Source organism: Hyla sarda, chromosome 4 (assembly GCF_029499605.1).
Source record: "Hyla sarda isolate aHylSar1 chromosome 4, aHylSar1.hap1, whole genome shotgun sequence".
Classification (NCBI taxonomy): domain Eukaryota; kingdom Metazoa; phylum Chordata; class Amphibia; order Anura; family Hylidae; genus Hyla; species Hyla sarda.
In genome coordinates, this window is record NC_079192.1 from 263,129,031 (window position 1) to 263,273,209 (window position 144,179).

Sequence of the window (144,179 nt, forward strand, 5' to 3'; positions counted from 1 at the left end):
TTACATTGTGTTGTTTAAGTGTATATTCATCAAATAATCAATGGTAGCAAAGAGACGTACCTCCCCAGACAACAGTTCCTCAGGGTTTCTGGTGCCCATGGTTGGTATCACTCTATTACTCTCCAGATAGTTACACCTTCATGTAATACTGGTATCCATGCTTGCGTTAATGTCAATTTATATATGCACTTTTGCACTTTAACTATTTGCAGCATTATGTCATAAGCATTTTATTTATTTATTTACGGTATTTATTTTTTTACAAATGAGTATTTTAGAAAGAGATGCACATGTGATACTATACATCATACATCACAAAGCTGCCTGTCAGCCAGTCCTCCAATGCTGTTTTTTCCTTGTTTTATTAATTTTAATAATGGAATTAATAACGATGTGTGATGACATTTTCTAAATGGTGTTGCCTCTAGTTTGTGCAGTACAGTCTCATGAGTTAATAGTGGCCTTGTTGTGGATCATCTTCTCCACCAGGTCACAGTACATGAGCAGTTTAATGTATGGTCCCCATGTTATGGAGACCATGTGACTTATGACACATTGTCTCTGGCCCAATGGGATGCCGGGCAAGGTCCGAGATAATAGTAAAAAAAAAAAAAAAAAAACAGGCACTAGAGTACTTTTGGTTGTGGGTCCTGTGTAGAGATGAGCGAACTTACAGTAAATTCGATTTGTCATGAACTTCTCAGCTCGGCGGTTGCTGACTTTTCCTGCATAAATTAGTTCAGCTTTCAGGTGCTCCGGTGGGCTGGAAAAGGGTGGATACAGTCCTAAGAAAGAGTCTCCTAGGACGGTATCCACCTTTTCCAGCCCACGGGAGCACCTGAACGCTTTACTAATTTATGCAGGAAAAGTCAGCAACCGCCGAGCCGAGACGTTCATGACGAATCGAATTTACTGTAAGTTCGCTCATCTCTCGTCCTGTGCATGGACAAAGGACATGGTGGTGCAAGCAGGTAATAGAAGCATATTACACAGTATAACTTGGTATAATGGGCTCAAAGGTTGAAGAAGAAAAAAATCCTGGAATACCCCTTACGTTGGTGGCTACCAGTGCCACTATTACCACTGCCAACACAGCCAGGTCCTTCACCTCCACATGATCCTCTTCCTCATCACAGTCCCAACGCTCATCCACTCATCTAACAGGGACAATATCTTGATTAGCTTTCTTAGCATCCATGGTACTGCCAGTATGGCCAGTGACCTAGATTAAAAAGCATACAATAGACAGGGCCTGTCCCATTCAGATGGATTGGGTAAAAAAAAAAAAAAAAATCATAAGGCATCAGCCAATCTGTAAGAAACCATCTAAACTTTTTATTTTTTAAGCCTTTACCTTTTACTAACTCCTCCGCTGCATAGAGATCACGGGGGTTTCAGTGGTGGGACCCTCACGATCAGACATCTTATCCCCTAGATGTCTGGGGGCGCAGTACCCCTTTAAAAGGATACACCACTGGAAAAAAAAAATGTTTATATCAACTGGTGCCAGAAAGTTAAACAGATTTGTAAATTACTTCTATAAAAAAAAAATCTTAATCCTTCCAGTACTTATCAGCTGCTGTATGCTCCAGAGGAAGTTCTTTTCTGTCTGACCACAGTGCTGTCTGCTGACACCTCTGTCCATTTTAGGAACTTCTATATGGACACTAGGGTTATGGTACATGATTACTGAAACACAGACATAATTCATTGATATGGATACTACAGGATTTGGATATGCCACTGCAACACTGGATTTACAATTGTGATCACTATGAAACTTATTGTTTATGTATGAATTATGCAAATGCATGCAATTATGTAAATGTTATTCATGATATCATAACTACATTGTCATGGGACTGCCATAAGTAAAAGTATACAGATAGTGTAGTAGAATATATACCGTAATGCCGTGTCAGGACATATTGTTTTGTTTTTTTGTTTTTAGATTTTTTTAACTGTTTTTTTTTGGGGGGGGGGGGGGGGCAATTTTTACATTTTTCAAAAACAGAAGAGCAATAACAGCAATGCGTAAAGTATGGACAAGTAACATACATGCAGTACCCACTAACAATTAGCATTAGGCAAGTAGATAAACAGCTATAACCATATGCCAAGGAGACATAAATTCCCCCCAGACTGAATATTCTTCCTGCACAACACACACCTATACACTCATACCAATGCGAACACACACAAAAAGGGGACGTGTTCAGACACCTAAAAAGAAAAGCATGGGGGGGGGGGGATAATGCTGATTGCTTGAAGTAGATTGAGCTATCATGTCCCCCCATATATTTCATGTAACAATAAATCTTTACCTTTGTATATGACCTCAATTGCCCTGTTTGTACTGACAATCAGACTCTTATATCAATGTATTATAGAGAAAGACCACTACTCACATAATATAGATACAACTTTACTTTGTTACTGATGTTTGCAGTGATTACTTCATATGTTTATGTCTCTGGAAGGTTTGCCCTGATCCAAGATGGCCACCGCTTCTTGAAGGATATCTTCTGCACATGTGCACTGGCTGTGGACCAGCTCAGCTTCCTTACTGCATTGTGTCATGTGACAGAGATTGCTATCAGCCAGGACATCTGACATGGCCACTTGATTTGTTTACAAGCGTAATAGAGGAGTTACCTTGGAGTATATACAGCAGTGCCCCGGTGAGTGACAGCCTACTAAATAGGAATGTACACTTATATATGGGCACTAGGGTTATGGGACATGATACTAGAACACAGACATGATTTCTTGATATGGATACTATTTGGATACACTTGTATTCACTATGAAACCTATTGTTTATGTTTGGGTTATGCAAATAAATGCACTAATTATGTAAATATTATTGATGATGTCTTGAATACATTGTCTTATATAAGGAATTGATGTGACACTTAATTTGCTTGATAAAAGCCCCTTTTGTCTCACACATTACATCCTCTACCCCAATGCCCCCCTCCTTATATTTATATATCTCCCACACAGTACGCCCCTACCCCAGTAACCCCCCCCCTTATATACACCTCCAATACCTTGCACCCCTACCCTAGTAACCTCTTATATACACCTCCTATACACTACACCCCCTACCACAGTAACCTCTTATATATACACCTCCTACACATTACACCCCTACCACAGTAACCTCTTATATATACACCTCCTACACATTACACCCCTACCACAGTAACCTCTTATATATACACCTCCTACACACTACACCCACTACCACAGTAACCTCTTATATACACCTCCTATACACTACACCCCCTACCACAGTAACCTCTTATATACACCTCCTACACACTACACCCCCTACCACAGTAACCTCTTATATACACCTCCTATACACTACACCCCCTACCACAGTAACCTCTTATATATACACCTCCTACACATTACACCCCTACCACAGTAACCTCTTATATATACACCTCCTACACATTACACCCCTACCACAGTAACCTCTTATATATACACCTCCTACACACTACACCCCCCTACCACAGTAACCTCTTATATACACCTCCTACACACTACACCCCCTACCACAGTAACCTCTTATATACACCTCCTATACACTACACCCACTACCACAGTAACCTCTTATATACACCTCCTACACATTACACCCCCTACCACAGTAACCTCTTATATACACCTCCTACACATTACACCCCCTACCACAGTAACCTCTTATATATACCTCCTATACACTACACCCCCTACCACAGTAACCTCTTATATATACACCTCCTATACATTACACCCCCTACCACAGTAACCTCTTATATATACACCTCCTATACATTACACCCCCTACCACAGTAACCTCTTATATACACCTCCTATACACTACACCCCCTACCACAGTAACCTCTTATATATACCTCCTATACATTACACCCACTACCACAGTAACCTCTTATATACACCTCCTATACACTACACCCACTACCACAGTAACCTCTTATATACACCTCCTATACACTACACCCCCTACCACAGTAACCTCTTATATACACCTCCTATACACTACACCCCCTACCACAGTAACCTCTTATATATACACCTCCTATACACTACACCCACTACCACAGTAACCTCTTATATACACCTCCTATACACTACACCCCCAACCACAGTAACCTCTTATATACACCTCCTACACATTACACCCCCTACCACAGTAACCTCTCATATACACCTCCTACACACTACACCCCCTACCACAGTAACCTCTTATATACACCTCCTATACACTACACCCCCTACCACAGTAACCTCTTATATACACCTCCTATACATTACACCCCCTACCACAGTAACCTCTTATATACACCTCCTACACACTACACCCCTTACCACAGTAACCTCTTATATATTCCTCCTACACATTACACCCCCTACCACAGTAACCTCTTATATATACACCTCCTATACATTACACCCCCACCACAGTAACCTCATATATACACCTCCTATACATTAAACCCCCTACCACAGTAACCTCTTATATACACCTCCTACACATTACACCCCCTACCACAGTAACCTCTTATATATACACCTCCTATACATTACACCCCCACCACAGTAACCTCTTATATATACACCTCCTACACATTACACCCCCTACCACAGTAACCTCTTATATACACCTCCTATACAGTGTGCCTCCAGCTGTTTCCAAAATGGTATGCCATGTGTTTTTTTTTTTTTTCTGTCCTGGCACCATGGGGGCTTCCTAAATGCGACATGCCCCCCGAGCAAAATTTGCTCTCAAAAAGCCAAATATCACTCCTTCTCTTCTGAGCATTGTAGTTCGCCCGTAGTGCACTTCAGGCCAACTTATGGGGTACCTCCATAGTCAGAAGAGATGGGGTTCCAAATTTTGGGGGGTATTTTCTGCTATTAACCCTTGCAAAAATGTGAAATTTTGGGGGAAACACACATTTTAGTGAAAAAATTATTTTTTTTCACATATGCAAAAGTCGTGAAACACCTGTGGGGTATTAAGGCTCACTTTATTCCTTGTTACTTTCCCCAAGGGGTCTAGTTTCCAAAATGGTATGCCATGTGTTTCTTTTTTTTTGCTGTTCTGGCACCATAGGGGCTTCCTAAATGCAACATGCCCCCCCAAAAACCAATTCTGAAAAACGTACTCTCCAAAATCCCCTTGTCGCTCCTTCGCTTCTGAGCCCCCTACTGCGCCTGCTGAACAATTTACATAGACATATGAGGTATGTGCTTACTCGAGAGAAATTGTGCTACAAATGTAAGTATACATTTTCTCATTTTACCCCTTATAAAAATTCAAAAATTGGGTTTACAAGAACATGCGAGTGTAAAAAATGAAGATTGTGAATTTTCTCCTTCACTTTGCTGCTATTCCTGTGAAACACCTAAAGGGTTAAAACAATTACTAAATGTCATTTTGAATACTTTGGGGGGTGCAGTTTTTATAATGGGGCCATTTGTTGGGTATTTCTAATATGAAGACCCTTCAAATCCACTTCAAACCTGAACTGGTCCCTGAAAAATAGTGAGTTTGAAAATTTTGTGAAAAATTGGAAAATTGCTGCTGAACTTTGAAGCCCTCTGGTGTCTTCCAAAAGTAAAAACATGTCAGTTTTATGATTCAAACATAAAGTAGACATATTGGAAATGTGAATAAAAAAAAAATATTTTGAATATCCATTTTCCTTACAAGCAGAGAGCTTCAAAGTTAGAAAAATGCAAAATTTTCTAATTTTTCATCAAATTTTGGGATTTTTCACCAAGAAAGGATGCAAGTTACCACAAAATTTTACCACTATGTTAAAGTAGAATATGTCACGAAAAAACAATCTCGGAATCAGAATGATAACTAAAAGCATTCCAGAGTTATTAATGTTTGTGACAGTGGTCAGATGTGCAAAAAACGCTCTGGTCCTAAGGTGTAAAATGGCCCGGTCCTTAAGAGGGTTAAAGATCATTTGGTCCACAGCTATTTGGATGCTTTGGAGACGGGGCACATGGTTGACCAATAAAACCTTAGGGTCTTTTCCTTGTGGCCACTATGTAGTTTGTCCCTTCATTCTTCAAACTAAGTCTTTCACTTACCCAATAGATTCTCTGATGTATGACATTTGGCAATTCATTAATTGCAGAAGTAAGAATCAATATAAAGCCACATGTAGCTGTCTGAGAATCTATGTGGGTAAATCTACACAACAGTTTAAAATGCAGATTTTGCAACACTTAAAGGAAATCTGTAGTACATATTTTTTTATAATCCCCTGTGCCCGGGCTGCAAAAAGTAACAAAACAAACTTTAACTCACCTTCCGACGTTCCCCCATTGCGCCGGCATCCTGTTCCTCTGGTAAAGGGCTTCTTCCTGGGGACGGTGACTCATACTACGCTCAGCGTATTGCCTCGGCTGGTGATAGGCTGAGCGCACTGTCATGTAAGGAGCCTGGGCCCCGCCTTCTCCCTGCTGCCCGGGCTCCTTACATAACCGTGCGCTCAGCCTATCACCGGCCGAGGTGGGACATCGCTGTGGCTGGCGATACCCTGAGCGCGGTATGAGTCACCGTCCCCAGGAAGTAGGAGGAAGCCGGACGCACCGGAGGACTGAGACACCGATAACGGTGCAACGGGAGAATGTCTGAAGGTGAATTAAAGTTTTTTTTTTGTTACTTTTTGCAGCCCGGGCACAGGGAATATAAAAAATGTGTACTGCAGATCTCCTTTAAGTACTATTTGTACTAAGACAGACACCCCTTTGTCACATCATATGCAGCTAATTCACAATGGTGACACCAAGGATGTTTGTTTTTTGGGCCTTTGCCAATTACATCTAGGAACTAGACAATATTGACCCTCTGTTATTGAAAGAGGAGGCACGTTGGATTCATAGGTTAAAGAGTGTGGCCCTAAAGGGTTTTTTCCTTTGCCGCCTTCCTTTGAAGGGTTGATTTGATGTTATTAACTTTCTGTTGGATTTGGTTACTTTATATTTTGATTATGTGATTGGAATGTATTTCTTTATGGAGTCAATTATACATTTTGTGTTATACATCAATAGTTGTTAGACGATGTATTAATTAGAGGGTCTAGGTATCCATTAATTACTAATAATAATCCCCCCCCCCCTTTTGATCTGGGTTTAGGGTGGTCACATTATAGTAGTGACTGTATATAGTGGGTATATCTGTGGGTTTTCAAAAGTAATAAGGTTGAATGGTATTCTTTGTGGCTATATACTAACTTACCATCAATTTAATTATTTACACTGGCCTATATTTGACTATAGGATTGTTAGTATTTAATAGCTATTATCTTAGAGCTCTAGGTTGGACTGGTATTCCTCCAAACTGTTTAGGTTAGGGAATTATAGGAGCTGTGTTATACAATAGTCATTGTTGTTGGAGGTGATAATATCTTACACTATCTATCCTGCCTAGATACATCTATTGCCAATCTATTTTTATTTATGTTCAGGTGGCATGGTATTTATTTGAGATTTAAATAATAAATCACACTTCATAAACCTGCGTAGTTCCGGATTGTATATTTTTACAGACATCAGTATAGATACATGCATATATTTCTTGCAGACACTAATCTACTTATGTTGCCACATTATTTTGCATCATATATATATATATATATATATATATATATATATATATATAAAATCAATGTGTGTGTGTGTTTGTATGTATGCTTGTATGTTCAAGCATCACTTCCAAATGGCTAAACATATTAACATGAAACTTTGTTCACGTTATTAATATGTCAACTACAAACATTGGATAGGTAAATTAATCCTTACCCACTCCCAATTACCAGGGTCAGGGTTTTTGTTTAAAGTCCCATACAAGTCTATGGGAAATATGTTACTGCATAACTTCCAAACAGAGATATTTTGATAATACTTGGTCACATGGTACTTATATGTCCAATAAAAATCTGCGCTTGTCTTGGGGCTAAATGTCTATGTTGTGAGATTACCATAATGCTGTGACTAGCTTTTTGTGAACTGGGGTTTTCTTGTTGGATTTTGTTCTCAAACTACACATCCCATAGTTCCTTGCTTGTATGTTTGAGGTCACTCTTCTCCCTCCCACACATCAGCCACCCCACCCATTGAAACACAGTGTTTTCTAACCAAGGTGCCTACAGCTGTCACAAAAATACAATTAGTTGCAGAATGATGTCTCTCCCACCCAGCGGTCGCTTCGCCCATTGAAGCAGACAGGCTCCCTGTCATCACCTGACTAGTGATGTCATGTCTTGATACACTGAAACCTGGGAAAACCTGAGATCTGAGTAATTTTGTATGCTGTTAAAAATAAATATCGGGGCGAAAATCACAGAAGAATTGTGAGAAAACCGTCCCACATAGGTACAGACACTATATTATGAACTACACTAACTTTACGGCCCCTGTTGTATAGTCAAAAAAAATTCCTGGGATGCCCCTTTAATTTAACCCTAGCCTACCCCCATTTGTGAGGGTCGGAGTATTTGTTTAAAGTCCCATGCAAATCTATGGGAAATGTATGTTCCAGCATGTATGTTCCAACGGCTGGAGATATTTCGGATAATACTTGTTCACATATTACTTATATGTCAAATAAAAATATATTATAGTTAAATTAACCCTAACCTACCCCTTTATGTGAATAATGGGTTTTTTATTTCAAGTCCTATGCAAGTAAATGGGACGTCCGGTACCATACTCCACAAGTTCTGCTCTGCATCTCCTGTGAGTGCGTCAGTCCGGCTTGCAAGCCACACCCTCTACGCATGCCACGCCCAATCTCAAAAATACACACCCACCCTTTAACCCCTTAAGGACCCAGCCAATTTTCAGTGTAGGACACGGCCTTTTTTGCACATCTGACCACTGTCACTTTAAGCATTATAACTCTGGGATGCTTTTACCTTTCATTCTGATTCCATTCTGATATATTCTACTTTATGTTAGTGGTAAAATTTTGTCGATGCTTGCATCATTTCTTGGCGAAAAATTCCAAAATTTGATGAAAAAATTGAAAATTCAGCATTTTTTTTAAACTTTGAAGCTCTCTGCTTATAAGGAAAATGAATATTCCAAATAAATTATATATTGATTCACATATACAATATGTCTACTTTATGTTGGCATCATAAAGTTGACATGTTTTTACTTTTGGAAGACATCAGAGGGCTTCAAAGTATAGCAGCAATGTTCACATTTTTCAGGGACCAGTTCAGTTTTGAAGTGGATTTGAAGGGCCATCTTATTAGAAATACCCCATAAATGAGGTGTTTCACAGGAATAGCAGCAAATTGAAGGAGAAAATTCAAAATCTTCATTTTTACTCTATGTTCTTGCAGACCCAGTTTTTGAATTTTTACAAGGGGTAAAAGTGGAGAAATCTTCCTAAAATGTGTAACCCAATTTCTCTCGAGTAAGGAAATACCACATATGTGTATGTCAAGTGCTCTGTGGGTGCACTAGAGGGCTCAGAAGGGAAGGAGCGACAGCAACAGTGGGATTTTGGAGAGTACATTTTTCTGAAATGGTTTTTGGGGGGCATGTCACTTTTAAGAAGCCCCTATGGTGCCCGAACAGCAAAAAAAAAAAAAAAAAAAACACAAGGCATACTATTTTGGAAACTACACTCCTCAAGGAATGTAACAAGGGGTACAGTGAGCCTTAACACCCCACAGGTGTTTGATGACTTTTCGTTAAAGTTGGATGTGTACATGATTTATTAATTTTTTCACTAAAATGCAAGTTTTCCCCCAAATTTAAGATTTTTACAAGGGTTAATAGGAGAAAATGCCCCCCAAAATTTGTAACCCCATCTCTTCTAAGTATGGAATACCCCATGTGTGGACGTCAAGTGCTCTGCTGGCGCACTACAATGCTCAGAACAGAAGGAGTCACATTTGGCTTTTGGAAAGCAAATTTTGCTGAAATGGTTTTTGGGGGGCATGTTGCATTTAGGAAGTCTCTATGGTGCCGGAACAGCAAAAAAAAAAAACACTTGGCATACTCTTTTGGAAACTACACCCCTCAAGGGTTACAGTGAGCCTTAACACCTCACAGGTGTTTGATTACTTTTTATTAAAGTTGGATGTGTAAATGAAAAAACTTAATTTTTTCACTAAAATGCTGGTTTTTATGTTACATTTTTACAAGAGGTAATAGGAGAAAATTACCCCCAAAATTTGTAACTCCATTTATTCTGAGTATGGAAATAACCCATGTGTGGAAGCAAGTGCTCTGCTGGCTCAGTGCTCAGAAGAGGAGGAGCGCCATTGAGCTGTTGGAAAGAGAATTTGTTTGGAATTGAAGTCAGGGGCCATGTGCATTTAGAAAGCCCCCGTGGTGCCAGAACAGTGACCCCCCTCCCCCCCCCCCCCCACACACACATGTGACCCCATTTTGGAAACTACACCCCTCACAGAATTTAATAAGGGGTGCAGTGAGTATTTACACCCCACTGGCATTTGACAGATCTTTGGTCGCTTCTAGGGGGGATCGTGGGTGTCTTGGACAACCCCGATCTCCCTTATTTTCCAGGTCACCCTTATGACCCGGAATTGCCGCAAATCGCCGCTGTGAATTCACCAGCGATTTGCGACGATCGCCGACATGGTGGGGGGGGGGTCTAATTACCCCCCTGGGCACTTGCGCGGGGGGCCTGCTGATTGATATCATCAGGCACCCCGATCTGCTCCCCGCCCGGTGGGGACCGAAATTCCCACGCACATACTGGTACGTCATGGGTCCTTAACTGGTTAAGCCATACCCCTTTTATTTTCTACACTTTTTGTGCATCGGTCTGGCTTGCAAATCACGCCCATTCCAACAAAGCCAGGTCCTCTTTTATTTTCGGCTTACAATATCTTCATCACAACTCAGCCCCACCTGAGAATGGGATATGATGATGGGATAGGAGGACAGGATATGTGGTCGGGATATGAGGACAGGATATGAGGTCGGGCTATGAGGACAAAATATGTGGATGGGATATGAGGATGGGATATGAGGACAAGACGTAAGTTCAGGATATGAGGTTAGGATACAAGGTCAGGATATTAGGTCAGGATATGAGGACAATATATGAGGTCGGGATACGAGGGCAATATATGAGGGCGGGATATGAGGTCAAAAGCTTTTTACTTTGTTTCTTTTCCTTTCTAGAAAGGATTAGGAAGGAAAAACCGGGGAATACTAGTTTATTATAATAATAGATATATTCCTTTGTTTGTAGTTGTGCAAATTGTTCTTGAAATCTTCATTCTTAGAGGAGGAAGAAGGCCAGTTATGCTGATATCTATGTTAGGCTATATGTGCGAAGGTAAGAACCAGCTTACGCAGGTGCAGTATAGTAGCAATCTCTGATGCGCTAATGAAGTCTATGAACATGTGCGAGAAGTATATTGTATCGCGATCGGCGCGGAGAGATGATGAGGCGGAAGGACGGAAGCAGGTGACCTGAGTGTGTTAATTTGTATTGGATATTGTGATAGGTTATTGACGGTCCTGTAGCATTTTTGGTGTTTATTTTGTCACTCTAGATAGTTAGTTTTGCTAACCCCCCCCCCCCCCCCCATTCCCCAAGATAATTGGCCACTGAAGTGACGCATTTTGATGATGAGACATCTCCTAGCCCATATATACCTCTCATCTGCATATAGGAATTGGTTTACATGATATCCTCCTGATGACTGTAATTATTCACTGAAAGAGGTAGAGGGAGGCATTGTGTTTATTTTTAACATGGTGTTACACTGTTACATGCCTTGTTTCAGTAGTTTGGTGGAAAGGTATCCACCGATGAATCCACCTGCTAATATACATCCATGGGTGTTAGAGCTGGGCGGTATGACCAAAAATGTGTATCACAGTATTTTTCTAGATCATGGCGGTTCCACGGTACTTAATGGGTGCTGATTCTCCCCCCCCCCCCCCCCCCCCCCCCCCGGTTTATCAGCACTGCTCTGCGCTGTCCTGCCCCCCAATCATATGTCACCCGCGAGCACTGCTTCTTCCCCCCCAAATCATTATCAGCCGCTGCGCTATATTGTACTATCCTGTGCCCGGGTTGCAAAAATAAATAAAATAAGCTTTATCTCACCTTCGAACGTTCCCCCGTTGCTCCAGAAACGGGCTTCCCTGTCCAGCGACGCGAGCCTCATGCTGCTTCCTGGGGATGGAAACTTCACAGAGCCATCAGCATATCACCGGCCGCAGCGATGTCCCGCCTCGGCCGGTGATTGGCTGAGCGCACTGTCATGTAAGGAGCCAGCCTTCTTCTTACATGTGAATGCGGGTAGAAAAACAGACATGGTGCACATCTACAATCTTGTATAATGATCTGATTGCTTCTCAGCATAATATCAAAAACTAACAGGTTGTTAGTATACATTTTTGATCAAAAAGTACAAGCCCACTCGCCACGTCAAGGCCACCTATCCAGAGTGGGTCCCTAACGTCCCTAGCATAAAATGGCGCAGCACCGGGAGGCGACCACCACCGCCGCGACGCCAATGCCCACAGGGGGAACGACCCACCGGCAGAGCGGCCCCAATGCCACTCAAACCAGTCTATGCGCCGCACCCCCCGCAGACACGGCGCCACGGCAGCAACGGACACCGCACAGCACCACACCAGTGTGAACAGGGATGTAATAGCTCACTTACCATACTCTCCCAGTCAGACTGGGAGGCAGCTAGGAAAGAAATGTCCCATGTGCAGCTAACTACTGCTTATATAGGGTTGGGCTGAGGGGGTGGGGAAGAGTGCAGCACATGTTAAAACAAAGAAAAAGGAGGGGATAGAAATCACAGTGTGAATTCGGGTAGAAAAACAGACATGGTGCACATCTACAATCTTGTATAATGATCTGATTGCTTCTCAGCATAATATCAAAAACTAACAGGTTGTTAGTATACATTTTTGATCAAAAAGTACAAGCCCACTCGCCACGTCAAGGCCACCTATCCAGAGTGGGTCCCTAACGTCCCTAGCATAAAATGGCGCAGCACCGGGCGGCGACCACCACCGCCGCGACGCCAATGCCCACAGGGGGAACGACCCACCGGCAGAGCGGCCCCAATGCCACTCAAACCAGTCTATGGGCCGCACCCCCCGCAGACACGGCGCCACGGCAGCAGCGGACACCGCACAGCACCACACCAGTGTGAACAGGGATGTAATAGCTCACTTACCATACTTACCATACTACTTTCTTCTTCTTACATGACAGTGCGCTCAGCCTATCACCGGCCGAGGCGGGACATCGCTGCGGCCAGTGATACGCTGACCGCTCTGTGACGTTCTCATCCCCAGGAAGCAGCAAGAGCAGCGGAGGGACCTTGAGGCCGGTTCTGGAGCAACGGGGGAACGTTGGAAGGTGAGATAAAGCTTATTTAATTTTTTTTTGCAGCCCGGGCACAGGATAGTACAGTAGAGCGCAGCGGCTGACAATTATTTTGGGGGGGAGAGAAGCAGTGCTTGCGGGTTACATATGATTAGTTCCCCGATGTGGGGGACAGCACAGCGCTGGACTGATAAACCAGGGGGGGGGGGGGAAAGAGAAGCAGAACAGGGCCCGCGGGCGACATATGATTAGTTGGGACAGCGTGCTGCGGCTGATAGTTCACTCATTCGGGTATTACGGTATGGGAAAAATTCATTCTGTATAAACCGGTATACCGCCCAGCACAACCCTTAAGGACCAAGGCCATTTTGACCTTAAAGACCAGGCCAATTTTATTTTTGCATTTTTGTTTTTTCCTCCTCGTCTTCTAAAAATCGTAACTCTTTTATATTTTCATACACAGACTAGTATGAGGGCTTGTTTTTTGCGCGACCAGTTGTCCTGCATAATGACATCACCCATTTTACCATAAAATGTATGGCGCAACCAAAAAAATACTATTTGTGTGGGGAAATTAAAAAGAAAACCGCAATTTTGCTAATTTTGGAAGTTTTCGTTTTCACTCCGTATAATTTACGGTAAAAATTACATGTGTTCTTTATTCTGTGGGTCAATACGATTAAAATGATACCCATGATTACATACTTTTCTATTATTGTTGCGCTTAAAAAAATTTCAAACTTTTTAACCAAATTAGTATGTTTAAAATCCTTCTATTTTGACGACCTATAACCTCTTAATTTCCCGTACAAGCGGCGGTATGAGGGCTAATTTTTAGCGCCATGATCTGTACTTTTTATTGATACCACATTTGTGTATATAAAACTTTGATACATTTTTTTATCATTTTTTTTTATAAAAATGTGACAAAGCATCAATTTTGCACTATTTATTTATTTTTTTACATTCACGCCGTTCACCATACTCGATCAATACAGTGACCCCTCGACTTATGATGGCCTCGACATATGATCATTTCAACATATGATGGCCTCTCAGAACCCATCGTATGTTGAAGGCAGCCTCGACATATGATGCTGCTGTGTGTCGGGGCCATCGTACAAACAGCTATCTGACAGCGCTGACAACTTCAGCAACTGACAGATAGTTGTTTAATGTGCCCCGTGTGCCCAGTTCTGCCTCCTGTTACTCACATGCTGTCCTGCTAACTCACGCAGGCTTCCACTGTGAGCTCCGTGTAAGCCCCACCCCCCCAGTGCAGCCATAGCCAATAGCCTACAATGAGCTGCTGGCTGCCCTCCCCTTCCTTTCCTATAGAGCTGTAGTCGGCAGGATCGTAATGGAGGACATTCTGTCCCCCCCTGAAGGTATTTAAAGAACTGTACAGTACTGTATGCGATGTCACACATCACATACAATACATATACACACTATACACCCCATACATCAATGTTTCCCTATCAGTGTGCCTCCAGCTGTTGCAAAACTATAACTCCCAGCATGCCCAGACAGTCAATGGCTGTACATGCATGCTGGGAGTTGTAGTTGTGCAACAGCTGGAGGCACCCTGGTTTGTTAAACACTCCCCATACACTCCACATACAATGGTCATCCCAGAACCAATTGGCAGTTTCCCATAGAGATATGTATTCAACATACAATGGTTCCGAGGCCCCAGAACCAATTACCATTTTTACATAGACATATGTACTCGACATATGATAGTTTCAACATATGATGGTTCTCCTGGAACCAATTAATATCATATGTTGAGGGACCACTGTAGCATTATATTTTAATAGTTCGGACATTTACACATGTGGCGATACCAAATATGTGTATTCATTATTATTATTATTTTATTTTTTTACACTTTATGCGGTTAAAATGGGGAAAAAAGGACATTTTCACATATTTTTTTTACTTTTATTTTTATACTTTAATAGTCCCCATAGGGGACTATTTATAGCAATCCTTTGATTGCTAATACTGATCAGTGCTATGTATAGGACATAGCACTAATCAGTATTATCGGTTATCTTCTGCTCTGGTCTACTCGATCGCAGACCAGAGCAGAAGACCCGTGGAAGGCAGCAGAGGAAGGTGTCGGGACCTCCTGCTGCCATGCTGGATGATCGGATCGCCACGGCAGCGCTGTGGGCGATCAGATCATCCATTTTAGTGTCCGCAATGCTGAAGATGCCGTGATCTGTATTAATCACGGCATGTGAGGAGGTTAATGGCGGACATCCGTGCGATTGTCGGAACCTGCCGCGCATGACCGGAGCATCGCTCCGATGCTCACGGTTGTGTATAGTACTTAAATGTACGTCCTGGTACGTTAAGTAGCAGCTCACCAGGACGTACATTTACGTTTGGCGTCGTTAAGGGGTTAAATAACACTAAATTGGATGTCCACCTATGGTGGCTATCAATAAAAATGTTTTCAAAAGCCTCCACATAGACAGTGATGATGATGATGACCAAGACGACCATGATGACCAACCATGGCAGTATAGTTCTAGCTGCCCCAGAAAAGCTGGAAAGGATGGTGATCTGTATTGCTACAGCACGCTGACAACCATATTGAGAGCATGAAGGAAACACAGGAGTATGGATAAAAGAAACTTCCAGAAGGTTAACCGTCACTGCAGAAAGATTCTCTGGTTAAAATTTATATACATAAATTAGAAAAAAAAATCTGATATATATATATTTATTTATATCTATCCCTTCACTTACTGAAGGATAAAATACAGAGTTGATGACATTGACATCATAAAGACAGGTTCTATTCAGACAAGCTGATGACTCTCCATCATTCACTCGCTACTACTTACTCAGGAGAGTTACATGTGAGTGCGATTTCTGCAATTCTAGAGAGACTTTTTTCTTCGCAAAGAAGAGAAATCATTTAGAAAAAGAAGAGATGGAGGACAGAACTGCCATCGAGCAGAGAGATAATGGCCAGGAGACTAAGAAGCCAAAAAAGAACAGGTTCTTAGGTTACCTGCTAAACCCTGGGACCTGGATGAGAAGAACTTCTGACGAAGAGAAGAGAAGTTTGAGTGAACTCCCAGGACCCAGCAACATTAATGTGATGGACGGCAAAGGTAGGACATCATGTAATGACCAGGGACTTGAGAAAGCCAAGAAAAGGCCAAGTGTCTTAACCCATCTGCAGAGGCCATGGAAGTGGCTTGCTGACCTAAAATGGAGAGGAACTTATGTACTCAACGAGGAAACTCCATACATTCCCTCCAAACCAGGTCACAAGGCATCAGCACAGGAAGCCAAGAAATGTCCAAGGGTCTCATTAGCCAAGCTACAGGCACCTTGGAAGTGGCTTGCTGATCTAAAATGGAGAGGATCATATGTGGTAAGAGAGGAAATCCCAGGACCCAGTACATGTAAAGAGCAGGAAAAAGATGATGAGGGGGATCATACCATCCTACAGCCTGGTACGTCATCTAAAACAGTCCCCCTATCACCACACTGCTTCACTTTACACGGTATACTTGGGAGAGGAGGTTATGGCGAAATCTACTTAGGAAGAGACATCATACGAAAGGAATATGTGGCCATTAAAGAAACAAAAAAGAAGTGGTTCACAAGATATGGACACGCGTTCATAGAGCGCCATGTCCTCCAACTCTCCCACCAGTGCCCTTATTTAATCCATGGCCTGGCTGTCAGGATTCGAACCCGTGACCAGCCACATCCCAGGCAGTAGCCCTGCTTACTAGGCTACCGTCTTCTCTGGACATTCCTTCCTGAAACCTATTATGTAACCTTAGTCTTGCCAAGTCTTGCTCATCACCCTTGATTCCCCACACCTGGTACTTCCCTATATAAGTCCAGCCCCTTGCACTCTAGCTTGCTGATTATTGAGCTCCTAAGCCTTGATCAAGCTTCTCCTCATCTGCTGCTCTTGCTACTACTGAAGTCCACTGCTGACCAGGAATTGCCTACCGACTACTCTTCTGCTTTGTCCCTACTTACTGAACTGCTACCACCGTTGCCATCTGGATTGTCTGACCACGCTTATTGCTGCCTGCCCTGACCCACCGCCTGCCTACTGACTACGCCTCTGCCAGACTTCCTGCACTTACTACCTGCCTGCGGTCCTTGCCACTGGGCTCCACTCCTACCTCCAGCCAGCGGTCCTCTAACTCAGGTGAGCCCGTAGGATTGTTACAGAATAATCAGCCACGCTATGGAGTCCGCAATGGCCACTCTGCGTAAGCAGGTCTCCGAACTTCAAGAATTTGGCACTACATTTCAGGAGAAATTTGCCCAGCTCCAAGGCGTAGTCCAAAGCCAACAGAGGGAGATTATTGAACTACAGAGGCAACTCCTGGACGTCCGCGGCGCGTCCGCAGACACCCGCATGCCACTCCCATCAAGATTCAGCTGCGACAGATGCCAGTATCGGGGGTTTCTAAACCAATGCCGCATCTATTTTCAAATGCACCCGGCCCCCTTCACCACCGAGAAAAAGAAGGTGCTATTTGTGGTCAATCTCCTGACGGATGAAGCATTAGCATGGGCATCACCATACGTAGAGACTAACAGTCACCTCCTGGACAACCTTAACAACTTCATCACCGCCATGAGTCAAGTCTTTGATGACCCCAACCGCTGTGCGACAGCCGAGGCGCGACTACATGGTCTGTGGCAAGGGAGACGCTCCGTCGCCGAATACACCGCCAAGTTTCGCCGTTGGGTCACGGACACCACCTGGAACCCAGCAGCACAGAGAAGCCAATTCCGGCGAGGCCTGTCCGAATTAATAAAGGACGAACTCGCCAGAGTTGAGGCCCCGGACGATCTGGATGACTTCATTCAGTTATGCATCCGGATAGATCAATGACTCTCCGAGAGGAAAAAAGAAAGACTCTGGTCCTCGGACCACAGACCCACTTACTCCTTCTCTTCCACCACCCAGCGCGACCCCCAGTCAGTAACTGAACCTATGCAGGTCGAAGCTCTACGTAGGTCTCTATCCACAGCTGAGAAGGAGAGAAGGCTGGCCGAAAACCTCTGCCTCTACTGTGGGGAGCCAGGTCATTTTGCCATCAAATGTCCTCATAAGATCCGAAAGACTATTGCCGTCACGGAGCTAAAGGAGCGATTACAGACTCCAACTCCGCCTGCAGCCCCCGAAAATAACAACACGGCGGCTCATGGATCCCACTTCATCGTCCCCATCCTCATCGACATTGAGGGGCGACAACTTTCCTGTTCAGCGATGTTAGACTCCGGGGCGGGAGGCAACTTCATGGATTTAACCTTCGCCCGCGAAAAAAACATTCCACTGACAATCAAGGCAGCCCCCGTTGACCTGGAAACCGTTGACGGATCCCCACTCTCCTCGGGGCCGGCCACTCACGAGACCACTGAACTACAACTCCTCATAGAACCAGATCACTGTGAAAAGATCCAATTCTCTCTGATCGCCTCCCTGAAGTTCCCAGTGATCTTGGGCATCCCATGGTTGGCCACCCACAACCCCTCGGTGGACTGGGAAACCCGCTGCATACGATTCCCGTCCGAGTTCTGCTCGCTAAATTGCTCCCACAAACCCGTCCTTCCACCCGAAGACACCAACATCTCAAAACTATCGGTCAAGGATCTGCTACCCCCTCAATACCGCGAGTTCCAGGATGTCTGCGAAAAGAAAAACGCAGACAAGCTGCCACCACACCGACCCTACGACTGCCCTATAGAACTGTTGCCCGGGGCCGAAATACCCTTTTGCAGTATCTACTCCCTCTCAGAGCCTGAACTCAAGGCTCTGAAAGAGTACCTGGACGAGGACCTGAGGAAGGGGTTCATCCGGCCCTCCACCTCCCCTGCGGGAGCCCCCTTTTTCTTCGTAGAGAAAAAAGACTCCTCCCTGCGTCCCTGCATAGACTACAGAAAGCTTAACGACATAACCGTAAAAAATCGGTACCCGCTCCCACTGATTTCAGAACTTCTTGAGAGACTCCGGGCAGCGAAGATCTTCACTAAACTCGACCTTCGAGGGGCCTACAACCTCGTCCGAATCCGCCCTGGGGACGAATGGAAGACAGCTTTCCGGACACGCTATGGTCATTTCGAGTACCTGGTCATGCCTTTCGGACTCTGCAATGCTCCCGCCACATTCCAGCACTTCATTAACGACGTCCTCAGGGACATGCTGGATCTGTTTGTAGTCGTTTACCTGGACGACATCTTGATCTTCTCTGAAGACCTCGAGCAGCACCGCGAACACGTCTGCAGGGTACTGCAGAGACTCAGACAGAACTCTCTCTACATCAAGCTAGAGAAATGCGAGTTTGAGCGAACCACCACTCAGTTCCTCGGATACATCATCTCCCCAGAGGGCATAAGTATGGACCCTGGGAAGGTCCAAGCTGTAATGAACTGGCCCGTTCCGAAAAACGAGAAGGAGATACAAAGATTCATTGGCTTTGCCAACTTCTATCGGAAGTTTATCCGGAACTTCTCCAAGGTCATAGCACCAATCACCCAACTCACCAAGAAGGCAGTCCCCTTCTCCTGGACACCCGAGGCCCAGGAGGCCTTCACCAAGCTGAAACTCCTCTTCACTTCTGCCCCAATCTTAATCCACCCGAACCCCGAGCTCCCATTTACAGTCGAAGTGGATGCATCAGACTCTGCGGTGGGAGCAGTTTTGTCACAACGGACAGGGGAGAGAATGCTATTACACCCATGTGCATTTTTCTCCCGCCAGATGTCCCCCTCCGAGAAGAACTATGACATTGGGAACAAAGAATTATTGGCGATCAAGGATGCCTTCTCCGAGTGGAGACACCTGCTGGAGGGAGCCACCAACCCCATAATCGTACTAACTGACCACAAGAACCTCGAGTTCATCCGCAGCGCTAAGAGACTCTCGGCCAGACAGGCCAGATGGAGCCTATTCTTTTCCCGCTTCAACTTTCTCATCACCTATCGTCCCGGATCAAAAAACGGCAAGGCTGACGCCCTCTCCAGAATGTTTTCCGAGCCCTCACAGAGTAACAAGGGCCAAGATAACATCTTACCCGAGAGAAGGGTCGTAGGGGCCACCTATTCTAAAGAACTCCTGGGCACAATCAAAGAAGGATATGAAAATGACCCCTTCCTCGCCCACCCCACAGGGAATATCAGCCTTACGTTTAAGAACGGCCATTGGTTTCATCAGGACCTACAACTATATGTACCAGAAATCGCACGGCTCGAAGTGCTCAAACTCAACCATGACTCCAAGCTGGCCGGCCATTTTGGCACAAGAAAGACCCAGGAGCTTCTCTCCCGCTCCTTCTGGTGGCCAACATACAAGGAGGACATCAAGAGGTACATCTCCTCATGCGCGGTCTGTGCCCGCAATAAGACTCCTCGTTCCTCTCCCTTGGGTCTGTTACAACCCCTCCCTATTCCCTCCCGCCCCTGGGGCTCGATCTCCATGGACTTTGTGGTAGACCTTCCTCCTTCAAAAGGGATGAACACCATCCTGGTCGTGGTCGACCGTCTCACCAAGATGGCCCATTTCATTCCCTACAAAGGCATACCCACCGCCAAACAGACGGCCGATCTAATTCTCAGAGAGGTCTTCAGGCTGCATGGGATCCCGGACGAAGTGGTCTCTGACCGAGGCGTACAATTTGCCTCAAAGTTCTGGAAGAACTTCTGCCTGGCACTCGGAGTTAAAGTAAACCTGTCCTCCGCTTTCCACCCTCAGTCAAACGGGCAGACTGAGAGAACTAATCAGACCCTAGAGCAGTACCTACGCTGTTTCAGCTCCCACCTGCAGGATGACTGGCTTGACCATCTCCCCACGGCCGAGTTCGCCTACAACAATGCTGAGCACAGCTCAACCAAGCACAGCCCCTTCTTTGCTAACACAGGCTCGCACCCGGTATTCATTCCCCACCTGCCCGTCGCCTCCACCCTCCCAGCAGTGGCCGAACGCGTAACAACCCTACAGGAGGCACAAAAGAACATTATAGACAACCTCCAGCTCGCCCAGAGGCGTTTTAAACAGGGAGCAGACAGACGTCGCAAACCCACCCCGGGCTTCCATGTGGGAGACAAGGTGTGGCTGTCCACAGGAACCTCAGATTGAAGGTCCCCTCCAAAAAGTTGGCCCAAAGATACATGGGTCCTTTCCGGATCATCGCACAAATCAACGAGGTCACGTTCCGGATTGACCTTCCGGACTCCATTAGGGTGCACCCTGTCTTCCATTGCTCACTCCTCAAGCCCTACGTGGAGAACACCTTCACAGGCCGCCACTCGCCCCCTCCACCACCCGTGAGGGTACAGGGTGAAGAAGAATACGTGGTCGCAAAGATCCTCGACTCCAGGATCCACAGGGGAAGACTACAATACCTAATTGGGTGGGAGGGTTACCCTCCCGAGGATAACTCCTGGGAGCCAGAAGAAAATATCCACGCCCCCAGACTGGTAAAAGAGTTCCATCAACGGCACCCCGGTAAGCCTGCCCCTGCGGTGCCCGGAGGTCACTTTGGAAGGGGGGGAGTACTGTCAGGATTTGAACCCGTGACCAGCCACATCCCAGGCAGTAGCCCTGCTTACTAGGCTACCGTCTTCTCTGGACATTCCTTCCTGAAACCTATTATGTAACCTTAGTCTTACTAAGTCTTGCTCATCACCCTTGATTCCCCACACCTGGTACTTCCCTATATAAGTGCACTCTAGCTTGCTGATTATTGAGCTCCTGAGCCTTGATCAAGCTTCTCCTCATCTGCTGCTCTTGCTACTACTGAAGTCCACTGCTGACCAGGAATTGCCTACCGACTACTCTTCTGCTTTGTCCCTACTTACTGAACTGCTACCACCGTTGCCATCTGGATTGTCTGACCACGCTTATTGCTGCCTGCCCTGACCCACCGCCTGCCTACTGACTACGCCTCTGCCAGACTTCCTGCACTTACTACCTGCCTGCGGTCCTTGCCACTGGGCTCCACTCCTACCTCCAGCCAGCGGTCCTCTAACTCAGGTGAGCCCGTAGGATTGTTACACTGGCAGCCTTCCAATCACTAAGCTATGTCTACTATGTTATGGAGGTGGCCAACAGAGGGGATCTGCATAACTGTATCCTAAGGTGCAGTCCTCTGGATGTCGGAACAGCAAAATTTATCACAGCTGAGGTGGTTTGTGGCATACAGTTCTTACACAGTAAAGACATTGTCCATAGGGACCTCAAACCGGGAAACATTCTTCTAACCCAAGATGGCCACATCAAAATAACAGATTTTGGCCTTGCTGCGAGAGATGATTTCCGGAAGACCAGAGGTACACCAGGGTACGAAGCCCCAGAACTTGTAAAGAACAAGGCACATGGGAGAGGAGTGGACTACTATTCCATTGGCGTCATCCTCTATAAACTGCTAACTAAACGGCTTCCATATTACCCATGGTTCGTGACTACGGACTCAGTAAACATCATAAGAGGACTGCTTTGTAAAGACCAGTTTCAGAGGTTAGGAGTTACATGCAACATCAGGACACATCAGTTTTTTGAAGACATTAACTGGAAAGATGTGGAAGCCAGAAGGATGATACCACCAGCATACATGATGGCAGGTCCTGCTATCATTTACCCAAATGCTGAAGAAACTGGGCACCTTTTGGAAGAACCATTGGAAATCACAGCTAAAACTCCCAAGATCTTTAATGATTTTAGCTTTGTGTGTCCTGCATGGTCGGATTATTATCATCCTGTCATCATTCAGACTGAGGACCATCGCATGGGTAAAAGACTATTCAGGCCATTCAGGAAGAAATAAACCCTAACACCCTAACCACATCCGTGACAGTATCTACTGTTACCTGCAGTTCTGTCCAGGACACCTTATTTTCTACCATCTTTGCTGTCAATAAAGGCTGTGGCTGCCACCATTTGTATATGTGTTTTTCTTTATAATGATGGTTAGGAAGCTGGGGACACTACAACACTGTATTATATGCATGTGTCTATATGGCTAATACCCCAAGTATCCCAAAGGGAGATATTATGGGGGAGATTTATCTGACATGGCCGGTTCCGGAGCAACGGGGAACGTTGGAAGGTGAGATAAAGCTTATTTTATTTATTTTTGCAGCCCTGGCACAGGATAGTACACTACAGCGCAGCAGCTGATAATTATTTTATGGGGGGGAAAGAGAAGCAGTGCTTGCACAACAGGGCCCGCGGGTAACATATGATTAGTTGGGGACAGTGTGCTGCGGCTGACAGGGGCATAGCTAGAAACCCCAGGGCCCTGGTGCAAAAAATTTCCCTGGGCCCCCTACTAACCCTAAAGCTCCTGCGCTCCCTTTATAGCCGAGCCTTAAATGCCTGTCACGGAGTGCGAAGTGACATGCTTTAAAGCATGTCGTGTCCTTAAAGGGAACCAGTCAGCATATTTTAGCATATATAATGCTTGCCAATGTGTTATATATGCTAAAATCATTATCCACACCATCCCTGTGGGACATTTGTGCCCCCCCCCAGTGACGCGAGACGTCATTCAAGCCGTTGGGGCGGGGCCATGGCCGCAGCCAACGGAGCTGTTAAGTGAAAGTCCCCGCCCAGGGGACTTAACAACTTAATATCTTTACCATCCCTGGGGGCACAAACATCCCCCGGGGATTGTGGGGATAATGATTTTAGGAGATATAACACATTGCCAAGCATTATATATACTAAAATGTTCTGATTGGTTCCCTTTAAGGGATAAAGTGGCCATTCCGGCTGCGGCAGGCTGGCCAGGATAGTGGTTTGGACGAAGAGGCATGTCAGTTGTCTTCTCAAGTTCAGGGCACACAACACACTAGAGGAGGAAGGGCAGGGGTTCCTGGATGGGGCTCGTGTGTGCCCTGCTCCTCCTCCTCTCCACTCATTTAATGTGGCAAGCAGGGCTGGACTGGGACCAAAAATAGGCCTGGGCACATTAGACTATGCAGCCCAAGTCTTTTGGCTGGGGGTCCCTCAGTTGGACCCCCACCTAAATAAAATGGGCTGCATAGTCTTAAAGGGTATTCCAGGCAAAAACTTTTTTTTATATATCAGATTTACAACAGATTTGTAAATTACTTCTATTAAAAAATCTTAATCCTTCCAATAGTTATTAGCTTCTGAAGTTTTCTGTCTAACTGCTCAATGATGATGTCACGTTACGGGAGCTGTGCATGATGGGAAAATATCCCAATAGGAGCTGGACAGCTTCTGGGACGTGAGTAATCAGAAAGCAGTTAGACAGAAAACAGCAACTCAACTTCAGAAGCTAATAACTATTGGAAGAATTAAGATTTTTTAATAGAAGTAATTTACAAATCTGTTTAACTTTCCGGAGCCAGTTGATATATAAAAAAAAGTTTTTGCCTGGAATACCCCTTAAAATCACATTGGTTCAAGTGGCTTTTCAGCTGTTGCAAAGCTACAACTCCCATCATGCCTGGAGAGCTTCAGACATTATGGGAGTTGTAGTTTTATAACAGCTGGAGAGCCGCAGATTGGGGTACAGTTTACCCAATAACCCCTGCAAATCTTAAAGTGACTACAACAATGATGGGAAACAGACAGACTAAACAATGATTTTACTCACAGGAGACGTCTTCTCTGTTGTCTTTCCTTTCCTTTTTGTCTTCTTCTGTCCCAGAAGCTAGGACTTCTTCCTGCTACATCTTCCTCTGCCGAGTCCAGAAATTAGTGGGTCCTCACTTTGTCAGCCGATCCTCTTTCTCTGTATGACAACAATAATTATTATAACTCTGTCAAACACTGCACCCCCTAAATATTATCCTGCCTCACACTGTGCCTCCTAAATAAAACAATGTCGCACACTCCGCCTCCTAAATATAACCCTGCCATCACAAAATGTGCCCCTTAAATATACCTCGCCAGACTTCATAACCTTGAACAAGACCCTCTAAGTCCCCCTAGACCCATCTTTCCCTTCCTTTAGACCCCTAAGGGCTTGTCCACACTGCAGACATTGTCCACAGCAGAATGTCCACTTGCAGCAGGCGCCGCCAAGGTATCAGCATTAGGACCACAGGATGTGCACCGTCTCTTAGCAACGCAATCTGGCAGAATAAACATGTTCATTCTTTGGGCAGATTTCCATCGGCAGAATTCCGCTGCAGTGACTCCACAGTATGCACAGAGCAGCAGAATCCCATTGAAAACAATAGGACTCTGCTGCAAGCGGATTTACTCAGCAGAATTCCGCCAGCAGAATGTTCGCAGTGTGGACAAGCACTAAGTCCCCCAGACTCCTTAGTGCTCCTCCAGACCCTTTAGTTTTGAGACCCCCCTATCCTCCTCCATGCTCCTTTTCCAACCCCCCCCCCTCTGTCCTCCTCCATGTTACTTTGCAACCCCCCCCCTTCTGTCCTTCTCCATGTTACTTTTACACCCCCCTCTGTCCTCCTCCATGTTACTTTACAACCCCCCCCTCTGTCGTCCTCCTCCATTTTACTTTACAACCCCCCCTCTGTCCTTCTCCATGTTACTTTACAACCCCCCCCCTCTGTCCTCCTCCATGTTACTTTACAACCCCCCCCTGTCCTCCTCCATGTTACTTTACAACCCCACCTCTGTGTCGTCCTCCTCCATGTTACTTCACAACCCCCCCTCTGTCCTCCTCCATGTTACTTTACAACCCCCCCCTTCTCTGTCCTCCTCCATGTTAATTTACAACCCCCCCTCTCTGTCCTCCTCCATGTTACTTTACAAACCCCCCTGTCCTCCTCCATGTTACTTTACAAACCCCCCCTGTCCTCCTCCATGTTACTTTACAACCCCCCCCCTCTGTCCTCCTCCATGTTATTTTACAACTCCCCCCTCTGTCCTCCTCCATGTTACTTTACAACCCCCCCTTCTCTGTCCTCCTCCATGTTACTTTACAACCCCCCCCCTCTGTCCTCCTCCATGTTATTTTACAACTCCCCCCTCTGTCCTCCTCCATGTTACTTTACAACCCCCCCTTCTCTGTCCTCCTCCATGTTGCTTTACAACCCCCCCTCTCTGCTTTACAACCCCCCCTCTCTGTCCTCCTCCATGTTACTTTACAACCCCCCCTCTCTGTCCTCCATGTTACTTTACAACCCCCCTCTCTGTCCTCCTTCATGTTACTTTACAACCCCCCCCTCTCTGTCCTCCTCCATGTTACTCTACAACCCCCCCCTCTCTGTCCTCCTCCATGGTACTTTACAAACTCCCCTCCCCACCCCCCATCCACCCCCTGTCTAGCCAGCAAATGCTCCCCCCCCCGCCCCGCCCGGCACAGCCACTCTCACCCCTGACCCTCCGACCCTCTTCAGCTCCCGTCCACCTCCTCACCTTGCGGAAAAGATGCAGCAGCTGTAGGCGGCGGGATGTCTTCCTCCTCCTGCGCAGCCGGGGCAGGGACCGTGACGTCAGGTGCGTGCTTCCGACGTCTGCTGCTCCTAAAGCGGCAGTGTCCCTGCCCGGGCTGACTTTACATGGGGCCAGGGGACCTGACTGAGAGAGGACCCCTCCAGCGCCACCAGAGAAGGGGGCCCTGTGGAGAGCAGAGCTGCCAGGGCTGCTTTTTTTTTTTTTTTTAACAAAACAGGGCAAGGCAGAGGTGACAGTCAGGGCAATATGCGCTGTGCTGTCCTTGCCCTGCCCTTATCTGGTCTCTGCTGCTTGCCATATTTGCATGATGGTCGGCTGTCGCCATCATTACTAAGGGGTCAGCGCTGCTGCCAGACATTCCCGTCTGGCAGCAGCGCTGACCCCTTAGTAATGATGGCGACAGCCGACCATCATGCAAATATGGCAAGGGGGGCCCTGCGGGCCCCCGTGGTGCAGGGGCCCGGTCGCCATGGCGATCTCTGCGACCTCTATAGCTACGCCACTGGTGGCTGATAATTCACTCAACCGGTATTGCGGTATGGGGAAAATTCATATCGTGCAGGAAAAATTTTTTGGGATTGAGTATAAACTGGTATACCACCCAGCACAAGATTTTAAATAGAATAGATTAGATTTTTTATAGAAGTAATTTACAAATCTTCTGCAGGTTAACTGGCACTGACGTCAGCGCCGCTTATGAATATTCATCCCCCCTCCCTCCTAGTTCTCCCTCTCTTCGCCGCTCCTAACTGGAGGCAGGGGGGATGAATATTCATAAGCAGCGCTGATGTCAGTGGGCGAACGGCCTGGTGGATCTGGGTAAGGTAGGGCTCACTTTAATCAGCGTCTCCCACACAATCTACCAGTAACAGTGGATAGTGCGGGATAAAATATCTGACAGTTTTCCTTTAATGTTTTGCCAAGAGGTATAACAGATAAAAAGTTTATGAATTTGACAGTGCCCATTTAAAGGGGTACTCCAGGAAAGTGTGTGTGTGTGTGTGTATATATATATATATATATATATAGATAGATAGATAGATAGATAGAGACATAGAGATATTTATATATAAAGCTCCAAAGCCACTACATGAATAGGTTCCCTGTAAACCATTCTGCCTGATATGCATGGCTCCTGTGGCCTATGTTGTCTTCTCTGACTGCTTGATATTCTTTGGGTATGTTCACACTGAGGAATTCAAGAGGAATAATTTCGGTCAGGAAATTGTACCCTTTTGTCATTTTATCCATCAATCAGAATTTAAGCGGAATTTCCACGTCGAGCTGAATTTTTTTTTTTTTTAACCATTTTTTAACCATTTTAACCTATTGAATTCTGCTTGCGGATTCCGCTTGAAGAATGAACATGTTCTTTCTTGAAGCGGAACTGAATTCAGCGAGCAGAGTTTATATACTCGAGTATAAGCCGACCCGAGTATAAGCCGAGGCCCCTAATTTCAACCCAAAATCCCAGGAAAAGTTATTGACTCGAGTATAAGCCTAGGGTGGGATCTGGAGGTCCGCAGGTTGAAGACCACTGCGGGTGGAGAGTTCACTCGAGTATAAGCCGAGGGGGGTGTTTTCAGCACGAAAAATCGTGCTGAAAAACTCGGCTTATACTCGAGTATATACGGTACTCAATGTGAACTGAGAAGCGGAAAATACATTGAAGTGAATGGAAAATCAATTGCTGAATAATTTCAAGCTGAAAAAGCTAGCAGAATTACTCGAGGAAATTCCTCTTGAATTCCTCAGTGTGAACATCCCTTAGTCATCCGTCTCGCCTCTTACCTTCATCTCCCAGCAATCATTGCAGCTTTGCTCTGCCAGCCCCCACCCTCCTGCTCTGAGGCCGCACACATTTCCCAGTTCTCAGCACTAAAGAGAGCATGACTCATTAGTGCAGGGCAGAAACCACATGGCCTGTGTTTTTCAGGAGGGTGGGGGCAGCTTTCCCTCGCTTCATGTATATAAGTGACAACCAAAGAAGGGAAACTTCTCTAAATAGCTAATGAATGATATTTAGACTATTAAATAGGTGATGAGTGGGAAAGCATGGGCTATGGCTTTAATTCCCCAGAGTACCTCTTTAAAGGACAAAGGCCAGATTCAATTTAGCATTTTCGTTTTAAGCTCCTCACCTTCTAAAAGCCAAAACACTTTTATTTTTCTAAATACAGACCCATATGAGGGCTTGTTTTTTGCATAACACCTATCGTTTTACCGTAAAATGTATGATACAACCCAAAACATTTTTTCTGGGGAAACTGAAAAGAAAACCGCAATTTTGTAAATTATGAAGGATTTAGCTTTTACACATTCCACTTTACGGTAAAACTGATATATTCTCTATATTCTGTGGGTCAATATAATTAAAATGATATCCATGTTTACATGCTTTACTATTGTTGTACTGCTTTAAAAAAAAAAACTTTTACAAAATTAGTATGTCTAAAATTGCCCTAATGTGACCCCTATAATTTTCTCATTTTTCCGAATAAGGGGCTGTATGAGGGCTCATTTATTGTGCCGTGATCTGCAGTTTTTATTTCTTCCACTTTTGCGTACATGTGACTTTTTGCTAACTTTTTATTTCATTTTTCATGTGATGTGACCAAAAAGCAGCAATTTAGGTCCTTTTTTAAAAATGTTTTCATTTTTATAACGTTTACACTGTTCACCGTACAGGATAATTAATATTTTATCTGAATAGTTTGGACATTTACACATGCAGCCATACCAAAATATGTTTGTTTTTTATTTATTTATTTTTCTTAGCAAAAAGGGGGCATTTAAATTTTTATAGGGGCGGCAACTTCTTCATATTTATTTTAATGTCCCCACAGGACAGGAGCAGTAAAATCGGCTAGTTCTGGCTGCCATCTTCACTTATCGGACCCGCTGCGATTGGCCTAATGAGTTCCCCCTCCCCCAATTACCAATAATGCCACATATGCCTTGGTCAGTATTGATCAAAGCATCTGAAGGGTTAATGGTGTGATTGCTGATGTTTGCCATTACTGGCCTGGCGCTGGTGCCATAAAGTTAAAGATTTCTAAATTACTTCTATTTAAAAATCTTAATCCTTCCAGTACTTATTAGCAGCTGTTTACTACAGAGGAAGTTCTTTTCATTTAGAATTTTTCTGTCTGACCACAGTACTCTCTGCTGACACCTCTGTCCATGTCAGGAACTGTCCAGAGCAGGAGCAAATCCCCATAGCATAGCAAACCTCTCCTGCTCTAGACCCTTCCTGACATGGACAGAGATGTCAGCAGAGAACACTGTGGTCAGACAGAAAATATATTCAAAAATAAAAGAACTTACTCTGTAATATACAGCAGCTTATAAGTACTGGAAGGATTAAGATTTTTAAATAGAAGTAATTTATAAATCTGTTTAACTTTCTGGCACCAGTTGATTTAAAAAAAAAAATTATGTTTTCCTCTGGAGTACCCCTTTAACCCCTTAACGTCCTGTGTCGGCTCTCACGATAACCTCGGGTCGGTCCTGGCGGCTATCAATGGCCGGGACCCATGGCTAATACCAGACATCACCAATCGTGGTGATGCCTAGTATTAACCCTTCAGACAAAAGTGAAAGTTGCAGCTCAGTTGGGTTGATCGGGACCAACGTGGTGAAAACGCGGTGTCCCGATCAGCTGTACGGTAGGGAGGAGGCTGATATCCAGGCAGGAGCAGTCAAGCGCCGAAAACACTGATCAATAATATGCTATGGCTATTGATCAGTGTTGGCAATTAATGTAATGCATGTTAAAGTCCCCTATGGGGGCTATAACATTGCAACAAAAAAAAAAAACCATAAAGATGATTTAACCCCTTCCCTAATTAAAGTTTAAATCACCCCCCTTTTCCCATTTAAAAAAAAAAACTGTGTAAATAAATATAAACATATGTGGTATCGCCGCATGCGTAAATGTCTGAACTGTAAAAATATATTGTTAATTAAACCACACAGTTAATGGCTTACACGTAAAAAAAAATTCCAAAATCCAAAATAGTGTATTTTTGGTCACTTTTCATACCATAAAAAAATGAATAAAAAGTGATCAAAAAGTGCAATCAAAACAAAAATAGTACTGAAAAAAAAAATGAGCCCTCATGCATCCCCGTATGCGGAAAAATAAAAAAAAGTTATAGGGGTCAGAAGAGGACATTTTTACATGTATTAATTTTCGTGCATGTAGTTATGATTTTTTTGCAGAAGTAAGACAAAATCAAACCTATAGAAGTAGGGTATGGTTTTATCCATATGGACCTACAGAATAAAGAGAAGGTGTCATTTTTACCAAAAAATGTACTGTGTAGAAACGGATGCCCCCAAAAGTTACAAAATGGCTTATTTTTTTTTTTTTTGTCGCACAATTTTTTTTTTTTTTCACCGTAGATTTTTTTTGTAAAATGACTGATGTCATTACAAAGTAGAATTGGCGGCACCCAAATAAAAAAGACATCATATGAGTCTGTAGGTGCAAAATTGAAAGGGTTATGATTTTTAGGAAAAAACGAAAGTGCAAAAACAGAAAGGGGTTGAGTACCAGGGCCCCAGAGCATACATTTATGTCTCTTGGCACTGGTGCCACCTCACGATCACCCTGATTCGTCGGCCGGTTTACCGGCCGACCAATCAGGGCACCTGCTGCGGGTGTCACTCCCGCAACCCGCTCCGCCCCTCTTCCAGAGCACGTGAGCGGGTGCGGGACGTGGACCCCCCGATCCCCGGCGTCAATGTTGGGATCGGGGCCCCAGGAGCGACGGCGGCAGGACTGACCTGTGCCCGGAGCAGCAGCAGGAGGTGAGTGACAGCCTCCTGCTGTTGCTTAGCAACAGCTCCCAGCATGCAAAAAGGGCATGCTGGGAGCTGTAGTTATGCAACAGCAGGAGCCAGACCACCACAACTCCCAGCATTTCCTTATGAGCATTCTGGGACTTATAGTTTTGCAACAGCTGGAGGCACATTTTTTCTATGGAAAAGTGTACCTTCAGCTGTTGTAGAACTACAACTCCAAGCTTGCACAATCAGCTAAAGTGCATGCTGGGAGTTGTAGTGGTGCATCTGCTGGTTGCATAACTACAACTCCCAGCATGCCTGTTGGCTGTCGGTGACTGCTGAGAGTTGTAGTTTTGCAACAGCTGAAGGCACACTGGTTGTGAAACACTAAGTAGCAAACCAGTGTGTCTCCAGCTGTTGCATAACTAAAATACTGAAGGCACACTGGTTGCAAAACACTGAGTTTGTTACAAAACTCGGTGTTTCACAATCAGTGTGCCTCCAGCTGTTGCAAAACTACAACTCCCAGCATGCACTGATAGACCATACATGCTGGGAGTTGTAGTTTTGCAACCGCTGGATGTTTCTCCCCCCAATGTGAATGTACAGGGTACACTCACATGGGCGGAGGTTTACAGTAAGTATCCGGCTGCAAGTTTGAGCGGCGGCAAATTTTCTGCCGCAGCTCAAACTGCCAGCGAGAAACTACTGTGAACCCCCGCCCGTGCGACTGTACCCTAAAAAAACAATACACTACACTAACACAAAAAAAATAAAAAGTAAAAAACACTACATATACACATTCCCCTACACAGCCACCCTCCCCTCCCCAATAAAAATGAAAAACGTCTGGTACTCCGCGGTTTCCAAAACGGAGCCTCCAGCTGTTGCAAAACAACTACTCCCAGTATTACCAGACAGCCACTGACTGTCCAGGCATGCTGGGAGCTATACAACAGCTGGAGGCACCCTGTTTGGGAATCACTGGCATAGAATACCCCTATGTCCACCCCTATGCAATCCCTAATTTAGGCGTCAAATGCACATGGCGCTCTCACTTTGGAGCCCTGTGGTATTTCAAGGCAACAGTTTAGGGCCACATATGGGGTATCGCCGTACTCGGGAGAAATCGTGTTACAAATTTTGGGGGGTATTTTCTGCTTTTACCCTTTTTAAAAATGTAAAATTTTTGGGAAAAGAAGCATTTTAGGTAAAAAAAAAAAATTTTTTTTTTTACATATGCAAAAGTCGTGAAACACCTGTGGAGTATTAAGGTTCACTTAACCCCTTGTTACGTTCCCCGAGGGGTCTAGTTTTCAAAATAGTATGCCATGTGGAGTTTTTTTGCTGTTCTGGCACCATAGGGGCTTCCTAAATGCGGCATGCCCCCAGAGCAAGATTTGCTTTCAAAAAGCCAAATGTGACTCCTTCTCTTCTGAGACCTGTAGTGCGCCAGCAGAGCACTTTTCACCCCCACATGGGGTGTTTTCTGAATCGGGAGAAATTGGGCTTCAAATTTTGGGGGGTATTTTCTGCTATTACCCTTTTTAGGAAAAAAAAAATATATTTTTTTTACATATGCAAAAGTCGTGAAACCCCTGTGGGGTATTAAGGTTCACTTTATCCCTTGTTATGTTCCCCGAGGGGTCTAGTTTCCAAAATGGTATGCCATGTGTTTTTTTTTTTATTTTTTTGCTGTTCTGGCACCATAGGGGCTTCCTAAAGGTGACATGCCCCCCAAAAACCATTTGTCGCTCCTTCCCTTCTGAGCCCTCTACTGCGCCCGCCGAACACTTTACATAGACATATGAGGTATGTCCTTACTCGATAAAAATTGGGTTTCAAATACAAGTAAAAATTTTCTCCTTTCTACCCCTTGCAAAAATTCAAAAATTGGGTCTACAAGAACATGCGAGTGTAAAAAAGGAAGATTGTGAATTTTCTCCTTCACTTTGCTGCTATTCCTGTGAAACACCTAAAGGGTTAAAACGCTGACTGAATGTCATTTTGAATACTTTGGGGGGTGCAGTTTTTATAATGGGGTAATTTGTGGGGTATTTCTAATATGAAGACCCTTCAAATCCACTTCAAACCTGAACTGGTCCTTGAAAAAAAGCGAGTTTCAAAATTTTGTGAAAAATTGGAAAATTGCTGTTGAACTTTGAAGCCCTCTGGTGTCTTCCAAAAGTAAAAACACGTCAATTTTATGATGCAAACATAAAGTAGACATATTGGAAATGTGAATAAAAAAACAAATTATTTGGAATATCCATTTTCCTTACAAGCAGAGAGCTTCAAAGTTAGAAAAATGCAACATTTTCAAATTTTTCATCAAATTTTGGAACTTTTCACCAAGAAAGGATGCAAGTTACCACAACATTTTACCACTATGTTAAAGTAGAATATGTCACGAAAAAACAATCTCGGAATCAGAATGATAACTAAAAGCATTCCAGAGTTATTAATGTTTAAAGTGATAGTGGTCAGAATTGCAAAAAATGGCCAAGTCCTTAAGGTGAAAAAGGGCTCAGTCCTTGAGGGGTTAAGGGGAGATATGATAAATGTATATAAGTATATTAATGGCCCATACAAAAAATATGGAGAAAAACTGTTCCAGGTTAAACCCCCCCCCCCCCAAAAGGACGAGGGGGCACTCCCTCCGTCTGGAGAAGAAAAGGTTTAGTCTCAAGGGGCAACACGTCTTCTTTACCATATGAACTGTTAACTTATGGAACAGTCTACCTCAGGAACTGGTCAAAGCAGGAAAATTTAACAGCTTTAAAACAGGGTTAGATACATTCCTGGAACAAAATAACATTAATGCTTATGAAGAAATATAAAATCCCATCCCTTCCCCAATATCGCGCCACACCCCTACCCTTCAATTCCCTGCTTGAACTTGATGGACGTATGTCTTTTTTCAACCGTACTAACTATGTTCCTATCTAGAGAATAACAATTGATCAATGTTGGTCACTTTCTAACCAAATTACGGTAATGTATCTAACTTAAGTTAACTTAATAACTTATGGTTACTTTATTCTACTTTACCCCCCTCCTTCTGCCCTGTCTTTCAGTGCAGTTTTGACAGTGATCCTGTGGCTGCACATGGACCTCGCATGGTGTTCCACTGGTGGCCTCTGCGCCTGTGCTAGTTTTCAGTGTGCAGTGTATTCCTATGGAGGACACAGTGATGTGTATGTCACATGTTTCTCTATGTACAGCCATTTATGTACAGGGTACTGCACTAAAGGACGGTGCAGCAATAGTGCAGATCATAACCTGTATGAACAATGGGGAACAGCAGAAATAAAATAACTGTTAGTAACTAACTTCAGCATTACAGTACATTTTACATGTAGTGATGGTTTATGGCCTATTTGTGCATATAATGCAATAGTTGCATGTATAAGTTGTTTCTCCAGTTAAGTGTTAAACTCCCAATCCTCTCCTTTGATAAACTGTAATGTTACTATTTATTTATGTAGAATATCCTAATTAAATGATCTTGCTTCAATTGGCTACATTTCTTTTTTTAATAGGTAGCACAAATGCCAAGACAAACAGAACATCTAGACATTGGTAAAATCCTGCAAGTGGCAGAAGCACTGGAGAATATTCTTCGCGGCTGCTTTGGCCTTGAAGGAGGACAAGTTTTATTTATTAAATCCACAGGGGATCTTCTCATTACCAAAGATGGAAGAAGAATACTGGAGAGCCTTTTATTGGATCACCCCATTGCAAGGTACTCAGACACACGGGGAGATTTATCAAAATCTGTGCAGAAAAAAAGTGGAGCAGTTGCCTACAGCTACCAATCAGATCGATTCTTTCATTTTCTAGCAAGGCCTCTAGAGAATAAAATAAACAATCTGATTGGTTGCCATGGAAATGTTCATGGTCAATGTTTCCTCTGCATAGATTTTCATAAATCTCCTCCATGTTGTATACTTAAAAAATCACTTTCATTGCTGCGAGATACTGTGAGGCACTACTATGTTCTCACAAAGTTTTTTGGGGCTATAAAAACTGGGATGTAGATATTCCAAAAAATGTTTGAATTCGGAACAGCAATTCTTTGGCTATAGAACTATAAGAACTTAACTATAAGAAAGCTTGATAAATCTCCACCATTATATTATACTGTGCGTTTGGATAGTTTTTATGCACTTTCACATATTTCACATTGTATGATGTTGCAGCTTTGAGCTATAACTAAAAGTTTCCTCCACATCATTCTGCATTCAATACCCATAATGACTAGGTAAAACCAGATGTCAACATGTTACTTAGCTGAAGCACCTTTGGCATTGATAACTGCCTCCAATCTTCTTTGGTATGATGCTGCAAGGTTTACCTGGATTTGGGGATTTTCTGACATTCAACTCTGCAAATTCTTTAAAGAGTACCTGTCACCAAACTAAACCTTTAAAGGGGTACTACCGTGCTGACAACTTATCCCCTATCTAAAGGATAGGGGATAAGTTGCCTGATCGCGCGGGGTCCTGCCGCTTGGGACCCCGCAATCTCGCACGCAGCCCCCAGCTCTCATCAGGCCCCAGAGCGAACATCCGCTCCGGGTCTAATGATGGGGCCAGTGATTGTGACGTCACAGCTCCGCCCCCATGTGCCATCACGCTCTGCCCCCTCAATGCAAGTCTATGGCAGCGGCAAGACAGCTGTCTCGCCCCCTGCCATAGACTTACATTGAGGGGGCGGAGCGTGATGTCACATGGGGGCGGAGCCGTGACGTCACCATACTCCGGCCCCGTGATCGCCAGTTATCAGACCCGGAGCGATATTCGCTCTGGGGCCTGATGACAGCGCGGTGCTGCGTGCAAGATCGCAGGAGTCCCCAGCGGCGGGACCCCGCGCGATCAGGCAACTTATCCCCTATCCTTTAGATAGGGGATAAGTTGTCAGCACGGTAGTACCCCTTTAATATATTGTTCCTTATGTAATTATAAGACACTTTGCTATTTACTTGCTGTTAAAATTCTCAACCTTTTTGTGTTTTTAATGTTGAAAAAAATGGCTACTGGCTCTGTTCTGTTCCCTGTGCAAGTCAAACAGTTAGTTTGGTCTTCTATAGGCCTGGCAGGAAACCAAACTCAGGAAGTGCATGGTGATGCACAGCTCTCGCAGGCATCAGTGATATCACGCCTGCTGGGGAACGCCCACTTTCTCCTGCTGGGAGCTCACACAATGTGAGCAAGGAGAAAAGTATGATACAGAGATTTTTAAAGCTCTGAAATTTTTTTAATGGGTGTTAGGAGTAGTTAGGGAAAATAGTTTAGAAAATATTGTTTGATGACAGGTACTCTTTAAAGCTCTGTCAGGTTGGATGGGGACGGTTAGTGGACAGCTATTTTCAGGTCTCTCCAGAGATGTCTGACTGGGTTCAAGTCCGGGCTCTGGCTGGGCCACTAAAGGGCATTCACAGAGTTGTCCCTTAGCCATTATCTTGTTGGAAGGTTAAACCGTTCACACTATGTGAGGTACAGAGCAATCTGGGTCAGGTTTCTATTAAGAATATCTCTTTCCTTTACTCCATTCAGCTTTCCCTCAATCCTTACTAGCCTTTCTGTCCCAGCTGCTAAAAAAAAAAAAACACCCACACAGCATGATGCTTTCACCACAATGTTTTGTTGTTGGGAGGGTATTGGACAGGTGATGAGCATGAGCAGTGCCTGGTTTCCTTCAAACATGATGCTTAGAATTAAGGCTAGAAAGTTTAATTTTGGTTTCATTCTGAGTCCAGTTCAGTCTGAGTTTTTGCAAACTCCAGAATGGCTATCATGCATCTTTTTCTGAGGAGAGGCTTCTCTTTGGCCACTCTGCCATGAAGCCCAGATTGGTGGACTGCTGTGGTGATAGTTGACCTTCTGAAAGCGTGAGTTACTATTGTGTTATTGGCCACCTCTCTTACCATGTCCCTTCTCCCTTGATTACTTTGGTGGGGCGGACAGCTCAAGGAAGAGTCCTGGTTGTTCCAAACTTCTTCCATTTAAGAAATGATTGAGGCCACTATGCTCCTGAAAACTTTCACAGCAGCAGAATTGTTGTTTGTTCCCTTATCCAGGCCTGTGCCACTACACAATCCTGTCTCTGAGCTCTACAGACACTTCTTTCCCACCTCATGTCTTGGTTTTTGCTCTGATAAACATTGTCAGCTGTGAGATCTTATATAGACATGGGTGTGCTTCCATATCTTGTCCAATCACCTGAATGTATCACAGGTGACTCCAATCAAGGTGTACACACATCTCAGAGATGATAAAGAGAAATAGGAGACTCCAGAGCTAAATTTCAAGCATCATAATAAAGGGTCTGAATACTTTCACATATCCATGTGAAATTTTAGTTCTTACTTTCTCACATTTTTTGTTTTCACTTTGTCATAATGGGGGGGGGGGGGGAGGGGGGGGCCACAACATAACAAATTGTGAAAAAAGTGAAGGGGGTCTAAAAACTTTTCGAATGCATTGTATACTGTATGTAGAAAAAATAATTGACAAAGTGATAACCAGAAAGCTTTAAAATGAGGTTAATCGTGATAGCTTTTATAGACTAAGTACATAAATAAATAATCTACTGTTGACGTTAATAATCTGTATGATTTTGATTTTCTCTAGAATGATCGTGAACTCTGCCTCCAGGCATTACAGTATTACTGGCGATGGTGTGAAATCCTTTGTTCTTCTCATATGTGCTGTCCTAAGAGAGCTCCAGGCAACAGCTGATAAAAATGAAGGTCTGCCTTTATCTGGGAAGGCAACAGCGAAGAACCAATATCAAAGGCAAGGTCATGCATTAAAAAGATTAAGCAATATGCTATTGACCTTCCAAAGTAGAATTCTGGATCCCATTATAGTACAGCACCTGAGTCCATACTTTCTCACAGTATTTTCAAATATAGAAGGAAATATAACGTTGTGCCGAACATCTATACAGCAAACATTAGACACGTATTTCAGTGGAAGACTTGGATGTAACATCCAAGATTTCATCAGTAGCCTTGCCTGTGAATACCTTTATAGCTGCTTTATGTGCAGTAGTGACATTTCCAGTGTGATCAGTCTAATGAGCAAATATTTCTCTGAGCTGCATACAGAAGTTCCAGGACTCCCAATAGATAATTCCAGGATATTACCCGGCCTAATACTTCATCGCACATTTTCTGTGTACTGTCCAGCAGAGGGGGAAGTAAGAGCGCTTATTGTGACAGAGCAGATTAACCAGTGTCTTTCTGAAACAGACATAGGGTTTGTTGTCTCATCGCATAGTCAACTACAGCAGTCCCGGCTATACCTAAGACAGAGAACTGAACGTATTCTAAAACAACTGCAAAAAAAAGAAATCAAGATTATATTTTCAAGTGTGAAACAACATGAAACTGTACTTTATTGTGCAAAACTAAATGGAATATCTATAGTAGATTGTTTACCATCCGAGGAGATTGACCTTCTTTGTATGGCTGTTGGAGTATCCCCAGTGTCTGGACCTTTAGTTGATATTCTTTTGATTGAAACCTTTTTAGCAGCAAGTTGCAAACCCATTGTGGTTGGTTGCAAAAAGTATGTGCATCTTGTTCTGCAGAGTTCATCGACCTTCAAGCCGCACAGCCTTGTGTTGTGTGGTCCTGTGAAAGGTTTGACTGAGCAACTTGTTTCCTCCTTTCATGGTGCTTTTAAAATGCTAACACAGTTATTTCAACCACTTCATTCTATTTGTGGACAGCCAACAAATTATGTAGACAGTTATTTTCCAGATAGAATTGTGCCCACAGAACAAAGTGTAACTTGTGAAGGGTGCCAGAATGACTCAGGCGGCTTTGAGTGCCATCTAGAAAATAATGACCAAGCCGTCCATATGCACCTCAAACGCTCAGAAGAGAAGGCCTCCCCCTGGGCTTCGGGACAACATTTAGCTAGTTTAAGTCCATCCTATAGATGTGGAGACACAGGCAGTATGTGTTTAAGTGAAGTGAAAAGAAAACATCTTCAGGAACCATCAGGTGGTATTTCATCTGCAAATGTTGGCCTAGTATTTCCCGGGGCTGGAGTTTTTGAACTTTTGCTGAAAGATTATCTCCACGAGTTTGCAGAGACATGCCAGAATGCAGAACTAGCATCTATATGTACAGTGTTTGGAAATGCTCTTTTATGTATTCCAAAGCAAATCTACAAAGCTAAGTCAGGAAAGAGTCTCTTCTCACAATATCATTTACTATGTAACAAAAGAATGAAACACATAGATTCACTGAACATAGCAGAGACAGGTCTTGAACCTGTTTCCTGTAAGTACCAATTGTTAGCTTCTGTGCTCCAATGCATTAGTCAGCTTGTGACCATAAACTTGATTGTTCGTGTTAAAAAGAGTCAAATCACTGAGAGTGAAGAAACTGATGAAGACACATTTGTGGGAGATCACTGATCCTTATCAATAGTCCTAGTTTAGGCATTTTAGGTTTTAGTACACAAATAAAATTACGAAATATCAACCATCTCAATAGATTGTCATCGCTTACCCCCGTTTTTCATTTTAAATTGTCACTGTTTCAAACAACTTCCATACAACATATTTGTAAGTCAATTTACCAAAAACAACTCCATACCCCAGAAAAAAAAGCCCTAAAGTCCAGGCCACTAGGTGTCTTACTTCCCTGCCATGTGTTGTTAGAGGAATTCTATATTTAGCAACAGAGAGACTAAAATGGAATATAGTAAATGGGGCGGGGCTTAGCTAGTGCTATGCAGGAGACAAAGCCTGGACTGTGTGTATGCAAGCTGAACTTGTCTGCCTCCTCTAGATATTCCATGTTGTGCCTGAAAGGTAAATCAATGCTTCTGGATTTGTTCTTGTTGTTTTTTTTTTTTTCTTCTGGGGTTCACTATGCTTTGAAGTTTGTTAACTTTATTGCTCCGATTACGAAAATACCATATATGTCTTATTTTATTTATTTTATACATTTACAAAATAAATTCATATATCGTGAAATTGTTTTCTTTTATTAATATGCACTTTTTAAAATAAACTCTATACTTTCTTATCTTAAGGAAATCCACTATATTTGTTTTTAAGGAACCCTACCTCCCAAGGTCAGCATTGGATACCCACCTTCATATATGGTGAACATGATACCTCTTTGGAAGCAGGATGCTGGTTTAATATCTAAGTCCTGAATACAAACTTTCCTAATCTCTGCACAATGATGATTAAATGGAAGAAGCCCTCCAAATATATGTGTGTAGATGTATGTACCAGCAGAACTTCCAAACAGCTTACAAAATATAAATATAGTGTAGTAGAGAGTTTAGGGTTGTCCCATTATGGACAATCACCACAGGCCAAGAGTAAAACAGCAGAACCTGGACAGTTAAATCATACTTTACTGTGACAATGGTCCAGTGGCAGGGTGTTTGAAACTTGTAGCAATCTCCACAGCTCGAGAATAATACAATCAGGATATGTATTGGAAGTCCCATGCAAGTCTATAAAACTTCCAGTACATCTCCTGAATGCGTTACTCTCTGGCTATGGAGATTGCCTGGGAGTTTTAAACATCCTGGTGCTGGACCAACGTCATGATAAAGTATTATTTAATTGTTTAGCAGGCAGGTGCCGAGAGGAGTGCAGCAAGGACAGGCATCCCATCACTTCTGGAGCTTCAGGAAACTGGAAAAGGTGTGTGGCACACAGTATGTGTGCCTCCCTGCTTTGCAAGTGTCCTGAAGAGTTCCAGTATGGCTGATAGATATGGTTTTTAGGAGACCGGGAAAGCTAAGAGACAAGCAGTACACAGTACTCCCCCAGCTTTTCCAGTCTCCTGAAGAGATTATCTGGTGTCTAGTGAAGCAGCCATACTGAAGACATGAAGAGAAGTAGAAGATGTCACTTTGCTGCTTTATTTCCTGAAATGGCATTGATGAGTTAATTAGTGTTATTTTGCTGCATTATGTGTAATGGCTAGGATTATGAATAGGTATACGTTTTTTGCCCTTTAACATAACCTCTTACTTACTACATGAAAAATAACAAACAGACTATACTATAATGAAGGAATATTTACACCACTTCAGTAACTGGAGAAAGTTTTTTTTTTTTTATATTTTTACTTTCTTTTAAACTGTATTTTTGTAGCAATACATCACATTTTGTACAAGTTTGATAAAAAAAAAAAAATCTTACTTATATAGTGTGAAGCAAATTATATTTCGCGCCCTGTGTGGGGAATTCTTCTGCATTATATGTTTTTGTAAACTAAAATATTTTCTTAATAAAACCTTTTGTGAAACACAAACTTTATTCTACATCATTATTTCTCAGTCCCTTTTGGGGACTTCACACCTACACTGTGTACCAAATAAACTAGTGAAATCCGAGTTATCTACAATCCTATACTTCGCAGCTGGAGCCTGGCTCTGTATTGCAGCTGGATGGGCATACACTAATTCAGTCAGTATTTATAGCCAACTAGGTGTGGGTCCAAAGCATAGAAAAAGGTGCAAATCTTTTCATTATAGTTTTTCTCTGTCGTTTCAACTACTGGTTTTAGCTAAAAAAAAAACTGCTTGTGAACCCAGCCTAGGAGTCCACCACCACTCTTGTAGGCAGACTAGAAATCCTCTGTATGTGTCTTTGCTGAGCAGTATAGAAATGTCCATCTTTATTTTCAGCATGGACATGAAGATCCATTACCGTCATATATTGGGAAGGGTTAAACATGTGCTGCATTAAAACCAGCGCACATAGAAAAAGTTTTTTTTTTTTCTTTATTCCTCCCTAGCTATTTATTTTGCTAAGTATAAATATACAGTCATGCGAAAAAGAAAGCATACCTTCTTTGAATTTTAAATTTTTTTCATCAGGACATAAAAAAAAATCTGATCCTTAGAAAGTTGTATAATACAACCTCAGATGAACAACATTTGAACTGAGTGCACTGATATGCAGCTTCAAATCTGCAGCAGATCCTGCACGTGTGAATTCTCTCTCAAGAACGGACTTACTTTCAAACTCACAGTGTGTTTTCCGCTGCGAGTTTGAATGGGGGCAGGCTCTCCGCTGCAAATTTTCAGCAGTGGTAAATCCGCCGCAGACCTTATTGAAGTCGATAGGGTCTGCGGCCAATTATTTAATAGTGGAAATCCACTGCCGAAAATGTGCTCCAGACAGCCCGCAAGAGCCAGCTTCCCTCCTCCTCTCTGCACAATAACATCTGCCTGGGTTATAGAGCAAGGCTAGAAATCTTTTTCTGCTGTAAAGCAAAGCTCTAAATACAGAGCAGAATTTCAGGCAATATGCCCTCCTATGTACAAAGAATAAAGTAAAAAAAATATGATAAGCAAATCTAAACAGATTATAAAAAACATGTTTCAGTTCCTGGCTCTAAGGTGACACATTCCCATATTGTGGCTAATTAGCAGTACAACAACTAATAATCGTATGCATTTTTACTGCAAATTGCCAAAATCAAGGTAAAAATCACACATTTTACCACAATTATGCAAATTGAGGTAAAATGCATAATTTCTACTGTGATTTCAGTGATTTTTTTGGTAAAGCCCAGCAAAAAGGCATGCGGTAATTGGTTGCGATACTGCTAATTAGCCACATCATATGAACACAGCCTTAGGTTTTTATGTTAAATGTAATTTACAGATTTTAGTTGTGTTTTTTAATGTTACCATATAAAATAATCCTGAAATACTGTAATATTTTACCGTGCATCAATATCTGAAATGCAAATGTGTTCAGTGCTTACTTTATCCTGAAATAGTCCTGAGATATTGGAAAATTTTACTGTAGATTAATATTTCTGTAATGCATATGTGGTCAGTGCTTGGTCACTAGCTGCCTGTATCAGCTGCTCTGGCACGGCAGGCACTGAGCTGTAGTAAAGGACTTTGGCTGCCCTGATAACCAGTGAGCACCCTATGGCACAATCAACGGAGTGCCAATTGGGCTAATGCACCACCAACAAATGTTAAAACTGTTTAAAAGTAACGATCGCTATTAATTGTGATATTTAAACAGGTAAATGACCAGCATCGGAGTGATCTCTGATGTCAGTCATTACTGGTGGGTATGAGCTGCAGATAGCAGTCAGCACCCACGGTGTATGGCATGGGCATGGCTTGTGAGCCTGCACCATACTCCCTCACATTATAGGTTGAGAAGGGGTTACAGGGGGCATGTTAAAAATAAGTCATTCTCGCCTACACAGGAGTGTTCTGCCTTAATCAGCGGGCAATCCCTGCTGAGACAAATCATCATTGATGAGCTGACATCTGTTAATGTCATACCAGGAGCTGGCATTGGGGTAGGTAGGTATGACTCATTTTAATCCTTAATGCCATATATTAATTAAAAAAATCCATCCCTGGACAACCCTTTAAGGCTAGGTTTTCATATATCCGGCTCCGGTGAAACAGGATGTAAATTGCCACATCATCCGGCGTCCATTGTTTGTGAGTCCAATCATCTGGCGTCTAAGCTGAGATGCCAGATGATTGTGAACTGTCCCATTCAAATGAATGGGATCGGTTCTGGTTTCATGTTCCCCCCAGCGCAGCTTTTGCGCCAAAGGGAACTGACAACTGATGCCGGACATGTGTAAAGGGGGCCTAAGCCATAGGCATCTGTAATGCTGGTGGTCAGCTCTGGTTCCTTGTCCTGCTGTTAGGGTGCATGTGCACTCTTTTCCTTTTCTCTTAAAGGGACATTGAACTCAAATCATTTTTCAACCTATCACTATCAGGCAGTTCCTACTGAAGTCAGTCTCATTAGTCATATGGTGGTGGAATACAGTTTCTATATTCCGCTAGTATTTACTGCAAAGGTGTTTCTTGTGTATGGTTACTGTTACAATGTATAATCCCAGCAGCCTTCTCAAGCTCATTCTTGCATGCTGTCTTACTCTCCACTGCATCTCTTGTGTCTGACCCTGTCCTGTCTGTGACCTACAAATTTGTGCTGCCCACCATGACCTGTTGTTGCCTGACTACTGACCAAGCATTTACTCTGCCAGTCCAAGACCTCAGCCAATACTCCGACTTCTCCCTTCCTCATCTCAGGATGCTTCGTAATGGTGTCTCCTGACCCTCCAGCCTGACAGCCACCTACAACTGGACAGTTATTAGTGTTAGTGAACTGGTTGGCCCCCTGCAGCAAAGCCTGATCCCCATATGGGGATTGAAGTGTTAAAACCAGCAAACTATTTAGACAATTCCCTCAGGATTGGCCCAAAGACATACCATGTAGAGGGAACAGTCTACGCTTGCTGTCCATTACACACTTTTTGTACAGTCAAATGGTGCCTTTGTGAAGAAGCTATCTTTCTTTTAGGAAAGAATACTTATATGCTTTGGAATCCATGAGAAAACACCCTCTTTTCCTTCATATAAAATTGGAGATACTGTGTGGGTCTATAGCAGTCTATGGACATGGTATTTTATTGCCACAGATCTAAAAGATGGCTTTAACAAGTATTTAACATGTTTTAACACGCATAAACATTCAGCCATACATTAAAACCATTGAGCTTTACAGTAAAACCCATGTGGTTGTGGTATGTAATTGGCCACATATCTTTAACCGTGTGTGACATCACCTTAAATGCTATAGGAATACAATATCATAAACAATAGGACTAAATATGGATTGTTTCAACAGCTGTAATTTATTCCATCACTTAATAATTTTGGGACTTGCTTTTGAAATTTTGCTTGGTTATTGGAAAATGTTCAGATACATTTACATTCTTTATTATACATCACATTCTTATCCTGATTGTTTGACTAATCTGATCAATCTGATTAATAACTACTGTATATTTTATTAAATACATACATGCATGCACAACTTATGGTCCTCTATTGACTTATGGTTCTCCTGTATGATTCCCCTACTCAAATATCTGCCATGGTGGAGGAAGACAACATTATACTGTTTTTAAACAATTCAGACATTTGTGTTAGGATACCAATTATGTTTATTTGTTACTGTTTTAAATATGTACTCATGTGTATGTATATATATAATATATTTATTGTGATGAGGTGGCAAGGAAAGGGTGTACTTCCTTGGCTAACCCTGGAGAATCTCACCTGCTTCTTAAGTAATGAGGCAGGAGGGAAGGGAGGTGTATATAAGATGGAGACTCAGTCTAATCTGGGCTCTTCCTAGGAGACAGCAAGTGGGTTGTAGGGGAGAGACAGAGCCTGCTGAGGAGTACACAGCCCGAGCTATGAGTGGCTCAAAGAGTGACATGAATTGTGAGTAGAAGATTGCGGGGGACATATGTTTAACCGGCTGAGGGAAGCTCAGCGGTTGTTAGTCAGGACAAGCTGATCTGTTTAGTCAGTGACCAGACGGTCTAGGATTTTGTTTGTTCTTGCTTTTTGTTTATTTTTTTCCCTGCAACCTGTCTAATAAAACTGGCAAGTTGCCAGATTTGCATTATAAACGTTTGTTTGCTGGTTTATTGAGAAGAAACACATCCTGTGGCGTAGTCCAGGATGATCCCAGAGTGAATCCCCAAGGACGGTTCCTTACAATATATATTAGAGGTGCACCGAAATGGAAATTTCAGAACCGAAACGAAACCGAAAAAAAAAAAAAATGTCCGGCCGAAACCGATGCTGAAACTGAAAATGACTTCACCCCGTCTTCTGGAAAAATGCAGCGCTCCGCTCATTAGATTAGATTCCCCCACATTAGGTCAGGAGTTCCCCCACATTAATAGGCAGCTCCCCCACATTAATAGGCAGCTCCCCAACAATAGTAGGCAGCTCCCCCACAATAGTAGGCAGCTCCCCCACAGTAATAGGCAGCTCCCCAGCAATAGTAGGCAGCCCCCCACAATAGTAGCAGTTCCCCCACAATAGTAGGCAGCTCCCCCACAATATTAGGCAGCTCCCCCCAACAATATTAGGCAGCTCCCCCCACATTAGGTCAGCAGTTCCCCCACAATAGTAGGCAGTTCCCCCACAATATTAGGCAGCTCCCCCTCACATTTGTAGGCAGCTCCCCCCCCACATTAGGTCAGCAATTCCCCCACAATAGTAGGCAGCTTCCCCCCACCCCACAGACATACAGCTTCCAGCCATATACAGTGTATGGCTGTACTGCTGCCCCCACAGTGATCAGGTCACCACTCCTCCGGCCCGGGGTCACATCTACTGCTATGGCCTATGGACCATAGCAGTAGGTGCCGGGACCGGAGGAGCGGTGACTGGAACACTGAAGAAGATGACGCGCCGCCGGTCACTTACCAGGCCCCGGCCAGCGCGCGTTCTCCTGCGACGATCCTGTGGTCCTCCTGCGTCTCTATGGTTGTACGCACGGGACGTCCCGTGCCGTGCGTATAACCATAGAGGCGGAGAAGCGAAGGACCAAAGGAGGACGCGCGCTGGCCGGGGAATGGTGAGAGACCGGCGGACATCCTTATGTCCCGAAAAGATTTTTCGGGACACAGGGATGTCCGGGATAGGAATACTTCTTTTTATGTACCCGGGCCGGCTCCCGTGTGTGGCTGCAAGCGGGGGCTGACCAGAGCATATAAAAACTAATACTGTATACTAAGAACCAGGGGGCTGTTGTGAAACTACAACTCCCAGCATGCCCGGACAGCCTTTGCCGGTCCGGGCATGCTGGGAGTTGTAGTTTCACAACAGCTGGAGGCCCCCTGGTTTTTAGTATACAGTATTAGTTTTTATGTGCTCTGGCCGGCTCCCGCCTGCAGCCACACACGGGAGCCGGCCCGGGCACATAAAAAGAAGTATTCCTATACTCAAAATGTTATTGTTCACCCCAAAAATTAGATTTTTAACTTTTGTAGAAAATTTGAAAAATGCTCATAATAATATAAGCCTTCTAATGTCGTAAAAAAGTAAAAGAATGTTTAACAAATGATGCCAACATAAAGTAGACATGTTGTGGATGTGAATTAATAACTACATTTATTTGGCATGACTATTTCTCTTACAAGTAGAGAGTTTCAAACATAGAGAAATTAATTTTTTTTTTAACTTTTCACAATATTTTAGAGTTTTTTCACAAAAATCGCTTCATGTATCAACAAAAATTTACCACTAATATAAAGTACAACATGTCTCGAAAAAACTATCGCTGAATCACTTTGCCTGGTAAAAGCAGTTCAAAGTTATTACCACTTAAAGAGACATATGTCAGATTTGAAAAAACGGACTGGGCCATGAAGGCCAAAACTAGCTGGGTCAGGAAGGGGTTAAAACCAGTATTGTTTATTTTAAAACTTTTTATTTTATTTAACTTTTGATCCCTCTAAAGGACTTGAATGCCTTATTGCATAAACTGCTGCCAGCCCTAAATAGCCACTTTGCATGAACAAGAAAACACCATTGTGCAGTCCTGGCTGCCGCTGCTGAGCTGTTTTCTGGATGCTAGAGATGTCAATTATTGGGGCCAGGGATACTGCCATTACAGAGCGCTCAGGGAAAGAGCCTGCCTTTCAGACTATTCAACGGCAAGGACATAGGGGGAGCTTTATCAAACTGTGTAAGAGAAAAAGTGGAGAGGTTTCCCTACAGCAACCAATCACAGCTCAGCTAACAAGCTCTGGTAAAGTGAAAGCTGAGCTGTGATTGGTCGCTGTGGGGAAATCTCTCCACTTTTTCTCTCACACAGTTTGAAAAACCTGCGCCATAATGTTTAGTTGATCATGCAAATTGCATGATGGACAACACAAGTATTTATGCACTAACCTTCCCTGTGGTTATTTTGGGCTGTCACTTGTTTTAGTACCACAGAACTGGTGACAAATAGAGATGAGCGAACTTACAGTAAATTCGATTCGTCACAAACTTCTCGGCTCGGCAGTTGATGACTTTTCCTGCATAAATTAGTTCAGCCTTCAGGTGCTCCGGTGGGCTGGAAAAGGTGGATACAGTCCTAGGAGACACTTTCCTAGGAATGTATCCACCTTTTCCAGCCCACCAGAGCACCTGAAGGCTGAACTAATTTACGCAGGATAAGTCATCAACTGCCGAGCCGAGAAGTTTGTGACGAATCGAATTTACTGTAAGTTCGCTCATCTCTAGTGACAAATATGATTTAGTCATTTGTACAATGCACTTCAATACTAATGTACAGTGTGCTGTAATTTTACCAATTACTCCCTGGATGGAATAGGAGCACTACCATAACAGGCCCCTGGTTACTATGACAATTCAAAATAGCATCCCTTGACCATCAGGGTCAGGGATGGGGAAAGAAATCAAGTGCTGGAAGTGACCCTCTTTTTCTGTCCAATCATATAAATTGCTGTGGGCACTAGACCGCAGCTCCAAGGAAAGGGCGGATATCCGGCTCCCAATAGGTGAATTTTTAATTCACCTATTGGAAGCCAGATATCCGGCTATAGAGCCATGATTAAGACTTGTTAACGTTTTTTTTTTACCCTTTGTTCTAATCACCCTTTTTTTTTCCATCTGTGTGTTTTATTATTTTTCATTAAAGTTGGATTTTTAATTCACCTATTGGGAGCCAGATATCCACCCTTTCCTTAGAGTTAGTGCACCTGGAGACCCGGTGCATTGCCGTAGAATGAGATTTGCCATAGAATGAGATGGTCCGCCTCCATCACATCCTATTGGCTCACTCTTGTCACGTGACATATTTAAACTTCACGCATCGATGCGCACAGCAGTGTCAGTTTGGCTATCACAGGGAGAGGATCTCATCTCCCTGTGATAGCTGAAGCTGCACAGAGCTCTCATGGCCTGTGTGGCCCGACAGAAGTTCACACATGTACGCAGCTCATACGGCTGGCTCATATACACTTACTCTATTATTACATGTACTGTTGATCCACAGCGCTATCGGGATCCCGATGCCCGATGGCGCTGTCATCGGTGTGCCTCCCCGCGAGCGCCCAACGCCCGCAGCTCTACTCCCTGTCCCCCGCAGCTCTACTCCCCGTCCTCCGCAGCTCTACTCCCCGTCTCGTTAACGCTCAGGGAGCGGGGAACAGAAAGTAGAGCATCGGGCGCAGGTTAAGTTATTCGCGTAGTGCTGTGCATGCGCAGTACTACTTTACCTGTGCCCGATGCTCCACTTTCTGTTCCCCGCTCCCTGAGCGTTAACGGGACGGGGAGTAGAGCTGTGGGGGACGGGGAGTAGAGCTGCGGGCGTGGGGCGCTCGCGGGGACGCACACGGATGACAGCGCCATCGGGGGTAGGAATCCCCATAGCGCTGTGGATCGCTCCCTGAGCGTTCACAGGGGACGGGGAGAAGAGCTGCGGGGGACGGGGAGTACAGCTGCGGGGAGCGGGGGACGGGGAGTAGAGCTGCGGGGGACAGGGAGTAGAGCTGCGGGCGTGGGGCACTCGCAGGGACGCATACTGATGACAGCGCCATCGGGCATAGGGATCCCGATAGCGCTGTGGAACAACAGTACATGTAATAATAGAGTAAGTGTATATGAGGCAGCCGTATGAGCTGCGTACATGTGTGAACTTCTGTCGGGCCACAGAGGCCATGAGAGCTCCGTGCAGCTTCAGCTATCACAGGGAGAGGAGATCCTCTCCCTGTGATAGCCAAACTAACACTGCTGTGCGCATCGATGCGTGACGTTTAAATATGTCACGTGACAAGAGTGAGCCAATAGGATGTGATGGAGGCGGACCATCTCATTCTATGGCAAATCTCATTCTACGGCAATGCACCGGCTCTAGTGATTTCCTCCACGCTTCCTCACCCAGATTCACGCTGCTGCTGCCGAATACTTTATCCACTCAGAAGGGGGGAGCTGGTTTAGGTTTTACTTTTTTCTATAACTAGACCGCAGCACCTATTTTAAATGGCCAGCATTGGAGTTATCTCTGATCGCAGCTGCTGAGGATGGAAACAAAAAAAAAAAACACTGGTAAGAAGAAACTAAGCTGTATATATATCTGAAGATATGCCATGTATGTTGTGAAATCAAGCATGACTTAAAGGGGTACTCCAGTGGAAAACATTATTATTATTATTTTTTTAAATCAACTCGAGCCAGAAAGTTAAACAGATTTGTAAATTACTTCTATTAAAAAAATCTTAATTCTTCCAGTACTTATTAGCTGCTGAATACTACAGAGGAAATTCTTTTCTTTTTTTTGGAACACAGAGCTCTCTGCTGACATCACGAGCACAGTAACATCTCTGTCCATTTTAGGAACTGTACAGAGCAGCATATGTTTGCTATGGGGATTTTCTCCTACTCTGAACAGTTCTTAAAATGGACAGAGATGTCAGCAGAGAGCACTGTGCTTGTGATTCAGCAGAGAGCTCTGTGTTCCAAAAAGAAAATAATTTCCTCTATAGTATTCAGAAGCTAATAAGTACTGGAAGGATTAAGATTTTTTTAATAGAAGTAATTTACAAATCTGTTTAACTTTCTGGCACCAGTTGATTTAAAAAAAAAAAAGTTTTCCACCGGAGTACGAATTTAAAGTTCAAATGCCAAGCCTTTAACAGAGCCCCTACGTACCATGTGCCATTTATAATGTGTTTAGCCCTTTGGGGACGGAGCCCATTTAAAGCGTAACCGTCAGATGCAGCAAAATTTTTTTTTTTTTAAATACAGTGGTCCCTCAACATACGATGGTTATCCGTTCCAAATGAACCATCGTTTGTTGAAACCATCGTATGTTGAGCGATCCGTGCAATGTTAAATATAGGACGTTGTACTCACCTGTCCCCGGCGTCACTGCTGCCCTGGATGTCGCTGTCCATTGCTGCCGCCGCGTCCCCGGGGTGTCCCTGCCGCTCCGGAACATCTCTGTTACCTGGGATCGTCGTTCCTCATCGCTGCCATCACGTCACTACGCACGCCGCTCCTATTGGATGACGGGACGGCGTGCGAGGGCCATCGCATGTTGACATTATCGTATGTCGGGGCCATGGTAGGTTGGGGGGTCAACTGTATATCACTCAGTAACTAATCCTTACCATGTACATGTACCATGTACTAATTGTTACGTGTCTAGCACCTTTATTTATTTTTTATTACACTTTTAATTTAGCTCACTAGTCTGAATTCCTCTCAAAGGGAGGGGGCGTGGCCTCACTGTGCAGGTCTCCGCCCCCTCCCTCAGTATGCTGTCTGCTCACATCTCCCCTAGCATTAGCAAAACAAAAAACTCCCACAATGAATATCTTTGCGGCCTGGCAAAGATATTCATTGCTCTGGTCAGGGCCGAATCATCATTGGCCCCATGCCCCTGTCACATTCGGGCATCCCTGTGTCCGAAAAATCTTTTCAGGACACAAGGATGCCCCGGTTACCTCTCTGCAGCCCCACGTTAACTTTAAAAACGCAGGGGCTGCCAGGAGGTAGCGCATGCAGGGAAGTCACTGACGTCCCGTGCGTGCGCCCATAGGAGAAGAGCAGAGTGGAGCGGAGCAGTGAGGAGGACGCGTGGGTATGGTAAGTCACCACTCACCAGCATGTCACCTTCGGTGTTCCGACCACCGCTCCTCCGGTCCCAGGACCTACTGCTATGGCCCATAGACCATAGCAGTAGATCGTGACCCCGGACCGGAAGAGCGGTGGTCGGGACACTGAAGTGGGGCAGTAAACAGGCATACAGCCTCTAGCCATACACTGTATATGGCTGAAGGCTGTATTTCTGTGGGGGATCTGTACTGCACCTAATGGGGGGGAACTGTACTGCACCTAATGTGGGGAACTATACTGCACCTAATGTAGGGAACTATACTGCACCTAATGTGAGGGAACTGTACTGCACCTAATGTGGGGGAACTGTACTGCACAGTCTTGTGCAGGGGGGCATGGGGTCTTGTGCAAAGGGGGCATGGGGTCTTGTGTAGGGGGGCATGGGGTCTTGTGCAGGGGGGGTGGGGTCTTGTGCAGCGGGGCATGAGATGTTGTGCAAAGGGGACATGGGGTATTGTGCAGGGAGGGCATGGGGTGTTTTTGTTTTTGTTTTTGTTTTACGCGGCCCACATAAACTTAAACCTTGTTTTTTTGGCCCATGTTAGCCTTTGAGTTTGACATGCTTGCTTTACAACATATCAAAAGTTGTTGTATCTGACAGTGTCCATTTAAGGACAAGATCATTTTTGAAAATCTGACCACTGTCACTTTAAGCATTATTAACTCTGGGATGCTTCTGTTTTTCCGTGACATATTCTTCTTTGTTAGTAATAATTTTTTGTCGATACTTGCATAATTTCTTGGTGAAAAGTTCCAAAATTTCATGAAAATTCTATTCAAAATAAATTTTTTTACATTAACATGTTATTGTAGCCCCATTTTCTTCATTTTTACAAGGGGTAGAAGGTGGAAAAGACCACCAAAATGTGTAAACCAATTCCTCTCGAGTAAGGAAATACCTCATATGTGGATGTGAAGCACTTTGCGAGCGCACTAGAGAGCTCAGAAGGGAAGGAGCGACAATAGGCTTTTGAAGAGCAAATTTAGCTGAAATGGTTTTTGGGGGGTAGGTAACATTTAGGAATCCACCATGGTGCCATAACAACAACCCCCCCCCCCACACACACACATTGCACACTATTTGGGAAACTACAATCGTCAAGGAACGTAACAAGAGGTGAACCTTAATACCCCCCCAAGGGATGACAAACTTTCATTAAAGTGGGATGAGAAAATTAAAAATTTGTTTTTTTCACTAAAATGCTGGTGTTACCCTACATTTTAACAAGGTGTAATAGGAGAAAATGCCCCCCCAAAATTTGTACACCCATTTCTCTTGAGTAAGCGAATACCTCATACAGTGGGGTAAAAAAGTATTTAGTCAGCCACCATATGTACAAGTTCTCCCACTTAAAAAGATGAGAGGCTTGTAATTTTCATCATAGGTGTACCTCAACTATGAGAGACATAATGGGAAAAAAAATCCATAAAATCACAATGTCTGATTTTTTAAGAATTTCTTTGCTAATTTTGGTGGAAGATAAGTATTTGGTCACCTACAAACGAGCAAGATTTTTGGCTCTCACAGATCTTTAACTGTTTCAACCAGCCCTCCTGCCAGGCACACTGGCCGCGAGCGCTCTCCTGCCCCGTCCTCCTCTGCTGGCGGTGTTGTGGTTCGCATTGCGGAACACGACCACATGTGAACGCGGGGCCGTTACTCACCTCCTGCTTCCTCCACTGTCCCAGGTCGTCGGAGTGTGTGTACCCCTGGTTCTCTGCAATTTAAAGGGCCAGTACGCCCATAATTGGTTACTGCTGCTCGTTGACACTGTCAGCACTTCCTGTTTCCCCTTGCCAGATCTTTGTGCTCATTAGCCAAGAGAAAGGTTTCCTGTTCTGTATTGCCTTACTGTGTTCTGACCTCCTTGCTTTGTTCCTGACTACGCTCCTGTGCTGCCTGTCCTGACCTACTGCTTTTCTTGACTACGAGTTTGCTTCAACCTTCCAGTGCCACATGTCACCTCGGCAGCCTATGTGGAAGAGTCGTGCCAGGGGGTAACGACCTGGGTGCCACCTGCCGCAGCAAGTCCTTCCCCCTTTGCGGCTGGCTCTGGTGAATACCAGCAACACCTTAGACTCCACTCCCTGGTAAGGCCCATGCCATCATCCACACAGGTTCAGCGGATTCCCTTCTTCAGTGCTGCTTACAGTAAGATCCGCCCATGAATCCCGCCAAAGTGCCTCTGCCGAATGTCGCAGATCTTTCTGCTATTGTGGCACAACAGTCTATGGAGATGGAGCAACAAGCACAACAACTGAACCAGTTATCTGCAATGATGCAGCAGCTCCTCACCGCACAACAACCACAACCAGTTCCAGTAGCTCCTCCAGTGTCTGCAGCTTCCATAGTTTCCGTAGGCTCCAAGTTACAACTATCTCTGCCGATGAAATATGAAGGCGACCTTAAACTGTGTAGAGGGTTTGTGACCAGGTGTTCAATGCATTTGGAACTTATGGCTGACCAGTTCCCGACAGAGTGTGCTAAAGTGGCATTTGTGATCAGTCTTCTTTCTGGAAAAGCCCTGGCCTGGGCTACTCCTCTCTGGGACAAAAATGAGCCTTCCTTTCTGAATTCCACTGTGTCTTTGAAGAACCTGCATGGGTCTCCTCAGCTGAGACTGCACTACTGAACCTACGCCAAGGGGACTCTTCTGTTGGTGATTACGCAGTTCAATTCTGGACCATAGCCTCCTAATTGGCCTTGAATGACAAGGCCCTATGTGTGCCACCTTTAAGAAGGGACTTTCTAGCAGAGTCAAGGATGTTCTCGCTGCATGGGATCCTCCATCTTCCCTGAGTGTTCTTATTCAGTTGGCCACTCGAATTGAGAGGCAGGAGGACCTTCGTCAAGAGCGTGAACCTACTTGGACACAACGTTTTCCCCGTTTGGCACCTGTGTTCCAGCATCCACCTCAACCATCTTCTTTGCCCTCTGCTGAAGAGGCTATGCAGGTGGCTCGTGCTCAATTAACTCAGCAGGAGAGGTCCCGCCGGCGCAATGAAAACATGTGTCTCTATTGTGCCAGCCCGGAGCATTTCCTCACAGACTGTCCTATACGACCTATTCAATCAACTGAGAATCCCTGAATTGTGTGCTGCAATTCTGCACTGAACCTTTTCTCTTACAAGTGGGTGTGTTACACAAGGAGAAGATCGAGAAGATGTAGCCTTTTTGGATTCTGGTTCCGCTGGAGACTTTTTCAACACCTTCCTGGTCCAAAAACACAGTCTCTCAGTGACGCTGCTCATTAAGCTGAAGTGCAGGAAGTGCTTCCTCATTGTACTTCGGAGCTTCTTCTCGGTCTTCCCAGACTACAACGTCATCTCGACTGGCAAACTGGTGAGGTCCCCCGCTGGGGACCTTACTGTCAGAACCACTGTCTGACGACTTCTCAGCCTAAGACTATCTCTTCATCTTCTTCCCTGCCGGGTCTGCCTCTTCCTTATCGTGATTATTCAGATGTGTTCTGCGAGAAGCAAGCAGAGTGTCTTCCACCGAATCGTCTCTATGATTGTCCAATCGACATTCAGCCTGGGTCTACACCTCCCCGGGGAAAAATTTACCCCTTGTCTGTCCCTGAGTTGCAAGCTATGGCTCAAGATATCAAAGAAAACCTACAAAAGGGCTTCATCCGGAAGTCCACCTCTCCTGCCTGAGCTGGATTCTTCGTTGTGGGAAAGAAGGACGGGTCACTCCGCCCCTGTATTGACTATCAGGGACTAAATAAAATCACGATCAAGAATCGCTACCCTCTACCTTTGCTTTCGGAACTCTTTGATTGTCTATGGGGTGCCAAGGTCTTCTCCAAGCTGGATCTGCGGGGAGCTTACAACCTCATTCGAATTCGAGAAGGAGACGAATGGAAGATGGCCTTTAATACTTGTGATGCCTTTTGGCCTCTGTAACGCTCCGGCTGTCTTCCAAGAATTTGTCAATGACATCTTCAGTGATCTACTCTACACGTGTGCTGTTGTGTACCTTGATAACATCCTGATCTTCCCGCCCAATTTAGAGGCGCATCATTCACATGTGCTACAGGTCCTACAACGCCTCCGGGACAATCTTTTATATGCCAAAGTTGAGAAATGCCTTTTCGAGAAGTCAAGTCTTCCATTTCTTGGTTTATATTGTTTCCAACCAAGGTCTCCAGATGGACCTTGATAAGCAGTCGGTAGTTTTGGACTGGCCTCGACCTACTGACCTACGGGCAATACAACAGTTTCTGGGGCTTGCCAATTATTATCGTCAGTTCATTCCGCACTTTTCTTCTTTGACTGCACTGATTGTGGCTTTTACTAAAAAAAAAAAAAAAAAAAAAAACTGTAATCCCAAATCCTGGTCTCCTGAGGCTGAAGAAGCCTTCTCCAATTAAAATCGGCATTTGCCTTGGCGCTGTTGTTGTCAAGACCCTAGCCTGAGAAACCTTTCTTACTAGAGGTCGACACCTCATCTGTAGGAGCTTGCGCCGTTTTGACTCAAAAGACCTCCAAAGGTAAAACAGTGACTTGTGGCTTCTTCTCCAAGACCTTTTCTCCTACAGAGAGGAACTATTCTATTCGAGATCGGGAACTTCTCACAATTAATCTTGCTTTGGAAGACTGGCGACATCTATTGGAAGGTTCATCTTATCCAGTCAGCATCTATACCGATCACAAGAACCTTTTAAATCTCTAGTCTGCACAGCGACTGAACCCTCGGCAGGCCAAATGGTCTCTATTCTTTTCCAGGTTTAATTTCTTAATTCATTTTCTTCCTGCGGACAAGAATCTCAGAGCTGATGCTCTCTCTAGGTTCTCTGATGTGGTAGGATGGGACTCCACTCCACGGCATATTGTACCACCTGAGCATTTGATTTCAGCAGCGCCTGCCAACCTTAAGCATGTTCCTCCAGGGAAGTCTTTTGTGTCTTCTCAACTTAGATGCAGAGTGTTGAACTGGGGACATTTCTCTTTGCTGGCTGGGCATTCTGGAGTACGGAAGTCCATACAACTAATCTCCTGGCATTTCTGGTGACCGTGTACGCGATGTCACTGATTTTGTCTATTCCTGTACTACCTGTGCCCTTTTCAAATCATGCAGTGCCAGACTTGTCTCCCTGCTTAAGCCAGTACATGTCCAGGCCCATCTGAAGTTTGCTAGAGAGCATTTGGAGTATCCAGAAGAGTATTGGGAGAATGTCATATGGTCAGATGAAACCAAAGTAGAACTTTTTGGTAAAAACTCAAGTCATCGTGTTTGGAGGAGAAAAAATGCAGAGTTGCATCCGAAGAACATCATACCTACTGTGAAGCATTGGGGGGGACATCATGCTTTGGGTCTGTTTTTCTGCTGAGGGACCTGGACGACTGATCCGTGTAAAGGAAAGAATGAATGGGCCATGTATCATGAGATGGAAACCTTCTTCCATCAGAAAAGGCATTGAAGATTAAATGTGGTTGGGTCTTTCAGCATGGCAAGGATCCCAAACACAATGCCCAGGAAATGGAGTGACCTACCCAGTCTGCAGATCTCAACCTCATAGAAAACCTTTAGAGGGAGTTGAAAGTCTGTGTTGCCCAGCGACAGCCCCAAAACATCACTACTCTAGAGGAGATCTGCATGGAGGAATGGGCCAAAATACCAACAACAGTGTGTGAAAACCTTGTGAAGACTTTTCACCTCTGTCATTGCCAACAAAGGGTATATAACAAAGTATTGAGATTAACTTTTGTTATTGACCAAATCCTTATTTTCCACCATAATTTGCAAATAAATTCTTTAGAAATCAGACAATGTGATTTTAAGGATTTTTTCTTATTATTATGTCTCATAGTTGAGGTATACCTATGAAGAAAATTACAGGCGCCTCTCATCTTTTTAGGTGGGAGAACTTGCACAATTGGTGGCTGACTAAATACTTTTTTGCCACACTGTATGTGGTAAAGTCCAGAAGTGACATTGGGATTTTGAAGAGCGAATTTTGCTGAAATGTTTTTTTTGGGTGGTATGACACATTTAGGAAGCCCCCATGGTGACAGAACAGCAGAAAAACCCACATGGCACAATATTTGTGAAACTACACCCCTAAAGGAACATAACAAGGGGTACAGTGAGCCTTAAAACCCCACAGGTGATTGATGAGTTGTCGTTTAAGTGGGACATGAAAATAAAAAATTTGATTTTTTTCCCTAAAATGCTGGTGTTTCCCCAAATTTTTCATTTTCACAAGGAAAAATTTGTAACCCCATTTCTTCTGAGTATGGAAATACCCCATATGTGGATATAAAGTGCTCTGCTGGCACACTGCAATGCTCAGAAGAGAAGGAGCGCCATTGGGCTTTTGGAGAGAGAATTTGGTTGGAATGGGTCTGTGGATGGAAATAAAAAGAATTATGGCTTCCAAAAGGCGAGGAGGAAAAAACAATAACACAAATATTTAATTGGCTGTGTCCTCAAAGCCAAAATGGTCTGTGTCCTTAAGGGATTAAGATGATATACTTACAAACAATTTAGAAAAAACGCCATATATGTAAAGGTAGTCGACATATGGGAGACACTTTATCACTCCACCTATGAATACAAAATTTCTCAAACTGTGACTAGGAATAATGCAACATCTTTATTTGGTTTTCACTCAAATTCACCTTAAAATTGTCAGAATGCAAATATATATTTTCAAACATCTTGTCAAGAGCTGATAAACTTTTAGCTTTGATGTTCTTAAGCCATTCCAGTTCTATGACATTAGTGACATCACTGGTGTAAAAAAGAATTCTGAAGTGTTTATGAGGGTCGCCTGATATATTCCTACATTATAGAGGAATCTCATTGAATCTACACATCCCTCTGTTAGGCACAATATACACCACGCTCTTTACTGATTTTGCATCCACATATGGGTTATTTCCATACTTAGATGAAATGGGGTTACAAATGTTGGGGGGATTTCTCTTCTATTACCCCTTGTGAAAGTGAAAAATTGGGGGTAACACCAGCATTTAAGTGAAATAAATAAAAATTGTATTTTTTGCGTCCAAATATAACAACAACTTGCCAATCACCTGTGGGGTGTAAATGCTCACTGCACCCCTATTACATTCCTTGAGGGGTGTGGTTTCCAAAATGGGGCCACATGTGGGTGTTTTTTTTTTTTGCGGTTATGTCAGAATGGCTGTAACTATCAGCCACCCCTAGAAGAAGTAGATGACCAGCAGCGGAGTCTCGGATAAAACTGTAATCTTTATTGAAATAGTCGCAGGGTACAAAATAATGCAGAACAAAAGCCTACGTGTTGCGGGCAGTCCTTAGTCATGGCGTAAAACATACTGACATAGACATTCTTAAATACTCCTATACAATCACGTGGTAAAAAGAATGACCTCACACAAACATCTAAAAAAATGCGGAGTGGAATGATCAGGTACAAAAGCGGTGAACAAAGCTACCGTATATACCAGAAATATAGATCATACAACTACATATACATAGGACATAATCGACATATTCAAAATAATATCCTACATACATAGTAGGCATAAGCAAATAACATGACATATAAAATATTTAATATGTAAGAATCAAATCTTGTCGCATGTTCATGCCTTGAGGTTCCCTTGAATCTAATAAAAACATCTAGAAAGATTCTCTATTCAATAATATCCTTCTTATGTCTCCTCCTCTACTGGGTCTTCTGATTCTTTCAATGCCCATCACTCTTAGGGTATCAACCTTACCTTCATGCCTCTCTTTGAAATGTTTTACTTGAAATATTGAACTTGGTGTCTGGCATCTGAGATATGTTTCCGTACACTAGTTTTAAGTGAATTGGAGGTGCAGCCAACATACTGACTGTTAGTTACATGTCACACAAGCCGCCAAATAAACCACATTTTCGGTATTACAATTTATGTAATCTTTAACCTTAAACACACTGCCATTACTGTATGAACAGAAATCTTTTTTTTTATTTCCATGTGTTTACACGTAATGGAGATATTATGTTTACACCTCCAATCTCCTGCATTATGTAGCCAGGTATTTTTATTATTTTTGCTACTACAATACATGCTGGGAGATACAATACTTCCAATAGATGGACCTTTTCTAGAGACTATTTTGAGATCATCACTCAAAATCCTGTGAAGGATTGGATCCTGTTGCAGGATTGGAACATATTTCCGTAAGATTTTCCCTATTCTATGGAATTTCTTGCTGTATTGTGTTACAAAAATGGGTTTATTGTTGTTCTTATTACCCATGCGTTTAGTTTGTGTAGTTGTTATTAATTTACGTCTGTCCACACTTTTGGCTTTATCCTTTGCATTCTCCAGAATTTCAGTGGGGTAACCCCTGGTTTGAAGCCTTTCAGAAAGTTGGTTTGATTCCATAATAAATGTGTCCTCATTGGTACAGTTACGCCTGAGCCTACACCACTCCCCGTAAGGAATATTAGAAATAGTATGCCGGGGGTGGCATGAGGATGCCTGTAATATGGAAGTACCAGCATTTTCTTTCCTATACGGGGACACCTCAATTAAGTTGTTATTGGAGGAGAGGCGAACATCTAAGAAAGGGATGGAATCCATAGAAAAAGTAAAAGTGAACACTAGGTTTAATTCATTATGATTTATGTAAGACACAAAGTTATAGAAATCTTGTTCCGAACTCTCAGCCACCCCTATGCAAATCACCAATTTAGGCCTCAAAATGTACATGGCTCCCTCTAATTCCTTAGCCCTGTTGTGCGTCGTATTTCCGTACGAAATTGTGTTACAAATTTTGGGGGTCTTTTTCTCCTTTTTCCTCTTGTGAGAATGAAAAGTAAGGGGCAACACCAGCATGTTAGCGTAAAAAAAAATTTTTTTTACACTAACATACTGGTGTAGACCCCAACTTTTCCTTTTCATAATGGGTAAAAGAAGAAAAAGTCCCCCAAAATTTGTAACACAATTTCTCCCGAGTATGGAAATACCCCATATGTGGCCCTAAACTGTTGCCTTGAAATACGACAGGGCTCAGGAGTGAGAGAGTAACATGCACATTTGAGACCTAAATTAGGGATTTACATAGGGGCGGACCTGGATGGAAGAATTACACTTGCCTCTGACACCAAAAATACCATACTACAGTGTTTCCCAAACAGGGTGCCTCCAGCTGTTACTAAACTCCCAGCACTGAACAGTCAATTGCTGACCAGCAATACAGGGAATTGCCGAACTACAACTCCCAGAATGCCTGGACAGTCTGGGCATGCGGAGAGTTGTAGTTTTACAGCATCTGGAAGGACATAGTTTGAATACCACTGCACAGTGGTCTCCAAACTGTGGCTATCCAGATGTTGCAAAACTACAACTCCCCTGGGAGTTGTAGTTTTGCATCTTCTAGAGGGCCACAGCCGGATCACTCACTGGCCGCAGCCCACCGACTCCACAGCCTGCAGCAGCCCGCCACGGCAAGCAGCAGGCCGACTCTGCCGCCTGGTAAGCTGCCCCCTGCTGTCCACCAATGCCATCTCCTCCTCGCCCTACTCTGCCCGGATTTCCGCACATGAGCAGAGCGGGCGATTGTCAATTTAACCCTCGTCCACCCATCCCTGATCTGCCATTGGCCAGTCAGTCCTGACCGGCCAATCGCAGGGGATAGGAGGAGGTGGCACCCCTGCCACCTCACTCTTATCCTTCAGGGTGATCGGTGTGGTCTCAGAATTGACTGGGGAATCACAACCTCAGGACCCCCCTAGGCATTGCCACGGGATGCCTGCTGAATGATTTTAGCAGGCATCCCATTCCGATCACCGTCCGGCGAGCGGGGGTGATCGGAAATACAGAGGGCATACAGGTACGCCCTCCGTCCTTAAGTATCGGGACGCGAGGACGTACCTGTACGCCCTCCGTCCCCAACAGGTTAAAGGGGTACTCCGCTTGAAAACTTTTTTTTTTTTAATCAATGGGTGCCAGAAAGTTAAACAGATTTGGAAATTACTTCTATTTAATAATTCTAATCCTTCCAGTACTTATCAGCTGCTGTATATTACAGAGGAAATTCTTTTCTTTTTGAATTTCTTTTCTGTCTGACCACAGTGCTCTCTGCTGACACCTCTGTCCATGTCAGGAACTGTCCAGAGCAGGAGCAAATCCCCATAGCAAACCTCTCCTGCTCTAGACAGTTCCTGACATGGACAGAGGTGTCAGCAGAGAGCACTGTGGTCAGACAGAAAATAAATTAAAAAAGAAAAGAACTTCCTGTGGAACATACAGCGGGTGATAAGTACCGGAAGGATTAAGATTTTTAAATAGAAGTAATGTACAATTCTGACACCAGTTGATTAAAATTTTTATTTCTTTAAAAGGGGTACTCCACTGGCCAGTGTTTCCAGGGCCTTCTTTACTTGCCCAAGGTCCAATCAAAATTAATTTTTTTGGGCCCTATAGCACAGCGCACCCTAGCCACACCTCTTTGACACTAAATGCACCCCTAAAATTTTTTATTTTTGTTTAGTGAAATAAAGGACCAGACAACATCTATGAAGATATACAAAGTATCCATACATCAACATCTTTTTTGGCTATGCTAGCAATTTTATATGCATAAGGCTTCTTTCACACTGCCATTAGGACACGGTAGTGTGACATCTGTCGGGGTAGCCTGGGGGAATAGCGGGAGAAAAATTACTGCTTGCGCCTTCATTTTCTCCTGCTAGTCCCATTACAAAATATCCATGCCTGAAGGACCCCATTATAGTTAATGGGATCCATCAGGACCCGTTGTACCCCGACCCAAAAACGGCCGTTAAAGGCTGAAAAAAATGAAGAGCCTAACGGCCATTTAGGGGCAGGGCACAAAAGCTAAACTAACGTACGACAGATGCACTTTAACCCCTCAAGGACTGAGCCCTTTTTTACATTAAGGACTGATCTCTTTTTTGCAATTCTGACCATTGTCACTTTATGCAATAATAACTCTGGGATGTTTTTACTATTTATTGTGATTATGAGATTTTTTTTTCGGGACTTATTCTACTTTAACATAGTGGTAAATTTTCGTCATTACTTGCATCCTTTCTTGGTGAAAAATCCCAAAATGTCATGAAAATTTAGCATTTTTCTAACTTTGAAACTCTCTGCTTGTAAGGAAAATGGATATTCCAAATTAATTATATATTGATTCATAGATACAATATGTTTACTTCATGTTGGCATTGTAAAGTTGACGTTTTTACTTTTGGAAGACATTAGAGGGCTTCAAAGTTCAGCAGCAATTTTCAAATTTTTCATGAAAATTTCAAAATCGGAATTTTTCAGGGACAGTTCAGAATGAAGTGGATTTGAAAGACTTTCATGTTAGAAATTCCCCATAAATTACCCCATTATAAAAACTGCACCCCTCAAAGTATTCAGAATGACATTCAGAAAGTGTGTTAACCCTTTAGGTGTTTCACAGGAATAGCAGCAAAGTGAAGGAGAAAATGCAAAATCTTCATTTTTTACACGCGCATGTTCTTGTAGAGCCATTTATTTTTTTATTTTTACAAGGGGTAAAAAGAGAGGAAAGTGTTCCATGGGTGCACAAGAGGTTTCAGAAGGAAGGAACAACAATGGGACTTTGGAGAGTGAATTTTGCTGAAATGGTTTTTGGGGGGGGCGGGGGGCATGTCGAATTTAGGAAGCCCCTATGGTGCCAGAACAGCAAAAAAAAAAAAAAAAACTCCACATGGCATACTATTTTGGAAACAACACCCCTCAAGAAACATAAAAAGGGGTACAGTGAGCCTTAACACCTCACAGGTGTTCAACAGCTTTTCGTTAAAGTTGGATGTGTAAATTAATTTTTTTTTCACTAAAATGATGGTTTTCCACAAACTTTACATTTTTACAAGGGGTAATAGGAGAAAATGTCCCCCTACATTTGTAACCCCATCTTTTCTGAGTATGGAAATACCCCATGTGTGGCCGTCATGTGCACTGTGGGCATACTACAATGCTCAGAAAAGAAGGAGTCACATTTGTCTTTTGGAAAGCAAATGTTGCTGAAACTTTTTTGGGGGGGGCATGTCACATTTAGGAAGCCCCTATGGTGCCAGAACATCAAAAAACAACGCACATGGCATACTATTTTGGACACTTCACCCCACAAGGTACGTAACAAGGGGTACAGTTAGCCTTAACATCCCACAGGTGTTTGACGACTTTTCATTAAAGTCGGATGTGTAAATGAAATTTTATTTTTTTCCACTAAAATGCACCTTTTTCCCCAAATTTTACATTTTTGCAAGGGATAATAGGAGAAATGCCCCCCAAAATTTGTAACACCATTTCTTCTGAGTACAGAAATACCCCATATGTGGATGTAAAGTGCTCTGCGGGCAAACTACAATGGCCAGAAGAGAAGGAGCACCATTGAGCTATTGGAGAGAGAATTTGGTTGGAATAGAAGTCGGGGGCCTTATGACCCCATTTTGGAAACTACACCCCTCACAGAATGTCATAAGGGGTGCAGTGAGCATTTACACCCCACTGGAATTTGACAGATCTTTGGAACAGTGAGCTGTGCAAATGAAAAATTGAATTTTTCATTTCCATAGACCACTGTTCCAAAAATCTGTCAGACACCTGAGGGGCGTAAATGCTCACTGTACCCTTTATTACATTACATGAGGAGTATAGTTTCCGAAATGGGGTCACGTAGGCGGGATCCATTGTTCTGGCACTATGGGGGCTTTGTAAACACACGTGGCCTTCAATTCCGGACAAATTTTCTCTCCAAAACCCCAAGAGCGCTCCTTCTCTTTGTAGTGCGCCCGCAGAGCACTTTGCATCCACATATGGGGTATATTTTTACTCAGAAGAAATGGGGTTACAAATTTTGGGGGGCTTTTTTTCCCTTGTGAAAATGAAAAATTTAGGGTAACAGCAGCATTTTAGTAATAAAAATTTTCTTTTCATTTTCCCATCCAACTTAAACGAAAATTTGTCAAACACCTGTACCCCTTGTTACATTCCGTGAGGGGTGTGATTTCCAAAATGGGGTCACACGTGGGTATTTATTTTTTTGCGTTTATGTCAGAACCGCTGTAAAATCATCCAACCCTGTGAAATATAACCAATTTAGGCCTCAAATGTACATGGCGCTCTCACTCCTGAGCTTTGTTGTGCGTCCACAGAGCATTTTACGCCCACAAATGGGGTATTTCCGTACTCAGGAGAAATTGCGTTACAAATTTTGGGGTCTTTTTTTTCCTTTTACCTCTTGTGAAAATAAAAAGTATGGGGCAACACCAGCATGTAGTGTGAAAATTTTAATTTTTTACGCTAACAGGCTAGTGTAGACCCCAACTTTTCCTTTTCATAAGGGGTAAAAGGAAAAAAAAAAGCCCCCAAAATTCGTAGTGCAATTGCTCCCTAGTACGGAGATACCCCACATGTGGCACAAAACTCTTTCCTTGAAATACGACAGGGCTCTGAAGTGAGAGAGTGCCATGCGCATTTGAGAGCTAAATAAGGTATTGCATAGGGGTGGACATAGGGGTATTCTACGCCAGTGATTCCCAAACAGGGTGCCTCCAGCTGTTGCTAAACTCAATTGCTTCGTTTTTGTTTTGCAACAGCTGGAGGCTCCCTTTTGGAAACACTGCTGTACGATACATTTTCATTTTTATGGGGGGGGGACGACGACGACGACAGTGTAAGGGGGTGTATATGTAGTGTTTTACCCTTTATTATGTGTTAGTGTAGTGTAGTGTTTTTAGGGTACATTCACACAGGCAGGGGTTTACGGTGAGTTTCCCGATAGGAGTTTGCACTGCGGCGGAGAATTTGCCGCAGCTCAAATTTGAAGCAGGAAACTCACTGTAAACCCGTCCGTGTGAAAACTACAACTCCCAGCCTGCACTGACAGACCGTGCATGCTGGGAGATGTACTTTTGCAACAGCTGGAAGAACACTAGTTGGAAAACCTTCAGTTAGGTTCTGTAACCTAACTCAGTATTTTCCAACAAGTGTGCCTCCATCTGTTGCAAAACTATAACTCCCAGCATGCTCTGATCGCCGAAGGGAATGCTGGGAGATGTAGTAATGCTCAGCTGGAGGTATGCAACTACAACTCCCAGCATAGCAACACAGCCGTTTGCTGTTCGTGCATGCTGGGAGTTGTAGTTTTGTAAGATTTAGAGGAATTGAATTGACCGACGATTTGCAGCATCGCCAACATGGGGGGAATTACACGGGGTGCCTGCTGAATGATTTCAGCAGGCATCCCGGTCCGGTCCCTGCCTGGCTAGCGGCAGGGACCAGAATTCCCACGGGTGTACAGGTACATGCTGAGTCCTTAAGTAACAGGGCTTCAGGGTGTACCTGTACGCCCTGGGTATTTAAGTGGTTAATAATACTCTCCTCCTTTACCGTGTTGATTCCCTTTTATGTATATAAAGTCTCTATCATATCCCTTCTGTCTCTTCTTTCTTCCAAGCGCTACATGTTAAGGTCCTTTAACCTTTCCTGGTAAGTTTTATCCTGCAATCCATGTACTAGTTTAGTAGCTCTTCTCTGAACTCTCTCTAGAGTATCTATATCCTTCTGGAGATACAGCCTCCAGTACTGTCCACAATACTCCAAGTGAGGCCTCACTAGTGTTCTGTACAGCGACATGAGCACTTCTCTCTTTCTACTGCTTATACCTCTCCCTATACATCTGAGCATTCTGCTAGCGTTTTCTACTGCTCTATTACATTGTCTTCCTACCTTTAAGTCTTCTGAAATAATTACTCCTGAGGTCAGGACTGTGTCAAATATTCTATATTCTGCCTGAGGGTTAATACGCCCTAGGCGCATTATCTTTGTTACGCCGAGCGCTCCGGGTCCCCGCTCCTCCCCGGAGCGCTCGCTACACTCTCCTCACTGCAGCGCTCCGGTCAGATCCACTGACCCGGGGCGCTGCGATACCGCCTCCAGCCGGGATGCGATTCGCGATGCGGGTAGCGCCCGCTCGCGATGCGCACCCCGGCTCCCGTACCTTACTCGCTCTCCGTCAGTCCTGTCCCGGCGCGCGCGGCCCCGCTCCCTAGGGCGCGCGCGCGCCGGGTCTTTGCGATTTTGAAGGGCCACTGCGCCGCTGATTGGCGCAGTGGTTCCAATTAGTATTATCACCTGTGCACTTCCCTATATCACCTCACTTCCCCTGCACTCCCTTGCCGGATCTTGTTGCCATCGTGCCAGTGAAAGCGTTTCCTTGTGTGTTCCTAGCCTGTGTTCCAGACCTCCTGCCGTTGCCCCTGACTACGACCCTTGCTGCCTGCCCCGACCTTCTGCTACGTCCGACCTTGCTTCTGTCTACTCCCTTGTACCGCGCCTATCTTCAGCAGCCAGAGAGGTTGAGCCGTTGCTAGTGGATACGACCTGGTCACTACCGCCGCAGCAAGACCATCCCGCTTTGCGGCGGGCTCTGGTGAAAACCAGTAGTGACTTAGAACCGATCCACTAGCACGGTCCACGCCAATCCCTCTCTGGCATAGAGGATCCACTACCTGCCAGCCGGCATCGTGACAGTAGATCCGGCCATGGATCCCGCTGAAGTTCCTCTGCCAGTTGTCGCTGACCTCACCACGGTGGTCGCCCAGCAGTCACAACAGATAGCGCAACAAGGCCAACAGCTGTCTCAACTGACCGTTATGCTACAGCAGTTACTACCACAGCTTCAGCAATCATCTCCTCCGCCAGCTCCTGCACCTCCTCCGCAGCGAGTGGCCGCTTCTGGACTACGACTATCCTTGCCGGATAAATTTGATGGGGACTCTAAGTTTTGCCGTGGCTTCCTTTCCCAATGTTCATTGCACTTGGAGATGATGTCGGACCAGTTCCCCACTGAAAGGTCTAAGGTGGCTTTCGTAGTCAGCCTTCTGTCTGGAAAAGCCCTGTCTTGGGCCACACCGCTCTGGGACCGCAATGACCCCGTCACTGCCTCTGTACACTCCTTCTTCTCGGAAATTCGAAGTGTCTTTGAGGAACCTGCCCGAGCCTCTTCTGCTGAGACTGCCCTGTTGAACCTGGTCCAGGGTAATTCTTCCGTTGGCGAGTATGCCGTACAATTCCGTACTCTTGCTTCAGAATTATCCTGGAATAATGAGGCACTCTGCGCGACCTTTAAAAAAGGCCTATCCAGCAACATTAAAGATGTTCTGGCCGCACGAGAAATCCCTGCTAATCTACATGAACTCATTCACCTAGCCACTCGCATTGACATGCGTTTTTCCGAAAGGCGTCAGGAGCTCCGCCAGGATATGGACTCTGTTCGCACGAGGCGTTTCTTCTCCCCGGCTCCTCTCTCCTCTGGTCCCCTGCAATCTGTTCCTGTGCCTCCCGCCGTGGAGGCTATGCAGGTCGACCGGTCTCACCTGACACCTCAAGAGAGGACACGACGCCGCATGGAGAATCTCTGCCTGTACTGTGCTAGTACCGAACACTTCCTGAAGGATTGTCCTATCCGTCCTCCCCGCCTGGAAAGACGTACGCTGACTCCGCACAAAGGTGAGACAGTCCTTGATGTCTACTCTGCTTCTCCACGTCTTACTGTGCCTGTGCGGATGTCTGCCTCTGCCTTCTCCTTCTCTGCTGTGGCCTTCTTGGACTCCGGATCTGCAGGAAATTTTATTTTGGCCTCTCTCGTCAACAGGTTCAACATCCCGGTGACCAGTCTCGCCAGACCCCTCTACATCAATTGTGTAAACAATGAAAGATTGGACTGTACCATACGTTTCCGCACGGAGCCCCTTCTAATGTGCATCGGATCTCATCACGAGAGGATTGAACTTTTGGTCCTCCCCAATTGCACTTCTGAAATTCTCCTTGGACTTCCCTGGCTTCAACTTCATTCCCCAACCCTGGATTGGTCCACTGGGGAGATCAAGAGTTGGGGGCCCTCTTGTTCCAAGGACTGCCTAAAACCGGTTCCCAGTAACCCTTGCCGTGACTCTGTGGTTCCTCCTGTAACCGGTCTCCCTAAGGCCTATATGGACTTTGCGGATGTTTTTTGCAAAAAACAAGCTGAGACTCTACCTCCTCACAGGCCTTATGATTGTCCTATCGACCTCCTCCCGGGCACTACTCCACCCCGGGGCAGAATCTATCCTCTGTCCGTCCCAGAGACTCTTGCCATGTCTGAATATGTCCAGGAAAATTTAAAAAAGGGCTTTATCCGTAAATCCTCCTCTCCTGCCGGAGCCGGATTTTTCTTTGTGTCCAAAAAAGATGGCTCTCTACGTCCTTGCATTGACTACCGCGGTCTTAATAAAATCACGGTTAAGAACCGCTACCCCCTACCCCTCATCTCTGAACTCTTTGATCGCCTCCAAGGTGCCCACATCTTTACCAAACTGGACTTAAGAGGTGCTTATAATCTCATCCGCATCAGAGAGGGGGATGAATGGAAAACGGCATTTAACACCAGAGATGGACACTTTGAGTATCTGGTCATGCCCTTTGGCCTGTGCAACGCCCCTGCCGTCTTCCAAGACTTTGTTAATGAAATTTTTCGTGATCTCCTATACTCCTGTGTTGTTGTATATCTGGACGATATCCTGATTTTTTCTGCCAATCTAGAAGAACACCGCCAGCATGTCCGTATGGTTCTTCAGAGACTTCGTGACAATCAACTCTATGCCAAAATAGAGAAATGTCTGTTTGAATGCCAATCTCTTCCTTTCCTAGGATACTTGGTCTCTGGCCAGGGACTACAAATGGATCCAGACAAACTCTCTGCCGTCTTAGATTGGCCACGCCCCTCCGGACTCCGTGCCATCCAACGTTTTTTGGGGTTCGCCAATTATTACAGGCAATTTATTCCACATTTTTCTACCGTTGTGGCTCCTATCGTGGCTTTAACCAAAAAAAATGCCGATCCCAAGTCTTGGCCTCCTCAAGCGGAAGACGCCTTTAAACGGCTCAAGTCTGCCTTTTCTTCGGCTCCCGTGCTCTCCAGACCTGACCCATCTAAACCCTTCCTATTGGAGGTTGATGCCTCCTCAGTGGGAGCTGGAGCTGTCCTTCTACAAAAAAATTCTTCCGGGCATGCTGTTACTTGTGGTTTTTTTTCTAGGACCTTCTCTCCGGCGGAGAGGAACTACTCCATCGGGGATCGAGAGCTTCTAGCCATTAAATTAGCACTTGAGGAATGGAGGCATCTGCTGGAGGGATCAAGATTTCCAGTTATTATTTACACCGATCACAAGAACCTCTCCTACCTCCAGTCTGCCCAACGGCTGAATCCTCGCCAGGCCAGGTGGTCTCTGTTCTTTGCCCGATTTAATTTTGAAATTCACTTTCGGCCTGCCGATAAGAACATTAGGGCCGATGCTCTCTCTCGTTCCTCAGATGCTTCTGAAGTTGAACTCTCTCCTCAACACATCATTCCTCCTGACTGCCTGATTTCCACTTCTCCAGCCTCCATCAGGCAAACTCCTCCAGGAAAGACCTTTGTTTCTCCACGCCAACGCCTCGGAATCCTCAAATGGGGTCACTCCTCCCATCTCGCAGGTCATGCGGGCATCAAGAAATCTGTGCAACTCATCTCTCGCTTCTATTGGTGGCCGACTCTAGAGACAGATGTGGTGGACTTTGTGCGAGCCTGCACTATCTGTGCCCGGGATAAGACTCCTCGCCAGAAGCCCGCTGGTTTTCTTCATCCTCTGCCTATCCCCGAACAGCCTTGGTCTCTGATTGGTATGGATTTTATTACTGACTTACCCCCATCCCGTGGCAACACTGTTATTTGGGTGGTCGTTGATCGATTCTCCAAAATGGCACATTTCATCCCTCTTCCTGGTCTTCCTTCAGCGCCTCAGTTGGCTAAACAATTTTTTGTACACATTTTTCGTCTTCACGGGTTGCCTACGCAGATCGTCTCGGATAGAGGCGTCCAATTCGTGTCTAAATTCTGGAGGGCTCTCTGTAAACAACTCAAGATTAAATTAAATTTTTCTTCTGCATATCATCCTCAATCCAATGGACAAGTAGAAAGAATCAACCAGATCTTGGGTGATTATTTACGACATTTTGTTTCCTCCCGCCAGGATGACTGGGCAGATCTTCTACCTTGGGCCGAATTCTCGTATAATTTCAGAGTCTCTGAATCTTCCTCCAAATCCCCTTTTTTCGTGGTGTACGGCCGTCACCCTCTTCCCCCCCTCCCTACCCCCTTGCCCTCTGGTCTGCCCGCTGTGGATGAAATTTCTCGTGATCTTTCCATCATATGGAGAGAGACTCAAAATTCTCTCTTACAGGCTTCATCACGCATGAAGAAGTTCGCGGATAAGAAAAGAAGAGCCCCTCCCATTTTTTCCCCTGGAGATAAGGTATGGCTCTCCGCTAAATATGTCCGCTTCCGTGTCCCTAGCTATAAGTTGGGACCACGCTATCTTGGTCCATTCAAAATTCTGTGCCAGATTAATCCTGTCTCTTACAAACTTCTTCTTCCTCCTTCTCTTCGTATTCCTAATGCCTTTCACGTTTCTCTTCTTAAACCACTTATCATTAATCGTTTCTCTCCCAAATCTGTTTCCCCCACTCCTGTTTCCGGCTCCTCGGACATCTTCTCCGTCAAAGAGATTCTGGCATCAAAAAAGGTCAGAGGGAAAACCTTTTTTTTAGTGGATTGGGAGGGTTGTGGTCCAGAAGAGAGATCCTGGGAACCTGAGGACAATATCCTAGACAAAAGTCTGCTCCTCAGGTTCTCAGGCTCTAAGAAGAGGGGGAGACCCAAGGGGGGGGGTACTGTTACGCCGAGCGCTCCGGGTCCCCGCTCCTCCCCGGAGCGCTCGCTACACTCTCCTCACTGCAGCGCTCCGGTCAGATCCACTGACCCGGGGCGCTGCGATACCGCCTCCAGCCGGGATGCGATTCGCGATGCGGGTAGCGCCCGCTCGCGATGCGCACCCCGGCTCCCGTACCTTACTCGCTCTCCGTCAGTCCTGTCCCGGCGCGCGCGGCCCCGCTCCCTAGGGCGCGCGCGCGCCGGGTCTTTGCGATTTAAAGGGCCACTGCGCCGCTGATTGGCGCAGTGGTTCCAATTAGTATTATCACCTGTGCACTTCCCTATATCACCTCACTTCCCCTGCACTCCCTTGCCGGATCTTGTTGCCATCGTGCCAGTGAAAGCGTTTCCTTGTGTGTTCCTAGCCTGTGTTCCAGACCTCCTGCCGTTGCCCCTGACTACGACCCTTGCTGCCTGCCCCGACCTTCTGCTACGTCCGACCTTGCTTCTGTCTACTCCCTTGTACCGCGCCTATCTTCAGCAGCCAGAGAGGTTGAGCCGTTGCTAGTGGATACGACCTGGTCACTACCGCCGCAGCAAGACCATCCCGCTTTGCGGCGGGCTCTGGTGAAAACCAGTAGTGACTTAGAACCGATCCACTAGCACGGTCCACGCCAATCCCTCTCTGGCATAGAGGATCCACTACCTGCCAGCCGGCATCGTGACAATCTTGCACTTATCCACATAACATTTCAGTTGCCAGAGTTATGACCATTTTTCCAGTTTTCCTAAATCCTTTTCCATTTGGCATATCCCTCCAGGAACATCAATCCTGTCACATATCTTTGTGTCATCAGCAAAAAGACATACCTTACCATCGAGACTTTCTGTAATATCACTAATGAAGATATTAATCAAAATTGGCCCTAGTAGATCCCTGAGGTACGCCACTAGTAACAAGACCTTGCTCTGAATATACTCCATTGACTACAACCCTCTTCTATGTGGGACAGTGTCAAAAGCCTTACTAAAATCTAGATATGCAATGTCTACTGCCCCTCCGCCATCTATTATTTTAGTCATCCAGTCAAAAAAATCAATAAGATTTGTTTGACATGATCTCCCTGAAGTAAACCCATGTTGTTTTTCATCTTGCAAACCATGGGATTTGAGATGTTCCACAATCCTATCCTTTAGTAGGGTTTCCATAAATGTTCCCACTATTGATGTCAGACTTACTGGCCTATAGTTGCTTGATTCCTCCCTACTACCTTTCTTGTGAATGGGCACGACATTTGCTAATTTCCAATCTTCCGGGACGACTCCTGTTACCAGTAATTGGTTAAATAAATCTGTTAACAGTTTTGCTAGCTCACCACTAAGCTCTTTGAATAATTTTGGGTGTATCCCATCAAGCCCCTGTGACTTATTTGTCTTCACTTTAGACAGCAAACGTAGAACCTCTTCCTCTGTAAAGACACATGCATCAAACGATTCATTAGTCTTCCTCCCTAATTGAGGTCCTTTTCCTTCTTTTTCTTCTGTAAAAACTGAACAGAAGTATTCATTAAGGCAGTCGGCCATCCCTTTATTCTCTTCTACAAACCTTCCTTCCTTTGTTAATAATTTAGTTATTCCTTGTTTTAATTTCCTTTTTTAATTTATAAATCTCATCCCCTTTTTTTCACAGACTGAGCTAGCATTTCTTCTGCCTGTGCTTTAGAAGTTCTTATAACTTGCTTGGCCTCTTTCTGCCTAATCTTGTAGATTTCCCTATCTTCATTGTTCTGGGCTGTTTTATAATTACTAAATGCTAGCTTTTTGTTTTTTATGATTTTGGCCACTTCTGCTACCACAGTGGTCTCTTCCTTTTTCTGCTTTTACTGAAAAGTCTAATGCAATTTTCTGTTGCCTTCAATAATGCGTCTTTTAAGTAGTGCCATTTCTCCTGGACCTTGTTATCTGTTCCAGTCTGATAGGGGCTCATTTATGACTAATCTCATTTTTGAATAGTCTCTTTATCTAAAATCTAAAACTTTTGTTTTTGTGTGGTGTGACTCCTTTACCGTTCTTATATTAAACCAACACTGGTGATCACTAGATCCCAAGCTTTTGCCTACAATAACATCATATACCAAATCCCCATTTGTGAATACCAAATCCAAAATGGCCTGCCTCTGGGTTGGCTCCTCAAACACTTGTTGTAGAGATAATCACAGTAGGGAATTTAAAATATCTGTACTCCTGGCAGAACTAGCTATTTTGGTTTTCCAGTTTATATCCGGAAGATTGAAGTCTCCCATAATGATAACTTCTTCTTTCGTTGTCATTTTAGCTCTTTCTTTAACTTGTAGATCATCTTATTCTTTAAAGGAGATGTCCAGTGCAGACTTTTTCTATTCCATCCTGCCCGGGCTGCAAAAAAAGACAAAACAAACTTTCACTTACCTTCCTACATTCCCCGGAGCTCCGCAACAGCTGATCGGTCGGCCGGGATGTTTACTTCCTACTTCCCTTAGCCCGGTACATCACACGGTGCTTCAGCCTATCACCGAGCAAGGCGGGACATCGCTACGGGCCGTAATAGGCTGAAGCGCCGCGTGACGTACCGGGCTAAGGGTAGTAGTAAGTAGACAGCCCGGCTGAACGATCAGCTGTTACAGAGCTCCGGGGGAATGTAGGAAGGCAAGTGAAAGTTTGTTTTGTCTTTTTTTGCAGCCCGGGCAGGATGGAATAGAAAAAGTCTGCTTCGGACTTCTCCTTTAACTTGGCTCGTGTAGGTGATCTATATATCACACCTACACGAGTTACTGAATGATTACCAAACTGCAATGTAACCCAAACAGACTCTATGTTGGCTTCACTAACTTGTATTAGGTTAGACTTTATGCTATCTTTCACATATAGGGCCACTCCTCCACCTTTCTTGCCTTCTCTGTCTCTTCTGTATAAAGAGTACCCTGGTATGGATATGTCCGAGTCATTACTTTCATTAAACCATGTCTTAGTAACAGCCACTAAATCTACATTCTCAGCTGCCATTATTGACCCAAGTTCATTGACTATATTACCTAAACTGCAAGCATTTGTTTCAGGGGGCAATTGGACTTTGTTTCAGGGGGCAATTGCCCCCCCCCCCCCCCTCCTAGTTTAAATACTCCTTAGCAAATTCTTGGAATTGTTCACTGAGTACATTCCTTCCTTTGAGAGAAAGACGCAAACAATCTTTTTTGTACAGTTCCATTCTATTCCAAGTAGAACTATCATGAGACACAAAGCCAAATCCTTGCTCCTGACACCATTTACTAAGCCATAAGTTGAACTCATTAATGCGCCTCTGCCTTTAATTCTGAACGTTATGCATAGGTAGTGTAACACTCACGTTTCTGAAGACAGTAACACCGCTGGATGTGGATCCGCCGGACCTGTGTGGCAGATGACTCGGACCGTGCCAGGGAGCGGAGTCTAAGGTGCCGCTGGTCTTCACCAGAGCCCGCCACAAAGCAGGATGGGCTTGCTGCTGCAGACGACTCCCAGGTCACAACCCCCTGCAATGGCTCGACCACACAAACGGCTGACTCGTAGTCAGGATAGCTGTAGGTCAGGGCAGGCGGCACAGTAGCATAGTCGGGACGTAGCAGAAGTTCAGTAGGCAGGCGGCAGAGAAGCAAGGTCACAAGAGCAGGAGATCTGGTACACGGCAAGGCAATACAATGGAACGCTTTCTCTAGGGCACAAGGCAACAAAGATCCAGCAGAGAACTGAGGAGGGTGGAGGAATTTATTAACAAGACACAGGTGGTTACACTAATGAGCGTACTGGCCCTTTAAATCTTAAAGCTTTGGCGCGCGCACGCCCTAAGGGACGGGGACACTGGCGCCGGAGCAGAGAGGCGGAAGCAGAGGCAGGGAAAACACCCGGAGAGTGACGGACTGGGGCTCAAATGTGAGTCCAAGCCACGTCGGCAGCAGAAGGTAAGGGGACCATGCGCTCACGGCCAGCATGTGAGGCAGGAGCGCATAGCGTAACAGTACCCCCCCCCCAACCTTTGGTCTCCCCCTCCTTTTACGAGAGAGGAAACTCCTGAGAAGGTCGACCAAAAAAAATTGTTTACCTCTTACAGTTTTTGCAGTAAGGATCTGTTTAACTTTGTAGACATCTGAGGAGCCAGAGACAGGTGTTGGGAGAGGATTCTTCTGAGAAAACCGGTTTACAACAAGGGGCTTGAAAAGAGAGATGTGGAAGGAATTGGGAATACGTGGGTAGCAGGTAGACGTTTGTAGGAGACAGGATTGATCTTTTGTAGAATCTGGAAGGGACCAAGGTAGCGGGGACCGAGTTTGTAACAGGGGATCTTGAAGCGGATCTATTTGGATGAAAGCCACACCATGTCACCAGGAGAGAAGGTTGGAGGAGGTCTTCTACCTTTATCCGCTTGCGCCTTCATGTGTGAAGAAGCCTGGGACAATGATTGTCGGGTCTGTTGCCAGATGGTGGAGAAGTCACGAACCAGCTCATCAACAGCAGGTACACCGGAGGAGACTGGGAGAGGAAGAGGAGGACGGAGATGGAGATCGTAGACAACAAAAAAGGGGGACGACCTCGTGGACTCGGAATCCTTAAGATTATATGAGAATTCAGCCATGGGGAGAAGGTCGACCCAATCATCTTGGCGAGCTGAGACAAAATGCCGAAGATAAGTCTCAAGGATTTGATTGACCCTTTCCACCTGACCGTTGGACTGAGGGTGGTAGGCCGAGGAGAAGTCCAGATTGATGTTCAGACGGTTACAAAGGGCTCGCCAGAACTTAGAAACAAACTGCACACCTCGATCCGAAACGATATGCTGTGGAAGACCATGTAAACGAAAGACATGCGACAAGAAGTACTTCGCCAGCTGTGGAGCAGAAGGAAGAGGAATGAAGTGAGCCATCTTGGAAAACCGATCTACCACGACCCAGATGACGGTGTTATTATGAGAAGGTGCCAGATCGATGATGAAATCCATGGCGATATGGGACCAGGGAGTCTCTAGAATGGGTAGAGGCTGTAAGAGGCCTGTAGGTCTTTGCCGAGGAGTTTTGTCACGGGCACAAGTTACACAGGACGGAACAAAATCAGAAACATCACGTTCAAGATGGGGCCACCAGTAGTGCCGGGAAATAAGATGTAGGGTCTTGCGTATTCCAGGATGTCCTGCTGTTAAGTAAGAATGACCCCATTTCAAGACCTTGCGTCTCAATCTGATGGGCACAAAGGATTTTCCCGGAGGAATTTGCAGAATCTCGGCAGGAGCGGCAGGAATCAAATGGACAGGAGGAATAATGTGCCTAGGCGTGGAGTCCAAACCAATGACGTCAGAGGACCTGGAGAGTGCATCAGCCCTGATGTTCTTGTCTGCAGGACGGAAGTGAATGAAGAAGTTGAAACGGGAAAAGAACAGGGACCATCTTGTCTGGCGGGGGTTCAAACGCTGAGCAGACTGAAGGTATAGAAGATTCTTATGATCGGAGTAGATGCTGACTGGATGAACCTTCCAGTAAATGTTGCCATTCCTCCAAAGCTAGCTTAATAGCGAGAGGTTCACGATCTCCAATGGAGTAATTCCTCTCAGCAGAAGAGAAAGTCTTGGAGAAGAACACACAAGTTACACTCTTGCCCTTGGCGTTTTTCTGTGTGAGGACGGCACCCGCTCAAATAGATGAGGCATCAACCTCCAACGCAAAGGGCCTCTCTTGAACAGGTCTTGTAAGCACGGGAGCAGAGGCAAATGCAGACTTTAAACGAGAGAAGACCTCTTCAGCCTCTCGAGGCCAAGATTTAGGATTGGATGCTTTTTTCGTGAGAGCTACAATAGGAGCAATCAAGGATGAAAAATGTGGGATAAACTGACGATAATAGTTAGCGAATCCCAGAAAGCGTTGAATTGCACGTAGGCCCGAGGGAGGAGGCCAATCCAAAACTGCAGATAACTTATTTGGATCAATCTGCAGGCCCTGATGAGAGACAATATAGCTAAGAAACGGAAGACTAGACTTTTCGAACAGGCATTTCTCCAATTTGGCGTAGAGATGATTCTTCCGTAGTCTCTGAAGAACCAGGCGAACATGAGCACGATGCTCCTCCAAGTTGGAAGAGAAGATCAGGATGTCATCAAGGTATACGACAACACAGGTGTAAAGAAGATCACGGAAGATAACGAACTCCTGGAAAACGGCTGGAGCATTGCAGAGACCAAAAGGCATAACAAGATACTCAAAATGTCCATCACGAGTATTGAAGGCCGTTTTCCATTCATCTCCCTTGCGGATACGAATGAGGTTATACGCACCACGTAAGTCCAGCTTGGAGAAGACCTTGGCACCACGTAAACGGTGAAAAAGTTCTGAGATGAGAGGTAGAGGGTAATGGTTCTTTACCGTGATTTTGTTAAGTCCCCTGTAGACAATGCATGGACGGAGTGAGCCATCCTTCTTCCCTACAAAGAAGAAACCTGCTCCAGCATGAGAAGAGAACTTACGGATAAATCCATTTTGGAGTTTCTCCTGGATATACTCAGCCATGGCTTTGGTCTCAGGAACTGAAAGAGGATATATCCTCCCACGAGGAGGGGTGGTACCAGGCAGAAGATCAATAGGGCAGTCATAAAAACGATGTGGAGGCAGAGCTTCAGCCTGTTTCTTGCAGAAGACATCCGAGAAATCTTGGTAAGGTGGCAGCAGGCCAGGTAAAGGTGAAAGACAAGAAACAACTTTGCGCAGAACAGGTTGGAGGCAAGAATTTGACAGAATTTTCCCCAGCGAATTATTTCTCCAGTCCTCCAATCCAGTTGCGGGGAATGGCGTTGCAGCCAAGGGAGACCAAGAAGAATCTCCGAAATACAGTGTGGAAGAACATAGAATTCAATCTTCTCCTTATGCGATACTCCCACTTGCATGACGAGAGATTCAGTACGGAAGTGAACCTTACAGTCCAGATTTTGTCCATTTACAGAGGAGATGAACAAGGGCTTGGCAAGTCGAGTGACAGGAAGATGATACTTGTGGACTAAAGCCACATCAAAAAGTCACCTGCAGATCCGGAGTCCAAAAATGTTGTAGCGCTTAAGGAAGACTTGGCTGAAGCGAAGACTTGTACAGGAATAGTTAAGCGTGGAGAAGTAGAATTCACACCCAGGGATGCCTCTCCCACATACCCTAGGTGCGGATGTATGGTACAGTCCTTGAGAAAGTGCTCCGGGCTAGCACAGTACAAACACAAATTCTCATTGCATCGTCGTGACCTCTCCTGCTGCGTAAGGCGAGGATGATCTCCTTGTATAACCTCTTTGGCAAGAGGCGCAAGAGACAGAAGAGGAGAACATTGGGACACAGGTGTAAGGCGGGCAGATTTCCTCTCAAAGTTCAATTCCTCCTGCCTTTCGGCAAAACGCACATCAATGCGTGTGGCCAAGTGGATACGTTCAGACAAAGAACATGGAGGATCTCGTGCTGCAAGGGCATCTTTAATCCTGCTTGACAGTCCTTTTTTAAATTCGGCACACGAGGCCTCTTCATTCCAGGCGAGTTCAGAGGCTAGAATGCGGAACTGAACTGCACAGTCACCAACGGTAGAATCTCCTTGACAGAGATTCAGCAACGCTGTCTCAGCTGAAGAGGCACGTGCGGGTTTCTCAAAGACACTGTGAAATTCGGCCAAAAATGCAGACAAATTGGAGGATACTGGATCACCACGGTCCAAAAGGGGTGTAGCCCAAGCCAGGGCTTTTCCAGAAAGTAGACTAATGACAAAGGCCACCTTACTACGTTCAGTTGGAAACAGTTCAGACATGAGCTCCAAATGCATGGAGCACTGTGTAACAAAGCCTCTGCATGACTTGGAATCCCCATCATACTTGGAAGGCAAAGGCAGGTGCAGCTGGGAGCCAGGAGAGACTGCAGGAGCTGGAGAAGGGAGTGGTCCAGATTGAGGTACCTGCAGCTGTTGCAAGGCCAAAAGCTGTTGCATCATGGCTGCAAGTTGAGAAAATTGCTGCACCTGTCGGGACAACTGCTATGAGTGACGTATCACAACGGAGGAAAGATCCACAACTTCAGGCAGGGGTTCCTCAGCGGGATCCATGGCCGGATCTTACTGTAACACTCGTGTTTCTGAAGACAGGAACACTGGCGGATCCGCTGGACCTGTGTGGCAGATGACTCGGACAGTGCCAGAGAGCGGAGTCTAAGGTGCCGCTGGTCTTCACCAGAGCCCGGTGTAAAGCAGGATGGGCTTGCTGCTGCAGACGACACCCAGGTCACAACCCCCGGCAACGGCTCGACCACACAGGCGGCTGAGGAGATGCGAAGCACAGAAGGAATGAGACAACTCATAGTCAGGATAGCTGTAGGTCAGGGCAGGTAGCACAGTAGTGTAGTCGGGACATAGCAGAAGTTCAGTAGGCAGGCTGCAGAGAAGCAAGGTCAAGGTCTGGTACACGGCAAGGCAATACAAAGGAACGCTTTCTCTAGGGAATAAAGCAACAAAGATGCAGCAGAGAACTGAGAAGGAGGGTGGAGGAATTTATCAACAAGACACAGGTGGCTACACTAATGAGCGTGCTGGCCCTTTAAATCTTAGAAGAGAGGCGGAAGCAGAGGCAGGGGAAACACCCGGAGAGTGACGGACTGGGGCTCGCATGCAGGTGCGTCCCGCAATGCAAGTCCCAGCCCCGTCGGCAGCAGAAGGTAATGGGACCATGCGCTCACTGCCAGGAGTGCATAGCGTAACAGGCAGAACTTTAGAAAATGAAACAGTGGATGCAAAATCCTGTACATCATTACCAAGTGTGATAAAAGCTAGGTGAGAAATCTGAGCTATTATAGACAGATTTGACTAAAAGTTATAGGTAAATCTATCTATAATAGCTGAGCTATGATAAGCAGATATGCCATTCCTGGAGCACAGAAAAGCTAGGTGACAATTTCTCACCTAGCTTTTCCATGCTCCTGAATGGCATGTCTGCTTATAATAGCTCAGCTATTATAAGCAGACATGCCATTCAGGAGCATGGAAAAGCTAGGTGAGAAATTGTCATCTAGCTTTTCTGTGTACCTGAATGACAAATCAGTTCATGACTGGTAGTACCTTTGGGGAGACTCCAGAGGCAGAGACTGCCGACAGAACCTAAGGCAGGTGGCAGCCACTAGGGGGGGAGCCTCCTACACTACCTTGATGTCCCATGGGGCAAGCAGCAGGAATGTGCGCACGCAGGTCAGGAGGTTAAGCAGCCCAGGTCCTCACCCAGGTAAGTAAACAGGGCCGGCCTGGTACATCGCATGGCCGGCCCTCTTTTTTGAAAATGTAGGTGCCGCGGGCCGCCTATGCGGGCTTCTTGGCCTATTTTAACGTAGGGGCTAAAGGGCTAGCTTTGGGCCCCCAGGAATGACAGGGCCCAGGGCAGCTGCCCCTTTTGCCCCGTGTTAAAGATGTCCCTGAGTGTTCCAGCTGCATTTGGAACAGTTGGTTCCGAATGCCGTGCGCACGGTGCGGGGGTTGGCCATGCCCCCTCGTGACGTCAGACGACTCAATGCAAGTCTATGGGAAACCATCATTGAGGGTGGCGTGGCCTGATGGCATGAGGGGGCGTGGTTAACCCTGCAGAATGCGCATAGCATTCGGAGCTAAATGTTCCAAACTCAGACGTAACACTGGCCAGTGGAGTACCACTTTAAAGGGGTTGTGCGCTGCCCTGCCTTACGGAGCTCCGCTCGCAGCGTCCGGAAGTTCATTACTTCGAACGCTGTGTGCGGGCTTCCGTGTTCGCGGCTGCCCCCTCGTGACGTTACGCCCGGCCCCTCGTGACGTCACGCTGTCACGCCCCCTTCCCATAGACTTTTGATTATGGGGGGTGGGCGTGACGTCACGAGGGGTCGGTCGTGACGTCACGAGGGGGCGTCCGCGAACACGGAAGCTCGCACACAGCGTTCGGAGTAATGAACTTCTGGACGCTGCGAGCGGAGCTCCGAAAGGCAGGGCAGCGCACAATCCCTTTAAGGTAAGGAGCCTTTGCTCTCCTCGGGAACCAGGACCTGGGTAAAACTGCACACCTGTAATTAGTCACCTGATTTTGTATTACCATTACTCAGAAATATAGGAACAGTATATTAATTTTACCTTGATGCCCTGTCATGTCAATGGATGCCAGAATCTGTAAGTTTCTGGGTCTGTACACTATGTGGTGTATTTAATTTATGTGAACTTAATAATCTGAATACATTCTAAATAGCTGCTGTGAGCTGAATATTCCCTGTGGCGCATTGTATGTAGATCACTGCACAGGAGCACAGTGTTAAGCATGGATAAGCTGATTTGCCTGCAATTTAATGAAAAAGACAGGCAGGAAAATGCACACACAGACACGGGGGTTAGGAATGAATTGGTAATCATCTATTGTTAGCATGGTAAAATCTCACAGATGGACTTGATTAAAGGGGTAGTACCATGTAGGGAAATGTATTGACAGGATCCGGGCTGGTAGCGGAGGCTGGTGGTGGATCCGCTGTGCCAGAGAGGTGATGACGTTGGCCGTACCAGGGGAACGGAGTCTAAGGAGTTACTGGTTTTCACCAGAGCCCGCCGCAAAGCGGGATGGACTTGCTGCGGCAAGTAACCCACAGGTCGTTCCACCCAGTAGCGACTCAACCTCTCTGGCTGCTGAGATAAGGCAAGGTACAAGAGGATCAGGCAAAGGCGTAGTCAGACGTAGCAAATGGTCAGGGCAGGCGGCTCAGGTTCACAGGCGGAAGTCAGTAGCAATGGGAACGGCAACAGGCAGGGTAACACAGGAACAAGGAATGCTTTCTCTCAGGCACAAAGGCAACAAAGATCCGGCAGGAGGCTGTGGGAGGAGACGGTACTTATAGGCAGTGCACAGGTGAGGGCTAATTAAGTCCAAACAGCACTCCCTCTCACAAAGCTTAACCCTTAATGAACCACTTTGGACTAGGCACCAATCACCTGTGCACTGGTCCTTTAGATCTAAGAGCCCCGGTGCACGCGCGCCCTAGAGAGCGGGGATGCACACGCTGTGACGCCAGAGCGCTGCCTGGGGACACATGCTGTGAGCGCTCCGAGGCCAGTAGGGGGCCCGGAGCGCTCAGCGTAACCCCCCCCTTTGGTCTCCCCCTCTTTTTGGTACCCAAGAACTTGAGGCCGCGGTCTAGGATGTTCTCCTCTGGCTCCCAAGATCTCTCTTCAGGACCGCAGCCCTCCCAGTCGACCAGAAAGAATTTTCTCCCTCTAACCACTTTGGATGCCAAAATCTCCTTGACGGAGAACACATCTGAAGTTCCAGACACGGGAGTGGGAGAAATGTCCTTGGAGGGAAAACGGTTGAAGATTGCTGGTTTCAAAAGGAAGACATGAAAAGAATTAGGTATTCTGAGGGAGGAAGGGAGATGGAGCTGATAGACCACAGGATTAATTTTCTTCTTGATTCTGTAGGGGCCCAAGTAACGGGGACCTAATTTGTAACTTGGGACCCTAAATCGGATGTACTTGGAAGACAGCCACACTTTCTCCCCTGGGGCAAAAACTGGAGGAATCCGTGTTCCTTATCGGCCTGTGTCTTCATGCGAGAGGTGGCTGCAAGAAGAGATTGGCGCGTCTCGCGCCAGATGGATACAAAATCCTGGACAAGATTATTGACCTCGGGTACTTCCGAGGAGGTGGGCAACGGAAGAGGCGGCAAAGGGTGACGTCCATACACCACGAATAAAGGAGACTTGTTAGAAGCGGAGGACTCTTTGTGGTTGTAGGAGAACTCAGCCCACGGGAGCAAGTCTACCCAATCATCCTGACAAGAGGAGACAAAGTGCCGGAGATAGTCACCCAAAATTTGATCAATGTGCTCTACTTGACCGTTGGACTGGGGGTGGTAGGAAGAAGAGAAGTCCAATTTAATCTTCAGATGACCACAGAGGGCTCTCCAAAACTTAGACACAAACTGTACCCCTCTGTCAGATACAATGTGTGTGGGTAGACCATGGAGACGAAAAATGTGAGGAAGAAATTGTTTCGCCAGCAATGGTGCAGAAGGAAGAGCAGACATAGATACAAAGTGCGCCATCTTGGAAAACCGGTCCACAACCACCCAAATAACAGTTTTGCCATGAGAAGGTGGGAGATCGGTGACAAAGTCCATGGCGATGGGGGACCATGGAGTCTCTGGAACTGTCAGCGGCTGAAGAAGGCCTGCCGGTCTCTGTCTTGTCCCGGGCGCACACAGCACAGGCCTGGACGAAATCCTTAACGACCCTCTCCAAAGATGGCCACCAGTACCTTCTGGAGATCAGTTGTAGGGTTTTCCGAAGACCTGGATGGCCTGCCACCAGTGAAAAATGTCCCCACTTGAGTACCCTAAGACGAAGACGAGGTGGCACGAAGCTCTTGCCCGGAGGAAGAAGACGTAAATCCGCAGGAGCAGAAACAATCAATCGCTCGGGAGGAATGATATGCTGAGGTGACACTTCTTCTCCGGTGACATCTGAGGTGCGAGAGTGAGCGTCAGCCCGGATGTTTTTGGCAGCCGGTCTGAAATGAATAAGAAAATTAAACCAGACGAAAAACAGAGACCAGCGGGCTTGGCGGGGATTAAGTCTTTGAGCAGACTGAAGATAGGACAGATTCTTGTGGTCCGTAAATATGTTCACAGGGTGAACAGACCCCTCTAGGAGATGTCTCCATTCTTACAGCGCCTACTTGATGGCAAGAAGTTCTCTGTCTCCGGATTAGTAGTTTCTCTCAGCAGACGAGAAGGTTTTGGAGAAAAACCCACAGGTGACAGATCTCCCCTTTAAGGACTTCTGGCTCCAACAGAGGAGGCATCCACCTCTAAGAAGAAGGGCTTCGAGGAATCCGGTCTGATGAGGACAGGTGCAGAAGCAAAGGCGGACTTCAGGGTGTGGAAAGCTTCTTTGGCCTGAGGAGTCCATGACTTAGGATTAGCCCCTTTCTTAGTCAGGGCCACGATAAGAGCCACCAGGGTGGAGTAATGTGGAATAAATTGCCGGTAATAATTGGCAAAACCCAGGAACCTCTGTATGGCACGTAGACCTGTGGGACAAAGCCAATCCAGAACTGCTGAGAGTTTAGAAGGGTCCATCTGTAGGCCTTGTGCGGAGATGATGTAACCAAGAAAAGGCAGGCTAGATTGTTCAAAGAGACATTTCTCAAACTCGGCATAAAGGTGATTTCTTCTCAGACGAGACAGAACCAGACAAACATGAGTACGGTGTTGCTCAAGGTTAGGAGAATAAATGAGGATATCGTCCAGATACACCACCACACAAGTGTAGAGAAGGTCTCTGAAAATGTCATTAACAAATTCTTGAAAGACGGCCGGGGCATTACACAGGCCAAAAGGCATGACTAAATACTCAAAGTGACCATCCCGTGTGTTAAAGGCAGTCTTCCACTCATCTCCCTCTCCAAATTCGGACCAAATTATAGGCACCTCTCAGATCCAATTTGGTGTAGATCTTGGCACCTCGAAGTCGATCGAAGAGCTCTGAAATGAGTGGAAGGGGATATCTGTTCTTAATGGTGATTTTGTTTAGACCACGATAGTCGATGCAGCGTCGCAGAGAGCCGTCTTTCTTATAGACAAAGAAGAAACCTGCTCCAGCAGGTGAGGAAGACTTCCTAATGAACCCCCTCTGTAGGTTCTCCTGAATATACTCTGACATGGCTTGAGTCTCAGGTGGAGACAGAGGGTAAATTCTTCCTCGAGGTGGAGTGGTGCCAGGCATGAGGTCTATAGGACAATCATAAGGCCTATGGGGGGGGCAAAGTCTCTGCTTGCTTTTTACAGAAGACATCTGCAAAGTCCAAATATGGTTCCGGAAGGTCTGGAGGAGGTGGAGTAAAAGATGCACGTTTAGCAGAAACTGGCAGGAGACATTTACCAAAACAAGATGACCCCCAACTTTGGATCTCCCCGGAGGACCAATCCAGGACAGGACTGTAATGCTGGAGCCAGGGCAGACCTAGCAGAATCTCCGAAGTACAGTGAGGAAGAACAAGAAACTCCAATTTCTCAGAATGAAGTACTACAACAGACATCTGAAGGGGTTCAGTACGGTAGAGAACGGTAGCATCCAGTCTCTCACCATTGACAGTGGTAATGTAGTAGGACTTGACAAGACGGACCACTGGAATATTAAACTTGCTTATAAGTGAGGCGTCAATGAAGTTGCCGACGGAGCCGGAATCCAGAAAGGCAATAGCAACGAAGGATATCTTGGCTGGGACACAGATTCGCACAGACACTGTAAGGCGTGGAGAGGTAGCGTTCACAGCTAGCAACGCCTCTCCAACATTAACTAGGTGCGCATTTCCCGGACGAGGCGGATGGAGAGGACAGTCCTTTAAGAAATGTTGTGTACTGGCACAGTACAGACACAGATTCTCGTCTCTGCGTCGGTTCCTTTCTTGAGGGGTCAGGCGTGACAGATCCACATGAATGGCTTCCTTGGCAGGAGGCCCAGTAGAGGGTTGCAGTGGACGCAGGAAGACAGGAGGCGAACGAGGATAGCGTCTCATACAAACATTTCCTTTGTCCTTACGGAGTTCCTCTCGTCTCTCGGCGAAACGCATATCAATCCTGCTGGCCAAGTGGATGAGGTCACTCAGGGTAGAAGGCATTTCCCGTGCGGCAAGAACATCTTTTATGTCACTGGACAGACCTTTCTTAAACATGGCACAGAGCGCTTCATTATTCCAGGACAGTTCCGAGGCCTGAGTGCGAAAACGGATGGCGTATTCGCCCACAGAAGAATTTCCCTGATTCAGGGTCAAGAAGGCAGTCTCTGCTGAGGCAACCCGGGCTGGTTCCTCAAAAACACTCCAGAATTCTTGGCAGAAGGACTGGGCAGTAGCAGTGGCTGGATCGTTGCAATCCCAAAGCGGTGTGGCCCAAGCCAGGGCCTTCCCGGTAAGCAGACTGACTATAAAAGCCACCTTGGCACATTCAGTAGGTGGGCCATCATCTCCAAGTGGAGAGAACACTGTGACAGGAACCCATGGCACTGCTTGGAGTCTCCATCAAATTTGTCTGGCACGGACAGGCGGTATCTGGAGCTGGAAACGGCAGCAGGCTGAGTGGGTGGCATAGGAGTAGGCGGTGGAGATGGTGGCTGCTGGGCTGTCAGAAGTTGCTGCGTCATGACCTTGACCTTGCTGAGCGATCTGCTGAAACTGCTGGGCCACAATGGTGGTAAGGTCAGCGACACTTGGCAAAGGCACCTCAGCGGGATCCATGGCCGGATCTTACTGACAGGATCCAGGCTGGTAGCTGGTAGTGGAGGCTGGTGGTGGATCCGCTGTGCCAGAGATGTGATGACGTGGGCCGTACCAGGGGAACGGAGTCTAAGGAGTTACTGGTTTTCACCAGAGCCCTCCCCAAAGCGGGATGGACTTGCTGCGGCAAGTAACCCCCAGGTCGTTCCACCCAGTAGCGACTCAACCTCTCTGGCTGCTGAGATAAGGCAAGGTACAAGAGGATCAGGCAAAGGCGTAGTCAGACGTAGCAAATGGTCAGGGCAGGCGGCTCAGGTTCACAGGCGGAAGTCAGTAGCAACGAGAATGGCAACAGGCAGGGTAACACAGGAACAAGGAATGCTTTCTCTCAGGCACAAAGGCCACAAAGATCCGGCAGCAGGCTGTGGGAGGAGACGGTACTTATAGGCAGTGCACAAGTGAGGCCTAATTAAGTCCAAACAGCACTCCCTCTCACAAAGCTTAACCCTTAATGAACCACTTTGGACCAGGCACCAATCACCTGTGCACTGGTCCTTTAGATCTAAGAGCCCCGGTGCACGCGCGCTCTAGAGAGCGGGGATGCACGCGCGCCCTAGAGAGCGGGGATGCACATGCTGTGACGCCGGAGCGCTGCCTGGGGACACACGCTGTGAGCGCTCCGAGGCCAGCAAGGGACCCAGAGTGCTCAGCCTAAAATGTATCCACTATTCAAAGGGTAGGGGATAAGTATCTGATAACCAATTTGATGCAGTGTGCGGCATATGGTATGAGCTCTGACAGGCTAATCCCCCCACCCCTTCAACCTCTGCAGCAATGCTGGCCGCACTCATCTATACATCTATTTCCCAAATACTACCGCTGAATATGACACTGAGTACGTGCACTCCTCTTCTTTGGCCAACCATGTTAAAGGGGTACTCAGGCGGAATTTTTTTTTTTTAAATCAACTGGTGCCAGATAGTTAAACAGATGTCTAAATTACTTCTATTTAAAAAAATGTTAATCCTTCCAGTACTTATGAGCTGCTGTATATTATAGAGGAAGTTCTTTTCTTTTTGAATTTCTTTTTTGTCTGACCAGAGTGCTCTCTGCTGACACCTCTGTCCATGTCAGGAACTGTCCAGAGCAGGATAGGTTTGCTATGGGGATTTGTTCCTGCTCTGGACAGTTCCTTTAAGGCCTGTTCTAAGAGGAACCTGTCCTGTGAAACCACTGTATGATTTTGCCCATCGTGATTCAGCTTAGTTTCAGGGTCTTGGTAATCTTCCTATAGCCTAGGCCATCTTTATGTAGAGTAGGGGTTCTTAACCTTTTTTTTGCCCAAGTACTAATTGTACCCCCCACATTGGCAACATGTTTGTAATTGATAATTTTTTATTAATTAATTTTTTAATAATTTGTATGCTTTTCTTTTCTCCAGGCCCCCTGATCCCCTGGCCACCTATATACAGTGTGACCACACCAACAGTATAGAGAGCGCATCTTTGGAATATAATACAGGATGTAATTTAGGACCAGTACAGGATAAGTTATGTAATGTCTGTACAAAGTGACTTCCCCTTCAGAATAGTGAGTGCCATTTTGGAGTTTAATACAGGATGTAATTTAGGATTAATACAGGATAAGTAATGAATGTACACCAGGCCTCAACAAATGCCATGACAACAATAAATTTGGAACTGGCACCTATGATCTTGTCAGACTGTTCTATACAGTTGTCACAGCTGCCCGCTGAAACGCTGTTAGACTCACCGCAGTCACTGGGGAGGCAGTAGATCCGCTGGACCACAGTAGTCTGGAACACGAGAGATCATAGATCCACTGGGCCTGTGTGGCAGATGACACCATAATTACAGGCCCTTTAAATCTAAGAGCTCCGGCGCGCGAGCGCCCTAGGAGGCTGGGGCACGCGCACTGGAGCTGAGAGGAAGAAGCAGAGGACTGAGGTGAGTGACGGGCTGGGGTTCGCATGCGGGCGCGTCCTGAAATGCGAATCCCAGCCCGCCAGCTGAGGAAGGGAGAGGAACAATGCGCTCACGGCCAGGAGGTACGGCCAGAGTACTAGTTGTCACAAACGCCAAGAGTTATTCATAGTGTGCCAGGATCAGGAAGCCTGCACCAATTTCATGCTGCCCGAAGTTTGGTCAGCATAAAACTGAAAACAGGTACGCGACGGGACCCACCCTGAAGATTAGTCACACCTATGGCTTTCACCTTGACACCCCTGATAAATGCTACTATCCTGCATTACCACACCAACAGTTTAAATCACGCACTCTCAACACGGGAAGAACGCCACCAGCATCCACACCAAGAAGGAGCCTGCAACAACCATCTCCCCCAAGGCCATCTTAGATGGCCTTCCAGCCGGTAGCAGCCGTGCACTTTAGTTTAAGCCACAGAGGGTAAGCTGTGAGACTGATGTGAGATGTGCATAGCATATGAGACAAGAAAAATGGTACACAGTACTGCCATTTACTACCTTCAGCATTCTTTCCTTACAAAGTAGACTTTGCTATGCTAAAGTATCTTGTTCCCATATAGGATTGATATCAAAGGGATTCTACACATATCATCTAAGCATGCAAACTAGGACAGTGTAAAAACTAGGACAGTGTATAAAAGTGTACATCTCCTATTCTTCCTTTACAGAGGGCATAAAAACAGTTCATTTAGAAGAGTGCACTTTCCAGGACTTTACTACACAAGGGCATGGTCAATATATATATGTCTTCAACATACCAATTCAAAATGATACCATGACAACATATTTGCCATTTTTAAACTATGATTACTCTGAAACACCCAAGCGTCTGCTGGGATCACGATTCCTGTACGAGTTTTATGCTGATCCTGGTTTGGGCAGCGTAAAATGGACAACAGGTTCCCTTTAAAGCAATACATGCTCAAAAGTTGAGATTACACTGGGTCTTATTCCTGAGACCCGCTGTGAAATCGAGTTTCAGCCAGGTGAAGTGTTTGGCAGCATGCACCCCTCTCCCTGGCTATCACTCAACCCAAATTTATATCAATTTGTTTAAGTCTATGGAGTAAAAAGGTCAGATTTTCCAGCCAGCCAGGGAGAGAAGCAGGCTACTGTGCACTGCTCTGGCTTATAACTCTCGATTGCAGCGAGTTTCAGGGCTGAAACCCGATGCATTTTCAACTTTAGACATGTCTAAGAAACATGTCAAAATTTGTCCTTCATATATAAGATACTTCAAAATGCTTTGAGTAATAGATGAAAACACAATAGTTAACAACATTGGCAGGATGAGATTGGATTAATTGAGGGAAAAAATAGTGATACAGTACTTTTTAATATTGGAAAAGTATCACCGAATATGAATCATCAACTGATACAGTCTAATATTGTTTATAGATTACCGTATATTATAATCCTTTAATCCTGGAAATAATAGGAAAAGGAAGGAACAGCAAGTGCAATAGATGTGGAAGAGATAAAGCGGGTCATTATCACATTTTGTGGGAATGCGTAGCAATACAGGGACACTGGAAAGAAATCTATGAAAGAATTCAGAGAATATTAGAAGTAGAAATAGAATCCCCTCCCCCCCCCCCCCCGTTATTGCAATCTTAGGAGATAGTTCAGAGCTGAAGCTTGCTAAGAAAGGAAAAATGAAATGTATACGATTATTATTTATTTTTTTATGCCACTTTACTGTTAATTAGAAAATGGATGTCTTTGGAACCTTCAAGGGTTGAGGAATGGGTAGAGACCATTAAACGAGTGGAAGAGTATATTGGAAACGAGAAGTAGAAGAAGGAGAGAGAGTGACAATAACTAAAAATGTTTTACTTCCTTTTTTTTTTTGGGGGGGATGTAATTTTTAGAATATATGTATGTTTTGTATTGGAAAAATTTGTGTACAAATAAAGATAAATGACATTTTTTTTTTAATGACGGTACCGCTTTAACTAATATCAATTAGTTTGTATGTTTTAGTACTTTGTATATTCCAATGGAAATAAATGGCAACAGAATTCAACTATTCAGTTGCATCTTTTTGTAACAGTGTTAATGGAGATTTCAGTAAATAGCATTTGACAGCTATAAGGGTAAAACCTGATGTGACCCTTATGGTTCTCTTTGGACATTATTAATATTGTACAATATATTTTGTTATTTCTAACAAAATTCTCAAGCAAACTAGAAAAGGGATTAAGTTTGTGGAATAGGGGTATCTGTGGCTGTGCTGGTTAGATTTGGTTAGGTTAAAACTTTATCAGATGGGTAAGATTATTATCTCCTGTCTCCAAATGAATCGGACATCGCTAAGCTGGTCCATGGCAGGGGTGTTCACTTTCACCTTTATTATTTGCACTTGCCATAGAGCCATTAGCATGTAAAAATAGACAACATTTTAGACATCTTTGCTTTCTGGATATAAAAAAGTGCATTTTGTTACCCCAACTTGAATGCAGGACGGCCATCAGGGGGGTAGAGCCAGTGCCCCACTAAGGGTTCCCTAAGGCCCCCATTGAACCCCCCTGTGGCAGCCGCAGTACAGAAGCAGAAGACTACTGTTTAAACAGTGGTCTCCTGCTTCTGCATACCTCTGGTGGAACGCTTGACAGGATAAAGAGCCATTGGCTCCTCACCCTGTCAATCACTCACAAGAGGCTGAAGAGGAAGCCGTGCTAAGGAAGCCGACAGAGGAGAAGAAAGAAGAGAAGAGCCGCAGAAGGAAAATATGCCAGAGGGGTTGGGATGTGGGGCCATGGCTGCCTAACTAATGTGGGGGAGGGGGTGTGGGGGCCACTGCTACTTACCTAATGTGGGGGAACTACTGCCTACCTAATGTGGGGGACTTCTGCTGCCTACCTAATGTGTGGGGCCTTCTGCTGCCTAGCTAATGTGGGGGACTTCTGCTGCCTAGCTAGTGTGGGGGAATATCTACTATGTTCCTGCCTAGCTAATATGGGGACTAACTACTATCTATATAGTTTATATGGGGTTTTCATACAGGGGACACCTATCTGGGGGATTTACCTAGAGGGGGCATGACTATCTACCTGGGGGACACTACCTTCCTAAGGCATGACCTACCAGGGGCCACTACCTACTTGGGAAATTACCTACTACCTACCTACTGGGGGCACTGTCTACTGGGGCATTACCTAGTATCTACCTACTGGATGCATTACCTAGTACCTACTGGGGCATTACCTACAACCTACTTCGGGGCATTACCTACTGGAGCATCACCTACTGCCTACAAGGGGCATGATACCTACCTGGGGGCATGATCTAACAGGGGCTACTACCTACTGGGGGCATTACCTAAATAGGGCACTACCTACCTGGGGCACACTACCTACCCCTACCTGGGGGCATTACCTACTACCTACCTACTGGGGGCACTGCCTACTACCTACTGGAGGCACTGCCTACTGGGTGCAACACTCCTACTCCCTCATACTATGCAGGGCACCAAGGGGTGCGTAATTTGGGACACTGAGGGTAGAGAACAGGTGGGAAATATGCTGAAAAAGTGTGGAGCCTAATATGTTTGTTGTCTGGCAGATTCTGTGGAGACAAGTCATGGTTGAAGAAAGACTTTATGATGGTCTGAGCAAGACAGAAAAAAAAAAAGGAAAGAGAACGACTCCAGGATTTGGTTGCCTAACACTATGAATATTTTTTACATAAACAATAAGGAACATAGCAGACGGGCCCTGGCTGTGAACTCAAGGGCAGCCATGTTGGGGCATGGGCCCAAGCCTTGAGAAGGGGCCACAAAATTTCTGATAGCAGCCCTGCATGAATGAATTCCATTAAACCAAGTTAGGAGGTAATGCACTAGTGCCCATGCCTGGGAAAGAGGGAGGGATATGTAAAGGAAGATGGTTATTTTATGCATGTTAAGTCTAGGTGAGACAGGAAAGTTGAGAGCATATATTTGAAGTGAATCTGAGCACATTTTTGTGCCCAGGTTCTTAACCCCTTAAGGACCCAGCCCAAATATACCTTAAGGACCCGGACATTTTTTGAACATCTGACCACTGTCACTTCAAGCATTAATAACTCTGGGATGCTTTTACCTTTCATTCTGATTCCGAGATAGTTTTTTCGTGACATATTCTACTTTATGTTAGTGGTAAAATTTTGTCGATACTTGCATCATTTCTTGGTGAAAAATTCAAAAATTTGATGAAAAAATTGAAAATGTTGCATTTTTTTTTAACTTTGAAGCTCTCTACTTATAAGGAAAATGGATATTCCAAATAAATTATACATTGATTCACATATACAATATGTCTACTTTATGGTTGCATCATAAAGTTGACATGTTTTTATTTTTGGAAGACATCAGAGGGCTTCAAAGTTCAGCAGCAATTTTCCAATTTTTCACAAAATTTTCAAAATCGGAATTTTTTAGGGACCAGTTCAGTTTTGAAGTGGATTTGAAGGGCCTTCATATTAGAAATACCCCACAAATTACCCCATTATAAAAACTGCACCCCTCAAAGTATTCAAAATGACATTCAGTAAGTGTGTTAACCCTTTAAGTGTTTCACAGGAATAGCAGCAAAATGAAGGAGGAAATTCAAAATCTCGTTCTTGTAGACCCAGTTTTTGAATTTTTACAAGTGGTAATAGGAGAAAAAGCCCCCAAAATTTGTAACCCAATTTCTCTCGAGTAAGGAAATAGCTCATATGTGTATGTCAAGTGTTCGGCGGGCACAGAAGGGAAGGAGCGACAATAGGATTTTGGAGAGTGAATTTTTCTGAAATGGTTTTTGGGGGGCATGTCACATTTAGAAAGCCCCTATGGTGCCAGAACAGCAGAAAACACCACATGGCATACCATTTTGGAAACTAAACCCATCAAGGCACGTAACAAGGGGTCCAGTTAGCCTTAACACCCCACAGGTGTTTGACAACTTTTCATTAAAATCGGATGTGTAAATGGAAAAAAAAATCACACTAAAGTGCAGTTTTCCCCCCCAAATTTACCATTTTTCAAAGGGTAATGGGAGAAAATGCCTCCAAAATTTGTAACCCCATCTCTTTTGAGTATGGAAATACCCCATGTTAGGACGTAAAATGCTTTGCGGGCAAACTACAATGCTCAGAAGAGAAGGAGTCACATTTGGCTTTTTGAAAGCAACTTTTGCTGAAATGGTTTTTTGGGGGCATGTCGCATTTAGGAAGCCCCTGTGGTGCCAGAACAGCAAAAAATACCCACATGGCATACTATTTTGGAAACTACACCCCTCAAGGAACGTAACAAGGGGTCCGCTGAGCCTTAACACCCCACGGGTGTTTGGCGACTTTTCGTTAAAGTTGTATGTGTAAATGAAAAAATTTTTTTTTTTTACAAAAATGCAGTTTTTCCCCTAAATTTGAAATTTTTACAAGGGGTAATAGGAGAAAATGACCCCCAAAATTTGTAACCCCATTTCTTCTGAGTATGGAAATACCCCATGTTAGGATGTAAAATGCTCTGCTGGCGAACTACAATGCTCAGAAGAGGAGGAGCGCCATTGAGCTTTTGGAAAGAGAATATGTTTGGAATGGAAGTCAGGGGCCATGTGTGTTTACAAAGCCCCCCGTGGTGCCAGAACAGTGGACCCCCCCACATGTGACCCCATTTTGGAAACTACACCCCTCACAGAATTTAATAAGGGGTGCAGTGAGTATTTACACCCCACAGATCTTTGGAACAGTGGGCTGTGCAAATGAAAAATTTAATTTTTCATTTTTACGGACCACTGTTCCAAAAATCTGTCAGACACCTGTGGGACGTAAATTCTCAATGTACCCCTTATTACATTACGTGAGGGGTGTAGTTTCCAAAATTGGGTCACATGTGTCGGGCGTCCATTGTTCTGGCACTATGGGGGCTTTGTAAACACATGTGGCCTTCAATTCCGGACAAATTTTCTCTACAAAATCCCAATGGCGCTCCTTCTCTTCTGAGCATTGTAGTTCGCCCGCAAATCACGTTAAATTCACATATGGGGTATGTTCTTACTCAGAGATGGGGTTACAAATTTGGGGGGGCTTTTTTCCTATTTTCCCTTGTGAAAATGAAAAATTTAGGGTAACACCAGCATTTTAGTGAAAAAATATAATTTTTTTCATTTTCCCATCCAACTTTAATGAAAATTCGTCAAACACCTGTGGGGTGTTCAGGCTCACTATACCCCTTGTCACGTTCGGTGAGGGGTGTAGTTTCCAAAATGGGGTCACATGTGGGTATTTATTTTTGCGTTTGTCAGAACCGCTGTAAAATCAGCCACCCCTGTGCAAATCACCAATTTAGGCCTCAAATGTACATGGTGCGCTCTCACTCCTGAGCCTTGTTGTGCGTCCTCAGAGCATTGTACACCCGCATATGGGGTATTTCCGTACTTAGGAGAAATTGCGTTACAAATTTTGGGGGTCTTTTTTTCCTTTTACCGCTTGTGGAAATAAAAAGTATGGGGCAACACCAGCATGTTAGTGTTAAGATGTTAATTTTTTTACACTAACAGGCTGGTGTAGCCCCCAACTTTTCCTTTTTCACAAGCGGTAAAAGGAAAAAAAGACCCCCAAAATTTGTAGTGCAATTTCTCCCGAGTACGGCGATACCCCATATATGGCCCTAAACTGTTTCCTTGAAATACGACAGGGCTTCGAAGTGAGAGAGCGCCATGCGCATTTGAGGGCTAAATTAGGGATTGCATAGGGGTGGACATAGGGGTATTCTACACCAGTGATTCCCAAACAGGGTGCCTCCAGCTGTTGCTAAACTCCCAGCATGCCTGGACAGTCAGTGGCTGTCCAGAAATGCTGGGAGTTGTTGTTTTGCAACAGCTGGAGGCTCCGTTTTGGAAACCCTGCCGTACAAGACGTTTTTTATTTTTTATTGGGGGGGGGGACAGTGTAAGGGGGTGTATATGTAGTGTTTTACCCTTTATTATGTGTTAGTGTAGTGTTTTTAGGGTACATTCGCACTGGCGTGTTACGGTGAATTTCCCGCTAGGAGTTTGCACTGCAGCAAAAAATTTGCCGCAGCCCAAACTTGAAGCAGGAAATTTACTGTAAACCTGCCCTTGTGAATGTACCCGGTACATTCACATGGGGGGGGGGGGGGGGGCAAACCTCCAGCTGTTTCAAAACTACAACTCCCAGCATGTACTGACAGACGTGCATGCTGGGAGTTGTACTTTTGCAACAGCTGGAGGCACACTGGTTGGAAAACCTTCAGTTAGGTTCTGTTACCTAACTCAGTATTTTCCAACCAGTGTGCCTCCAGCTGTTGCAAAACTACAACTCCCAGCATGTACTAATAATCACCGAAGGGCATGCTGGGAGATGTAGTTATGCAACAGCTGGAGGTACCCAACTACAACTCCCAGCATGCCGAGACAGCTGTTTGCTTTCTGGGCATGCTGGGAATTGCAGTTTTGCAACATCTGGAGAGCTACAGTTTTTAGTCCACTGCACAGTGATCTCCAAACTGTGGACCTCCAGATGTTGCAAAACTACAACTCCCAGCATGCCCAGACAACAAACAGCTATGTGGGCATGCTAGGAGTTGTAGTTTTGCTAGATCTGGAGGGATATAGTTTAGAGACCACTGTATAATGGTCTCAAACTGCAGCTCTCCAGCTGTTGCAAAACTACAACTCCCAGCATGCACAAACAGCTGTCTGGGCATGCTGGGAGTTGTAGTTTTGTAACATCTGGAGGGCTACAGTTAGAGACCACAGTCTCAGACTGTAGCCCTCCAGATCAACTTACCGGCTTCCGTAGGATCCGTAGGATTCCGTAGAAGCCGTCCTCTTCAGACGCACGTCACGCCGCCCGCTGATCAACGTCGCCGCAGCCTCCGGACGGGTAAGTGGACGTCGGCACCCGATCCCCTTCGGTTCCCCGTTCTGCCCCGCCTATTGTGGGTGGGCAGGACGGGGAAAACGAAAGTTAACCCCCCCGCCCCCGATCTGCTATTGGTCGTCGCCTCTGACGATCAATAGCAGACCAATAGCAGGGATAGGAGGGGTGGCAACCCTGCCACCTCACTCCTATGCCTACAGGGGGATCGTGGGTGTCTTAGACAACCGCGATCCCCCTTCTTTTACGGGTCACAATAGACCCGTATGACCCAGAATTGGCGCAAATCGCAATTGTGAATTCAGGACGTCAAGGTGTATCCATACGCCCTAGGTCCTTAAGTGGTTAATAGAGGAGACATTTTTATTGTTATTTTTTGTCTGGTTTTCTTTTCTGATTCTAAATGTATAAAGTTGAAAAATCTATCTATTTCAGATCTTTTTTTCTTATTTTTAGATAATACTGAATAAAACAATTATTGGTAGAGCTCTACGCTAAAAGGGGTACTCTGGTGGAAATTTTTTTTTTCAATAAACATGTGCCAAAAAAAATAAAAAATTAAAATTTTAATCCTTCCAGTACTTATCATCTGCTGTATAATACAGAGAAAGTTGAGTTGTTCCTTTCTGTCTGACCCCAGTGCTCTCTGCTGACACCTCTGTCCATGTCAGGAACTGTCCAGAGAAGGAACAAATCTCCACAGCAAACCTCTCCTGCTCTGGGCAGTAACTGACATGTACAGAGGTGTCAGCAATGAGCACTGTGGTCAGACTGGAAATAACAACACAACTTCCTCTGGAGCATACAGCAGCTCATAAGTACTTGAAGGATTAAGATTTTTAAATAGAATTTACAAATCAGTTTAACTTTCTGGCACCAGTTTATTAGAAAAAAAATAGATTTCCACCGGATTATCCCTTTAAAGGCTTAAGATTTTTCATGTGACAACAAATTTAAAGTGTAGAAGATGCAAGTTGGTGACCTAAATGGTGTATCTGTCTTTTCACCACAATTGTAAAAACATGCATGGTTCTGTTAGATTACCCCTCTAGAGTGGTGACAAGTGACTTAAGCACTCTCACTGTTGTTATTGAGCCCTGAGAGTCCCCTCTATGGTGCACAGCTATTTCTCCTTTTTTTTTTCTTCCAGAGGGTGGGACCAGAACTAGGCAGTTTGCCAGTAGTATACATAGTTACTTCATTTTCCTTAGTTGTTTGGTCATTCACAGCACAGCAGTTAATCCTGTATGCTATGCTATGACATAGTGCTGGTATAAGTACAGTGGACTGAGCAGTCCACTGATTTACAGTAAACTACTATAGATATAATGTGGAAGGAAAAGGGGTTGCTAATTCCCCAGCTTTGCAATGTGCTATGGTCCCTTTCACACTGCTGTTATTACATGGCGTCGGGAAACATGGGGAAAATAGTGGGAGAAAAAATGCAAAAAAAGAAAGAGAACTTAACGGCCGTTCTTGGCTGGGCACAACGGTAGTGTGAAAGTAGCCTATGTTGTTCTGAAATTAAAGAAATAGCAGCAGCACAGCAAGGAAGGGTTACACTAAGCACTGAGCTGAGATTCTTGCTCTCCTCTCTCTTACACATAGCAGTAGCTAAGCTTTGCTTCCCTCCTAGTTGCCCAGAAGTTATAGCTTTTTTTTCTGGGTTAAGTATTAATTTTTGGAAAATGAAGCGACTTACAAAAATTTTAGAAATCACCTATACTTTCAATTCGAAGGAAGTTGTTTAAAACATTAACAATCATTCAAGAATAAAACCTAAAAGTTTTGCTTGTGCCTTAGATTGGCCATAACGGATTCGTCAAAATGTTCTGAGACAATCACACATTAGATCCTTTGCATACACATGCCTGACTGGCCTATGAATCCAATGTGATGGCTTATTCTGTCAGTAGAACACAGACATTCATTCATTAAAGGGGTACTCCGGTGGAAAACTTTTAAACATTTTTTTATAGAAATGGTGCCAGAAAGTTAAACAGATTTGTAAATTTATTCTATTAAAAAAATCTTTATCCTTCCAGAACTTATTAGCAGCTGTATGCTATAGAGGAAATGCTTTGCTTTTTGAATTTCTTTTTTGTCTTGTCCACAGTGCTCTCTGCTGACACCTCTGTTCAGGTCAGGAACTGTCCAGAGTAGCATAGGTTTGCTATGAGGATTTTCTCCTGCTCTGGACAGTTCCTGATATGTGCATCAGGTGTCAGCAGAGAGCACTATGGACAAAACAAAAAATAAATTCAAAAATAAAATAATTTCCTCTGTAGCATACAGCTACTAAAAAGTACTGGAAGGATTAGGATTTTTTAACAGAAGTAATTTGCAAATCTGTTTAACTTTCTGGCACCAGTTGATTAAAAAAAATGTTTTCCCCCAGAGTACCCCTTTAAGGAAATTTTTTCTAATTTATTCTACAGGAAACTGCTCATATTCTTGGTGCTACAAAGTCATATAACAGAGGAGGCTCTTTGTTGCACCACATTTTCATTTAATTGGCTAATATATTGCATCACTTGTTTGCTTTTCCTTGCATATGTATAAACTGCACATAGAATAACATAATTGTATCACCGTAACTTACTAGAGAAGAATTCCTGCTAACTGGGAGCGCCGGGCTCCAGCAAGGAGTAACAAAAGGATTAAAATATTGCTAACACGTGCAGTAAATTTAAAAGTTTTATGTTAACTAGCTAGTATAGAGCATAGTTGTTAGACAATACAAACAATCCTGCTGCAGGCAATGCTTACTCAGCAACGCATTTATCTCACATGAAATCACAAGCAAATAAAAACTGCAGCAGTGAGCCTCTTATTCAATGTAGGATTAAGGAGACACCAGCACTAATGCTGTCTATGTGACTTCACACTAAGCCTTGTATAGCAGCTCTCACCAGTTAAAAAGGTTTCCATTTCTAAGATGCCATGTGGACTTGAGACCCAGGTTGTGGGTGAGCTGCATTCTCCTCTTGGAACTTGGAAATCTGATCACCGCAGCTCTGTGCAAGTAAGACCACAGTTTTGAGGATCTATAGAAGAGTTTATTAAAGCTTTAAAATGAAAAATAGATTACAAATCCAAATTCGGTAGCTACCTACTTAATATGTCAGGGGATGCAGTAACCGCCTATTAGACAGTACTTTTGAACACAGCATCAATGGCATTTTGTGCATGAGCAAAATTATGGCATATAGGTTGTCAGCACTTTTGATGTGTGTTTTAAAAGTTAAAAGAAGGCAGCAATAAACTAACAGTGGTGAATCTCCCTAACCACGATTAGTTATATCCATATAAATCATTTTTTTGTAAGGGTGCATTCAGACCATGTTTCCGAGATCCCACTGCGGTCAGCAAATTTTTGCCCCATGTGCGGTTTTGTGGCCGGACTGAAAACCGCAGCATACCAGGTTTTAAGTCCAGCCACATAACCGGATACAAGGCAAAAATGAGCCAACCAAAGCCATTATCTGATTTCAGTTGGCGCATTTAAATGAATGAGATTCGGCGATCAGGATCAGGCAGCCAGATTTCAGAAACGTGGTGTGAATGCACCCTAACCCTGCAAGCTTTACAGAAGGAATCTTTTTGATTGTGGCTAATTAAATAAAGGGATTAAACTAAGCACTGATCTGCCCTTATGGGGCACATAGCAGTAGCTAAGCCCTGCTGCCATATTCTGTGTCCCATTCTGGTCTTTTACTAGGCTATGTCCACAGGCAAGAATTTCTGCATGGAATTTTGCATGAAAATTTTGCATGAAAATTTTGCATGAATTTATAGCCAATACACTTCAATGGAATTCCACTGTCCCATTCACACAGCAGAATTCCATTGAAGTGAAATGGCAATTAAAGGGTTACTCTGGCCTTTAGACATCTTATCCCCTATCCAAAGGATAGGGGATAAGATGCCTGATTGTGGAGGTCCTGCAGCTGGGGACCCCCGCAATCTTTCATGCAGCACCCCGCTATCAGCAGCCTCTGGAGTGAACATCGCTCCGGGTCTGATGAATTACGATCACGGGGCCGGAGTATCGTGACATCATGCTTCGCTCCCTCAATGAAAGTCTATGTGACAGCCACCATGACAGCCACCATGACCCCTCCCATAGGCTTGCATTGAGGGGGCAGAGCGTGATGTCACACAAGGGCGGTGTCGTGACGTCATGATACTCCTGCCCCGTGATTCGAATTCTTCAGACCCGGAGTGATGTTCGCTCTGGAGGCTGATAATAGCGAGATGCTGCATGAAAGATTACGAGGGTCCCCAGTGGTGGGACCCCCACGATCGGGCATTTTATCCCCCATCCTTTGGATAGGGGATAAGATGTCTTAGGGCCGGAGTACGCCTTTAATTTCTGCAGGATTTACTGCAGAATTCTGTGCAGAAATGAGCATAGCCTTAGGCCGGGTTCACACAGCAGAATTTCTGCACTAAATTCTGCTTGAAAATTCTGCATGACTTTATAGCCAATTCACTTCAATGAAATTCCTGCAGTGGAAATTCTACTGTGTGAATGGAACAGCGGAATCCTATTGAAGTGTATTTGCTATAAATTCATGCTGAATTTTCATTCAGAATTCTGTGCAGAAATTCTGCCGTGTGACACCTACATTTTGTTTCTGGGGTAAAGTGTCATTTTTGGTAAATTAAGTTATTTACAATTATGTTACAGATCACAGACTATCAAATGGAGCTAAGTTGTTTAATGTTTGTGTTTTCTTTCTGTACCAATGTATGTAATTCAATTTTAACACTGTCTTCTTTCACTTGCCAGTCCTTGACTCTTATCAATGTAATTCCCAAGCATGGGAAGGATCTCTTGGCCTGAACAATCAACATATATTATTATACAATTTTTTTCCAAGATTTTGGTGAATTAGTTTGGTTTCATCCACCCATCAGGCTTTTTTTGTACAGGTAGTTAATCTAAGGATATCACCAATAAGACACTACTTAGGCCCCAGTTTACCAATCCTGTCTGTCTCCTCACATTTGACACAGAGAAGGTATTGTACAATCTCAATGTACCCCGTGATTTTCTTAAAGCCTCTTTGCATTGGTGTAGATCCCAGTTTAATAGAAAATTAGCCCTTCCCCAGAAGAAAGGAGGTTTACACTTTGGTGCCACTCATTAGAGATAGCATCCACGTGAGTTAAAGGGGAACTCTATTTTTTTTATATCAACCGGCTCCAGAAAGAGTAACTTACTTCTATTTAAAAAATCATAATCCTACAAGTACTTATCAACTGCTGAAGTTGAGTTGTTCATTTCTGTCTGACAACATTGCTCTCTGATGACACCTCTGTCTGTCTCTGGAACTGTCCAAAGTAGGAGCAAATTCCCATAGCAAACCTTTCCTGCTTCGGACAGTTCCTGATACACACAGAGGTGTCAGCAGAGAGCACTGTTGTCAGACAGAAAAGAACACCTAAACTTCAGCAGCTGAGAAGTACTGGTAGGATTAAGATATATATTTTTTTTATAACAGCAATTTACAAATCTGTTTAACTTTCTGGAGCCAGTTGACATTAAAAAAAAATGTTTTTTTTACTGGAATACCCCTTTAAAGCTTGGCTCTTAACCTCTTAAGGACCCAGGACGTATGAGTACGTCCTGGGTCCCGGTCCTGCGATATAACGCGGGGTCACACGGTGACCCCGCATCATATCGCGGCGGGCCCGGCGCCATAGTGAAGCCGGGACCCGCCTCTAATAGCGCGCGGCACTGATCGCGGTGCCGCGCGCTATTAACCCTTTAGCCGCGCGCTCAAAGCTGAGCCACGCAGCTAAAAGTGAAAGTAAAAAGTGCCGGTTAGCTCAGGGAGCTGTTCGGGATGCCGCGGTATAATCGCGGCATCCCGAACAGCTGTAGCACAGGAGGAAGGTCTCTTACCTTCCTTCCTGCAGTCCGATCGCCGATTGAATGCTTCAAGCCTGAGATCCAGGCTTGAGCATTCAATCGCCGAAAACACTGATTGATCCATTCCTATGGAGATGCATCAATTAGTGGTAAAGATCAGTACATGCAATGTTATAGCCCCCTATAGGAGCTATAATATTGCATTAAAAAAGTGTAAAAAAATCATTAACCCTTTCAATTATCCCTTCCCCTAATAAAAGTTTGAATCACCCGGCATTTCCAAGAATAAAAAAACACAGTGTAAATAAAAATAAACATATGTGGTATCGCCACGTGCGGAAATGTCTGAATTATAAAAATATACCGCTTTTTAAACCGCACGTTCAATGGCGTATGCGCAAAAAAATTCCAAAGTCCAAAATAGCGCATTTTTGATCACTTTTTATACCACAAAAAAGTGAATAAAAAGTGATCAAAAGGTCTGATCAGAACAAAAATGGTACCGCTAAAAACTTCAGATCACGGCGCAAAAATAAGCTCTCATAGCGCCCTGAACACAGAAAAATAAAAAAGTTATAGGGGTCAGAAGATGACCATTTTAAGCGTATAAATTTTCCTGCATGTATTCATGATTTTTTTCTGAAGTGATACAAAATCAAACATATACAAGTAGGGTATCATTTTAACCTTATGGACCTACAGAATAAAGATAGGGTATCATTTTTGCCGAAAAATGTACTGCGTAAAAACGGAAGCCCCCCAAAAATAGTGTTTTTTCATCAATTTTGTCGCACATTGATTTTTTTTCCCGTTTCACCGTAGATTTTTGGGTAAAATGACTAATGTCATTACAAAGTAGAATTAGTGATGCAAAAAATAAGCCATCATATAGAATTTTAGGTGAAAATTTTAAAGAGTTATGATTTTTTAAAGTTAAGGAAGAAAAATTGAAAATGGAAAAATGGAAAAAGCCCGGGTCCTTAAGGGGTTAAAACATGACTAGGGAATATCAACCAAGCCAAAATCTCTCCCACAAGGAAGTGTTACCCATCTGTAGACAGCTGTTTCACGTTTGATTAAAAGTGTATTTATTCACAATCAGTCATCAAAGAACATACAGATATGCTCAAAAGTTTGAATACCCATTATTTTTCTTATCAACTAGCTCCAGAAAGTTCAACAGATTTGTAAATTACTTGTATTTAAAATCTTAATTCTTCCAGTACTTATCGGCTGCTATATACTACAGAGGAAGTTGCATAGTTCTTTTCTGTCAGTGCTCTCTGCTGACACCTCTGTGCATGTCAGCAACTGTCCAGAGTAGGAGCAAATCGGCACGATCGACCCATGTGTGGGGTGGATCCCTGCGGTAGATCCACCCCACAAATGGAAGACAACTAATGCACCTTAGACATAACTTGCTATCATAGGATGGGATGTTAAAAAGTTAATAAATCCTTGATAACCCCTTTAATGTTTGACCTGGTTTTAGACACACACATTTCCAAATATACAGGCAAGTGGAGGTGTACACACTGTAGGTATATCAATGCCTGTCTCTGCACCAAGGTAGAGTGATTTAAATAATCACACAGTATTAAGGTGTCTCAAATGCTGGACATCACCCCAAATTTATCATAAAAGCACACCCAAATCCCCTTATAGATTATATTACTCTGGTGTAATGATGTACACCAGATGAATTTGTACTCACTACAGTTATTTGCTCCCTATTTGCACATATATGCAGAGTAGCATCTGCTTTCTAAAGCAGTACAGAGATTCATCCTATAGGAGACAGAATTTGTAGGCTCAAAAATTTGATTATGTCACTGGATCAAAGATAAACCAAGAGCTTCATATGGGTTAAAGCACTGTGTTAACACTGGGTAGGTCACGATCCATTGTTAAGCTCATTAATCATTAAATGGAGAATATTACTCCATACTTACACCAGTAACACCAGAGGGCTCTCTCAAACACAGAGGAAGATTTATCAAAACTTATGAAGAGGAAAAGTTAACCAGTTTCTCATTTAAACCCGATGACTTCTTTGATTTTTCAAACGCCTTTTTGAAATTTAAATTGACAATCTGATTATTTCTATGGGCAACTACACCAAGTTTCCTTTGCACAGGTTTTGATAAATCTTCCCTACAGTGCTCAGAGTAGCATTTATAGGAGATGCCACTGTGCACCACCACATCAATGAGTGATTTTTGTGTGATTTAAAGGATTGTGTCGAACTGAAGCCGCAAACTAAAATCATGAACTCTGCTATCTCCTACATGTTTCGCTACTATATGTGGCTTTAAGGAAGATACAAGCAGACCGAGTATGGATGCCAAAGGATGGAGCTTTCATGCTCTCCATTTGTGACCAAATGGTTTCAGCTTTATCAGATCACACAACTCCCTGATGCACTCACTGAGCTAACCAACCAACAAATCCGTTACCCAGTCCCCTCCTGTTTCTATACATTATTAGTGTGAAAACCCATTCCTAGGATCCAGAATAGCATGCGCAGCGAAAACCAATCGTAGGCCGAGCCTCTCTCTGATAGAACAGGAGAGAGCATAGAGGAGTGCTATCAGACCGGAGAGAGCACAGAGGAGTACTATTAGACAGGAAAGAGCACAGAGGAGTACTATCAGACAGGAGAGAGCACAGAGGAGCCCTGTCAGACAGTAGAGAGCACAGAGGACTGCTATCAGACCAGAGAGAGCACAGAAGAGTGCTATCAGACAGGAGAGAGCACAGAGGCTTACTATTGGATAGGAGAGAGCACAGAGGATTACTATCAGACAGGAGAGAGCACAGAGGAGTCCTATCAGACAGGAGAGAGCACAGAGGAGTGCTATCAGACAGAAGAACAGAGGAGTCCTATCAGACAGGAGAGAGAACACAGAGGAGTACTATCAGACATGAGAGAACACAGAGGAGTACTATCAGACATGAGAGAGCACAGAGGAGTACTATCAGACAGGAAAGAGCACAGAGGAGTACTATCAGATCGGAGAGAGCACAGTGGAGTACTATCAGACAGGAGAGAGCACAGATGAGTGCTATCAGACAGGAGAGAGCACAAAGGAGTACTATCAGACAGGAGAGAGCACATAGGAGTACTATCAGACAGAAGAGAGCACAGAGAAGTAGATATCAGACAGAAGAGAGCACAGAGGAGTGTCATCAGACCGGAGAATGCACAGAGGAGCACTATTAGACAGGAGAGAGCACAGAGGAGTACTATCAGACAGGGGAGAGCACAGAGGAGTACTATCAGACAGGAGAGAGCACAGAGGAGTACTATCAGATCGGAGAGAGCACAGTGGAGTACTATCAGACAGGAGAGAGCACAGAGGAGTCCTATCAGACAGGAGAGAGAACACAGAGGAGTACTATCAGACATGAGAGAGCACAGAGGAGTACTATCAGACAGGAAAGAGCACAGAGGCGCACTATCAGACAGAAGAGAGCACAGAGAAGTACTATCAGACAGAAGAGAGCACAGAGGAGTGCCATCAGACAGGAGAATGCACAGAGGAGTACTATTAGACAGGAGAGAGCACAGAGGAGTACTATCAGACAGGAGAGAGCACAGAGGAGTACTATCAGACAGGAGAGAGCAAAGAGGAGTGCTAGCCCATCCTCCATTACAGGACTTTGTCTATGCCTGAGCTTCAGCTTAGACAAAGCCATGATTTTATAAGCCATGATTTCTATAAAAAAAGGAAATAACATTTTCTTATGAAGTATATTATAAAGGTTAATGTTTTGCCAAGATATGTAAAAAGCCTAATTGGCTGCATTTGTGGGAGTGGCGTGGGGTATATAAACTCCCCTCTCCCTCAGGTAGGGGCGTATGACTCGTGGGCGGTATTTCTCTTGCAGGATACCGTGTTAGGGCGTACGTCTCGGAGGTGTCAGTTGTTGCAGTGGGTTGCAGTTATTTCGTGTTTCGTGTTTCAGGTCGGTAAGTATCACTCCTGCCGCAGGCCCAGGCCCCTGACCCGGTTACCCGCCTGCCACCTGCTCGCTGCCGCTCTGGGGGAGCGATGCTCCTGCGGGTCGCGCGGCCCGTCCTCTCCTGCCGGCTGTCAGCACTCGCTCGGCTGGCCGGGGGGGGGGGAACGGGTTGTTGGGCCCTGCACTACGGCGATTCTCCCCGGTGTTGCGCTTCCGGGTGTGGGTGGGGGACCTCCCTGGTTCAGCCGCGCCGCCGCCGCTCGTCGGCCCGGCCGCTCCGTCCGGGCCTGGTGCCCCGCTTCCACGCCATCTCCTGCCTCGTGCGCTGGCTGGGCGGGGCTTCTGGCCCGGGGGGGGGCGGGGTTCTGTGACGGCGTCGCCCGGCACCGCGGCGCTGCCGCTGCTCAGCCGTAGGACGCTGCCGCTGACGGCCTCCACACAAACGGCCCCGGCCATAGGGGAGGGGTTTCCCAGGACCCGCAATACAGTCCCGCTCCCCTTCGCCGCTCGGCTGGGGGGGGTCGATTCGGTTTCAGTTAGAGCCACGCACGGAGGCCACAGCTTCCCTCCAGTGGCACGTAGGCCCTACTAATCACGCCGGATTCCTCCAGGGAGCAGTGACTCTTTCCCACCACTGCTCCAGCACCCCCCCCCTCCCCCCCCCCCCCCCCCCCCGTTTTCACATACAAGGTGGGCACATGGCAGGAGTCGCCAGGCCCAGCAGGTCCTGGTTGCCAGGGGGAGGGGGCGTCAAGGGAGCGGGGTGGGGAGCTGCTTGTCACCACTACGGCACGGAACTTGTTTGTTTGATGTCACTGTATACATATATTTAGCTTGACGGCCGGTGGCTCGTCAACGTTGGCAGTCACGGTCAGTCAGGGTGCTTCCTGCCTCATCACGTTTTGCTTGCTCCACAGGGTACCAGGTGGTCGGATTGTGTCCGTATTCCCGTATACATCTCATACAGCTTTCAGTTGAGGTACTTACAGAATCAATATTAGAGACGGGAACCGTATGTTCTCCCCCCGTCTATCACTCCATACTCATCCCGTACATTTACGCAGTCACGAGCACTCCCGCCACCGGTTAGGACGCTGCTACTGACACGTCTTCAGAGCCACGTGCGTCACCATACTCACGTCAATCGGCCCCAGCCTGACTCAATTTCAGTTGGGGCTTGACGACATGGTTATTTCTGACTCTTCTTCAGAACGACTCGACATCACTCATAGGCAGAGGATCACCTGCAGCTGACTCATCTTCAGTGGGGTCCTCTGCGTATGCTGTTCTGACTCTTCTTCAGCGCAACAGCATACATTTAGCCTCAATTTCAGTATCACACTTTCCTCCATCACGCCTTTTCGGTCGGTCACATTCATGTGTAATTAATCTTTTCCTTTAAAATATCCACAGCCGGAAGCCATTACCGTGCGGTCAGTACTCCCGGTGTTGGAAGCTTTTCAGGAAATTCAGCAGGTCAGTTCCCTCCTGTAGCCAGGAGAACGAAAAAAAAAAAAAAAAACCTGTGTACAGAGAGTATATATGCATATATAGGGAGGGTATATATATATATTTTTTTTTTTTTTTCTTTTTTCACTAGTCATTTTTTATTGTTCTCTTTTCCTCTTATTCTTGCCGGCACCCTTCTATGGCCCGGACAGGTTGCCAGCAGCATGTCTCAGCCAGCGGATATCGAGGAGGCACTCTCGGTTCCTGAGACTCCTGCCAGGGCCTCGGACCGAGGCAGCTTGCCCTCGTACAGGTCCTGGACCATCCCCAGGCTAATGGAAGAGTTGAGAAGGAGGGGTGTCCCCTTTCCGGCCTCAGCTAGGAAGGGCGAGTTATTCAACTTGCTGAATGCTGACCAAGCCCCCCGGGGTAGCCAGGCTGCGGCCCAGGATCAAGTTTCAAGCGCCTCCTTGTCTCAGCTTCACACGATGATGACTGAGGTGCTTACGACGGTGTCAGGTTTCAAGGCTAGGCTAGACCTAATGGAACTCTCCAGGAGTGACGTAGCAGTCCCGACCGCAGCGTCGCCCACGGCTTCTACCTCTCAGGCCACGCCTTCAGGTATGCCACATCCTCCACCGATCATCACGCCCGCACATTTCATCCCGGCAGCCATAAAAAAGGACATCCTTGAGGGAAAAGAGGTCAACCTCGCCTCTCTGCTAATTGCCACCACGGACGTACATGATACCAAAACCGTTGCCTGCGGGGAGCTGGCGGTCTCGTTCAAAAGCAAGGACGCTAGGCTCAGCAGGAAGTTGAGTGTCACTGAGTTTGTGCTGGCATTTGGACTATTCAGGGACGTACTCTGTTCAGTCAGCCCTGGCCGCAGGGAGGAGTTGGACCTGTACTTACACAGGGTTGTGCAGATGGCGTACAAGTACGGGGGTACCACGTTTTACGAGTATCACAAGTCTTTTTCAGCAAAAGCAGCAGCCGCTTACGCGCAGTTCGGCTACGTCACCAACTGGGGGTCCATAGACACGGAGCTATACTGCGAACATTTCGCGGGTCTGAAAGCCCCCTCCTGCACCGCATGCGGGGTGACCACGCATTCCTCCAGCTGGTGCCCGCAGGTCAGCAACCCAGGGGAACCCAGCACCAGTAGGAGCCTGAACGCCTTCACCCCTCCAGCTCCAAGGAACGTGGCCGCCCTAGATAGGCTCGGTAGACCAGTGAGGTACCTGGGCAAGACCCAGATCTGCAATAATTTCAATCTTTCCTCCTGCGTGTACAGCAATTGCAGACTACTACATGTGTGTTTCATTTGTTTCAGGGCTCACCCCAGCTCTATCTGCTCCCAGAAGGGCCCTCAGGCATGACTAGGCGTGGTACAGGTCCAGGTCCTCGCCCAGGTCCTAGCTGGTCATCCTGAGCCCGACTGGGTGAGATGGCTGGTGGCGGGTTTCTGCGATGGGTTTCACACAGGTTTGGTCGCTTTGCCACAAAGCACGCATGAATGTGGTAACCTGTCGTCAGCCCTTTCTGAGCCAGAGATCGTGTCCGGGCTAATCCAGCAGGAACTGGCAAAAGGTTTCATGATAGGTCCCTTTGATGTGCCCCCTTTTTCATGTTGGAGAGTCAGCCCTCTGGGGCTTGCCACAGGCAAATTTTCCAATAAAAGAAGATTAATCTATGACCTCTCAGCGCCTTATTCCTCCATCATTCCCAGCATCAATGCTTTAATCCCCTCCGACGAGTTCTCCATGAAATATGCTACTATTGACCGAGCCATACAGATCATCCTACAGTCAGGGAGAAACACTTGGTTGTCCAAAGCGGACATAACGGACGCTTTCAAACTACTCCCGATCAGACAAGACCTCTGGCAATGGCACGGTGTCAGGTGGCTGGACAAGTATTATTTCGCAGTTAAGCTCACATTCGGGGCAAAGAGCAGCCCCTGGCTCTTTGACCAACTAGCCACAGCACTGCATTGGGCACTCCAGAACGTGGCTGACTGCCAGCACGTCATACATTACCTGGATGACTTCTTACTACTCGAACATCCTAGTCTCGCTCCTCGCAACCTCACTTCACTACTGTCTCTGTTCAAGGAAATCGGGGTCCCAGTGGCACCTCACAAGACGGAGGGCCCCGTCAGGCAACTAGTGTTCTTGGGCGTCATCCTAGACACTGTAAACATGCAGGCTAGGCTTCCCCAGGAGAAACTAGTCAGAACCCGGGAGATGATACACAACCTATCCAGGAGTCGCACAGTAACCAGGGTCGAACTCCAGAGCCTCCTGGGCATGATGGCTTTCGCTATGAGGATCATCCCGCAGGGGAGAGCCTTCATATCCAGACTTTTGGACCTTCTCCCTTCCGTATCGGGTCAGAGGCAGGTCATCCACATCAACAATGAGGCGATGGCTGACCTACTCATGTGGGATCACTTCTTGGAGAGCTGGAACGGCGTCTCTTTCTTCGTTCCCCCTTTATCAGACGGGTCCCCGACTATAGTGTCCGATGCCTCATCGGTTGGCTTCGCAGCCATTTTCGGGAACAAATGGTTAGCCGGCCCCTGGCCAGCTGAGATCCGCAACATTCCTGACTTCACAGTCACGTCAGCCCTGTTTGAAACATTTCCCATCGTAGCCGCCGCTGCTGTCTGGGGAAACTCCTGGGCTAACTCCACAGTTCGATTTCTGTGCGATAATTCCGCTACGGTCGACATTCTCAACAGAGGACGCTCTAGGTCCCCCCACATAATGCGCTTTGTCAGGAGGTTCATTCTGTTGTCTCTCCAGCACAATTTCCATTTTTTGATCGAGCACATAGAAGGTAGGAAGAACTTGGCGGCTGATGCACTCTCTCGGGCTAAATTCGGTGTGTTTTTTCAGGTACAACCAGACGCAGACCGGGTCGGAGTCCCGGTGCCTCCGTTCCAACAACTGCTAACGGACTAGCCAGATACGTCTCCATTGCCAACACTCTAATCAAGAAGTCTTTAGCTCCCAGCACGGTCCGGGCTTATGATACCGCTTTGGCGGTTTTCTCCTCCTTCATGCAGGGCTTAGGGCTTTCCCCCACAATCACTTTACACTCTGCCCTAGCTTTTGTTGGTTTTTGCCATTCTTCTTTACACTTATCCCAGAACACCATCAAACTTCACTTAACAGGTCTTCAACACCACAGGTCACTCTCGCACCCTCACGCCTCTTCTCTACTCTCTGCTCATCCGATCAAAGCAGCACTCAAGGGCATTTCAGTCTTGTCACACCCCAAATCTCTTTCTCGCGCTCCGGTCACGGGGGATCTTTTCCGGGCTATGTCTTCCTTACTGGACACGCACCCTTTTGGCTTTCACCTCAGCACGGTCATCAAAGCTGCCATACACCTTGCTTTTTACGGCTTCCTTAGACCGGGGGAGTTCACGCGCACTGGCTGCCGAGCACCCGGGCCGACCCTGAGCCAGCTATCATCCAACAGGCTAGGTTTCATTTTCACCCTTCCGTCCACCAAAACCTGCAGATGGGGAGCATCCATCAGATATTTCCCCACCTCACATCAGTGGTGCCCAGTCTCGTCTCTCACCGACCTCCTCTCAATGCTGTCCGGGCAAGCAGCGGACAGTCCGCTCCTCCCGGTGGCTGGGCATGCTCTGTCTTCCTCCCAGTTTACCAGATACGTCCGCTCCCTAGTCACCATGCTAGGTCATGATCCCGCTGTCATCTCAGGACACTCATTCAGGATCGGAGCGGCCTCCGCAGCCTCCAAACATGATGTCCCAGCTCACATCATTAAGAAGCTAGGCCGCTGGAACTCCAGCTGTTTTGACCGGTACATTCCGGATCCCTCTACCGAAATGGCTAATGTGTTTAAAGTGTTGGCGTTGTGATACAAATAAAATAGAGTTACACCCTACTCTTGACTCTTTGCCCTCTATAGGCGTGCCCTCGGTCGCGGTTATTGGGCACACCTCATCCGCTGTTTGTATTTCTTAAATTCTGTACTAGGTCTACCGGGGTTCCAAGGCTCAGGACGGTAAGTACTCTTGTTCTCCTTTTTCGTATACTTGCTCGTTCGGCCTTTCGAGCCATGACCACAAGTAAAAAGCCTAATTGGCTGCATTTGTGGGAGTGGCGTGGGGTATATAAACTCCCCTCTCCCTCAGGTAGGGGCGTATGACTCGTGGGCGTCACCCACCCAACCCTCCCTTTTTTCTATCACAATCCATACATAGGGCATGCCCTCTATAGGCGTGCCCTCGGTCGCGGTTATTGGGCACACCTCATCCGCTGTTTGTATTTCTTAAATTCTGTACTAGGTCTACCGGGGTTCCAAGGCTCAGGACGGTAAGTACTCTTGTTCTCCTTTTTCGTATACTTGCTCGTTCGGCCTTTCGAGCCATGACCACAAACAAGATATTAAAAGATTTTGAATCTGACAGTGCCCATTTAAGGGATGTAAATTACTGGTTTAATTGGCATACACATTGACTTCAATTCTCTTAAAGCGCCCCTACATGCCAAAAATATTTCTCTTCAGCCAATGTCCAGCTGCCCCAGGCTAATGGAGGTAAAATGTCTCCCCAATAAAAGAAATTGACTGTCCATGCAGTGCTCCATTCATTTTCTAAGGAGACGCAAAGTTTGGAAGCTAAAAATTGCTGAACATCTCTCCATAGAGAATAAATAAAGTGCTGGCTCTGCATGCGGGGTACACTCCTTTCATTGCAGGGCACATTTCTCTGTTCATGTAATTGACAGGGATCCCAGTGGTGGGACCTCACTGATCCTCAAATTATCCCCTATCCTATGGATGGGGATAACTTTAAATCGTGGGAATATCCCTTTAAGGATACATCCCCTTTGTAAGGATAAATCACCCAGCAGTCCTTGCCTGAGCAATAAGGTTCATGTAAAGTTTTCTACTGTTCTGACTATTTAGATTACTACCGAGCTTGTTTCCTGACCATGTCTTGCTGCTGTCTTTCATGGTCTTCTGATTGTTAACGCCACCTGTCCTGTATATGGGTGCGTTCACACTACAGAATTTCCACGGAATTCCACGAGCGGAACTCCACAAATGGAATTCCGCGGTGTGAACAATAGTGTGAATGGGTCTCCGCTGAAATTGTTCCGCGCAAAGAAAGAACATGTTCATTCTTTGTGAGGATTCCGCGAGCACTGCATAGCCGTCAATGGTGATGGCTCAGTGCCCCGCGGCCCTAGCGCTGAAGTAGCTTTGGCGGAAACTCCGCTCGCGGGATTCAGCGAGCAGAGAATCCGCAGTGTGAACGCACCCTATCTGTCTACTATTTGTGGAACTCTTCATGCCCTGACTTTGTTTAAAAAGTAATAAAGAATCTAGCCCACACATACAGCACTACCTAATTTCTTCAACCCTATAAAGTTTTTAAGGCAAAATAATACATTTACTGAGGCTGCCCAGTACACTTTCAAATCCCTCTATAGGCCGCAGTCCTATTGGAAAACACCACCCGTTTGTTACACCCTGCTGGAATTGCTCCCTCCAGACCAGTGTTTCCCAACCTTTTTCAGTTCAGGACACCCCTCTAGAAAATTCTTTTTTTGCAGGATACCCATACCAAATAATTTTTCAATGAAAGACAAAAAATTTTGAAAATAAAAGCACTGTTCAATACCTATACTGTATATCTGTTGGCTTTGTATCTTTTTTTTTTTTTTTAAACAGGACCTTTCCTGTGTTTATTTATTCAGCCTATAACAAAATACAGCCTTTACATTTAGGCATAAAATACAAAACAAATATTGCTTGCCAAATGCTTAGAAAGTGTCCAAGTGTCCCACAAGAGGCTAGCAGACCTCAGTCTTTTACTTTCCGAACAGACATCAAGTTTTCTAACAGATTCAGTCTGCAGACTTGTACACTTCATTTAAAAGCCCAGTAACAAGTTGTCTTCAGCACCTGTGCTGCTTTGGGCCACAATGAAAACCTGGAGTGGCCAGTAAGGGAATGAAAGGCCCCACTACCAACCCTGCCAGTCATTCAATAAAAATTCAGGTTCGAAAACAGACTTTACCAAAATTCCTTAGCAGCTATGGTCTGCTACGGAATTCAAAGCTATTCCTGGATTCCTCATATTTCACAAAGCTTTCCGTGAATGAGATATGCACTTCCTTAAACCTGGTGGAAATGTATGACAAATACCTTGGGGAAATATAGTGATTCCTGTCCCCCATTCCTGTCACTGTCTCAGTTTGGCTAATGTATGACAGTTAAAAGGTATCTACCACAATTTCTGGGCAAATAAAACCACTGGCACTGCCGAACAGACAAGACCACTTTCCTCCTCTATTGGCTTTGTATCTTATAGTGCTGCTACACCTTGTTACGCCGAGCGCTCCGGGTCCCCGCTCCTCCCCGGAGCGCTCGCTTCTCCCTCGCTACCGCAGCGCTCCGGGCAGCTCCACTGACCCGGTGCGCTGCGATACCGTCTCCAGCCGGGATGCGATTCGCGATGCGGGTAGCGCCCGCTCGCGATGCGCATCCCGGCTCCCGTACCTGACTCGCTCTCCGTCTGTCCTGTCCCGGCGCGCGCGCCGGGTCTCTGCGATTTAAAGGGCCACTGCGCCGCTGATTGGCGCAGTGGTTCCAATTAGTGTGTTCACCTGTGCACTCCCTATTTATACCTCACTTCCCCTTCACTCCCTCGCCGGATCTTGTTGCCATTGTGCCAGTGAAAGCGTTTCCTTGTGTGTTCCTAGCCTGTGTTCCAGACCTCCTGCCGTTGCCCCCGACTACGATCCTTGCTGCCTGCCCCGACCTTCTGCTACGTCCGACCTTGCTTCTGTCTACTCCCTTGTACCGCGCCTATCTTCAGCAGTCAGAGAGGTTGAGCCGTTGCTAGTGGATACGACCTGGTCACTACCGCCGCAGCAAGACCATCCCGCTTTGCGGCGGGCTCTGGTGAAAACCAGTAGTGACTTAGAACCGATCCACTAGCACGGTCCACGCCAATCCCTCTCTGGCACAGAGGATCCACCTCCTGCCAGCCGGCATCGTGACAGTAGATCCGGCCATGGATCCCGCTGAAGTTCCTCTGCCAGTTGTCGCCGACCTCACCACGGTGGTCGCCCAGCAGTCACAACAGATAGAGCAACAAGGCCAACAGCTGTCTCAACTGACCGTGATGCTACAGCAGCTACTACCACAGCTTCAGCAATCATCTCCTCCGCCAGCTCCTGCACCTCCTCCGCAGCGAGTGGCCGCTTCTGGTCTACGACTATCCTTGCCGGATAAATTTGATGGGGACTCTAAATTCTGCCGTGGCTTTCTTTCCCAATGTTCCCTGCACTTGGAGATGATGTCGGACCAGTTCCCTACTGAAAGGTCTAAGGTGGCTTTCGTAGTCAGCCTTCTGTCTGGAAAAGCTCTGTCATGGGCCACACCGCTCTGGGACCGCAATGACCCCGTCACTGCCTCTATACACTCCTTCTTCTCAGAAATTCGAAGTGTCTTTGAGGAACCTGCCCGAGCCTCTTCTGCTGAGACTGCCCTGTTGAACCTGGTCCAGGGTAATTCTTCCGTTGGCGAGTACGCCGTACAATTCCGTACTCTTGCTTCAGAATTATCCTGGAATAATGAGGCCCTCTGCGCGACCTTTAAAAAAGGCCTATCCAGCAACATTAAAGATGTTCTGGCCGCACGAGAAATCCCTGCTAACCTACATGAACTCATCCATCTTGCCACTCGCATTGACATGCGTTTTTCCGAAAGGCGTCAGGAGCTCCGCCAGGATATGGACTTTGTTCGCACAAGACGTTTTTTCTCCCCGGCTCCTCTCTCCTCTGGTCCCCTGCAATCCGTTTCTGTGCCTCCCGCCGTGGAGGCTATGCAGGTCGACCGGTCTCGCCTGACACCTCAAGAGAGGACACGACGCCGCATGGAGAATCTCTGTCTGTACTGTGCCAGTACCGAACACTTCCTGAAGGATTGTCCTATCCGTCCTCCCCGCCTGGAAAGACGTACGCTGACTCCGCACAAAGGTGAGACAGTCCTTGATGTCTACTCTGCTTCTCCACGTCTTACTGTGCCTGTGCGGATATCTGCCTCTGCCTTCTCCTTCTCTACTATGGCCTTCTTGGATTCCGGATCTGCAGGAAATTTTATTTTGGCCTCTCTCGTCAACAGGTTCAACATCCCAGTGACCAGTCTCGCCAGACCCCTCTACATCAATTGTGTAAACAATGAAAGATTGGATTGTACCATACGTTTCCGCACGGAGCCCCTTCTAATGTGCATCGGACCTCATCACGAGAAGATTGAATTTTTGGTCCTCCCCAATTGCACTTCCGAAATCCTCCTTGGACTACCCTGGCTTCAACTCCATTCCCCAACCCTGGATTGGTCCACTGGGGAGATCAAGAGTTGGGGGCCCTCTTGTTTCAAGGACTGCCTGATCTCCACTTCTCCAGCCTCCATCAGGCAAACTCCTCCAGGAAAGACCTTCGTCTCTCCACGCCAACGCCTCGGAATCCTCAAATGGGGTCACTCCTCCCATCTCGCAGGTCATACAGGCATCAAGAAATCTGTGCAACTCATCTCTCGCTTCTATTGGTGGCCGACTCTGGAGACGGATGTCGTGGACTTTGTGCGAGCCTGCACTGTCTGTGCTCGGGATAAGACTCCTCGCCAGAAGCCCGCTGGTTTTCTTCATCCTCTGCCTGTCCCCGAACAGCCTTGGTCTCTGATTGGTATGGATTTTATTACAGACCTACCCCCATCCCGTGGCAACACTGTTGTTTGGGTGGTCGTTGATCGATTCTCCAAGATGGCACATTTCATCCCTCTTCCTGGTCTTCCTTCAGCGCCTCAGTTGGCTAAACAATTTTTTGTACACATTTTTCGTCTTCACGGGTTGCCCACACAAATAGTCTCGGATAGAGGCGTCCAATTCGTGTCAAAATTCTGGAGGGCTCTCTGTAAACAACTCAAGATTAAATTAAACTTTTCTTCTGCATATCATCCTCAATCCAATGGACAAGTAGAAAGAATTAACCAGGTCTTGGGTGATTATTTACGACATTTTGTTTCCTCCCGCCAGGATGATTGGGCAGATCTTCTACCATGGGCTGAATTCTCGTATAACTTTAGAGTCTCTGAATCTTCCTCCAAATCCCCATTTTTCGTGGTGTACGGCCGTCACCCTCTTCCCCCCCTCCCTACTCCCTTGCCCTCTGGTTTGCCCGCGGTAGATGAAGTGACTCGTGATCTTTCCACCATATGGAAAGAGACCCAAGTTTCTCTTTTACAGGCTTCATCTCGCATGAAAAAGTTTGCCGATAAGAAAAGAAGAGCTCCCCCCATTTTTGCTCCCGGAGACAAGGTATGGCTCTCCGCTAAATATGTCCGCTTTCGTGTCCCCAGTTACAAACTGGGTCCACGCTATCTTGGTCCCTTCAAAGTCTTGTGCCAAATTAATCCTGTCTCTTACAAACTTCTTCTTCCTCCTTCTCTCCGTATTCCTAATGCCTTTCATGTCTCTCTTCTTAAACCACTCATCATCAACCGTTTCTCTCCCAAATTAGTTTCTCCCACTCCTGTCTCCGGTTCTTCTGACGTCTTCTCAGTGAAAGAGATACTGGCCTCCAAGACGGTCAGAGGAAAAAAGTTCTTTTTGGTGGATTGGGAGGGCTGTGGACCTGAAGAGAGATCCTGGGAACCTGAGGACAACATCCTAGACAAAAGTCTGCTCCTCAGGTTCTCAGGCTCTAAGAAGAGGGGGAGACCCAAGGGGGGGGGTACTGTTACGCCGAGCGCTCCGGGTCCCCGCTCCTCCCCGGAGCGCTCGCTTCTCCCTCGCTACCGCAGCGCTCCGGGCAGCTCCACTGACCCGGTGCGCTGCGATACCGTCTCCAGCCGGGATGCGATTCGCGATGCGGGTAGCGCCCGCTCGCGATGCGCATCCCGGCTCCCGTACCTGACTCGCTCTCCGTCTGTCCTGTCCCGGCGCGCGCGGCCCCGCTCCCTAGGGCGCGCGCGCGCCGGGTCTCTGCGATTTAAAGGGCCACTGCGCCGCTGATTGGCGCAGTGGTTCCAATTAGTGTGTTCACCTGTGCACTCCCTATTTATACCTCACTTCCCCTTCACTCCCTCGCCGGATCTTGTTGCCATTGTGCCAGTGAAAGCGTTTCCTTGTGTGTTCCTAGCCTGTGTTCCAGACCTCCTGCCGTTGCCCCCGACTACGATCCTTGCTGCCTGCCCCGACCTTCTGCTACGTCCGACCTTGCTTCTGTCTACTCCCTTGTACCGCGCCTATCTTCAGCAGTCAGAGAGGTTGAGCCGTTGCTAGTGGATACGACCTGGTCACTACCGCCGCAGCAAGACCATCCCGCTTTGCGGCGGGCTCTGGTGAAAACCAGTAGTGACTTAGAACCGATCCACTAGCACGGTCCACGCCAATCCCTCTCTGGCACAGAGGATCCACCTCCTGCCAGCCGGCATCGTGACACACCTAAAGACTTACAGATGATGTCTTCTCTGATTGGAGTTGTGTACTTTCCCTTTACTTCTCCATCTGGCCCGGGCCATCCTGATGATTTCTTCTAGTCACAACTCTTCACCAAAGAACCTGCAACACAAACATATTATAGCGTCACAAACAGTAATAATTCTGCCGTTTAGCATCAGGCACAGTAAAGTGTGTAGGTAAGTAAGTTGATGGGGATGGGTAGGTCAGATAGGGAGGAATAGGTAGGTTTTCACTGAAGTAGCTTGTCCCCTTCAGTTAGTTTGCCTCCTTAATGTATGACTCCCCCTGTAGGTAGCTTGTCATAGAATACTCACACACAATATCTCCAGACTCCATCACTGACAATACCTCCAGCCTCCCCCACAGAGGGGTATACATGGGTGTAGAGGGGAAGGGTGTACAGGGGTGACATAGGTAGGACTCTCCTGTAAATAGCTTGGCCCCTGTAGGTTGCTTGCCCCTGAATGTTGGACACACTGTAGGTAGGTAGTTGGCCCTGGTCTCCCCCCTTTTACAGGTGCAGAGGAGCCCACAGGTGTAAAGATGTAGAGGGGTGGCAGAGGGGTGTACAGGTGTACAGGGATGAAAGAGGGTTAACCCAAATGACAAACCAAAAGAACAGGAAAATGATTAAATAAAAACCTACATATATCATTGGTATGGCAAAAGTAGACCCTGTATTTAATTCAGGTACAGTATACAGTATTGTGAACTCCAAACCTAGCATATAACCCAAAAGAAACAACAACAGAGTCACTTTTATAAATCATAAAAAAATTTTAATTTACATGAAACAATAATTGATAAAGCAATACATATTAAAGAGGTGTAGAGGGGTGTACATGGGTAACGGTGGGGTGTACAGCAGTGACAGAAGGGTGTGGAGGGGTGAACATGGGTGACAGAGAGGTGTAGAGGGGTGAACATGGGTGACAGCAAGGTGTACAGGGGTGACAGAGTGGTGTAGACAGAAGGGTGTCAGAGAAGTTTGAGGGGTGTACATGGGTGACATAGAGGGGTGACAGAGGGGTGTACAGGGTTGACCAAGGGTGTTCATGGGTGACAGAGGGGTGTAGAGAGGTGTACAGGGGTATACAGAGATGACAGAGAGGTGTAAAAGGGTGGCAAAGGGGTATTAAGTGTTGTATAGGGGTGACAGAGAGGTGTAAAGGGGGTGACAGCAGGGTGACAAAGAGGAGTACAGGGATGACAGAGAGATATAGAGTGTTGTATTGGGGTGACAGGGGTGTAGAGGGTTGACAGAGAGGTGTCAGACAGGTTTGGAGGGGTGTACAGGGGTGACAGAGGGTACATGGAGAGGTGTACATGGGTGATAGAGAGGTGTAGAGGGGTGTACAGGGTTGACCATAGGTGTTCATGGGTGACAGAGGTGTGTACAGGGGTGTAGAGGGGTGACAGAGAGGTGTAAAGTGGTGTACAGGGATGGCAGAGAGGTGTAAGGGGGTGACAGCAGGGTGACAAATAGGAGTAAAGGGATGACAGAGGTGTATAGAGTGTTGTTTAGGGGTGACAGGGGTGTATAGGGGTGACAGAGAGGTGACAGACAGGTTTGGAGGGGTGACAGAGTGGTATAGACAGAGTGGTGTACATGGTTGACCTTGGGTGACAGAGGGGTGTACAGGGATGACAGAGAGGTGTAATGGGGGTGACAGCAGGGTGACAAAAAGGAGTACAGGGATGACAGAGAGTGCATGTCGACCACGTTTTTGCCTGCGGTCGGGAAATCGCATACGGCCGAAAACACAGTCGACCGGAGGCTGCGGTTCACTCCGGTCAGCTCATAGACATGCATTAAATACGGTTCCCCTATACGGCTGAGTGTGGGCGCCGCGATTAAGCCCCGCCCCCCTCCTCCCAGCCACATACGGGAAACATAAGTACAAAACGTGGTGTGAAACCACCCTGAGTCATACATTTACCAAGTAACAATAGTATGGGAGGAAAGGAAATATTACCATCACACTGTAACTGACCAAGTCCCCTATACTTAGACTGATATTAACAATAATGGCACTATAAAAGGAGAAATATTTTCACCCTACATATTACCATCATACAGTTACAGGCCAAATCCTGTATACTGAGACCAATATTACCAATAATACCAGTATACAAGGAGGAATATTATCGCCATACATATTACCATCATACTGTTACTGACCAAATCCTGTATACCAGTGTTTCCCAACCTTTTTCGGCTCGGGGCACCCCTCCGAAAAAAAAATATTTAGCGGGGCACCCTGACCGAAGTTGACGAGCGAAAAAAAAAAAAAAAAACAACATTTTTTTTTAAAAGCCGCAATGCACACAAATTACAATATCTATTTATCAGTGGGCATGTAGTTTAAAGTGCTGCTTTATACTGCAACTCACGTGAAGTCTTCTCTGATCAGCGTCATTCGTCTGGTCTGGACCGTCCTGACCATTTCTTCCAGCCACAACACTTCACCGTTAAACCTGCAAAACAAATCTATTAGGCTCTGCACTTTACCAGCGTATAGGTGTAAAGGGGTAACAGAGGAGGTGTACATGGGAGACAGGTGTGTAGAGGAGTATACGGGGGAGACAGAGGGGTGCACATGGGAGACAGGTGTGTAGAGGAGTATATGGAGGTGAAAGAGGAGTGTAGGGGGTGATAGATGGGTGTAGAGGAGTGTACATGGGTGACAGATGGGTGTAGAGGAGTGTACATGGGTGACAGAGGAGTGTTCTTGGTTGACAGAGGGGTGTAGAGGAGTGGTAGCGGGGTTTACAGGAGATTACATGGGTGGCAGAGGGGTGTAAAGGGGTGTACATGGGTGACAGAAGGGTGTAGAGGAGTGTACATGGGTGGCAGAGGGGTGTACATGGGTGATAGAGGGTGGTAGGGAAGTGTACATGGGTGGCAGAGGGGTGTAGAGGAGTGTACATGGGTGACATAGGGTGGTAGGGAAGTGTACATGGGTGGCAGAGGGGTGTAGAGGAGTGTACATGGGTGACAGAGGGGTGTAGAGGAGTGTACATGGGTGACAGAGGAGTGAACATGGGTGACAGAGGGGTGTAGAGGAGTGTACATGGGTGACAGAGGGGTGTAGAGGAGTGTACATGGGTGACAGAGGGGTGTAGAGGAGTGTACATGGGTGACAGAGGAGTGAACATGGGTGACAGAGGGGTGTAGAGGAGTGTACATGGGTGACAGAGGGGTGTAGAGGAGTGTACATGGGTGACATAGGGGTGTAGAGGAGTGTACATGGGTGACAGAGGGGTGAGAGGAGTGTACATGGGTGACAGAGGGGTGTAGAGGAGTGTACATGGGTGACAGAGGGGTGTAGAGGAGTGCACATAGGGGTTTAGAGGAGTGTACATGGGTAGCAGAGGGGTATAAAGGGGTGTACATGGGTGGCAGAATAGTATAAAGGGGTGTACATGGGTGACAGAGGGGTATAAAGGGGTGTACATGGGTTGCAGAGGGATGTAGATGAGTGTACATGGGTGACAGAGGGGTGTAAAGGGGTGTACATGGGTGACAGAGGGGTGTAGAGGAGTGTACATGGGTGACAGAGGGGTGTAGAGGAGTGCACATGGGTTACAGAGGGGTATAGAGGAGTGCACATGGGTGACAGAGGGGTGCAGAGGAGTGTACATGGGTGACAGAGGGGTATAAAGGGGTGTACATGGGTTGCAGAGGAATGTACATGGGTGACAGAGGGGTGTAGAGGGGTGTACATGGGTGACAGAGGGGTATAGAGGAGTGTAGAGGAGTGTACATGGGTGACAGAGGGGTATAGTGGAGTGCACATAGGTGACAGAGGGGTGTAGAGGAGTGTACATGGGTGACAGATGGGTGTAGAGGAGTGCACATGGGTGACAGAGGGGTGTAGAGGAGTGTACATGGGTGACAGAGGGGTGTAGAGGGGTGTACATGGGTGACAGAGGGGTATAGAGGAGTGTACATGGGTGACAGAGGGGTATAGAGGAGTGTACATGGGTGGCAGAGGGGTGTAGAGCAGTGTACATGGGTGGCAGAGGGATGTAAAGGGGTGTACATGGGTGGCAGAGGGGTGTAGAAGACTGTACATGGGTGACAGGGGGGCATCAGGGGTGACAGGGGTGGACAGGAGTGACAAGGTGGTGACAGGGGGGACAGAGGGGTGTAGAGGAGTGTACATGGGTGACAGAAGAGTGTACATGGGTGACAGATGGGTGTAGAGGAGTGTACATGGATGGCAGAGGGGTGTAGAGGAGTGTACGTGGGTGGCAGAGGGGTGTTGAGGAGTGTACATGGGTGACAGATGGGTGTAGAGCAGTGTACATGGGTGACAGAGGGGTATAGAGGAGTGTACATGGGTGACAGAGGGGTATAGAGGAGTGGACATGGGTGACAGAGGGGTATAGAGGAGTGGACATGGGTGACAAAGGGGTGTAGAGGAATGTACATGGGTGACAGAGGGGTATAGAGGAGTGTACATGGGTAACAGAGGGGTGTAGAGGAGTGTACATGGGTGACGGGGGTGTAGAGGAGTGTACATGGGTGGCAGAGGGGTGTAGAGGAGTGTACATGAGTGACAGGGGGGGGGGTGTAGAGGAGTGTACAAAGGTGGCAGAGGGGTGTAGAGGAGTGTACATGGGTGGCAGAGGGGTGTAGAGGAGTGTACATGGGTGACAGAGGGGTGTAGAGGAGTGTACATGGGTGTAGAGGAGTGTCCATGGGTGACAGAGGAGTGTACATGGGTGACAGATGGGTGTAGAGAAGTGTACATGGGTGACATATGGGTGTAGAGGAGTGTACATGGGTGACAGATGGGTGTAGAGAAGTGTTCATGGGTGACATATGGGTATAGAGGAGTGGACATGGGTGGCAGAGGGGTGTAGAGGAGTGTACATGGGTGGCAGAGGAGTGTAGAGGAGTGTACATGGGTGACACAGGGGTGTAGAGGAGTGTACATGGGTGACAGATGGGTGTAGAGGAGTGTACATGGGTGACAGAGGGGTGTAGAGGAGTGGACATGGATGGCAGAGGGGTGTAGAGGAGTGTACATGGGTGACAGATGGGTGTAGAGAAGTGTACATGGGTGACATATGGGTGTAGAGGAGTGTACATGGGTGACAGATGGGTGTAAAGGAGTGTACATGGGTGACAGATGGGTGTAGAGAAGTGTTCATGGGTGACATATGGGTATAGAGGAGTGGACATGGGTGGCAGAGGGGTGTAGAGGAGTGTACATGGGTGGCAGAGGAGTGTAGAGGAGTGTACATGGGTGACTGAGGGGTGTAGAGGAGTGGACATGGATGGCAGAGGGGTGTAGAGGAGTGTATATGGGTGACAGAGGGGTGTAGAGGAGTGTACATGAGTGGCAGAGGGGTGTAGAGGAGTGTACATGGGTGACAGATGGGTGTAGAGGAGTGTACATGGGTGACAGAGGGGTGTAGAGGAGTGGACATGGGTGGCAGAGGGGTGTAGAGGAGTGTACATGGGTGACAGATGGGTGTAGAGGAGTGTACATGGGTGACAGAGGGGTGTAGAGGAGTGGACATGGGTGGCAGAGGGGTGTAGAGGAGTGTACATGGGTGACAGAGGGGTGTAGAGTAGTGTACATGGGTGACAGAGGGGTGTAGAGGAGTGGACATGTGTGACAGAAGGGTGTAGAAGACTGTACATGGGTGACGGGGGCGTCAGGGATGGACAGGAGAGACAAGGTGGTAACAGGGGTGACAAAGGAACAGAGGGGTGTACATGGGTGACAAGTATGTGGTCAGAGGGGTGGACAATTGGGGGGTGAACATGGGTGACACAAGGATGGACAGGGATAACAGAGGGGTGAACAAGGGTGACAAACAGTTAAAAGAGTGGTGGACAGGAGTGACAAAGAAGGGTGGACTGGGGTGACAGAGGGGTGAATGGGGGGGGTGGACATAGGTGACAGATGTAGACAGGGGGTGGTCAAAGGGATGGACGGGGGGTGAACATGGGTGACGGGGGGATGGACAGGGGTGACAGAGATGGACAGGGGGTGGACATGAATGACAGGAGGATAGATATGGGGGGGGATGGACATGGGTGGGGGGGATGGGGATGGACATGGGTGAGGGGGGATGGACATGGGTGAGGGAGGGGGGATGGACATGGGTGAGGGGGGATGGACATGGGTGAGGGAGGGGGGGAATGGACATGGGTGAGGGAGGGGGGGAATGGACATGGGTGAGGGAGGAGGGATGGACATGGGTGAGGGAGGGGGGGATGGACATGGGTGAGGGAGTGGGGGATGGACATGGGTGAGGGAGGGGGGATGGACATGGGCGAGGGAGGGGGGATGACATGGACGAGGGAGGGGGGAATGGACATGGCTGAGGGAGGGGGGGGGGGTGGACATGGGTGAGGGGGGATGAACATGGGTGAGGGAGGGGGGGGATGGACATGGGTGAGGGAGGGGGGGGGGTGGACATGGGTGAGGGAGGGGGGGGGGGGATGGACATGGTACAGTACCTTAAGAAAGCCATTTTTGTTCTCCGTTCTTCCCCTCTCCGGCAGGGCAATCATTCACTGCACCGCAGGGGGAAGGTGTACGCTGCGGCACGGGTCACTACACCGGCCCGGCGCAGCTTTCGCATACTTCCCCTCTCTGGGCCGCAGGGGTATGCTGAGGCCTAGAACAGCAGCCCCTGATCATGTGACTCCTCCAAGTGACTGATCACATGACGGTGACATCATCGCAGGTCCTGTTACAGCGCACTCAAACTTCCCTCCCCCCTGCGGCGCCGGGGAGGGAAATACATTTAAAAAAAAAAAACACGGTTGGGAATCACTGCGCTCTGGATGCGCAGGTTCTGGGTTGAGTGGCGGGGCTGGGAGCCTACAGCTCATAGCTCCGCCTCTCTGTGGCCGCTTCACACAAGGTCCTGACTTAGTGTCAGCACCATGTGTGAGTGAGCAGCCACTGTGTGGCCGCACACAGGCCGGCCCCTTCCAGGCCACTGTGCGGTCGGCCTACCGGGGATTTTCCCGGTATTCTGCTAGGCCAGTCCGGCCCTGGACGGAACCCCAGGGTGTCAGAGCACCTCAGTTGGGAATCAGTGCTCTAGAACAGTGGTTCTTAATCTTGTTGGAGGTACTGAACCCCACCAGTTTCATATGCGCATTCACTGAACCCCTCTTAATTGGAAAAATAAAATATGATTTTTTCAAATTCAAAACATAGGAGGTATATATTTAAGTATATAATTATACATAGGTGCACAAAATGAACAAAACCATTAAGAACAAAGAACAAAACCCTGAAAACATGATTTTCACACAAAAACATAATGAATGTTTACTGCAAATCAGTGTGACTTCTGCTGTTGTCTTTCAGAGACCAGTTCAGAAATGCACGGCTTTACCTTGGCAAGTGCCACTCTCATGTTATTTTCGCAACAATGGCAATGTTCCCCCACATTAGGCAGGCAGTGTTCCCCCACATTAGGCAGGCAGTGTTCCCCCACATTAGGCAGACAGAGTTCCCCCACATTAGGCAGGCAGTGTTCCCCCCACATTAGGCAGACAGTTTTCCCCCACATTAGTCAGGTAGTGTTCCTCCGCATTAGGCAGGCAGTGTTCCCCCGCATTAGGCAGGCAGTGTTCCCCGCATTAGGCAGGCAGTGTTCCCCCACATTAGGCAGGCAGTGTTCCCCCACATTAGGCAGGCAGTGTTCCCCCGCATTAGGCAAGCAGTGTTCCCCCACATTAGGCAGGCAGTGTTCCCCACATTAGGCAGACAGTTCCCCCACATTAGGCAGGCAGTGTTCCCCCACATTAGGCAGGCAGTGTTCCCCCACATTAGGCAGGCAGTGTTCCCCCACATTAGGCAGACAGAGTTCCCCCGCATTAGGCAGGCAGTGTTCCCCCGCAATTGGCAGGCAGTGTTCCCCCGCATTAGGCAGGCAGTGTTCCCCCACATTAGGCAGGCAGTGTTCCCCCACATTAGGCAGGCAGTGTTCCCCCACATTAGGCAGGCAGTGTTCCCCCACATTAGGCAGGCAGTGTTCCCCCACATTAGGCAGACAGAGTTCCCCCGCATTAGGCAGGCAGTGTTCCCCCGCAATTGGCAGGCAGTCTTCCCCCGCATTAGGCAGACAGAGTTCCCCCACATTAGGCAGGCAGTGTTCCCCCACATTAGGCAGGCAGTGTTCCCCCACATTAGTCAGACAGAGTTCCCCCACATTAGGCAGGCAGTGTTCCCCCGCATTAGGCAGGCAGTGTTCCCCCGCATTAGGCAGGCAGTGTTCCCCCACATTAGGCAGGCAGTGTTCCCCACATTAGGCAGACAGAGTTCCCCCACATTATGCAGGCAGAGTTCCCCCAAATTAGGCAGGCAGAGATCCCCCACATTAGGCAGTGTTCCCCCACATTAGGCAGGCAGTGTTCCCCCACATTAGGCAGGCAGTGTTCCCCCACTTAGGCAGGCAGTGTTCCCCCACATTAGGCAGGCCAGTGGTCTTCAAACTGCGGGCCTCCAGATGTTGCAAAACTACAACTCCCAGCATGCCCGGAGAGCCAACTGCTGTCCGGGCATGCTGGGAGTTTTAGTTTTGCAACATCTGGAGGTCCACAGGTTGAAGACCACTGATGTAGGCAGTGTTCCCCCACAGACATACAGCCTCCAGCCATATACAGTGTATGGCTGGAGGCTGTATGCCTGTGTACTGCCCACTTCAGTGCTCCGACCACCGCTCCGGCTATAGCAGTAGGTCTCGGGACCGGTGGTCGGAGCACCGAAGATGACGTGCCGCTGGTCACTTACCAAGCTGGCCAGCGGGCGTCTTCCTCCTTCTCTATCCTCCGGTCCTCGGTGCCTTTGTTTCCATGGGCGCACGCACGGGACGTCAGTGACGTCCCGGCGTGCGCTATGTCCCGGCGGCCCTACATTTTTAAACTTAAAACGTAAGTGATGGGGGGAATTGCCCCGTCGCTACAGAACGGGCAAATACCGGCTCTGCTCGGGGCCCCGGGCCAGCTCGGGTCCCCCAGCAATTGCTTGGTTTGCCTGTCCTGTTGCGACCTCCCCCACCGAACCCCCGGGACTGACTTACCCAACCCCTGGGGTTTGATCGAACCCAGGTTAAGAACCACTGCTCTAGAATAAAGGTTCTCTAACACATTTAAAAAAAGTCAACCGAACCTGTCAATATAATGTGTATGGAAGCCAACTTAGGGGAGGAAAGGATCAGGCATGTTAGATTTCAATTGCCCAATCCTTTGGGTTCTTGGAGAGAGAGACTGCTACCAGGCCAGTCTAGGAGCTTCCCCCTCCCCTATTAATTTAGGAAAACAGAAATGTTTGGCCAAGCAGAATGTTCACATGTATGAAGGGATAAGGGAAAATAGCTTTTATCTGAACAAATTTTTTTTAACAAAACTTTTTACTCTTTTTGATACATTTTGTGAGAGTGAGAATCTAAATGTTATCTACATAATTGGCTCCTTTTACCCCAGTTATAATAAAATTAAAGGTGTTATCCAACATAAGGTGACTTTAGTAATCAAGTGTCATACAGTGATGAACATGCTTGTAACGGTCCGGACAGGTGACTGGAGGTGGATCCACTGGACCAGAGGAGTGATGGCGTGGGCTGTACCCAGGGAACGGAATCTAAGGAGCTACTGGTCTTCACCAGAGCCCAACGCAAAGCGGGATGGTCTTGCTGCGGCAGGTAGCCCCCAGGTCGTTCCACCAGAATGCGACTCAACCCCTCTGGTTGCTGAGATAGGCGCGGTACAGGAGGAACGGACAAAAGCGTAGTCAGACGTAGCAAAGGTCAGGGCAGGCGGCACAGGTTCAGAAGCGGTAGTCACTAGCAACAGGTCAAGGCAGGCAGCACAGGTTCAGAGGTGGTGGTCACGGGCAAGGGTCGGCAACAGGCAGGGAACACTTTAATAATGGGAACGCTTTCTCTGAGGCACGAGGCACAAAGATCCGGGAGGGCAGGAAGGGGCTGGATACTTTTATAAGACAGTAAGGGCCAGGCAGCAATCAATGGTGCGCTGGCCCTTTAAATTTCATGAAGCCGGCGCGCGCGCCCTAAGGAGCGGGGTCGTGCGCGCCGGGAGGAAGCGCAAGGGGACGGGACCGCGGGTAAGTGGGCACGGGATGCGACGTGTGTGCGGGGACCGGCCGCCACTAACCGCATCCCCGATGGAGGAAACCCTGCGCTCCCGGTCAGCGTGTCTGACCGGGACGCGCAGGGAAGCCGCAGACTGGGGCAGAGGCAGCGAGCGCTCCGATCCAGAGGAGGGGACCGGAGCGCTCACTGTAACAATGCTTACCAAGGATCTGTGCTTGTGTTGGTGTTAAATGGCCATATCACATTACAGATTAGACATTCTTATAATATATCAACAAAAGTTAGATTTTATTTCCATCATTTACACTTTCAAAATAACAGAAAACAAAAAAATGGCTTCTGCAAAAGTTTGGGCACCCTGCAGAATTTATAGCATGCACTGCCCCCTTTGCAAAGCTGAGACCTGCCAGTGTCATGGATTGTTCTCAATCATCATCTGGGAAGACCAGGTGATGTCAATCTCAAAGGTATTAAACACCCAGACTCATCCGACCTTACCCCAACAATCAGCACCATGGGTTCTTCTAAGCAGTCTAGAAATCTGAAACTGAAAAAAGTTGACGCTCACAAAGCTGGAGAAGGCTATAAGAGCATAGCAAAACATTTTCAGATGTCAATATCCTCTGTTCGGAATGTAATTAAGAAATGGCAGTCATCAGGAACAGTGGAAGTTAAAGCAAGATCTGGAAGACCAAGAAAAATATCAGACAGAACAGCACAGGGAACAGCACAGGGAACATCTCACAAGTAGAAGGAAAAATGGATTCAATAAAATTTCAGCAAATTTTGGATGCTAACTTGATGCCATCTATGAAAAAGCATCATTTTCACCTTAAAGGGGTTATCCAGCATAAGGTGATCTTAGTACGTACTTGGCAGACAGTTATGGACATGCTTAGGAAGGATCTGCTCTTGTCTTGTGCTAAATGGCTATGCTGTGAGATTACCATAATACTGTGGCTAGCTTTCTGTGAACTTGTATTTCCTGTTTCCTGTCTTGTTTGCCTACAAATCCCATGATACCATTTTCCTCCTACCCACACATCAGCCACCCCACCCATTGAAACATAAATGAGCTACAGACCTGTGGTCTTCAATCAGGATGCCTACAGCTGTTGCATTAGTTGCAGATTGCTCTCTCCACCCATTGAAGCAGACAGGCTCCCTGTCATCAGCTGACTAGTGAGTCAGGTCTCGACCGCATTGCAAGCTGGGAAAAATCCGAGACAGCAGTCATTTTGTATGCTGTTAAAAATAAATATTGGGGGGAAAATCCCATAAGAATTGTGAGAAAACCATCACACACAGGTAAAGACACTATATTATGAACGACACTAACTTTACAGCCCCTGTAGCATAGTCAAATTAAAAAATTCACGGAATACCCCTTTAACCACTTAAGGACCTAGGGCGTATGGATACGCCTTGACGTCCTGGTACTTAAGGACCCAGGGCGTATCCATACGCCCGTTGGAATTTTCTGTCCCCGCCGCGCGCCGGGCGGGGACCGGACCGGGGTGACTGCTGATATCAATCAGCAGACACCCCGCGCAAATGCCCCCCGTCGGCGATCGGCGCAAATCGTAAGTGAATTCACACTTGCGATTTGAGCCGATTCCGGGTCATACAGGTCTATGGTGTCCCGGTGACCCGGAATATAAGGGGGATCGTGGTTGTCTAAGACAACCACGATCCCCCTGTAGGCATAGGAGTGAGGTGGCAGGGGTGCCACCCCTCCTATCCCTGCTATTGGCCTGCTATTGATCATCAGAGGCGACGACCAATAGCAGAACGGGAGCGGGGGGGTTAACTTTTCCCCGTCCAGCCCACCCACAATAGGCGGGACAGAACAGGGAACCATAGGGGACCTGGCGCCGACGTCCACTTACCAATCCGGAGGCTGCGGCGACGGTGATCGGCGGGCAGCGTGACGTGCGTCAGAAGAGGACGGCTCCCGGGATCCTACGGAAGCCGGTAAGTTGATCTGGAGGGCTACAGTCTGAGACTGTGGTCTCTAAACTGTAGCCCTCCAGATGTTGCAAAACTACAACTCCCAGCATGCCCAGACAGCTGTTTTGGCATAATGGAATATGTAGCTTTGCAACAGCTGGAGGGCTGCAGTTTGAGACCACTATACAGTGGTCTCTAAACTATATCCCTCCAGATCTTGCAAAACTACAACTCCTAGCATGCCCACATAGCTGTTTGTTGTCTGGGCATGCTGGGAGTTGTAGTTTTGCAACATCTGGAGGTCCACAGTTTGGAGATCACTGTGCCCTGGTCTAAAAACTGTAGCTCTCCAGATGTTGCAAAACTGCAAATCCCAGCATGCCAAGAAAGCAAACAGCTGTCTCGGCATGCTGGGAGTTGTAGTTGGGTACCTCCAGCTGTTGCATAACTACATCTCCCAGCATGCCCTTCGGTGATCAGTACATGCTGGGAGTTGTAGTTTTGCAACAGCTGGAGGCACACTGGTTGGAAAATACTGAGTTAGGTAACAGAACCTAACTGAAGGTTTTCCAACCAGTGTGCCTCCAGCTGTTGCAAAAGTACAACTCCTAGCATGCACAGTCTGTCAGTACATGCTGGGAGTTGTAGCTTTGAAACAGCTGGAGGTTTGCCCCCCCATGTGAATGTACAGGGTATATTCACACGGACAGGCTTACAGTAAATTTCCTGCTTCAAGTTTGGGCTGCGGCAAATTTTTCGCCGCAGCGCAAACTCCTAGCGGGAAATTTACCGTAACCCGACAGTGCGAAAGTACCCTAAAAACACTACACTACACTACACTAACACATAATAAAGGGTAAAACACTACATATACACCCCCTGTCACGATGCCGGCTGGCAGGTAGTGGATCCTCTGTGCCAGAGAGGGATTGGCGTGGACCGTGCTAGTGGACCGGTTCTAAGTCACTACTGGTTTTCACCAGAGCCCGCCGCAAAGCGGGATGGTCTTGCTGCGGCGGTAGTGACCAGGTCGTATCCACTAGCAACGGCTCAACCTCTCTGACTGCTGAAGATAGGCGCGGTACAAGGGAGTAGACAGAAGCAAGGTCGGACGTAGCAGAAGGTCGGGGCAGGCAGCAAGGATCGTAGTCAGGGGCAACGGCAGGAAGTCTGGAACACGGGCTAGGAACAAACAAGGGAACGCTTTCACTAGGCACAAGTGCAACAAGATCCGGCAAGGGAGTGCAGGGGAAGTGAGGTATAAGTAGGGAGTGCACAGGTGGAAACTAATTAAGCTAATTGGGAAGATTGGGCCAGGCACCAACATTGGTGCACTGGCCCTTTAAATAGCAGAGACCCGGCGCGCGCGCGCCCTAGGGAGCGGGGCCGCGCGCGCCGGGACAGGACCGACGGAGAGCGAGTCAGGTACGGGGACCGGGGTGCGCATCGCGAGCGGGCGCCACCCGCATCGCGAATCGCACCCCGGCTGGAGGCGGTACCGCAGCGCACCCGGTCAGTGGATCTGACCGGGGCGCTGCAGCAACGAGGATGAGGCGAGCGCTCCGGGGAGGAACGGGGACCCGGAGCGCTCGGCGTAACACCCCCTTACACTGTCCCCCCCAATAAAAATTTTTAAATGTCTTGTACGGCAGTGTTTCCAAAACGGAGCCTCCAGCTGTTGCAAAACAACAACTCCCAGCATTTCTGGACAGCCACTGACTAACCAGGCATGCTGGGAGTTTAGCAACAGCTGGAGGCACCCTGTTTGGGAAACACTGGTGTAGAATACCCCTATGTCCACCCCTATGCAATCCCTAATTTAGTCCTCAAATGCGCATGGCGCTCTCTCACTTCAGAGCCCTGTCATATTTCACGGAAACAGTTTAGGGCCACATATGGGGTATCTCCGTACTCGGGAGAAATTGCACTACAAATTTTGGGGGTCTTTTTTTCCTTTTACCGCTTGTGAAAAGGAAAAGTTGGGGGCTACACCAGCCTGTTAGTGTATAAAAATGTTTACACTAACATGCTGGTGTTGCCCCATACTTTTTATTTTCACTAGCGGTAAAAGGAAAAAAATACCCCCAAAATTTGTAATGCAATTTCTCCTGAGTACAGAAATACCCCAGATGTGGGCGTAAAATGCTCTGCGATCGCACAACAAGGCTCAGGAGTGAGAGCGCACCATGTACATTTGAGGCCCAAATTGGTGATTTGCACAGGGGTGGCTGATTTTACAGCGGATCTGACAAATGCAAAAAAAACATAAATACCCACATGTGACCCCATTTTGGAAACTACACCCCTCACGGAACGTGACAAGGGGTATAGTGAGCCTGAACACCCCACAGGTGTTTGACGAATTTTCATTACAGTTGGATGGGAAAATGAAAAAAACATTTTTTTCACTAAAATGCTGGTGTTACCCTAAATTTTTCATTTTCACAAGGTAAAATAGAAAAAAAAGCCCCCCCAAATTTGTAACCCCATCTCTTCTGAGTAAGAACATACCCCATATGTGAATTTAAAGTGCTCTGCGGGCGAACTACAATGCTCAAAAGAAAAGGAGCGCCATTGGGATTTTGAAGAGAAAATTTGTCCGGAATTGAAGGCCACATGTGTTTACAAAGCCCCCATAGTGCCAGAACAATGGACCCCCGACACATGTGACCCCATTTTGGAAACTACACCCCTCATGTAGTGTAATAAGGGGTACAGTGAGAATTTACGCCCCACAGGTGTCTGACAGATTTTTGGAACAGTGGTCCGTAAAAATGAAAAATTTAATTTTTCATTTGCACAGCCCACTGTTCCAAAGATCTGTCAAACGCCAGTGGGGTGTAAATACTCACTGCACCCCTTATTAAATTCTGTGAGGGGTGTAGTTTCCAAATGGGGTCACATGTGGGGGGGTCCACTGTTCTGGTACCACGGGGGGCTTTGTAAATGCACATGGCCCCTGACTACCATTCGAAACGAATTTTCTTTCCAAAAGCTCAATGGCGCTCCTCCTCTTCTGAGCATTATAGTTCGCCAGCAGAGCATTTTACGTCCTAACATTTTTTTTTCATTTACACATCCAACTTTAACGAAAAGTGGTCAAACACTTGTGGGGTGTTAAGGCTCAGCGGACCCCTTGTTACATTCCTTGGGGGGTGTAGTTTCCAAAATAGTATGCCATGTGGGTATTTTTTGCTGTTCTGGCACCACAGGGGCTTCCTAAATGCGACATGCCCCCAAAAAACCATTTCAGCAAAAGTTGCTTTCAAAAAGCCAAATGTGACTCCTTCTCTTCTGAGCATTGTAGTTTGCCCGCAAAGCATTTTATGTCCTAACATGGGGTATTTCCATACTCAGAAGACATGGGGTTACAAATTTGGGGGGGGGGGGGGCATTTTCTCCCATTACCCTTTGTAAAAATGGTAAATTTGGGGGGAAAACTGCACTTTAGTGTGAAATTTTATTTTTTCCATTTACACATCTGATTTTAACGAAAAGTTGTCAAACACCTGTGGGGTGTTAAGGCTAACTGGACCCCTTGTTACGTGCCTTCAGGGGTGTAGTTTCCAAAATGGTATGCCATGTGGGGTTTTCTGCTGTTCTGGCACCATAGGGGCTTTCTAAATGTGACATGCCCCCCAAAAACCATTTCAGAAAAATTCACTCTCCAAAATCCCATTGTCGCTCCTTCCCTTCTGAGCCCTCTACTGCGCCCGCTGAACACTTGACATACACATATGAGGTATTTCCTTACTCGAGAGGAATTGGGTTACAAATTTTGGGGGCTTTTTCTCCTATTCCCACTTGTAAAAATTCAAAAACTGTGTCTACAAGAACATGCAAGTTTAAAAAATGAAGATTTTGAATTTTCTCCTTCACTTTGCTGCTATTCCTGTGAAACACCTAAAGGGTTAACACACTTAGTGAATGTCATTTTGAATACTTTGAGGGGTGCAGTTTTTATAATGGGGTCGTTTGTGGGGTATTTCTAATATGAAGGCCCTTCAAATCCACTTCAAAACTGAACTGGTCCCTGAAAAATTCCGATTTTGAAAATTTTGTAAAAAATTAGAAAATTGCTGCTGAACTTTGAAGCCCTCTGATGTCTTCCAAAAGTAAAAACATGTAAACGTTATGATGCAAACATAAAATAGACATATTGCATATGTGAATCAATGTATAATTTATTTGGAATATCCATTTTCCTTATAAGCAGAGAGCTTCAAAGTTAAAAAAATGCTATTTCAATTTTTTTATCAAATTTTTGAATTTTTCACCAAGAAATGATACAAGTATCAATAACATTTTACCACTAACATAAAGTAGATGTTACGCCTAGCGCTCCGGGTCCCCGCTCCTCCCCGGAGCGCGTACGGCGTCTCTCTCTCCGCAGCGCCCCGGTCGGTCCCGCTGACCGGGAGCGCTGCACTGTCATGGCCGTCGGGGATGCGATTCGCACAGCGGGACGCGCCCGCTCGCGAATCGCATCCCAGGTCACTTACCCGTTCCCGTCCCCTGCTGTCATGTGCTGGCGCGCGCGGCTCCGCTCTCTAGGGCGCGCGCGCGCCAGCTCCCTGAGACTTAAAGGGCCAGTGCACCAATGATTGGTGCCTGGCCCAATTAGCTTAATTGGCTTCCACCTGGTCCCTGACTATATCTGACCTCCTCCCATGCACTCCCTTGCCGGATCTTGTTGCCCTTGTGCCTAGTGAAAGCGTTTTGTGTGTCCTAAGCCTGTGTACCAGAACTTCTGCTATCCACCCTAACTACGAACCTTGCTGCCTGCCCCGACCTTCTGCTACGTCCGACCTTGCTTCTGTCTACTCCCTTGTACCGCGCCTATCTTCAGCAGCCAGAGAGGTTGAGCCGTTGCTAGTGGATACGACCTGGTCACTACCGCCGCAGCAAGACCATCCCGCTTTGCGGCGGGCTCTGGTGAAAACCAGTAGTGACTTAGAACCGGTCCACTAGCACGGTCCACGCCAATCCCTCTCTGGCACAGAGGATCCACCTCCTGCCAGCCGGCATCGTGACAGTAGATCCGGCCATGGATTCCGCTGAAGTTCCTCTGCCAGTTGTCGCCGACCTTCCCACACTGGTCGCCCAGCAAGCCCGACAGATCGCCCAGCAAGCCCAACAGATTGCCCAACAAGACCACCAGCTGTCGTACTTGACCACCATGACTCAGCAACTCCAGTCGCAGCTACAGCAGATTCAGTCTCAGCTACAGCAGCAGCAACCATCTCCTCCGCCAGCTCCTGCACCTCTTCCGCAGCGAGTGGCCACTCCTAGCCTCCGCCTGTCCTTGCCGGACAAATTTAATGGGGACTCTAAGTTTTGCCGTGGCTTTCTTTCGCAATGTTCCCTGCACTTGGAGATGATGTCGGATCAGTTTCCTACTGAAAGGTCTAAGGTGGCTTTCGTAGTCAGCCTTCTGTCTGGAAAAGCCCTGTCATGGGCCACACCGCTCTGGGACCGCGATGACCCCGTCACTGCCTCTGTACACTCCTTCTTCTCGGAAATTCGAAGTGTCTTTGAGGAACCTGCCCGAGCCTCTTCTGCTGAGACTGCCCTGCTGAACCTGGTCCAGGGTAATTCTTCCGTTGGCGAGTACGCCATACAATTCCGTACTCTTGCTTCTGAACTTTCCTGGAATAATGAGGCCCTCTGCGCGACCTTTAAAAAAGGCCTATCCAGCAACATTAAAGATGTTCTGGCCGCACGAGATACTCCTGCTAACCTGCATGAACTCATTCATCTAGCCACTCGCATTGACATGCGTTTTTCTGAGAGGCATCAAGAGCTCCGCCAGGAAAAAGACTTAGATCTCTGGACACCTCTCCCACAGTCTCCATTGCAATCTGCGCCTAGGCCTCCCGCCGAGGAGGCCATGCAAGTGGACCGGTCTCGCCTGACCCTGGAAGAGAGGAATCGCCGTAAGGAAGAGAATCTTTGTCTGTACTGTGCCAGTACCGAACATTTTTTGGTGGATTGCCCCATCCGTCCTCCACGTCTGGGAAACGCACGCTCGCACCCAGCTCTCGTGGGTGTGGCGTCTCTTGATGCTAAGTCGGCTTCTCCACGTCTCACGGTGCCTGTACGGATTTCGCCTTCAGCCAGCTCTTCCCTCTCAGCCGTGGCCTGCCTGGACTCTGGTGCCTCTGGGAATTTTATTCGGGAGTCCTTGGTGAATAAATTCCGCATCCCGGTGACCCGTCTTGTCAAGCCACTCCACATTTCCGCGGTCAACGGAGCCAGGTTGGATTGCACCGTGCGTTTCCGCACGAAGCCCCTCCTAATGTGCATCGGACCTCATCATGAGAAAATTGAGTTTTTGGTCCTCTCCAATTGCACCTCTGAAATTCTCCTTGGACTACCCTGGCTTCAACACCATTCCCCAACCCTGGATTGGTCCACAGGGGAGATCAAGAGCTGGGGTACCTCTTGCTTCAAGGACTGCCTTAAACCGGTTCCCAGTACTCCCTGCCGTGACCCTGTGGTTCCTCCTGTATCCGGTCTCCCTAAGGTCGTTATGGACTCTGCCCGCCTTAAGAAGTGCCTCTCCCCCCCTCCCAGTCCACTCAGGCAAGCCTCGGTGCCTCCTCATGGCCCTCGTCCTGGTGTCACACTGCCCCGTGCCAGGCCTCGCCCTCTGCCCTCCCTCCCCATTCCCACTCCTGCTGTACTGCCTGCCGTTGAGGAATCCCTCCATCCTTTCCCGGTGTCCTCATCCCAGGGGGGGCAGTTACCGGACAAAGAGAAGGGGAGACCTAAGGGGGGGGGTACTGTTACGCCTAGCGCTCCGGGTCCCCGCTCCTCCCCGGAGCGCGTACGGCGTCTCTCTCTCCGCAGCGCCCCGGTCGGTCCCGCTGACCGGGAGCGCTGCACTGTCATGGCCGTCGGGGATGCGATTCGCACAGCGGGACGCGCCCGCTCGCGAATCGCATCCCAGGTCACTTACCCGTTCCCGTCCCCTGCTGTCATGTGCTGGCGCGCGCGGCTCCGCTCTCTAGGGCGCGCGCGCGCCAGCTCCCTGAGACTTAAAGGGCCAGTGCACCAATGATTGGTGCCTGGCCCAATTAGCTTAATTGGCTTCCACCTGGTCCCTGACTATATCTGACCTCCTCCCATGCACTCCCTTGCCGGATCTTGTTGCCCTTGTGCCTAGTGAAAGTGTTTTGTGTGTCCTAAGCCTGTGTACCAGAACTTCTGCTATCCACCCTGACTACGAACCTTGCTGCCTGCCCCGACCTTCTGCTACGTCCGACCTTGCTTCTGTCTACTCCCTTGTACCGCGCCTATCTTCAGCAGCCAGAGAGGTTGAGCCGTTGCTAGTGGATACGACCTGGTCACTACCGCCGCAGCAAGACCATCCCGCTTTGCGGCGGGCTCTGGTGAAAACCAGTAGTGACTTAGAACCGGTCCACTAGCACGGTCCACGCCAATCCCTCTCTGGCACAGAGGATCCACCTCCTGCCAGCCGGCATCGTGACAGTAGAATATGTCACGAAAAAACAATCTCGGAATCAGAATGAAAGGTAGAAGCATCCCAGAGTTATTAATGCTTGAAGTGACAGTGGTCAGATGTTCAAAAAATGGCCGGGTCCTTAAGGTATATTTGGGCTGGGTCCTTAAGGGGTTAAGGACGCAGCCCTTTTTTGAAATTCTGACCACTGTCACTTTATGCATTAATAACTCTGAGATGCTTTTACCGTTTATTGTGATTCTGAGATAGTTTTTTCGTGACATATTCCACTTTATGTTAGTGGTAAATTTTTGTTGTTACTTGCATCCTTTCTTGGTGAAAAATCCCCAAATTTCATGAAAATTTTGAAAATGTTGCATTTTTCTAACTCTAACTTTTCTAGCTCTTTGCTGGTAAGGAAAATTGATATTCCAAATACATTTTATATTGATTCCCAAATACAATGTCTACTTTATGTTGGCATCATAAAATGGCCTGTCACAGCGAGCGCTCCGGTCTCCACCTCCGGATCGGAGCGCCCGCTGCCTGTGTCCTCTGTGCTGGAGTCCCGGCGTCTCCCGGTCAAACACACTGACCGGGAGCGCGGGTCTCACTGTGGCAGGGAGGCGGCTAGAGTGGTGGCTGGTCCCCGCTCACGCGCTGCGTCCCCGTTCATCTCACCAGCTCCCCGCGCGGCGCTCCTTGCTCCTGGGTCCCGGCGCGCGCGGCCCTGCTCTCTAGGGCGCGCGCGCCGGCTTCAGTAAAGTTAAAGGGCCAGCGCATCGGTAATTGGTGTGCTGGTTCCACACCTCCCATTGTGATTTCCCAATAAAAGGCACCTGCCCCTTCCTGCCCCTGCTTGATCTTTGTGCCTCTGAGAAAGCGTTCCCTACAGTGATTATTGCCTTGCCAGTTGCCGTACCCTTTGGTACCGTATTCTCGCCTGTGAACCCTTGCTGCCTGCCCTGACCTCTGCTACGTCCGAATACGCTCTTGCCTGCTCCCTGTGTACCACGCCATATCAGCCACCAGAGAGGTCGAGTTGCTACTGGAGGATACGACCTGGTGGTTACCGCAGCAGCAAGTCCATCCCGCCTTGCGGCGGGCTCTGGTGAAAACCAGTAACCACTTAGAACCGGTCCTCTGGTACAACCCGCGTCATCGCCTCTCTGGTTCAGAGGATCCACTACCAGTCCTGCCGGTACGTGACATGGCCATGTTTTTACTTTTTGAAAAAATTAGAGGGCTTCAAAGTATAGCAGCAATTTTCAAAATTTTCTTGAAAATTGCAAAATCTGAAGGGACAGACATTACAGAACTACAACTCCCAGCATGCCTTGGCAGTATAGGCATGCTGAGAGTTGTAGTTTGGCAACATCTGGAGGGCTACCGTTTGGGCACCACTGTAATAGTGGTCTCCAAACTGTGACCCCCCATATGTTGCAAAACTACAACTCCTACAAATATCGCCACCTTCCCCCCCCCCTTTACTGCCACCTTCCTCCCCCCCCCACGGTCACTTCCCTACCTGCGCCGCTGATCTCCGCTGTCTCCACCAATGATCGGCAGACCCCACGGCATCTTCTTTGCAGGTACCGGCCGCCATGTTCTCCCCCCTGTTCTGTCCGACATCCAGAGGGGGGGGGCAGAGCGGGGGGGTTTCCATGGCAACCCCCTGTCGTGCACTGCCATTGGTCAAAGCTCATTTCTGACTAATGGCAGGGGATAGGAGGAGATCGCAGCGCTGCAACCTCGCTCCTATCCCTCAGGATGATCGGGGCTGTCACTGACAGCTCCGATCATCCCTATTTTCCGGGTGAACAGAGACCCGATCAGCCCGGAATAGGAGAAAATTGCATGTCTGAATTGACATGCGATTTTCTCCGATCGCCGACATAGGGGGGTCTCAGGACCCCCCTCGACAAAATGCCGGGATGCCTGCTGAATGATTTCAGCAGTCATCCCGGTCCGGTCCCCCAACCAGCTAGCGGTTTCCCACATCCTTAAGGACTCGGGATGCAGGGCATATGCATACGCCCTACGTCCTGAACAGGTTAAAGAGAGGATGGCTTCTACAATGGATAATGATCCTAAACACACCTCGAAATCCATGGGGGATTACATCAAGAGGCGTAAACTGAAGGTTTTTCCATGGCCTTCACAATCTCTTGACCTCAACGTAATTGAAAATCTATGGATAGACCTTAACCCCTTAAGGACCGGTGGTTTTTCCGTTTTTGCATTTTCGTTTTTTGCTCCTTGCCTTTAAAAAATCATAACTCTTTCAATTTTGCACCTAAAAATCCATATTATGGCTTATTTTTTGCGCCACCAATTCTACTTTGTAATGACCTCAGTCATTGTGCCCAAAAATCTACGGTGAAACGGAAAAAAAAATCATTGTGAGACAAAATTGAAAAAAAAAAACATTTTGTAACTTTTGGGGGCTTCCCTTTCTAGGTAGTACATTTTTCGGTAAAAATGACACCTGATATTTATTCTGTAGGTCCATACGGTTAAAATGATACTCTACTTGTATAGGTTGGATTTTGTCGTACTTCTGGAAAAAATCATAACTTCATGCAGGAAAATTTATACGTTTAAAATTGTCATCTTCTGACCCCCTATAACTTTTTTATTTTTCCATGTATGGGGCGGTATGAGGGCTCATTTTTTGCACCGTGATCTGAAGTTTTTAACGGTACTATTTTTGCATTGATAGGATTTATTGATCGCTTTTTATTCATTTTTTCATGATATAAAAAGTGACCAAAAATGCACTATTTTGGACTTTGGAATTTTTTTGCGCGCACGCCATTGACCTTGCGGTTTAATTAACGATGTATTTTTATAATTCGGACATTTCCGCACGCGTCGATACCATATATGTTTATTTTTATTTACACTGTGTCTTTTTTATGGGAAAAGGGGGTGATTCAAACTTTTAATAGGGAAGGGGTTAAATGATGTTTGTTCACTTTTTTTCCCACTTTTTTTTTGCAGTGTTATAGCTTCCATAGGGACCTATAACACTGCACACACTGATCTTTATCATTGATCACTGGTTTCTCATAGGAAACCAGTGATCGATGATTCTGCCGCTTGACTGCTCATGCCTGGATCTCAGGCACTGAGCAGTCATTCGGCGATCGGACAGCGAGGAGGCAGGTAGGGGCCCTCCCGCTGTCCTGTAAGCTGTTCGGGATGCCGCGATTTCGCCGCGGCTATCCGGAACAGCCCACTGAGCTAGCCGGCATGCTTTCGGTTTCACTTTAGACGCAGCGTTCAATTTTGAACGTCGCGGCTAAAGGGTTAATAGCGCGCGGCACAGCGATCAATGCCGCGCACTATTAGCCACGGGTCCTGGCCGTTGTTAGAGGCCGGGCCCGACCTGCTATGACGTGAGGCAACGCCGTGGCCCCGCGTTATAGATCGGGAGTGGACACATGACGTTCCAGTACGTCATGTGTCCTTAAGGGGTTAAAAGAGCAGTGTGTGACAGACAGCCCAGAAATCTCAAAGAACTGGAAGACTTTTGTAAGGAAGAATGGGCAAAGATACCTCAAACAAGAATTGAAAAACTCTTGGCTGGCTACAAAAAGCGTTTACAAGTTGTGAAACCTGCCAAAGGGGGCAGTACAAGATATTAACTCCGCAAGGTGCCCAAACTTTTGCAGGCACCATTTTTTTGTTTTCTGTCATTTTGAAAGTGTAAATGATGGAAATAAAATCTAACTTTTGTTGACATATTATAAGAATGTCTAATCTGTAATCTGATGCCTTTTGGAGATTTTTCCATCTTTCCTTGGCTTCTTTATGCACATTAATACAATTTTTTACATGGGGTGCCCAAACTTTTGATCCCCACGGTATATCATGAATGTGTTAATTTGTTTTATACTGCATTAATCCTTGAAATGAATACCACAATATAGTTATTTTAAAAGGCTTGAGTCCTACTAGACTTAACAGCTATCAGTGCATACAGGGGGTTCATTGTACTTTAGTTTTTACTGCTGAATGATAAATGAGACATTAAGTGTTTACGTAAGAGCCACCAGGTTACATAACCAGTGACTAATTAATTACATTTTGGTATCTATTTTAGGTTCTGTAATACTGATGAAAAGTAGCATTTTAAGAACTGAAATAATGTGGCATTGAACATATTCAATGCCAGATTCTATTATAAGGCCAAAGGTCTTATTGAATTCTGTACACCTGACATCAACATTTAAAAGGTGCTTGTACACTCTGAAACTTGTTCTCTATTTTTAATTACGACATGATTTAATCTTTGGTATGCAATGGTTTCAGTCTCATAACCCTGTTTTCTTCTGAAGAACTAGCCAAGTGAAACCCAAATGTTTTGAGAAATGTTTTGAGAAATGTTTTTCTTTTGCTGTAAAAGATTATATTCAAGAAAGTTTACAAAAAAGGTCACATTTGTCTTTCATTATATCTGATGGGGGGGGGGGGGGGGTTCTTTATTGGGAAAAAATATGGAATTCACAGGCCTTGTATTGATTACAAGGAATTAAACAATGCTGGAATGTTTACTGGTACAAAGGATTCAGGTAACTAGTGTTGAGCGGCATAGGCCATATTCGAATTCGCGAATATTCGCGAATATATGGACGAATATTCGTCATATATTCGTTATAGTCTTGTTTTATTTTCGCATATGCGAAAGTTCGCGTATGCGAAGATTCGCGTATGCGAAAATTAACATATGTGAATATTAACATATACAAAATTAGCATATGCGAAAATTCGCATATGCTAATTTTCGCATATGCAAATTTTCGCACGCCAGTCTCACACAGTAGTATTAGAGCCTTCTTTACACCACACAAGCTGGAAGCAGAGAGGGATGATCACTGTGATGTGTACTGTGAAAAGAAAAACAAAAAAAAAAAACGAATATTCGTAATTACGAATATATAGCGCTATATTCGCGAAATTCGCGAATTCGCGAATATGCGATATTCGCGAATAATATTCGAATTGCGAATATTCGTGAGCAACACTACAGGTAACAAGGAAAGTTTGAAACCGTAGTTAACAAGAAATGGAAACATGCCCAAGGATGAATTCACAGCATTGTTGAGGGCGAATTTAATGTCTGTTTTCTGTGTTTTTTTATTTTTCTGTTTTAGGGTCTGTTCAGACACTAGATTTGTGTCTAAACAGTTTTCTGTGCTATTCTCCCTGGCTAGGGATGAGTTAATGCTCATCCGCCTGCTCCCCCGCCTGCTTTATTCTAGTAAGAATTTGTTTGGAAATCCTCGAAGACCGCCCCGCCCCAAACGAAGGAGCGAATTGCTGTATCCAGTTTTTTTTTAAGAATGTGAGAGGGAGCGTAAGGGGTACCACCTGGAAAAGGTAGAGCAAGCGTGGGAGGATATTCATTTTCAGAATGTTCACCCTGCCTAACCAAGAAAATGCTCTTGGTCATATTGATTTTGTGGTTGCTAAAGCGAGAATATGTGTGTAGGGTCTGAGTAATGGTGGGCTTGGAGATCAGGGTAGAAGAGACGAAGAGGAGGAGGTAGTCCGCGAACGCCGAACAGAGATGCTCACTCTCCCCCACATGGAGACCCGTAACAGCCAGGTCCCTCCTCAGAGCATTCAGAAGGTGTTTTATACACAATACATAAAGGAGGAGGGAGAGCGGACACCCCTGCCTCGTGCCGTTGCGGATGGGAAAGGGGGAGGAGAGAGATCCGTTAACCCTAACTTGCACTCTGGGGTCTTCATAAAGGGTTATTATTCAGCTCAACATTGTGGGTCCCAGGCCTATCTGGGCAAGAGAGGCCTCCATGAACCGCCAATCCACCTGGTCAAACGCCTTTTCAGTGTATAAAGAGAGGAGCATTAACGGTTGATTCTGGGCTAAGGCCCGATGTATT

At 46.3% G+C, this 144,179-nt stretch overlaps 1 protein-coding gene and 1 long non-coding RNA gene across 3 annotated transcripts; one reads left to right on the plus strand and one right to left on the minus strand.

Annotated features, from left to right (window-relative positions):
• Window positions 1-928: 928 nt before the first annotated feature.
• On the minus strand, window positions 929-2,514 carry LOC130369190 (uncharacterized). Its single transcript, XR_008892696.1, has 3 exons — window positions 2,409-2,514; window positions 1,355-1,474; window positions 929-1,222 (listed from the first exon to the last, which is right to left on the minus strand). It is a non-coding gene; the product is annotated as an uncharacterized LOC130369190 (long non-coding RNA).
• BBS10 (Bardet-Biedl syndrome 10) lies at window positions 2,486-41,889 on the plus strand. 2 transcript variants are annotated; one of them, XM_056574081.1, is made up of 4 exons: window positions 2,634-2,681; window positions 11,282-11,368; window positions 35,129-35,331; window positions 38,222-41,889. In XM_056574081.1, exons 3-4 carry the CDS (start codon window positions 35,138-35,140, stop codon window positions 40,020-40,022), a joined length of 1,995 nt encoding a protein of 664 aa, XP_056430056.1. In that variant the 5' UTR covers window positions 2,634-2,681; window positions 11,282-11,368; window positions 35,129-35,137; the 3' UTR covers window positions 40,023-41,889. The 2 variants fall into 2 exon arrangements, with proteins under 2 accessions (XP_056430055.1, XP_056430056.1); XM_056574080.1 differs by lacking the exon at window positions 11,282-11,368 and having other exon boundaries at window positions 2,486-2,681.
• Window positions 41,890-144,179: the final 102,290 nt, after the last annotated feature.

Excerpts from the sequence above, each read along its gene's own strand:
- BBS10 (XM_056574080.1), top strand. The coding sequence starts at position 2,532 with ATGTGCACTGGCTGTGGACCAGCTCAGCTTCCTTACTGCATTGTGTCA. Across the intron at positions 2,682-35,128 it reads GTATATACAGCAGTGCCCCG|GTAGCACAAATGCCAAGACA; the intron begins GTGAGTGACAGC and ends TTTTTTTAATAG. Across the intron at positions 35,332-38,221 it reads TTGGATCACCCCATTGCAAG|AATGATCGTGAACTCTGCCT; the intron begins GTACTCAGACAC and ends GATTTTCTCTAG.